The sequence below is a fragment of the Coptis chinensis genome, chromosome 9, assembly GCF_015680905.1.
Source record: "Coptis chinensis isolate HL-2020 chromosome 9, ASM1568090v1, whole genome shotgun sequence".
In the NCBI taxonomy this organism is placed as follows: domain Eukaryota; kingdom Viridiplantae; phylum Streptophyta; class Magnoliopsida; order Ranunculales; family Ranunculaceae; genus Coptis; species Coptis chinensis.
In genome coordinates, this window is record NC_141464.1 from 81,933,612 (window position 1) to 82,043,711 (window position 110,100).

General features: G+C 36.1%; 11 protein-coding genes, 2 long non-coding RNA genes and 2 pseudogenes across 18 annotated transcripts; 8 read left to right on the forward strand and 7 right to left on the reverse strand.

Moving 5' to 3' along the window:
- The first annotated feature begins 3,318 nt into the window (after positions 1 to 3,318).
- LOC147478688 (uncharacterized) lies at positions 3,319 to 5,093 on the forward strand. Of its 2 annotated transcripts, none has more exons than XM_086584210.1 (6): positions 3,319 to 3,492; positions 3,566 to 3,777; positions 3,975 to 4,057; positions 4,333 to 4,444; positions 4,561 to 4,635; positions 4,704 to 5,093. In XM_086584210.1, the coding sequence occupies exons 1-6, from the start codon at positions 3,384 to 3,386 to the stop codon at positions 4,878 to 4,880; spliced, it is 768 nt and encodes a 255-aa protein (XP_086440336.1). In that variant the 5' UTR covers positions 3,319 to 3,383; the 3' UTR covers positions 4,881 to 5,093. The 2 variants fall into 2 exon arrangements, with proteins under 2 accessions (XP_086440336.1, XP_086440337.1); XM_086584211.1 differs by having other exon boundaries at positions 3,334 to 3,492; positions 3,584 to 3,777.
- Positions 4,838 to 5,665, reverse strand: LOC147478689 (uncharacterized). The gene is made up of 2 exons (XR_015208860.1): positions 5,167 to 5,665; positions 4,838 to 5,036 (listed from the first exon to the last, which is right to left on the reverse strand). It is a non-coding gene; the product is annotated as an uncharacterized LOC147478689 (long non-coding RNA).
- Positions 5,666 to 5,675: 10 nt separating this feature from the next.
- LOC147478690 (pyruvate dehydrogenase E1 component subunit beta-2, chloroplastic) lies at positions 5,676 to 9,648 on the forward strand. The gene is made up of 4 exons (XM_086584209.1): positions 5,676 to 6,374; positions 6,479 to 6,575; positions 6,669 to 6,703; positions 8,602 to 9,648. The coding sequence occupies exon 4, from the start codon at positions 8,651 to 8,653 to the stop codon at positions 9,572 to 9,574; it is 924 nt and encodes a 307-aa protein (XP_086440335.1). The 5' UTR covers positions 5,676 to 6,374; positions 6,479 to 6,575; positions 6,669 to 6,703; positions 8,602 to 8,650; the 3' UTR covers positions 9,575 to 9,648.
- Positions 9,649 to 22,452: 12,804 nt separating this feature from the next.
- Positions 22,453 to 24,428, forward strand: LOC147478691 (protein TIFY 5A-like). Its single transcript, XM_086584179.1, has 3 exons — positions 22,453 to 22,697; positions 23,262 to 23,349; positions 23,963 to 24,428. Exons 1-3 carry the CDS (start codon positions 22,582 to 22,584, stop codon positions 24,164 to 24,166), a joined length of 408 nt encoding a protein of 135 aa, XP_086440305.1. The 5' UTR covers positions 22,453 to 22,581; the 3' UTR covers positions 24,167 to 24,428.
- Positions 24,429 to 25,452: 1,024 nt separating this feature from the next.
- LOC147478692 (glycolate oxidase 1-like) lies at positions 25,453 to 27,696 on the reverse strand (annotated as a pseudogene). Its single transcript, XR_015208242.1, has 10 exons — positions 27,630 to 27,696; positions 27,510 to 27,555; positions 27,104 to 27,175; positions 26,889 to 27,013; positions 26,661 to 26,727; positions 26,517 to 26,579; positions 26,344 to 26,413; positions 26,118 to 26,218; positions 25,882 to 25,986; positions 25,453 to 25,798 (listed from the first exon to the last, which is right to left on the reverse strand). The product of XR_015208242.1 is annotated as a glycolate oxidase 1-like (transcript).
- Positions 27,697 to 38,743: 11,047 nt separating this feature from the next.
- LOC147478693 (uncharacterized) lies at positions 38,744 to 40,666 on the forward strand. 2 transcript variants are annotated; one of them, XM_086583884.1, is made up of 6 exons: positions 38,744 to 38,913; positions 38,987 to 39,210; positions 39,408 to 39,490; positions 39,766 to 39,877; positions 40,001 to 40,075; positions 40,150 to 40,666. In XM_086583884.1, exons 1-6 carry the CDS (start codon positions 38,805 to 38,807, stop codon positions 40,324 to 40,326), a joined length of 780 nt encoding a protein of 259 aa, XP_086440010.1. In that variant the 5' UTR covers positions 38,744 to 38,804; the 3' UTR covers positions 40,327 to 40,666. The 2 variants fall into 2 exon arrangements, with proteins under 2 accessions (XP_086440010.1, XP_086440011.1); XM_086583885.1 differs by having other exon boundaries at positions 38,751 to 38,913; positions 39,005 to 39,210; positions 40,150 to 40,539.
- LOC147478694 (pyruvate dehydrogenase E1 component subunit beta-2, chloroplastic pseudogene) lies at positions 40,667 to 45,245 on the forward strand (annotated as a pseudogene). Its single transcript, XR_015208615.1, has 4 exons — positions 40,667 to 41,852; positions 41,948 to 42,045; positions 42,139 to 42,173; positions 44,084 to 45,245. The product of XR_015208615.1 is annotated as a pyruvate dehydrogenase E1 component subunit beta-2, chloroplastic pseudogene (transcript).
- Positions 45,246 to 55,968: 10,723 nt separating this feature from the next.
- Positions 55,969 to 57,954, forward strand: LOC147478695 (protein TIFY 5A-like). Its single transcript, XM_086582912.1, has 3 exons — positions 55,969 to 56,214; positions 56,778 to 56,865; positions 57,485 to 57,954. The coding sequence occupies exons 1-3, from the start codon at positions 56,099 to 56,101 to the stop codon at positions 57,686 to 57,688; spliced, it is 408 nt and encodes a 135-aa protein (XP_086439038.1). The 5' UTR covers positions 55,969 to 56,098; the 3' UTR covers positions 57,689 to 57,954.
- A 986-nt stretch (positions 57,955 to 58,940) lies between these two features.
- On the reverse strand, positions 58,941 to 63,046 carry LOC147478696 (glycolate oxidase 1). 2 transcript variants are annotated; one of them, XM_086582296.1, is made up of 12 exons: positions 62,625 to 63,046; positions 61,651 to 61,823; positions 61,130 to 61,254; positions 61,009 to 61,055; positions 60,599 to 60,676; positions 60,383 to 60,507; positions 60,155 to 60,221; positions 60,011 to 60,073; positions 59,838 to 59,907; positions 59,612 to 59,712; positions 59,376 to 59,480; positions 58,941 to 59,291 (listed from the first exon to the last, which is right to left on the reverse strand). In XM_086582296.1, exons 2-12 carry the CDS (start codon positions 61,785 to 61,787, stop codon positions 59,106 to 59,108), a joined length of 1,104 nt encoding a protein of 367 aa, XP_086438422.1. In that variant the 5' UTR covers positions 61,788 to 61,823; positions 62,625 to 63,046; the 3' UTR covers positions 58,941 to 59,105. The 2 variants fall into 2 exon arrangements, with proteins under 2 accessions (XP_086438422.1, XP_086438423.1); XM_086582297.1 differs by lacking the exon at positions 62,625 to 63,046 and adding an exon at positions 62,152 to 62,271.
- A 1,746-nt stretch (positions 63,047 to 64,792) lies between these two features.
- On the reverse strand, positions 64,793 to 67,406 carry LOC147478697 (putative glutathione S-transferase parA). The gene is made up of 2 exons (XM_086582298.1): positions 67,050 to 67,406; positions 64,793 to 65,586 (listed from the first exon to the last, which is right to left on the reverse strand). Exons 1-2 carry the CDS (start codon positions 67,362 to 67,364, stop codon positions 65,248 to 65,250), a joined length of 654 nt encoding a protein of 217 aa, XP_086438424.1. The 5' UTR covers positions 67,365 to 67,406; the 3' UTR covers positions 64,793 to 65,247.
- Positions 67,407 to 72,454: 5,048 nt separating this feature from the next.
- LOC147478698 (uncharacterized) lies at positions 72,455 to 73,558 on the forward strand. Its single transcript, XM_086586288.1, has one exon. It carries the CDS (start codon positions 72,455 to 72,457, stop codon positions 73,556 to 73,558), a length of 1,104 nt encoding a protein of 367 aa, XP_086442414.1.
- A 1,442-nt stretch (positions 73,559 to 75,000) lies between these two features.
- On the forward strand, positions 75,001 to 78,757 carry LOC147478699 (uncharacterized). Its single transcript, XM_086586289.1, has 3 exons — positions 75,001 to 75,238; positions 75,896 to 77,024; positions 77,638 to 78,757. Exons 1-3 carry the CDS (start codon positions 75,001 to 75,003, stop codon positions 78,755 to 78,757), a joined length of 2,487 nt encoding a protein of 828 aa, XP_086442415.1.
- Positions 78,758 to 89,497: 10,740 nt separating this feature from the next.
- On the reverse strand, positions 89,498 to 90,534 carry LOC147478700 (putative glutathione S-transferase parA). Its single transcript, XM_086582541.1, has 2 exons — positions 90,167 to 90,534; positions 89,498 to 90,081 (listed from the first exon to the last, which is right to left on the reverse strand). The coding sequence occupies exons 1-2, from the start codon at positions 90,479 to 90,481 to the stop codon at positions 89,737 to 89,739; spliced, it is 660 nt and encodes a 219-aa protein (XP_086438667.1). The 5' UTR covers positions 90,482 to 90,534; the 3' UTR covers positions 89,498 to 89,736.
- A 4,929-nt stretch (positions 90,535 to 95,463) lies between these two features.
- Positions 95,464 to 106,009, reverse strand: LOC147478701 (putative glutathione S-transferase parA). The gene is made up of 3 exons (XM_086583297.1): positions 105,879 to 106,009; positions 96,912 to 97,132; positions 95,464 to 96,113 (listed from the first exon to the last, which is right to left on the reverse strand). The coding sequence occupies exons 1-3, from the start codon at positions 105,970 to 105,972 to the stop codon at positions 95,763 to 95,765; spliced, it is 666 nt and encodes a 221-aa protein (XP_086439423.1). The 5' UTR covers positions 105,973 to 106,009; the 3' UTR covers positions 95,464 to 95,762.
- On the reverse strand, positions 102,545 to 105,804 carry LOC147478702 (uncharacterized). The gene is made up of 3 exons (XR_015208204.1): positions 105,346 to 105,804; positions 103,094 to 103,272; positions 102,545 to 102,944 (listed from the first exon to the last, which is right to left on the reverse strand). It is a non-coding gene; the product is annotated as an uncharacterized LOC147478702 (long non-coding RNA).
- Positions 106,010 to 110,100: the final 4,091 nt, after the last annotated feature.

The following is a 110,100-nucleotide window of genomic DNA, read 5'->3' on the forward strand; positions in this document are numbered from 1 at the left end:
AACCTCAAAACATAGTTGGGTTATATGTTGTGGGAATGTCTCTATAAATATAGTTTTGTATTTAAAATGGTGTTTATCTTATCTCTTTTCGTATTCAAGTAGCTTCAATATATATGAACTTCGCTTTATTAGGCAATCTCACAAAACATCAATCAAACTTCTATTATTAAACAACAAAATGAAGTTGAATGATTTTATCAAATTTTTTTTTTTTTTTTAATGGAGAGTGAGGTTTTCACGTTATAAGAAATTTGGTTTAGTGATAAATATAATATTAATATATAATAGTTACGAGATATTTGCAAATATTTTCAGAATAATTAATATAACAACACCCGTTCCTAGATAATCTTTGAAGATCGATTCCATATAGTGAGTCATGCATAATTTAAAGAATAATTAACTGGAAATCGAAAACTGAATAATCTTCGATGATCCCACATAGTAAATTAAGCATAATTTACTTTTTATGTCATGTTTGCAATGACACTACAGATGGATCAGTAGAACTTGGTATTACACACCACATTAGATAATTATAAGGAAATCGAAAACTGGATTCAAATACATAACTGAGCTCAAAGAGTAATTAACGGGAAATTAGAAACTTTATACAAATTGCATTAAACTAACGACAGAGAATAATTAATGGGAAATTAGAAATTGGATGCAAATCTTTGAAAAATATTTAACGAAAAATCGGAAATAGTATGCAAATACATCAAACAAACCTCAAATAATAATTAATGAGAAACCAAAAACTTGATGCAAATGCATTGAACTTAACTCAAAAAATAATAAACAAAAAATAAAAAACCGAATGCAACTGTATTGAACTAACCTCATAGAATAATTTGTGGGAAATTGGAAACTAAATGCAAATGCATTGAAATAACCTCAAAGAATAGTTAACGGGAAATCAGAAACCGGATATAATTGTATCGAACTAACCTCAAAGCATAAATAATCAGAAACTAGATGCAGATGCATTGAACTAACCTTAAAGAGTTATTAACGGGAAATTGAAAACTGGATCCAAATGCAATGAAGTAATCTCAAAGACTAATTAACGAAACATTGAAAAATGGATGAAACCGCACTGAACTAACCTTAATGAATAATTAACGGGAAATTATAAATTTGATGTAACTGCATTGAACTAACCTCAAAAAATAATTAATGGGAAATCGGAAACTTGATGCAAATGCATTGAACTAATCTCAAAAACAATTAACATAAAATCGAAATCGGATGCAAATTTGCATTGAACTAACCTCAAAGAATAATTAACGGAAAACCAAAACTGGATGCAATTGCATTAAACTAAAATCGAGATTAACTAACTAAAAAAAATAAAAATTGGATGCAAATGCATTGAAATAACCTCAAAAAATAGTTAACTAGAAATCGGAAGTCGGATGTAAGCGCATCGATCGACCTGACCTCTCAAAGCATAAATGTCCACTTTTTTAGCCTTCTCACATGAATAATTACGAGTAATTAGGAACCCAAAACGAAAGTGAATTTATAAAAAGACCCTTACATATATGTAAAACCGTATAGAAATTATAAACTATCGAACTAACCTAAAAAACAATTAATAGGAAATCGAAACTGGATCTGGATGTATTAAACTAACCTCAAAGAGTAATTAACGGAGATTGGAACATGGATGCAAATACAATGAACTAATCTCAAAGACTAATTAACTAAATATCGAAAATTGGATGCAATGTCAGATCAATTAACCTTAATGAATAACTAACTGGAAATCATAAAGTGAATACAATTGTAAGACCGAACTAACCTCAAATAATAATTAATGTAAAATTGGAAACTTGATGCAATTTGATTGAACTAGCCTTAAAGAATAATTAATGAAAAATTAGAAACTGGATGCAACGTACTACATTAAACTAATCTCAAAGAATATATAATTAATGGAAAATCAAAAACTTGATGCAAATGCATTGAACTAATAACCCTAAAACATATTTGTATTATATGTAGAGAGAATAAATGTCTCGACAAATATAGTTTTGCATTTTAAATAGTATTTATTATAATTTTTTTTTATTGTGATTGGGAATGTCTTGCTATTCAAGCAGCTTCAATATTATTTTGGCCACATTGGACATTCTCACAAAACTTTAATCAAACTTATATTATTAAACCTAACAATAAAAAGAAGTCGATGAGTTTTATTAAGGTTTGGTGCTTCCTTTTTATAGAGAATGGTGCAAGAAATTTAAATGAGTAATTAATATAATTTTTATTTTTTCATAGTTATGCATAGTTGCTAATATTTTTTAGAATAATTTAATATAATGACACCCGTTCATAGGACACGTTCATGTGATAAATCTTTTCAAATGAGAGTAGTGTATTTTTTGATGATATGAAAATAATCAATCTGTTTTAGTGATTTGTACACATTAGTACATAAAATTTGAATAGTGATGATTTGACTAAATCACTATAAATCTAATAAAACTATTATACAAGCTAGATTAAGTTTAAGATAATTTTATTTGAAAATTATGGATTAATATTCTAAACCATAAAGTGAAAAGGTTATCTCAATTTAATCCCTTAGTTTCCAAGTACTTTATACACCATAATCGCCGCTTCATTAACATATTTCGGGTTTATCTTCAATAAAAATATATTCCGATTCAAAATTTGCCGCTAAATCACTATAAATCTAAGAAAACTATTATACAAATTTTTAACCGAAGTTTAAGATAATTCTATTTAAAAATTACGGATTAATATCCTAAACCACAAAGTGAATATCTTTATCTCAATTTGATCCCTTAGTTTAAAATTCTTTACGCATAATAATTGCCGCTTCATTAACGTATTTTGATTTATTTTTAATAAAAATATATTCTGATTCGAAAATTTGTGTGAGACATTTTGTAAAGCTTTTTCAGCACACAAAATATTTAATAGATCCCGGGCGTATGCCCGGGTCCAAAATCTAGTGAAGTCTGTTATAAAGTACATAGTATAATGAACACGCTAAGATGTTGATGCATGTGATACTGATTGCCGTCCAGTTATGTCCTGAATGTTACTCAAATCGGGTTGGGGAATGCTGTAAATACGAGGTTTTTGTACAGTTGCTACAATCTTCAAAGGAAGACTCTTAGTAGTACTGTATGTCTGTCTATATGTTGCAGAGTAACTAGTCAATTTCAGCCCGTGGGCCATAAGTAAACAAATATGTAATGGCCCCGCATCTTAATGAGTGGACCTTTGTTTTGGGCCCATGTTATTACTAAAATTAAAAACAAAATTTTGAGTCCAACTCTAAAACCTTCAGCTGACAAAAACGCTAACATTTTTTTTTTTTTCATTATTCTTGCTTGCAAATAAAAATGGGTGTTGATAATTTGGAGGATTTGATAGCAACCAATGATACTTCAATCCACGAAGAAAGAAAGCTGAAAAATAAGAAGAAGAAGAAGAGAGCTGTGGAAAACGCGGGTAAGAGTTATTGAAATTGGAATCTCAGAACTAACCTTGTTTTTTGCGTGAATGCTTTTCTTAAATGCTGTAGATGTACTGCCTGTTCAAGATGATTTGAATGAACCTACCATTGGTGAGAAACTTGCAAGTTTAGAGTTACTTGAAGATGATAAAGTCAAAACTCCCGAAATAGAGAGCACTAAGCCACCAAGTGCAGATTCAGTTCATGTGTTGCTTAAGCAGGCACTACTTGCTGATGACCGTGCATTATTGTTGGATTGCTTGCACACGCGAGACGAAAAGGTTTGTCACTCTTATGTCTTATCCAAAGTAAAGTTTTACTAAAAATTTTATTAATTTCTGAGACCAGGCATGTATTCTTTGTCTTTAGATGTTAATATGCCTATGCTGCGTATCTGTTAACTTGAAAGATATTACTGGCCATTTGTTGCCAATGCCATTGTCTGTACTGTACTGATCAGCACATTGGATTCTCTCAGGTTATTGCAAATTCAATCTCCCTTTTGACTCCATCAGACGTTCTCAAGCTCTTGGATTTCTTGATTTCTATAGTTCAGTCAAGGTAAATTGTCTGTGATATTCATGGGTTGTTGGATTACACACATCTGATAATTATGAATGTTTTAACTGGTTACCTCTGTACCATACAAATCTGTGTCTGAACCTTGAATTCACGGAGTACAGAGCAGAAACATTTTTTGTTCTCCCCCGTTTTCATCCGAGTAAAATTTGATTGGAGTCAAAACAAAATTAGCACTTCCATTTATGGTTGTTATTTTTGTATCCAAATTCCAAAACACTTTGGTGGATTTTAATATTGTGCATTTTTAATACCAGGGGTGCAGTTGTAGTTTGTGCGCTCCCGTGGTTGAAAAGTCTGCTTCTTCAACATGCAAGCGCTATTATATTCCAAGATTCTTCTATACGTGCACTGAATTCTCTATATCAGGTCTCTCTCTCTCTCTCTTGTAGAGGTATACTGTATTGCAACGACAAATTCAGATGTTTTCTCACACAGATTTACTTCCGATTTATTTACTATCTGGATATTTATTTGTCTTGCAGATTATTGAGTCTAGAGTTTCGACTTTTCAGTCAGCTCTTCAGCTATCTAGTGTTTTGGATTACCTTTTTGTAGGGGTGAGTGAACTTATAAAAGGAGGTCTTGGTGATAATACTTCTTGCTAATCCCATTTCACTTTCAACAGATTTATGATGACATGGCTGATGAGTCAAATACTTTTTCACCCACTATTTATGAAGACAAGGATGAAAGTGATGAGGATGAGCCTGATGATGCTACAGAAACTGATAATGAGAGTGATGAACCCCCACCAATAAATGGTTTTAGTGATCTTGATGTGAGTGATGGCATGAGTGAGTGACATTATTGTTAGTAATGGATGCAGGTATTTGGAAGAAAGGGTGTAGAACTCCACCATACAGATGTATCGTCCCATTTCTGCAGACGCTACGGGTATCCATCGGTTGCTGCTTGTGGTGTTGTATTAAAGCCTCAGGGTTTTATGCAAAGTTTTGACCTTAGGTGATTGTATACTTTTTCAATGCGTTTATATGAATTATTATTTTATGCTAAATTGTGTCCATCGGTTGCTGCGTTTGGTGTTTGTATTGTTGCGTTTAGCATCAGGATTTTACTAAAGTTTAGACCTTACGTGATTGTATACTATTCTAATGCGTTTATATGAATTACAGTTTTAGGTTCAGAGTATCAAGAACATGTTTGGAGTAAAAAATCCTGACCTTTAGTGCCATGCATCACGTTCTAATGACCTGGAAACCCCCTCAACCCTCCTTGATGTCCATATGAGCTTTACATGTAGCAAGTATGAGAATGAACTAGAAGTAGACAACTCGTAACTATTCTCTGGCTCAGTAACAGTTGTTCCCATGAACACCCTTGCAGTTTCATGTATTTGTCACCAAGGTTGATGCTTCATCTTTTCTCCTCTTTTTCCAAAAACAGCACACGCAGCTCTTCCAAGTGTATTGTCTTGTTCAATGTTCCATCTTCTATTTTAATCTCTTTTCTCACCTCCTCGGCCATTTCAGGAGCTAATAGTGACGTGAAATATAATGCCCAGTTAAACAGTTTAGCGTTTTTTTCATCCACGTCAGATATATAAGCAACTCACAGAAAACAATTCGATCCCCCATGATTAAATAGATTTTCTAAACAAACAAACCTACAAGAAGAAGATCGTCCTTCACCATCTATTCAGAGCTTATATTCTTTTATCAACTCTTGCACGACGCTCGTGTAAGCACACAAAACCATCCTTTTGTCTTGGTCATTGATTTCCGCTATTTAGAACTGTTTAGAAAACGATCATTCTTTTTTAGAATGTCACTGCCTCCATAACAGCAATTGCCTCAAATTGGGCATAATAAAATCACACATTCAACTGATTCGTGCGATCTAGTAGCCTCTCAAAGAGTTCACCTTACATGTCTCGGGTGTATAAGTACCTTCCACATGCACCAACTCTTGCATATCCAATAAAGTCGTTGTTGAGCTACTCCAAGTTCAAAAGTACTTCTACCCTTCTGAAATGCTCTTTTTGGTGAAGCAATTGTCTAGAGCCAATTCCAAGAACTCCTCGTATGTGACATGAACCCGCGACCCACCTAATTTAAGTCCATATATATAACACGTACAGCTCTTCATGCTGATAGTATTTCTTTCCTTCTTATGTAAACTTGATCACCGTGGTCCTTGACTCCTTTCTCTTCGGCACCAATAATGGCTTCACAAACTATCGTAGCAGCACCAATAATGGCTCATAGTTTTACAAACTCAACTTCCTTACAACCCACGAAAACTCTTTTTTCCTTTCCCAAGTCCATACAATTTTCTGGTACGTTGCATTCTTCTTTAAACATATAACGTTAGGTTGTTTTAAGTTTTAAGTTTTACGTTATGTGTGTTTTTTGATACATTCTGTTTTTTTTTTTGTTTCAGAGAGGAAGAAAGGAGAACTTTTGTCTTACAGATGTAGTGGACATAAAGCGCCTTTTGGTTCGAAAACCGAGTTCATAGTGCTAAAAAATATGTTCTTGTAAGCAGTTTAGTCCTTTTTTCTTTGGTGCAATTTGTGTGTGTAATTGCTATTGGGCATTGTAGTTAAAGATTATTTTTTTGCATTTTGTAGGAAAGGCTTGATGGTTCTTCAGAGGTTGAAAACGGGTAATGCTAGTAAAATTCCTGTTTTTTCACTTGTGAATTATTAGTAGCTATTGTTCCAACTTGGGCTTTTAGTGGTCAATGGTGTAGTTTTTTTTATATTTTTACTTGGTTTTTGTGTGATATATGAGTTCTATGAGTTTTACCAAGGAAATGTAGTTACAACTCTACAATGGTGTTCAATAATTCTCCTTATTAAGATCAAGGTCATTCACTTTTACATATACCCCTTTATTGATTCATGATTATGAGGCGAAATGGAGCTAAGATTTTGTAACTGTATATGATCTACTCCACTCTCGATCTACGTTTTGCTTGGGTCAGAACCACTTATTTTCATTAATTCTGTCTTGTGGGTTGTTTCAGTGATCTAATTCGACCAAAATTTTCCTTCCTTGAGTAATGTTGCGTATTACTCGAGTTGGTGCATCACTACTACCACCAAGTTCAGCTATAACTTCTTGGCCATGAGATTGAGACCTTCCCCTAGGGGATTTCAGGCTCCCTTCAGAGTGTTGTATTAAGTTGCATTGACTTGCTCAAGGTCCAGAGAGTCTTGCATATGAATATTCTTGCTCTGGCTTTCTACTCTCACAACAGCTTCTTAAACATCCAACTATCCAAGACATTAAACCTATTTTCTGAGGTTGGAGCAACTATTGACCAAAACACGACTGCTGTTATATTGATTAGGAGTAGTAGTGGTTACTTTGGTCCACTCACCAGAATGTTGACATGTTTCGGTATTCTTCTCCCCGTGTTCTGATCTGTGTTGTTGCTATTAATTTTATCAGAAATTTAATCTCTGTTGCCCTTCTTTCTCCATTCTTTGTTTTTAGTCCTCAATCAATTTGTTTTGATATTGCTAACCACGCAAAATGTAAGCCTACTTTATAGTAGTATGAAATCGATAAATGGTGCTACATTTCTCAATTTGTGTTATTTTATTTGTAATGAAGAACTCTTTGGATTCACTAGTAAATCACAGAATTTCAGACTCTTTCTCCTTGCCGAAAAATCTTCATATCACTCTTCACTTCATATCTGGCCTCTGTTCAGAACCCTAACTTGCACTGAGCTTTTAGCTCTGTTTGGTCATATTCTGCTTATTCTGAAACTTTGAGTCCTCAGTGTTGTCTCTTATTTCTAGTATGCATTTTCCTTCTTTCAGTATACAAAAAGTGTATATTCCTATAAAAAAAAATCAATGAGGAACCTTTTGATCTTGAGAAAGAAATTTCATCTATAACTAGTTCAAAGTGGTAGACTGTAAGTTTGCAACTAGTCACAAATTTGTTTCATCATTATTTCCATGTAGCGATACAATGTGGTTTCCCTGGTTTGTAACACCAGAGGCACCAAATACTATGATTCAAATGGCTTTGCTTCCTGGGTGTAGCATAAATTCTATCATTTGATTGAGTAGAAAGTTTGTACATAACCAAAAATCTTTATTACATATGCAGTATATGATTTGGTGTTTTGTAACTTCATGACTACTTTCATATTTTTCACACTACTCTAGATTATATTTTTCTCAATTATTTTATATATGTTACCAGAAGGAAAGAAGATAACAGAAGTTTGAATGCTCCTGTTTTTTTAGTCTTCAGCTGCTATTGTAATTGTCCCTATGCTTTCTCCCAATATTAACAATTTTTTCCCCTTTATTCTCTATGTAGAGCTTTATCTTTCATAGCATTGCCGAACTTCATTGCTTCTATTAACCACCAATCTGTAACATATTATAATCGTCCATTCGTCCATCTTATATCATATAACCATGGATGTCACGTTTTCTGTCGTACACCGTTTGCTTATCTCATACTTTCCTGCAGTTAAAGGTTTTATATGGGGAAATGTTAAAAAGGTTGACAGATTTAACTTTGGATCCTGTGCAGGCATGAACTCTTGCTTTTTGAAGCTCTTCAAGAAGGTCTGGAAGAAGAGATGGACAGAGATCCTCGTGTATGTGTTATAGGTGAAGATGTGGGTCATTATGGAGGCTCCTACAAGGTGACTCAGGGACTAGCCAAAAAGTTTGGTGATATCAGGGTTCTTGATACACCCATTGCTGAGAACTCCTTCACAGGTATGGCTATTGGGGCTGCCATGAGTGGCCTTAAGCCAATCATTGAGGGTATGAACATGGGTTTCCTTCTCTTGGCTTTCAACCAGATCTCAAACAATTGTGGCATGCTACACTACACCTCAGGAGGCCAGTTCACCCTCCCGCTTGTTATCCGTGGGCCTGGTGGTGTTGGAAGCAATCTTGGAGCAGAGCACTCTCAACGACTTGAGTCGTATTTCCAGTCAATTCCTGGAATCCAGTTGGTTGCGTGCTCAACTCCATACAATGCCAAGGGCCTGATGAAGGCTGCCATTCGGAGTGATAATCCAGTTATACTGTTTGAGCATGTGCTGCTCTACAACCTCAAGGAGAAAATCCCAGATGAAGAGTATGTGTGTTCATTGGAAGAGGCTGAGATGGTGAGACCTGGAGAGCATGTCACGATCCTCACATACTCCCGCATGAGGTACCATGTGCAGGAAGCTGTCGAGACACTGGTGAGCAAGGGGTACGATCCTGAGGTTATTGATATCAGGTCACTGAAGCCTTTTGACTTGCGTACAATTGGGAACTCAATTAAGAAGACACACCGTGTGCTGATAGTGGAGGAATGCATGCGGACAGGTGGAATTGGAGCTAGTCTAACAGCTGCTATTACGGAGCATTTTAACGATTATTTGGACGCCTCAATTAAGTGCCTGTCGTCACAGGATGTGCCAACCCCGTATGCAGGGACGCTGGAAGATGTTACCATAGTTCAAACTGCTCAGATTGTGACTGCTGTTGAGGAGTTGTGCCTGTAAGAAATCACAGCAACACCAGTTCCTGTTACCATTAGCTGCTCATTTCTAACTTACTTTCTGCTGCTAAGTATAATGACATTTTATCACTTTAAATGGTAGGTGTAAGTTTTCCAGCTTGTTAGTGTCCCTTTGTAATGTATAGTACAGTACTTATATTTATGAACTATATTTCTAATTTTCTATTGAGATTTTATCCTGTTTTGTGCGGCGTTACTATTAATCTGATTAAAGCAATTATATTTTTGACATTCCACATAATTAGATATAAGATTCAGATGTGATATTGGTACAAATATAGTATTTCATGGATTGTTAAAAAAAAAAAGTATGTCATGGAGAACATGTAAGGGTATGCCTGTGTTATATGATCGATCACTGTTTTTAAGTTCTGAAATACTTCTTTTTCTACTAAGAGTCCTAATTTGTGGACAGACAGCATATTTCTATTGGTCAAATCCATTTTCGGGCCGTTTAACAGTTTTTTTTTTGGCAGTAAAACAGTTTTTTCGGGCAGCCACTCCACCAATTAACAACTGAGGTCTTGTGGACATCAAACAGTTGCCTATCCACAAACTTATTCTGTTCTACTAAAACATGATTATCAACATAACTTACACTGTTAAAGCGCCGTTAAGACTCACGTAACCAATAAGAATGACCATTGTATAAGGGGACAAAACTGAGAAAGACAAAATTCCAAAATAACGAACCAAAAAACCTACCCTCATTTCAAAAACACTCGACAATAGTTAACTTTTGTCCGAAAAAAACAATAGTATCCTGGTATGCACATGTGTCCGTGCATACCATCTTAAGTATGTCATCTTAGGTATGCATAGACGTCAGTGCATGTACATATGTGTCGGTGCATACCATCTTAAGTATGTCACCTTAGGTATGCACAGACGTCAGTGCATACCAAGCCTCAAAGAAAATGGTATGCAAGTGTCGATTCATACCACCTCTTAATATGGCGATGCGATGCACATCGCAAGATACTTAAAGATTACAAAGAAAAAAATAGTATGCACAAATGCGTAATCGGTGCATCGATACCACCTTCGTATCGCGAGGTATGCATTGAACGTTAGTGCATACCAAGATCATGTTTAAAAATGGTATGTATGAAAGTGTGGGTGCATACCACATCTTGGTACGGGAAGTATGCACAAACATCAATACATACCAAATATAGAAAAGTAAATTTGGAAAGAGTAAAAAATAAAAAAAGTCAAGTCTGTCCTTATTACTAATTAAAACGTGAAATCTGGTTTTTTTAGTAGTTATAAACGAAAAAATGTTCTTATCAATAGTTTCAAAACCCAGCTGTCCTAGACTATAATTAAAATAAAAAATTGGGCATTTTAACTTATTTTTTGCTAATATAAAATGCCTTTTTAAACATGTTCTGACGTCTGACTAGGGCCTTGATGATTATATGGGTCAATAGCTATAAAAAAAACAAAACTGTAGTTTAGCCTAATTTCCATCTTACTATCTTAGTCTGGCCTAAATTTCCATCTTACTATCATAGTCTAGCCTAATTTTTTTTTTCTCGTTATTGTAAGTTACTAAGTTCATCTGTAACTCTATAATTTACTTGGATGAGAAATTTTTTATCTCCCTACTGGCCACTGTTCTTGCTATTTGTAAATCAAATATTCAAATCATGCATCCAAAATAAAGAAAAAATTTAGAAAGAAGACTCTCCAAGTGACTAGTCCTATATTTTTCAAGTGACTATTCCGATCATCTCAAAGTGACTCTCCAAGTACTATTTAGGGCCGTAGAATTGAGAAGGTGGCACACGGCGACTTGTTATGTTATGGACATGCATGACTAGGCCGGGCTGTCAATGGATCGGATTGGGTTTTGAAAAATCCAAACTCAAACTAATAAGAAAATTGGGAACCCAAAACCGAACTGAACTGATAATATTAGATTTCATCCGAAACCGAACATAACCGATAAGATATATTGCAAACTAAAACCGAATCGATCCGATCCGAAAACTATAAAATCAATTAAATCTTAAATTAAATCAATTAATTTCAACCACACAATTAGTAAATATATACAAAATTAATTATAAATATTACTAAAATATCATTTTATCGGTTCGGATTCATATTGGTTCCATAGAAGATAAATCCGAAACCAAATCAATATCTTATCAGTCGGTTTCAAATTGATGGAGTCCAAACCAAATTATCAAAATCCAAACTGTTTTTTATTGGTTTGGTTAGGATTGGTTATCAAAACCCATTGACAGTAGGACTATTGTTATGTTTTGACACATATATCAAAATCAAACCAAAAAGTGATATGAGTGAAACATGTGCATAATATGCTAGAATCTTTTATGAGAAGAAACTTAAAAGCAAATTAAATGACACCCCAAAAACTTAGGTAACAGACAATTTGGGTAGGTCAATGAGTCGATCACAATCTAATTAATATCTAATGAGTAACACAGCTTTCACAAGGCTTTCTCAAGATAGCTTCAAATCTCAATTTGTCGAAGAGCTGCAACCTTGAATAATTGGATGTTTGACACGTTAATTGAAGATATTATTAAGGAATCAATTGTAATCTTGGATAAAACCAAATGACAAACGACCAAACTAGGGGTTTCTGGTTCGGCCAATAGTTCAGTTACCAACTTACCTTCCCTGCCAACTGTGATTTGAATTGTTGGCTCAATTCCGGTTTAATTATTCATCATTGTAAGTTGATTTTGTAGATCGAAAAGGTGTAGGCACATAAGTGGCTAACAATTGTTTATCAGGGACATTAATACATGGACTGAAATCGTGGTTTTTGTTGAGAAAGATCTCAAGTCATTAAAAATTGCTAGGTAGATTTAGCAAGGTTAGTGGTTTCGAATTGAATCAGTTGACTTTCTGGTATGATAAGCTTCATGAGTTGATGATAGTGGAGATTGTTACTGTTATTTTTCAAAAGTATTTAGAATTAAATAAAACAGTATTCCATTTTTTTAGAACTCCGTATTCATTTCTTCCTACCGTTGTAGTTGTTGGAGTTATCCCTCACATGAGGAGAGAAACTGGAATTCGACGTAAACGGGCTTAATTCGCGATCGCAAGTCGAGGCGGCGCCAGCTCCGATAGGCGCGACTTCAAGCTTCGAGCTCCATAACATAGGCTTAACCCGCCAAAGTGCCAGCGCCAGCCGCTGTCCAGCTCGAGGCACTACTAGCGCCAGAGCGCTTCGATAGCGGCCAGTCTATTTTTCGTGGGCTTGCTACAAGATATCCATGAATTTGGTTTTGGAGATAAAACCAAAAATCAAGGTTTTGGAAAACCTAAGCTATGAGAACCAAACAAGTCGAGGAAGGTTGGAATCCGCACTAAAACAAAGAGAGAACCTTTACAGATACAACCCTCAGAAAGAGATAAGAGTGATCTAGTAAGGTGAGAGATCGTAAGGAGAGATTGTAATCTTCCTTCCTACTTTATTAAGAACCGGCTCTTGTGGAAGTAGGGCATCATCAACAACCACGGTAAATCTTTGTGTTGTGGTTTGTTGTTTTAACCGCTTTACATTATTATTTGTTGTTGATAGTTGTTTAGCGAAGTTGGGCATGTTAGTATAGGTTGTAGTTGATATTTAGATTTTGTCCGGAGTTGAATTGTGTTCATACAAGTTATCGGTGTAGTGGGGAACCGATTGGTATTGGTAATCCCCAACAAGTGGTATCGAGAGCCTTGGTTAGAATAGCCTAGGGTGTTATCCGAATCTTGGTCGGAAGGTGTTTGATTTAAATTCCGAGAGAAGATTTGAGGTTAAATAACTTGTAGAGAGGGACCATTCCGTGAACACTCGCGATGATGAGTCCGAATAGGAAGAACTACACTATCCGGAAAGTCGGGATGGAAGACTTGCTTTATCATGAGGACTGCACAACCCATTGAGAATGGGGAGTAAAACCGATACGATCCGATGCCGATTGGAAGACGCTTTGATGAAAAGCCGATTGGGTGCATTAGACAACGGATTGACAACAATGTAATCCGCCTTGTATCCCCAAGAGACCACTTCTTTCACCGGTGGAAGATTTTTAGAAGACCTCAACGAGAAGACAAGAAAGGACGACGAATAGCTCCCGCCACTCGGAGATCCTTGTTACGTAAAAGCAAGAGAGAGGCAAAAGCGTAAAACCATCTCACTCTGTAGATGATGACAAAGAAAATCTAGGAGCCGAAAGCGGAACCTCCTAAGAAAGACTTGTCGCAATTATGCGGTATCCATGGCCACTTCAAATATGAATGCATAGAATTGAAGAGGGATGAGAAGACTAGTAACCGCATATGAAGACAAGTTAGAGTTGAAAGAAAGCACCACGGTAGAGACGCGCCAGTGATATCGCTTCACATGGTGAAGTAGGAATCAGGTCGGAAGGTGACGAAGTTATGCTTGAGCACTTCATGCCGGGAGTGTGAGTGGGTGGTAGATACAGTGCTTTACCACGCCACACCCACAAGAGTTTCTTCACTACCTACAAATCCGGTGATTTTGGTGAGGTGAAGATGGGCAACGATGGAGTCTCAAGATTATAGGCATTGGAGATGTTCATATAGAAACCAATGTCGGCTACACCTGACACTCAAGGATGTAAGACATGTCCCCGACATACGGTTGCTAATTTAATTTCGGCTGGGAAATTAGATGATGATGGCTTTGTAAACTCGTTTGGTAGCGGGTATGGAAACCGGAAGAGGTTCCATTGTAGCAGCCAGAGGAAAGAAAACTTGCTCTCTTTACAAAACACGAGCTAGTTTGTGTAAAGCGGTTTAACGCGCGAGAAGTTTTTCATCCGAATCGTGGCACAAGATCGCGGTCACATGGGCATAAAAGGGATGGAAGTTCTTGCTAAGCAAAAGGCCATGCCATGCGGACATTAAAAGGTACACATTTAAATACATGTACTCATTGTTTGGTAGGAAAGCAACACAGGTGTCTTTCCAAAGATTCCCGTCTCACGAGAAAGCGATTAATCGCCCTGAACTAGTGCATACTGGACTTATGTGGTCCTATGAGAGTGAAGTCCCACCGGGGAGCTTTCGACTTTTGACATTCATTGATGATCGCCAAGAAAGATATGGGTCTATAGTCCGAAGACCAAGGATGAAGTACTTGGCGTGTTTGAGAAATTCCACAAAGATGGTGGAAAGAGAGACCGGAAGTTGTTGAAGTGTATTCGCCGGATAATGGGGTGAGTACATTGGGCCATTTGAAGAGTATTGCGAGTCATGGGATTCATCATGAGCGCACCGTTCCCAAGACACCGCAAATGGAATGGAATAGCAGAGAGAATGAACCGCACCATTGTAGAGGATAAGATGCATGCTATCTCACTCTAAGCTACCTAGAAGCTCTTGGGTAGAAGCAATGCGTCTGGTAGCGTGCATGTGATCAACTGTCACCCAAGAAAGCCTCTGAATAGTGATTATCCAGGAGAGTATGGTCAGCAAGAGATGTTGATTATGGATACTTGAGGGTATTTGGGTGCGGGGCATTTGTGCATATTCCGGGATGAGAGATCCAAGCTTGATGACAAAGCCAAGCAAAGTGCATTTTTCTCGGGTTATGGAGATGAAAAGTTTGGTTACAAACTCTATGATCCGATTAACAAGAAGGTAATCGAAGTCGAGATGTTGTGTTCTGGAAGACCAAACCATAGCAGACTTTGAGGAGGTGAGAAGCTACAAGCTTTCACCAATGATCTTGTTGATTCGTAACCGGAAGTTCCTACCGTGGAACGTCGCGTATGCATTGAGAATGCGAGAACCATGAGTTTGAAGCTCATGATTTGAGAATCCTATTGCTCATGATGGGATAGAACCTATTGGTATAGAAGATCTGAGATGAGATGCATGAACCACCACCGAAAGCAAGCGAAGTGCATCCTCACGGGCACCGCGGAGGGGGCAAGGAGGTCCGACAGAGAGAGACTAGCTTCAACCAGGTATCCACCACATAATGCGTGCTACCATCGGATGGTGGAGAACCTATGTACTATCAAGAGGCACTTGAAGCGTACGAGACAAAGAAAAGTGGTCAAGGCCATGATGACGAGATGGATTCTTTGCATGTTAATCACACTTCTATGAAGTTAGTCGAGAAACCCACGAGGGGAGAAAAGTTCTCAAGAATAAGTGGATATACAAAGTCAAGCATGGGAGAACAATCCTCACCCAAGGCACAAAGCTCGCCTTTGTTGTGGAAGGGATTCGGTCAAAGGAAAGGGATTGACTTTGATGAGATTTTCTCTCCGTAGTGGAAGATGACTTCTATCCGGGTGGTATTGGGTATGGCCGCAAGTATGAACCTAGAGGTTGAGCGACTAGATGTTAAGATGCTTTTCTTCATGGAGACCTTGAAGAAGATGTCTACATGGACCACCCAGAGGGTTTGAGGTCAAAGGCAAGGAGCACCTAGTATGCAAGTCGATAAAGAGCTTGTATGGGTTGAAGCAAGCACCGAGACGGGTGGTACATAAAGTTTGACTCCTTTATGGTGAAGCAAGGATACAAGAAGTCCGCTTCCGATCATCAGGCGTTTGTTCGAGAGATTTCCGGATGGAGATTTCATCAGGCTATTGCCGTATGTGGATGATATGTCGATAGTTGGCCCAAACATCAACAAGATATCCAAGCCGAAGAAAGACTTGAGTAAGTCCTTTGAGATGAAGGATTTGGGTCAAGCAAAGCAGATATTGGGATCGCGGATCACCGCGGATGTAAAGAGTGGAAAGTTGTGGCTTTTCAAGAAAGCTACATTGGAAGCGTGTTGAAGAGATTCAACATGGATCAAGCTGCCGGTCGGTTGTCCGCTTGGTGGCCGCCCGCATGACCAAAGAGATGTGTCCTAAGGGTGAGCATGAGAGAGTCGGATGGAAAAGATTCCTTATGCATCCGCAGATGGCGGTTTGATGTATGCCATGGTGTGTACTAGGCCGGATATTGCTTTCGCGCGTTGGGGTGGTAAGCGATTGCCATCAAACCGGTAAAGAACATTGGGAAGGTGTTAAGTGGATATTGAGATATCTCAAAGGCACTTCCAAATCATGTTTGTGCTTTGGTGGAAGTAAGCCCTTACTTGAAGGCTAATCGATGGAGACATGGCAGTGATGTTGACTCGATGAAGTCCACCTCCGGTTATCCGTTACTTTTGCGGGGGAGGTTTCTTGGCAATCTAAGTTGCAAAAGTGTGTTGCCCTCTCCACTTCTGAGTCGAAAGTATATTGCAGCCATCGAAAGTGTTGCAAAAGAGTTGCTATGGATGAAGAGGTTCTTCGACGAACTAGGGCTAAAGCGTAAAACGTTTGTAGTTCTATGTGATGATCGAGCGCCATCCACTTGAGCAAGAATCCGAAGTTTTCATTCTAGATCCAAGCACATACATATGCGTATATCGATTAGAGAGAAGTCTTTCGAAGACAAGCATTTGTGTATCGAGAAGATCCATACCGACAAGAACGGGTCGGATATGATGACCAAAGTCTTACCGAAAGGTAAGTTTGATGTTTGTTGTCTTTATTGCCGGAATGGCGCGACACTCCTCCTATTGATTTGGCAATTGCATGGAGGTAGCCCCCTCATCGCTCGGGGGGGAGATTGTGGAGTTATCCCTCACATGAGAGAAACCGAGTCAGGATGTGAAACGGGCTTAATTCGCCGCATCGCAGACAAGTCGCGCCCGATCGATAGCGACTTCAAATTTCAGAGCTCCAAGAACATGGCGACCAGCGCGCAAAGCGCGGCCAATGTCGAGGTTCGTAGCGAGCGCCGGCGCTTCGGAGAGCGCGCCGGCGCCAGGTCAGTATTTTTCGTGGGCTTGCTACAAGATATCGCGAATTTGGTTTTGGAGATAAAACCAAAAATCAAGGTTTTGGAAAACCTAAGCTAATGGAAACCAAACAAGTCGGAAGGATTGGAATCCGGACTAAAACAAAGAGAGAACCTTTACAGATACAACCCCGTGAAAGAGATAAGAGTGATCTAGTAAGGTGAGACCTGTAAGGAGAGATTGTAATCTTCCTTCCTACTTTATTAAGAACTGGCTCTTGTGGAAGTAGGCATCATTGGCGAAACCACGGTAAATCTTTGTGTTGTGGGTTTGTTGTTTAACCGCTTTACATTATTATTTTTGTTGATAGTTGTTTAGCGAAGTTGGGCATGTTAGTATAGGTTGTAGTTGATATTTAGATTTTGTCCGGAGTTGAATTGTGTTCATACAAGTTATCTGTGTAGTGGGGGAACCGATTGGTATTGGTGTAATCCCCAACAGTAGTCTACACTCTACACTAGATTATACTAATATATATCTTCAACCTCAAGAATCAAGACAACTTACTCATACAGAAAATATAAGCACGACGAAAATCCCTCCCAAGTCCCAACTCCAACAAAGTGATGACCAACCATAAATGGAAATCTTTGATGCGATTTTCGATAAATGTTGCCATTGTTTTCTGATGCATTGGAGTATCACTTGCCATGTCTCCAATCTACACGTATGATAACATGGCTGGACTAAAATGTAAAGTCTAATAAATAAAATTTAGTAATATATAAATGACCGTTTTGAGTTTTTATATTAATAATGTTTGGCTATGGTCTGGTTCCGATTCTGATCCGTTTTTTTTTTTGTTTAAAAATTATTCGGTTCTGATTCTATATGGTCCGGGTTTTTTAGTATTCATTTTTAAACAGTTTCTAAAAATAGGAACCGAAACCATGATTATTTCTAAGGTTTCAGTTAAATGGGTACCCATCGACACCCTTACACCCTATAAATTTTCTTTATTTACTAAATTTTGGAAAACTAACAATTTAAATGGAGAAATTATAGTGTAACACAATTGTGTTAAGTATGACACAAGCCAATTTAACAACAGTAAGCCACGTCTGAAACAACCTAAAAAACTTAGAGAAGATGGTAAACCACTAAAAAAAACAACATTTTTTCTCCTCTTCCCCCTCTCCACTACGAGCAAGCCGCCAACCTCCGCCTTTACTGAAAAAATACCACCGGCAACTACAAGTGATGCGGCCACCATCGTCTTTTACTCTCTTTCTCATCTTTGTACTATCTTTAAATTACTTGTCTTCTTCCTTTAAAGTGGTACTTTTTCTCTTTAAGACACCTCCACCACCATTGCCACCCACCCCAACAATAAACACGAGTTTGTCGAGTTAAATAGGTTGATTTTGTGTTCAATTGGATGAAATGATTTATGCAATATGATTTATGGTTTTCCCAACTAAAAAATTCATAAACAATAAAAATTATTTGTTTAAATTACCAATTAGTGTGAAATTAAACTTATTTGCAACCAATTAGTGTGAAATTAAACTTATTTGCAAATTGTTCTAGCTTGGAGAGTGTTTATGGTTTGAATTGAAAGAGAGCTAGTTGTCGACGATGCACACAATAAATGATGGTCATGGAATCATTTTTTTTTGGTATCGGCTATGGGCACTTTCTATTTTGTGTTGGGCAGACCCAAAAAAAAATTATTACAAGTTTGTCATGATTGCCTTAAAATACATGTTTTGTATTGAGCACCCCCAACTACACCACCGGTAACCTATTGCAACCTCCTATTACCCTTACCCTCAAAGACCCAACTTCTTTGTCTTCTCAAATACTCCCCAATTTTAAAATTGTCAAGTTCTCAACAACAAACACAATTAAAAATGTTGATTTCAATTAAAAAAAACACAATTATATCAATTAAAAGACACATAGAATAAAAATGATGACATTACATAAGATTTCATTACATTGCTCCACAAATATCAAATTTAATCGATAAAAGTTTGAAAAATCCATATTAATTGCGTTTTTATTTGATGTAATTTAAAAAAAAAAAAATGAAATCAAAGTTCTCTAAATTCCAAAAACATATTTCTGCCTGGACGGTCCAGACTGATCACTCTATAGTGCATTGAATCGATGTGGTGGAGTCATTTAGAACTAGACTAATCAATATGGTAGCGTCGTTTTGGGGTATATGTCCAGCGATTTGGTGGAGTCAGTTTGGAAATGTCTTCAATTTAGGCTTAGGGCAATCCCATAAAACACTCCCAAATGACTCAACCATATCGCGTTTTAGTGCATTAATTTGACCACACAAAGTCGTTCAATTGGAAATCATTTAAACCACATTCCAACGATGTGGTGGAGTCTGCCCAAAAGTGTGCTGGAATTTTATGTTCCAAACGACACTGCAACATCGTTCAAAACCCAACTTCAGTGATGTGGTGGAGACGCATCTATTCAACATCCACTTAGCCATAAATCCATACCAATGCAAACAATAATTCATGATACCTCTGAACCGTTTGCGGTATGGTCCCCCCACACACAACCACCACACACGTATTCGTACTATTATTCTACAACCAAGGAATAAGAATCATTGATTATTACACCCCAGTCAGATGTGAAATAGGTGTAGACTTTTGTAGAACAAGTATTAGGGGTCGTTTGTTTTTCTGAGTCTCTGAATGCTGAATGCTAAATGGCCCATCTTCTGAATGCTAAATGTTGATTGCTGAATTCTAAAAAACATGTTTGTTTTCTGTTAGAATAACCTGGCTCTAAAGGCTAAATATAAATCATTCGGACAATTTTACTCATGCTATCTATTTTATACACTAACTTGATTTCTTGTAAAACAAAATATATATTATATTTGAGGAGGGGAGATGGATTATCGAATAAAAGAAATGATAAATAAATTTATTTAAAATATGCTTTCACAAATATATTTTAACGGTTTATTTTCATATTTTGTTTACTTTCAGAAAATATATATGTAATTATTCTATTTTTAACAAAGTGGATATCATTCACCCAAAAAAATGAAAAACCCCGTGACGCCAACATCAAATTTTGAAAAACCTATTTTGAAGTTATAAAAATCAATGTAAGAAAGTAGATGGGTTCTTGAGATTGGGTTCTTAAGAAAGGGGAAGAAGGGACTTTCTCGTTTCAAGTATTAGAATTCAGCATTCAGGAGAAATTTTGGTGCTGAATGCTAAAAATATCATTGAATGCTTAAACTACTTAAAAAAAACAAACAAGTTTTGAGCCTCAGAATACTTAAAACTTAAGTTTAAGTGGCTCTCAATGTTGAATTCAAAAAAAAACAAACAACCCTTAAGCTCATTCAATACATTAATACACAAGGCTCAAGTCATTTCACTAAGAACATATTAGTGCAATGCAAATCAACCTTAGAGCATTCCCAATGCAGGTGGATATAGTGGGAATGTGGTAACATTCACCTCTTTATGGTTCAAAACATTTGCCCAATGCAAAGGTGAATATCAAAGTGACTATTTTTCCAAGTCAAAATAAAGGTGAAACCTTCAACTAAGATAGTGGCTGAGTTGTGAACTTCGGACGAAATGTTGGATTTCGTCTTGTGTGTTTTTTTTAAAAAAAAATCGGTTTTTTTTTTCGAACGGAATGTTTCATTCCGTCAAATGTTTTTTCGTTTTTTTAACTTCGGGACGGGATGTTTCATTTCCCAAGCATTTTTTTTCGATTTTTACATTCAGACGGAATCCAACATCCCGTCCGAGATTAATATTCACCTTTGCATTAGGCTGCCTCACCTTGTTTTTCACCAAAACGGTTGAAAATAGGAGAAATTAAGTCTATGTGGAGGTGAATAACATTGACATGCATTGGGAATACTCTTACAACAATGACTTTTCACTCTCTCTCAACATCAACCTTACAATAAAGGTGTTACGTTGGATACCCATTATTCATTCCTCTTCGCTTCAATGGACGCCGTGAAAGACAAAATGAAGGGCCTCATTAAAAAAGAGTCAACAACTATTTATCCTCTTCCTAAGATTGAGTAATCCCAAGATTAGAAAAGCCATTGTTGACGTTGCTAGTGGTGTTGAGTTGTTGGAATGTGTTAGGTTTTAATTCTAAGAAGAAAATGGGGAGATGTGGGTTGTGTTTTCATATGTGCTAACATAATTAGAATGTCTTTGATTAAAACCTTTCGTGCTTGAAGAAATTCTCTTGAGAATGATATGAAACACAATCTTGAAGAATAATTCTTGAGCGGAGGCGATGATGAAGATGAAATTTTGTGCAAAATAAATTTGTGGACAGACGACTGTTTGCTATCAACAAGACATCAACTGCTAATTGGTGGAGTAACTGCCCGAAAATACTATTTAACTGTCTGGAAAAACTATTTAGCTGCCCAAAAATTGAACTGACCAATAAAAAGATGGTCTGTCCACAAATTCGTTCTCAATTTTGTGCGGAGAAAAGATGAAACCAAAACTTTCATGATTTCTTTTGGTTTGGGTTATTTAGAGTGGGTGGTGTACTGGTGTACTAGAGCGTGTGTAGTGGACTAGTGGCCAACACAATTGCAAACCCTCAATTTGGGCCTGGGTCTGCCCAACACAAAATGGCGTCCACATTATATCTGGTGATTCCTACGATGTGTCAATGTTCTGTTCGATGGTGTTATATTGAAGAGTAACACCTCGTGTGACATTAGAACGACTCATTTTTAAATGCGGTGATTCTAGAAAGGCGAGAAATCTGTCAAGTTTCCATAATATCGGATCAACCCAAGAAAATGAGGAAAGAGCTAGTGCCATTTTATTGTTCACGTGGACAAAGAAACAAAAATGTGAAAAAACTTCCAAACGCCAAACATTTTTTGTGCACGTTGTGAATTAACTCACCATGTTCCACGTGCCAAAGATTATTTCAATTTCCGCCGATTTCGTGTCCGACTATTACATTAAAAAATATGGACCCCACAATGCAAATTTGTATAAAACACGTTTACAATACACACTCTCTTCCCCCTCCTAAGTCAATACCTTCCTCTTTTTCTTCATTGTTCTAGGCGTTCTTCCCTTTGTCTTCTTAGAGCAAGTTTATTTATTCAAGAAGTGGGATTTGGTTTGCATATTTTTTTTCCCCTAATGAAGGAGACATCTGTACCATTAGCTATGAGGAGAAACTGTAATTTGGACCTATGCCTTGTTCCTCCAGCTGCAGCTTTATCAACTTCTGGTGGTGATGCTGGTCGTGATTCCATGTAAGTCATATTGTTTTTCTGCTACTTTCATACATATATATGATTTTGCTATAGTAGTTCTTGTGCAACTCACTTTTAAGTTCTCGCCCCATGGTCCATCCATGGAGAGTCTAGTATAATGAAAAAAACGTTTAAGCTCATTGAAACATTTCTTGCCTTAAGCTCTTAACTCAATCAACCTCAAAAAAATTCATGATTTTCGAAGGTTTTTTGGACGGAGATTTTGCTTTACACCTTTGCATCTCTTTACATGGCTAGTTTGGATTTTCGCGTATAGTAATTATTTGTCTAAGACGATATATGCATTTGATCGAGTCTATGCCGTGGTGGACCAGTACGTAATTATATATGTACTTTCCGACATCATAGTGAATTACTAGTACTGCATGTGAGTCTATAATGGAGTCAATCATATCAAATCTTTAGGGGTGCATGATCCATGTTTGCCTTGAATCTTGGTGGTACTACATACTCTATTAGCTTTACCGATCTTTGTCATCTGTAACATATTGTATAGTACTGAAATGTTAACATTTTTTTTTTCCATATATTAATTTTCTGAAGGAACAAAGAAATTCGTGAAAAGCAACATCAGCAGCTGACAATTTTTTATAATGGAAGGATTAATGTACTGGATGTAACAGAATTTCAGGTACGTTTAACTGTCTTTACTTTCTTCAATCTTCAGACCTCTGCTTTTCATTCGTTTGCAGAAGGACGATGAGAGTTTGTTAGTTAATTGACTTAGCTCAGGTCCTCTTTTGTGTATTGCCACTTGGAATTTTGTTTCTTTTGGTCCACGTGAATGCTTGGGCTTTTTATACCTCGTAGGCTCGTATGTTGTCATGTTGTGAACACAGTGATGAAAAAGGGCCGACCAGAAATCATGTTTTGTGGGCTTGAAGTTAGTAAAACCTGGAAGAACACTGTTTCATCACACATTTCACGTTTGAGACTGTCTAAACTTTTTGGTTGAAAGAGACAGAGAGAGGTGCGGGGGTGGCCAATTTCGAAAATCCAAACCATAGTCAAATTTGTTCGGCAATCTTTTGCTTTTTACCGAACACAGCCTAAATTAACGTAAGCAATACTATGAGTCCTTGTTTAAGTTACTTCTTAGTTAACTTACACAGTTACATTAGGACAAAGTGACAAACTACGTAGTTCATTCTAGTTGAAGTATGGAGGAGTTCACAATCAAATGTTTAGTGATAATTTTGTTTAAAGATTAAGTTTACTGATAATTCGGTTTTAATTAAATGCAGGCTAGAGCAATCATATACCATGCAAGGAGAGAAACTGATGAAAAGTTGAGAAGTCCACATGATTCTCATTCAGAACCTGCATCACCATACCTTCAATCTCAACTGCATAGTCCAAATGGCGTGCTTATGAAGAAGTCTCTTCAAAGTTTCCTTCAGAAGAGAAAAAATAGAATCAAATCAACTAATTCTCCTTACCAGAGATAGCTAACTGCATCTTCGTTTTTAGCATAGCGGGTCATCTGTTTTTTCTCCAATGGGATTGCACGTTGTTTAGGCTAGAACCTGATGTCTATGGAATGAGAATCTTGGAGAGATTCTTAATAGCACCCATTAGTTGTTGTTGTTTGTTTGTTTGTTTGTATCTGATGAACACCCATTGGTTGTTCTAGTTCAGGCTTGCTATGTATCATTGGAACTTTATAATTGGGAAGATTTTTCCCCTTAATACTACGCAACGATTTAAATTGGTTTGAATGGTTAGTAGGTAGAAATTTTCAGCAAAATTGTCATGTTTATTAAGCAGTCGGGATTTTGATTGATACGTCTTTTAGACGCGTGTACACACTTCTATGCAAGAAAAATAAAGATGTGGCAATGGGGGCGGGGGTCTGGTGTGCATAGCCTGTCTGTTATGACGGTTTGTGTGAAGAAACCCAAATTCTCGAATAGCTCAGGAAGAACTAATAGCATAAACTATAATAACATGTAACACATTTCTGAGTTGTTTCTTACCATGTCTATAATCTAAAGTGAGGGCAGTGGAATGCAAAAACAGGGTCTGGTGTGCATAGCTTCTAGTTTACGAAATCAATTTGTCGGCTCATAGGTTAGCTCCATGGGTTCCAAGAGATGCGGATGATGGATCACCCTACAATGTTCTTGTGAATGACTATGTACATGGTCCAATGCCTTGCTCAAGTGTAACAAAATCTACAGAAGTCACTATTTAACCAATGTCAAGTAAGTTAAATTGGCTGGAAATCGACCAGGTATGGATAAGTTTCACGTCATGTGTTCATCAGGATAAACATGTTTTGGTGCAGGGATACGGAGACAGTAACTTTCACAGTAAGAATGTAAGATGTGGTAACTATTTGAAACAAGCCAAAAATTTAAGGAACAATGCATTAATTGTTAGACTGACAAAAATTAAGTTTAAAGCACTCCCTGAGTCCTGAGATGTTAAATCTTACATATAAATTCATCAGAATATGTTTATAAGAGATAGACTGATTAATGAGGGGCTGTCCCAGTGAAACAGGAGGCTCGTAAAGCGGTGACGGGTGGAGTAAGCAAACTGCATGGATTCTACTGTCAGTTTCCTAAAATTTGTTTAAGCTTTCTGTAAACCAAAAGCTGATGACTTTCCAGGTCCAGAAAAGGTTTCTAAAGCTTCATAATAAGCAACGCATAAGTTTTAACAGCCTTATTTTGATATCAATATTAAGGTATTAAAGACAGACTATACAGTGAAGGCTGCAGCGGCCATCTATAAAATATCGTCCTTCATCATTGCAAATGCTTAAAATGTGAAAGTATTATGACTCACTAAGTGAGTGCTCCAATTAACAGAGAGGCTCATGTACAAGTAAACTCAAACAACGTCGTCACTGCACCACTACATGGGCCAGTCTATGATTTTTGAAATATTTATTTTATAACCTGGACACAGGGCGAGGAGGGTCCGAATCAGTCACAATATGGTTGCGGGTAATCTCCTTGAGAGAGCGGCATCCAGCTAGTGCCATAGTCAGCTCAAACTCATCACGAAGCATTTGAAGCACATTTTTACCGCCCGCCTTCAACAGCCAAAGAGTACAAGACAGGCCTTCCAATCTGAGATCAATAAGAGGGTAAGATGGCTGTCATGCCTAAAATTAATAGTCCCATTTATATCTTAATCACTGTTATCTACTTACAAATATGCCAGAGGCTCCCAATGCGAGAGCTTTGAAGACATCTGTCCCACAGACGGACTCCACCATCAAGGAACACAGGAATTGCCCTTGCGCAGCTTTGACTACCTGAGATTACAACAACAGAAGAAATAGTATGAGATATAATAAGAACAAGTTCCATCAAAAATTCAATTCTATCATCGGTTTATTTTCAAATTGTAAATGAATATAAATGACCACAAACAAAAATGCAATACCTCTTCAAGACAAGAAATAGTAGCTGGAACATAATCAAGTTGCCGAGCTCCATGGTTGGACACGATGATCCCTGCAGCTCCATGTTGTATGGATAACCTTGCTGCAATGTAGGTATAGAGGGTAATTTATTGAAGAATGGTTAATGTGCCCATAACATTATCAGCATACGCTACTAGAAGAGAGTGGTCAAAAGCCTAAGTACAAGATGAGATCACAGTTGCTTACTATCTTCAGCAGTCATAACACCCTTTACCAGAATTGGCAATTTGGTTATTGTCTGAAGCCATTGAATGTCCTGTACAAACACCAAAGATTTGCATTAAAGGATAATGAGAAGCAGTCAAGATAATCAAATGTTGAGTAACTGCATCTCCATCAGTCTATATCACCAAACATACCTTCCATTCTAGAGATCGGTCAATTTGCCCAGCAACATATGAGGCAAGTCCAGAGTCACTTGTCTGCATATATACATAATTAAACCATAAAAATACTAATCCTCACAATGCACAAAAATAATGAATTTTTTATTTGCTACTAACCTTCTCCATCTTCCCAAGGTCCAGCCCCTCAAAGTTCTTCAAAGTCAAATGTGGTGGTAAATTAAATCTGGTTACATAAATGAAGACAAAATTTGCATCAGTAAGGGTGTTATGAATGTCGTCTTCAAGACCTAGAGACTTGATTTTTTTGAAGCCAAGAAACATGATTAAACAGGTCACAAAAATTCTTTAAGCTATTCATGAAATTCAGACGTTTTGCAGGCACACCTATTCTTGATATCAGCTTCTCGGCGACCAAGCCTTGGAGTGTCCACCGTGAGGGCGATCGCCTTAAAGCCAGCCTTTTCAGCTCTTCTAACAAGTTGAGCAACTACATTCCTGTTCTTGTATACCTAGACAAATAATCATGGGCAATCAAGAATCAGGACATCTATTTGTAATACAAACTAAGAAATAACTAACGAAGAAAAACCCAAACTTACATAGAGCTGAAAAAAGGCCAGGTCCTGTTAGGCGACTTCTTCAACACTGGAAGTGGACCATGAAGATAATACCTGGAACACAAACCATACAACAAGAGGTTGAGAGTTACATGACATGATAAATTACAGAAATATTTGACGAAGCTCAAAGATTTAACCCACATTGAAAACCTAGGTGTATAGGTCTGAAATGAGCATTCAAGCGGGAACAGGTTAAGAAGCATAAAATTTCACAGGAAGCATTAATAACTCTCAATTGATCAACCATACATGTTCACATAAAATGACTCAACATTTCGTTTTGGTTTCTACAAAGAGGACAAAGCAATTAGGACTTTTCGATGCAAGGGTACTGCTAATAAGATCATAGCTTTTAAACATAACATAAAGTAGTGAGAAGTCAAACCATAGCTGTGTTAGCTGATGCGCTGCTCTTGCAGTTGCATACTCTCCTGCATTTTCACAATTTTATTTTTCAACTTTGGCCCCAACAATAAACAGAATTGTATTATGAAAAGTACCATACCATCAGGATGAGCCATTTTCTGCATGGCAGTTGGAGAAATCATGATAGGCATCGATATTTTGTAACCCAAGACAGTGGTACTCAAGTCGATGTGGGATACATCAATGAGAATCTGGGGCGAAACCTATTGTCAACATAAAAATGTAAGAGAAGACGACATACATGAATCATTGAGTTTCAATTAGAAGGAAAAGACCGTGATGAAATATTAAAAGTTAAAAAGAAGGTGAAATACATCTAGCCAAAACTGAAAAGAGTACAAATCTGGTTGTTATAATATAGGAAATTCCTCCGAATATTGGCTCCAAGGCTAAACAAGTTCACCTTTTTCTAACAAACTGGAAATGAAGCAAAAGAAACTATGGACAACCATAGTTTTCCAAATGTCCCTCTAAAAAGAAATTATGGCACCCATAACCAGAACAAGATGAAAGCAAATGCAATCTATCTCAAGTTTTCCAAACATTCGTCTAAAAGTTGGGACTTTGGTAACCCAAATAGAAGCTAAAAAATCTTACAGGATCCTTGAGAAAGCATTTCTGTTCTCCTTGAGAGTCCACTGATCCTCTGCTCCTGATGCATAGTAGTCGAACACCATCTTTGGCAACCTTTGCTTTGCAAGAGGCTCATACTCTTCGACATTGGTTATCTCCATCTTTAAAATGAAATATTTGAACTTCACTCACACAGTCTACAAGCACCATAACAAAAATGACGTGTGATTATCATATTCTGCTCAACTCGACAATTATCAAGAACAACTACAATTCATCCCACACTTGTTTGCTCAGAACAAATGGAAGTACGCAAAATGAAGTTAGAATCACTAATATATGATCTAGAGAAAATGGGCAGCTTATGATAATAAAAAATTAAAAACCACCAAGAAAAGAAAAGTTTGGACCGCTCGAAACATATTATGATGCTTAAAACATTAGCATAGATAAAGATAATGATCATTGTTTTAGTGAAAATATCATAAAACTAACTGGCTCTGAGATAAGGGTTCTTTTACTTACATGAAGAATCTTAGATACTAAAGTCAGATACTAGATTCTGCTAAACCCCAGAAAAGAAAACAGACAGACATACTTATTCCAAAGGTACTTATCTATCAGCAGTAAGTAGACATTAATTCTCTCACATTAGAGTATAATAAGAAAGCAATATTAGGATAAGTTCAATTTAAAGTAGCAATTAAATGAATTTTAATCAGATATGAAAGGTGTGTCATGCTTTACAAGTCCACAAGGCACAACTTAGTAACTAAGAAAACAAAAGCCTGACATGTAAGTCCGGATATATTAATTTGATTCCTTCTTTCAATTAAAAGTTTACACAACTAAAGCAAGGTTCAACATTCTTTGGCGCCAACTAATTATACAATGCTTACTTTCCTAGATACTAGTTCTGACTCGATAATTGTTCACCTTACCAAAATTAAAAGACCGCATTTCTAGTACAATGGCAATATACACAACCTGACCATATTCAACGGGGACATGAGAGTATAACTTCGATCAACACAACTACACAAGGATATGCCAGGAGGCATGGAGAACATAAAAAGTAGGAATGTAATAATATTCTCGCCCGGTCTTCAAGCATCATTTGGCCACCAAGATACAACCGAGAAATTTGCAACTTACCTTCACTGTTATATATAATGGGGAAAAAAGATGAACTTTTGGATTTAACTAACATAAGAAATAAATCACGGTAAATATAGTTTAGTCGCGATAGTAAATATTTAACTTTGAAAGATGAACTTGGATGCTAGACCAGGAGCTACGCAACACTAAGAAAGAAAAATTAAAGGATTTGTTTTTGAAGCTACGCTAAAACTCCATGCATCCCGGGAACCCAACAATTTTACTTGCATCCAGATTATAACCTTGAGTTAATTAAAGTTTCAGATATGCTCAAAGTCGGACACCATCCAATTTGGAAAAAGGACCATTCAAAGATGTTAGGACTCACTTTTCGACGAGTTTTACTTGTGGTGCTTTTTATCTTTCCATCATACTACCTAGTTCTTGGGCACTCTTCTGATCCTAGTATTGCTCTATTGCTTCTCCCCCACTTGAGTCATTATCCGCCTCTTCTTTATAGCTCTCAGCTCCCTCGATTCATCTTCTATGGCGGCATCATCCCCGACATATTGAAATCCATTTCGATTTTGGGTTTGAAAAGCCTTTTTTAAAACCAACGTAGGTGTTCATAACTTCTTTAAAATAGATTCTAAACAATAAAATTATAATTATCGGGATCGCAGCTTAAAATTAAAACAGACGCCGATGAAGAAAACAACTAAATGCAAACGAAAAACAGATAAGCAAAACTGCTCAATCTAGTACCTTAAATTTAGGGTTTGACTTGTTACCCAGAATCGGTTTTCAAACGAATCAAAACCATGGAAAGCATGGTCCTAGGGCCTTCTATATTAAAAAGGCAAGTTTGTAAAGAAGCTTATGTCAACGAAAATAATTGATTGACTTGGCACTTTTTCTTACCTCGCCTTTTAGGCGGAGTATTTCCAAGCGTGATTTTGCGGTCGACACTAGCATTTCCAAATGGTTGCTTCAAATTGTTTCCACAGCTTAATGGTGACCACTAACGTCCCCCAAACAACGTAGAAGAAGTTCAACCTTTCCTGAATCGGGGGTGGACTAGATCGAATCAAGTCTATGCAAAAGGAATTGCCTCTGCAGCAGCCCCCGACCGAAGTTTTAGAGACTTTCGCGAGGCAAAAGTGATTAAGCTTGCCCGAGATGGAAAAAGTGAATCAAAGTAGCTTCTTAGGTTGCCTCCGAACCAGTCTTGAGTGATGTGACCAAAGTGGGGATCTTTGAGTGTCGCGGGCTCAGCTGGCCCCTCGACGCGGAAATTGCTAAATAGTGAATTAAGAGCTTTGAGGTACTCCTCGTTCACACTTCCAAGAGCCCATAAATCCTTTTCTATAGCGGTGCCGCAGGGAATGAACAAATTCACCGGACAAAAGAAATATTAGTTATGAACATGAAAAAACAAACCGGGAGCACCAAGGAACAACTAATATCCGGTTATATTAAAGCAAACCCGGTATCGAACCACCGGGGAAAATGGTCTAAATCCCAAAAGTAAACTACATCCCTGCTGATAATGATGTTGCACATTAGTAACCCAAGAGACCGCTAGTCCTTCACCGATAAATGCAAATGAATTAGAGATGAGAGATCGCGCTAAATAACAAAATAAGAAGTTGACTCGTGATCTTGAAAGCATTATTCCTCCAAAGCGGCTCACCTCCTTTTTAAAAAAACCGATATACATAAACAGGAGAGAAAGCCTTTAGAACTATGACCATGTTTCCAAATGTTGAATGCAATCGACACCTCCCATCATAAGAAACCAAAGGAATGCGATTGGAGCAAAGAGCCACCCAACTTTATCGATTCCATAACTTTGCATACTAAACAAGCAAAAATAACTGTAATAATCGAGATCCCGTTTTAAGCCCTTATATTTTCTTCAAATATAGAAATTTCCCTCTCATAATTGTTTTAAAAAAAACGATAGAAAGTGTTACCCGAACTAAAGGTAATCATCCCGATTATCAAGTTTATTTTCCTACAAAAAGATGATGAAAGGGCATCCAAACAAAGACATGGGCAAGTGTGTGAGTCCACAACTGATGAACCTATAAGTGATATAGCCCCACCATCTTCTTAGCTCTCACATACGATTCTTTCCAAACTTCACCAAAACTTCTTCTTCAACCGGGTATGAACTACAGAAAAATAAGAGATACCCTCTTGGTAAAATTTGAAAATAAATATTGGTATTGAAAAAACCGAATATTAACACCTTGATACCAAAAGATTCAACCCAGATTCAAAGCAGAAGTGAATAGGTAGAAATGAAGGGATATTCTGATTTTTTTTTCAATGAAAGAAGATACTTAATGTGTTATCTCCGAGACCAAACACAATGTGGCAATTTTATTTTGATACATCATCCTCATTTGACTAACACATTTGATTAAAGCATTACTCAAATAATAATAAAATGAGTTAAAGTAAACCAAATCAAAGTCGGTAGCCTTTGATTTGAAGGTATGATACTAGTATGCTACATATGATACTAGTCTCCATACACCTCTTTTGTTCGAATATTTTTTTTTGCATTGAAGGTATATAATACTAGTCTACTACAATTGTAAAGCTATATAAACCGCGACATTTCTAATTCCACAAAATGCATTACCACTAGTATAAAAGCCCGCTTAACTATAGGTGTTTCATCAAACAATGTAGTATAAAATGTGGAATATGGGGAACTGAAAATAGAATATGGGGAAAAATAAAAATGCATTCTTCACAGTTGGTTATATATAAAATGGAGCTTTTAGAATTAGTATAAGAGACAAAAAAAAAGATAGCCAGTGCATATCTATAGAATACTAAACTTTTTACCGACACTAAAATATATAATACACACTTACGTAAAAGCAAAGAAAAACAAATTAAGGAACCCGTTTTGTCATCCAAAGCAATTTAAACAAGAAGATCGGACATTATGTAAAAAGCCCTTTGTCGAAACACAAATCAAATTGGACAAACTTACCAGAAATTATGGAGACAGACGAATATTCTCAGAGCTGAAATTAATCAAACACAAGTTTTAATAAAACAGCTAGAAAAGAAATCATGTTTCACTTATTGAACACAAGTTTTAAATAAATAACTAAAGTTTTCATCTTTTAAAAGCCGGTGTTCAAACGAGTAGTAGTGGCAGTGGAGGAGGAGATGCGTGGTGGCAGAGAGATGAGGTGGTGGCTTTGTAGTGAAGGAAAGTGAATATTTTTTAAGGATTAAACATGCAAAAACTAGAAAACGAAGTGAGAATGAGGCTGAGATACAAACAAATCAACTAAATATTCAAACATTGAAATTACCCTTCAGGGTTGAGAAGGGCGTCGGTGCAATGAAATTCAAGGGCGTCGGTGCAATGAAATTCAAGAGGTAATAGTCTGACGTACTCAGCAGCTATTGCAGAAGGAAGAAAAACTGAAAACTTCGGCGGTGTTAGAGTCGGTTTTATTATTTTAATTTTAGGGTTTAATTTTTTTCATGAAATTTTAGAAGCGTGGGAAGTGAAATCTTTGCCGCTTTTGAATAGATATGCCGGACGGTTAAGAAGTACGGCTATATTTTGAGTGTCCGTTGAAACAAACAATGGTTAAAAGGCGGTCGAACTAACCGATAGCTAAAAACTGTTAAATGACCGGCCGGATGAGAACAAAACAATTGTAATACCTCCGACGGATGGCCAACTAATACCCGTGACGGATAAAAGGCGTTGATAACTTCCTATGGTTATAAACCATTTCTTAATCTTTCTAAAGTCTATCTAAAAAAGTCGTTTTTTGTAGTGATATTATTACTCTTTGAATGCTAACCGGAGTCACGGACATAATTCATTGACCACTTTGAACCTAGATCTTGGGATCTCCAAATCACTAGGTTGGTTTTTCCATTATGAGGACTCTTGGTTGATTATCTCCAAAGGCTTTAAGCTCGTTCCTTGATAATCTTTCCACTTGCTCTCTTGTTAAACCTTTTGTAAAAGCGGATCCACAATGTTATCTTTTGACCTTACATAGTTGATTGAGATAACTCCATTTGAGAGCAATCGTCTAATCGGTGTTATGCCTACGGCGATGTGGTCGAGACTTCCCTGTTATACATGCTACTTTGTGCTCTCTACCAACAGTTAGGTACATCCAAAGATATACACATGACTGGCCGCACGAGTTTAGCCCAGTTTGGAATATCCTCTAAGAAATTTTGAAGCCACTTTCGGCTTCTTTTCCATATGTCCAACGCTATGAATTACGATTCCATTGTGGACCTTGCTATGCACGTTTGCTTTGAGGGATTTCAAAGAAATTTATGCATCTCTCCTAGAGTAAAACACCACATTTGATGTTTTTTTTTTAGTAATGCTTCAACAAATTTCCAATTTTGAATTAATTAATTCAAAGAGATTCATAATCCCCACATTTTCCAATTTCTCATGACAAAGTCAATAAATTGGAAAACCATTTAGATATATGTGTAGCAAGTGAGGCCTTGTTAAAGAATGTCACATATCATTCATATAATTGTCTAAAACACTTCTAAGACTTCAATTTTGCTTACAAGTATGCTTACGAGAACAATATCTTAAACAATCTTCTTTATTATTGACCTCTTTGGTATGATAGTAAAACACATATATCTTACAAATAGTAAAATATTTTTAACCCTTTTAGCAAAATATTCCTATTCTAACATCCGAATGAAACAAGGATTCCTCGGAATCTTGGATCATAATTCCCCAAGTGTGGCATTACTACCACCTTGTTCTCTTTCAAAAGTTCATTTCAAGAATGACTTGAAAATGGTCTAAGCGAAGCTACCATCAAGTCCACCTTTCCTCCCAATTGTGCATCTTAATGTCAACTTCCAAAGCGAGTCCTTTCACCTCGCTTCTTGGTTCAAGCCTCTCGTAGAGTCAGAATACATTCATGAAGTTTCAATCCAATAGCCTCGGATACATATTCAAAGATTAACTTATGAGTTGAACCAATATCCATTATTCTTTAGTAGACACGTAGTTGTTGAAGTTCCACTTCTACTAACATAAAAGTGGATTATCGGGACCAAAATGTTCATACCATTCAACGAACTAGTAGGTCTAGAGAAATGAAATAGAACAACGTTAATAGGAGAACCTGGTGGTGTTGTCATTTCTATTATGAAATAGAAACACACTTTGTTATTCTTTAAAACCAAAAAGGGAAAACAGAAACAATTCGATAAAAAGATACACTCACAAACTAATATGTGAACTTGCTTCTGTTTGGAGGAAAAAGAGTGCATGAGATGTCCTTTTAGAAGGTTCAAAATCGGAAAGTGTGAAAAGTACCTTGTTGTCAAGTTTCCTTTATGTCGGTTCAATACTAGAACCAATGAATGACTTCAGTTCTTCACCGTTTCGCCCTTAATCACATAAATGATTAAAGTACTTTATCACTTTATAGCATTGTTGTGACTCTCTTGTTGGTTATTACCAACTGGTAAAAGTCATAATTCAAAACCTCGAGACTTTAATAAGAAACGATTGTCTACTTCTGTCTTTTTACTGTGTAGAAACTATTTGCTTTGAAAGTCACGGGGAGAACATAACAAGTCTCTAATAGGTACAAAACCTCTATTAAAGTTGAATCGTTAGTTTAGCATGTGCACTTCGTACTTTCTGACACATGTCATCCATTAAATAAGTCTAGCGGTTAGGACATTATACTCTCTAAATTTGTACCTTAAACTGTCTTATTCGCAACAGCAATATAACTGCTAACATAATGGGTTTGGAAAAAAAAAAAATGTACCTGTTCGCAACTTTTCAACGTAAATTAATTAATGAACCCAATTTAACCAACGAGAAGAAACTGCCATGTGGTTATGCAAATACCATTTTGGCGCTATCAAAGAAATCCAATTAACATATGACATAACCTGGTATTTGTACCAATTTCATGCGTCAAATCCAGTATTTGTGGTGATAAAATTTTCTGCCACATTACAATCTTTTCCGCTAACGTCTTTACCAATAAAGAACGAAATCTGCTTCAAAATTATTAGTGTATTTGTACTAAACAATAAGTATAGCCAAAATTAATTCGACCAAATTAATTCAAGGAAAAAATAAATCTGTCTTAAGTTTGTAGGAAACTTATTTCAAAAAATATATTTATTGTTAAGTAAACAAGAAAATCAAATTGATATAACAAATATATCGTGAACAAATCTTTTTGAGTTCAACTAATTAACTTAATTTACCAATTATTAAATCCAGAACTAGTGAAGATTCACTATGTAATCAATTAAGACAGTTTTTCCCCTCACTTTGCGGTCTTGAAGGTTGATGGGAAATTGTCTCCCCAAGATAGACATATTTCCTTCTATAAAATTTAGCCAAGACTTGATTACATAGAATCAAACAACACAACATAAGATTTGGTAGAGGCGGGGAGGAGAAAGATCGAACTCGTGTGATCCGGTGTGTCTTTTTTCTCCAAATTCATCCACTATTTATAGGTGAGTGGTGCATCTTGAAACAATATAGTGACTCTTGGAAAAAAAGTAAGCAACTCTTTGAAAAGTCACATGTTTGAAAGGCCACTATTTATTTGGTAGTGCATTTTTGAAGGTTATACCTTTTAGCATGATGCTTGTTTTGAACCAATCGCACATTATTTCCGAAGAAGGTCGCACTTTTTCGGTATAATGCACTATTTCAAACCAGTGCACCATTTCGAAAAGGTTTTTCTCACTTTACGTACTGTTTCAAGAGAAACTCATTTCATCTCAAGTGGGGTAACTTGGAAGACAAATAACTCATTCATATCTCATGGATTTGTACAAATCTATTTTTCTAACACGATTTAACAATGGTGGAGAATTAGGGGTTGGAGCAAATTTTCTGTGAGATTAACGATTGAAGGAAGGTTTAGTTCATTATGAGGATGGAGGCAATCTTTGGGATTTCTAATCAATTGCTTTACGCGCGATCGCGTTAATAGCGAGGTAAATAATATTAGTGTAGGATCCATGTCGGGGGGATCAAATGTTAATCCGGGTTGGAGGAACATTGAGGGGAGTACACATAGGACACTCAAACAATATCGGTTTGATGTATTCAAAGCGCCATTTGTGATTCAATTAAGAGGTCTCCGATTTTGATTCTTGTTCAATTGGTCGGAAGGGTATCTCCAATGAAACTCCTCACATTTTGCGCAAATGAGCATTGAAAGCAATCTCCACTTAAGGTTTGAAACCATCGCACCATAGCAATTTATATCGAAATCAACGAAACAGTTCTTACCCTATTAGAAATCATCGGAATAGCCGCCACTGAGATTGGGAGCTATCATAGTATTGGAATTAATGGGAAGACATGTTCTCGAAAAGCTACCATGGGCTCGAGGGCCAAGCTCAAACATTTTTAAACAAAGGCGGTGCTAATAGATCAAATTACACGTGTTTACGGAAGGGAAGGTCCTCAATCGGGATAATGCATGGGAAGGGATGTTCAATATGGTAGAGTCTAGCAATCATTTCGACACTCCATCAATCTCAATAATGTTAATGGAGCTTTGCCCGCCGGTGAGCACCAAACCGATGGAAGATGTGCCTCGATGTTCTTAGCAGGCAGAGTGACCATTTACATGCATACTATAAGAATTGAAGCCCTCACATTAACCACTTGAGGTATCAAAGCACAGCTTACACCTCTCCATTGCTAGGGCCGGTTCTACCCTATAGCAAAATAAGCAGCCGCTTAGGGCCCGCAGTCCAAGGGGCCCAATATATCCTAGCACACCTACAGTCCTAAGTCTATTATTGTTTTATTGTGAAAAAAAAAGCTCACTATTTGTTTTTCATTTATTTTAATCTGTTAGATAAACGGTTTTACATTAGAAAATTGGAAATTAGAAAATCGCATTAAACCCGTTCGTTTCCTTAGCATTTTCGCCTTCTCTAATAAATAAACAGGCACGTCTCCATAACTAATTAAACTTCTTCAACAGCCTATGACAATTTATCAAATTGAAGCCAACACTTTAATATTATTTCTATCATTCTTTTGTCTTATTTAGTTTTTATATATTGTTTAATTTGGTGTAGAATTCTCTCTCTTTCTCTTGTGTAATTCTTTATTAAATAAATATATTGAAATTTTAAGTTTGTGACATTGTTGCTTGGCTATGATCTGCTACGATGTTATAGGTGTAGGATATTTTTTTATTCTTCTACTATTCCTCATGTATTTATGGTGTTTTGTCTTAGATCTCTCTGTATGTGAAGATCTCTCTCACAACACTCATATGTTTCTACTTCACTTTGTATTTCTGTTCTTTTTATCAATAAAATTCAATTAAAAAAAAAGTTTGTGGAGAGACTATTCAAGAAAGAATAAAGAAAATGTTAGGATCAATTTTGACAATAATTGTTATCTTTTAAATTTCTTGTTATAAAAAAAATATATTTGTAGGAGAGATTATTCAAGAAAGAAAAAAGAAAATGTTAGGATCAATTTTTACAATAATTGTTATCTTCTAAATTTTTTGTTATAAAAAAAAAATTTTTTGTGGGGGAGACTATTCAAGAAAGGAAAAAGAAAATGTTAGGATCAATTTTTACAATAATTGTTATTTTCTAAATTTTTTGTTATAAAAAAAAATATTTGTGGGAGAGACTATTCAAGAAAGAATAAAGAAAATGTTTGAATCAATTTTGACAATAATTGTTATCTTTTAAATTTCTTGTTATAAAAAAAAATGTTTGTAAGGGAGACTATTCAAGAAAGAAAAAAGAAAATGTTAGGATCAATTTTTACAATAATTGTTATATTCTAAATTTTTTGTTATAAAAAAAAATTTTGTGGGGGATACTATTCAAGAAAGGAAAAAGAAAATGTTATGATCAATTTTTACAATAATTGTTATCTTCTAAATTTTTTGTTAAATAAACTAAGCGTTTGTATTCATATGAAATAACTTAAACAAATCATATTGATCTATAAAATGTAACAATTTTATTGGAACTTTGCTTAGGGCCCCCGATTGCCTTGAGTCGCCCCTGCATCTGATTCAGGTTCAAGACCATCTTTCTCAATCATTGTCAAGGAACTACGTGCCATGGCAGCAGCTTTGAACACCAAGTGATCATTATAATCCAAAATGAAGTCTGTTATAAAGTACATAGTATAATGAACACGCTGAGATGTTGATGCATGTGATGCTGATTGTCGTCCAGTTATGTTCTGAATGTTACTCAAATCGGGTTGGGGAATGCTGTAAATACTAGGTTTTTGTACAGTTGCTACAATCTTCAAAGGAAGACTCTTAGTAGTACTGTTTGTATGTCTGTCTATATGTTGCAGAGTAACTAGTCAATTTCGGCCAGTGGGCCATAAGTAAACAAATATGTAACGGGCCTCGCATCTTAATGAGTGGACCTTTGTTTTGGGCCCATGTTAATTACTAAAATTAAAAACAAAATTTTGAGTCCAACTCTAAAACCTTCAGCTGACAAAAACCCTAACATTTTTTTTTTTTTTTTTTATTATTCTTGCTTGCAAAGAAAGATGGGTGTTGATAATTTGGAGGATTTGATAGCAACAAATGATACTTCAATCCACGAAGAAAGAAAGCTGAAAAATAAGAAGAAGAAGAAGAGAGCTGTGGAAAACGCGGGTAAGAGTTATTGAAATTGGAATCTCAGAACTAACCTTGTTTTTTGCGTGAATGCTTTTCTTAAATGCTGTAGATGTACTGCCTGTTGAAGATGATTTGAATGAACCTACCATTGGTGAGAAACTTGCAAGTTTAGAGTTACTTGAAGATGATAAAGTCAAAACTCCCGAAATAGAGATGACTTCTCCCAGCACTAAACCACCAAGTGCAGATTCAGTTCATGTGTTGCTTAAGCAGGCACTACTTGCTGATGACCGTGCATTATTGTTGGATTGCTTGCACACGCGAGACGAAAAGGTTTGTCACTCTTATGTCTTATCCAAAGTAAAGTTTTACTAAAAATTTTATTAATTTTTGAGACCAGGCATGTATTCTTTGTCTTTAGATGTTAATATGCCTATGCTGCGTATCTGTTAACTTGAAAGATATTACTGGCCATTTGTTGCCAATGCCATTGTCTGTACTGTACTGATCAGCACATTGGATTCTCTCAGGTTATTGCAAATTCAATCTCCCTTTTGACTCCATCAGACGTTCTCAAGCTCTTGGATTTCTTGATTTCTATAGTTCAGTCAAGGTAAATTGTCTGTGATATTCATGGGTTGTTGGATTACACACATCTGATAATTATGAATGTTTTAACTGGTTACCTCTGTACCATACAAATCTGTGTCTGAACCTTGAATTCACAGAGTACAGAACAGAAACATTTTTTGTTCTCCCCCCCTTTCATCTGAGTAAAATTTGATTGGAGTCAAAACAAAATTAGCACTTCCATTTATGGTTGTTATTTTTGTATCCAAATTCCAAAACACTTTGGTGGATTTTAATATTGTGCATTTTTAATACCAGGGGTGCAGTCGTAGTTTGTGCCCTCCCGTGGTTGAAAAGTCTGCTTCTTCAACATGCAAGCACTATTATGTCCCAAGATTCTTCTATACGTGCACTGAATTCTCTATATCAGGTCTCTCTCTCTCTCTCTCTGTCTTGTAGAGGTATACTGTATTGCAACCACAAATTCAGATGTTTTTCTGACACAGATTTACTTCCAATTTATTTACTATCTGGATATTTATTTGTCTTGCAGATTATTGAGTCTAGAGTTTCGACTTTTCAGTCAGCTCTTCAGCTATCTAGTGTTTTGGATTACCTTTTTGTAGGGGTGAGTGAACTTAGATTTATAAAAGGAGGTCTTGGTGATAATACTTCTTGCTAATCCTATTTCACTTTCAACAGATTTATGATGACATGGCTGATGAGTCAAATACTTTTTCACCCACTATTTATGAAGACAAGGATGAAAGTGATGAGGATGAACCTGATGATGCTACAGAAACTGATAATGAGAGTGATGAACCCCCACCAATAAATGGTTTTAGTGATCTTGATGTGAGTGATGGCATGAGTGAGTGACATTATTGTTAGTAATGGATGCAGGTATTTGGAAGAAAGGGTGTAGAACTCCACCATACAGATGTATCGTCCCATTTCTGCAGACACTACGGGTATCCATCGGTTGCTGCTTGTGGTGTTGTATTAAAGCCTCAGGGTTTTATGCAAAGTTTTGACCTTAGTTGATTGTATACTTTTTCAATGCGTTTATATGAATTATTATTTTATGCTAAATTGTGTCCATCGGTTGCTGCGTTTGGTGTTTGTATTGTTGCGTTTAGCATCAGGATTTTACTAAAGTTTAGACCTTACGTGATTGTACTATTCTAATGCGTTTATATGAATTACAGTTTTAGGTTCAGAGTATCAAGAACATGTTTGGAGTAAAAAATCCTGACCTTTAGTGCCATGCATCACGTTCTAATGACCTGGAAACCCCCTCAACCCTCCTTGATGTCCATATGAGCTTTACATGTAGCAAGTATGAGAATGAACTAGAAGTAGACAACTCGTAACTATTCTCTGGCTCAGTAACAGTTGTTCCCATGAACACCCTTACAGTTTCATGTGTTTGTCACCAAGGTTGATGCTTCATCTTTTCTCCTCTTTTTCCAAAAACAGCACACGCAGCTCTTCCAAGTGTATTGTCTTGTTCAATGTTCCATCTTCTATTTTAATCTCTTTTCTCACCTCCTCGGCCATTTCAGGAGCTAATAGTGACGTGAAATATAATGCCCAGTTAAACAGTTTAGCGTTTTTTTCATCCACGTCAGATATATAAGCAACTCACAGAAAACAATTCGATCCCCCATGATTGATACTGCAAGCCCCATGATTAAATAGATTTTCTAAACAAACAAACCTACAAGAAGAAGATCGTCCTTCACCATCTATTCAGAGCTTATATTCTTTTATCAACTCTTGCACGACGCTCGTGTAAGCACACAAAACCATCCTTTTGTCTTGGTCATTGATTTCCGCTATTTAGAACTGTTTAGAAAACGATCATTCTTTTTTAGCATGTCACTGCCTCCATAACAGCAATTGCCTCAAATTGGGCATAATAAAATCACACATTCAACTGATTCGTGCGATCTAGTAGCCTCTCAAAGAGTTCACCTTACATGTCTCGGGTGTATAAGTACCTTCCACATGCACCAACTCTTGCATATCCAATAGTCGTTGTTGAGCTACTCCAAGTTCAAATGTACTTCTACCCTTCTGAAATGCTCTTTTTGGTGAAGCAATTGTCTAGAGCCAATTCCAAGAACTCCTCGTATGTGACATGAACCCGCGACCCACCTAATTTAAGTCCATAACTCCATATATATAACACGTACAGCTCTTCATGCTGATAGTATTTCTTTCCTTCTTATGTAAACTTGATCACCGTGGTCCTTGACTCCTTTCTCTTCGGCACCAATAATGGCTTCACAAACTATCGTAGCAGCACCAATAATGGCTCATAGTTTTACAAACTCAACTTCCTTACAAGTTACAACCCACGAAAACTCTTTTTTCCTTTCCCAAGTCCATACAACTTTCTGGTATGTTGCATTCTTCTTTAAACATATAACGTTCGGTTGTTTTAAGTTTTACGTTATGTGTGTTTTTTGATACATTCTGTTTTTTTTTGTTTCAGAGAGGAAGAAAGGAGAACTTTTGTCTTACAGATGTAGTGGACGTAAAGCGCCTTTTGGTTCGAAAACCCGAGTTCATAGTGCTAAAAAATATGTTCTTGTAAGCAGTTTAGTCCTTTTTTCTTTGGTGCAATTTGTGTGTGCAATTGCTATTGGGCATTGTAGTTAAAGATTATTTTTTTGCATTTTGTAGGAAAGGCTTGATGGTTCTTCAGAGGTTGAAAACGGGTAATGCTAGTAAAATTCCTGTTTTTTCACTTGTGAATTATTAGTAGCTATTGTTCCAACTTAGGCTTTTAGTGGTCAATGGTGTAGTTTTTTTTATATTTTTACTTGGTTTTTGTGTGATATATGAGTTCTATGAGTTTTACCAAGGAAATGTACTTACAACTCTACAATGGTGTTCAATAATTCTCCTTATTAAGATCAAGGTCATTCACTTTTACATATACCCTTTTATTGATTCATGATTATGAGGCTTAAATGGAGCTAAGATTTTGTAACTGTATATGATCTACTCCACTCTCGATCTACGTTTTGCTTGGGTCAGAACCACTTATTTTCATTAATTCTGTCTTGTGGGTTGTTTCAGTGATCTAATTCTACCAAAATTTTCCTTCCTTGAGTAATGTTGCGTATTACTCGAGTTGGTGCATCACTACTACCACCAAGTTCAGCTATAACTTCTTGGCCATGAGATTGAGACCTTCCCCTAGGGGATTTCAGGCTCCCTTCAGAGTGTTGTATTAAGTTGCATTAACTTGCTCAAGGTCCAGAGAGTCTTGCATATGGCCAAGGCTAATATTCTTGCTCTGGCTTTCTACTCTCACAACAGCTTCTTAAACATCCAACTATCCAAGACATTAAACCTATTTTCTGAGGTTGGAGCAACTATCGACCAAAACACGACTGCTGTTATATTGATTAGGAGTAGTAGTGGTTACTTTGGTCCACTCACCAGAATGTTGACATGTTTCGGTATTCTTCTCCCCGTGTTCTGATCTGTGTTGTTGCTATTAATTTTATCAGAAATTTAATCTCTGTTGCCCTTCTTTCTCCATTCTTTGTTTTTAGTCCTCAATCAATTTGTTTTGATATTGCTAACCACGCAAAATGTGGCGCCTACTTTATAGTAGTATGAAATCGATAAATGGTGCTACATTTCTCAATTTGTGTTATTTTATTTGTAATGAAGAACTCTTTGGATTCACTAGTAAATCACAGAATTTCAGACTCTTTCTCCTTGCCGAAAAATCTTCATATCACTCTTCACTTCATATCTGGCCTCTGTTCAGAACCCTAACTTGCACTGAGCTTTTAGCTCTGTTTGGTCATATTCTGCTTATTCTGAAACTTTGAGTCCTCAGTGTTGTCTCTTATTTCTAGTATGCATTTTCCTTCTTTCAGTATACAAAAAGTGTATATTCCTATAAAAAAAAATCAATGAGGAATCTTTTGATCTTGAGAAAGAAATTTCATCTATAACTAGTTCAAAGTGGTAGACTGTAAGTTTGCAAGTAGTCACAAATTTGTTTCATCATTATTTCCATGTAGCGATACAATGTGGTTTCCCTGGTTTGTAACACCAGAGGCACCAAATACTATGTATCAAATGGCTTTGCTTCCTGGGTGTAGCATAAATTCTATCATTTGATTGAGTAGAAAGTTTGTACATAACCAAAAATCTTTATTACATATGCAGTATATGATTTGGTGTTTTGTAACCTTCACGACTACTTTCATATTTTTCGCACTACTCTAGATTATATTTTTCTCAATTATTTTATATAAGTTACCAGAAGGAAAGAAGATAACAGAAGTTTGAATGCTCCTGTTTTTTTAGTCTTCAGCTGCTATTGTAATTGTCCCTATGCTTTCTCCCAATATTAACAATTTTTTCCCCTTTATTCTCTATGTAGAGCTTTATCTTTCATAGCATTGCCGAACTTCATTGCTTCTATTAACCACCAATCTGTAACATATTATAATCGTCCATTCGTCCATCTTATATCATATAACCATGGATGTCGTGTTTTCTGTCGTACACCGTTTGCTTATCTCATACTTTCCTGCAGTTAAAGGTTTTATATGGGGAAATGTTAAAAAGGTTGACAGATTTAACTTTGGATCCTGTGCAGGCATGAACTCTTGCTTTTTGAAGCTCTTCGAGAAGGTCTGGAAGAAGAGATGGACAGAGATCCTCGTGTATGTGTTATAGGTGAAGATGTGGGTCATTATGGAGGCTCCTACAAGGTGACTCAGGGACTAGCCAAAAAGTTTGGTGATATCAGGGTTCTTGATACACCCATTGCTGAGAACTCCTTCACAGGTATGGCTATTGGGGCTGCCATGAGTGGCCTTAAGCCAATCATTGAGGGTATGAACATGGGTTTCCTTCTCTTGGCTTTCAACCAGATCTCAAACAATTGTGGCATGCTACACTACACCTCAGGAGGCCAGTTCACCCTCCCGCTTGTTATCCGTGGGCCTGGTGGTGTTGGAAGCAATCTTGGAGCAGAGCACTCTCAACGACTTGAGTCGTATTTCCAGTCAATTCCTGGAATCCAGTTGGTTGCGTGCTCAACTCCATACAATGCCAAGGGCCTGATGAAGGCTGCCATTCGGAGTGATAATCCAGTTATACTGTTTGAGCATGTGCTGCTCTACAACCTCAAGGAGAAAATCCCAGATGAAGAGTATGTGTGTTCATTGGAAGAGGCTGAGATGGTGAGACCTGGAGAGCATGTCACGATCCTCACATACTCCCGCATGAGGTACCATGTGCAGGAAGCTGTCGAGACACTGGTGAGCAAGGGGTACGATCCTGAGGTTATTGATATCAGGTCACTGAAGCCTTTTGACTTGCGTACAATTGGGAACTCAATTAAGAAGACACACCGTGTGCTGATAGTGGAGGAATGCATGCGGATAGGTGGAATTGGAGCTAGTCTAACAGCTGCTATTACGGAGCATTTTAACGATTATTTGGAAGCCCCAATTAAGTGCCTGTCGTCACAGGATGTGCCAACCCCGTATGCAGGGACGCTGGAAGATGTTACCATAGTTCAAACTGCTCAGATTGTGACTGCTGTTGAGGAGTTGTGCCTGTAAGAAATCACAGCAACACCAGTTCCTGTTACCATTAGCTGCTCATTTCTAACTTACTTTCTGCTGCTAAGTATAATGACATTTTATCACTTTAAATGGTAGGAGGTGTAAGTTTTCCAGCTTGTTAGTGTCCCTTTGTCATGTATAGTACAGTACTTATATTTATGAACTATATTTCTAATTTTCTATTGAGATTTTATCTTGTTTTGTGCGGCGTTACCATTAATCTGATTAAAGCAATTATATTTTTGACATTCCACATAATTAGATATAAGATTCATATGTGATATTGGTACAAATATAGTATTTCATGGATTGTTAAAAAAAAAAAGTATTTCATGGAGAACATGTAAGGGTATGCCTGTGTTATATGATCGATCACTGTTTTTAAGTTCTGAAATACTTCTTTTTCTACTAAGAGTCCTAATTTGTGGACAGACAGCACATTTCTATTGGTCAAATTCATTTTCGGGCCGTTTAACAGTTTTTTTTGGCAGTAAAACAGTTTTTTCAGGCAGCCACTCCACCAATTAGCAACTGAGGTCTTGTAGACATCAAACAGTTGCCTATCCACAAACTTATTCTATTCTACTAAAGCATGCTTATCAACATAACTTACACTGTTAAAGCGCGGTTAAGACTCACGTAACAAATAAGAATGACCATTGTATAAGGGGACAAAACTGAAAAAGACAAAATTCCAAAATAACGAACCAAAAAACCTACCCTCATTTCAAAAACACTCTCAAAGACAATAGTTAACTTTTGTCCGAAAAAAACAATAGTATCCTGGTATGCACATGTGTCGGTGCATACCATCTTAAGTATGTCACCTTAGGTATGCATAGACGTAAGTGCATATGCATATGTGTCGGTGCATACCATCTTAAGTATGTCACCTTAGGTATGTACAGACGTCAGTGCATACCAAGCATCACAAAGAAAATGGTATACACAAGTGTCAGTGCATACCACCTCTTAGTATGCGAGGTATGCACATACATCAGTGCATACTAAGCATTACAAAGAAAATAGTATGCACAAGTACGTGTCAATGCATACCACCTCTTGGTATGCGAGGTATGCACAGACGTCAGTGCATACCAAACATCACAAAGAAAATGGTATGCACAAGTGTCAGTGCATACCACCTCTTTGTACGCGAAGTATGCACAAACGTCAATACATACCAAATATAGAAAAATAAATTTGGAAAGAGTAAAAAATAAAAAAGTCGAATCTGTCCTTATTACTAATTAAAACGTGAAATCTGATTTTTTTAGTAGTTATAAACGAAAAAATGTTCTTATCAATAGTTTCAAAACCCAGCTGTCCTAGACTATGATTAAAATTAAAAATTGGACATTTTAACTTATTTTTTGCTAATATAAAATGTCTTTTTAAACATGTTCTGACGTCTGACTAGGGCCTTGATGATTATATGGGTCAATAGCTATAAAAAAAAACAAAACTGTAGTTTAGCCTAATTTCCATCTTACTAGCTTAGTCTGGCCTAAATTTCCATCTTACTATCATAGTCTAGCCTAATTTTTTTTTTCTCGTTATTGTAAGTTACCAAGTTCATCTGTAACTCTATAATTTACTTGGATGAGAAATTTTTTATCTCCCTACTGGCCACTGTTCTTGCTATTTGTAAATCAAATATTCAAATCATGCATCCAAAATAAAGAAAAAATTTAGAAAGAAGACTCTCCAAGTGACTAGTCCTATATTTTTCAAGTGACTATTCCAATCATCTCAAAGTGACTCTCCAAGTACTATTTAGGGCCGTAGAATTGAGAAGGTGGCACACGGCGACTTGTTATGTTATGGACATGCATGACTAGGCCGGGCTGTCAATGGATCGGATTGGGTTTTGAAAAATCCAAACTCAAACTAATAAGAAAATTGGGAACCCAAAACCGAACTGAACTGATAATATTAGATTTCATCCGAAACCGAACATAACCGATAAGATATATCTATTATCTATATACTAAAGTAGAGACCTCTAATAGAGGATTTTCTCTCTCCTATGTGGCACTCTAATATGAGAGTTAGTTTTTTGCTCTCTCCTATGTGGCACTATAATAGGAAAGATAATCTTTTCTAATAGTGTACAATTCCACATACATAGAACCTCTTTGGAGTTTGGAGAGTTTGAGTATATTTCTAATTCTTATATTTGGAGAGTTTAAGTGTATTTCCAATTTTTATATAATTGATAAAATAATAAAAATTGCTAAAAAATAGGTGATTTGTAAAAAATAATTTCCTATTACGAATCAAACACTTTTTGTGCTCCAATTCTTATATATTTAATCAAATAAAAAAATTGCCAAAAAATATGTGATTTGTAGAAACTAATTCCCTATTACAAATCATACAATTTTAGTGTTTATGATAAAAGCAACGACTTATTTCAATATATCCTTATCTGACCTCAAAACATAGTTAAAAACAATTATACAAAAAATAACATCACAAAATATATAATAGAAAATGAAAAAAAAAAAAAAAAAAAAAAAAAAAAAAAAAAAAAAAAAACAACAAAGCAATAATGACAAATATTTTAAAAAATATATAATACTGAATGAAACTAACGTCAAAAAACAATTAATGGGGAACCGAAAACTGGATGTAAATGCATCGAACTAACCTCAAATAATATTTAACGGGAAATTGGAAATTGGATGCAAATGCAAATATTAAACTAATCTTAAAAAGTAATTAATAGAAAATTGGAATATGGATACAACTGCATTAAACTAACCTCAAATAATAATTAAAGGAAAATAAAAAATTGGATGCAAATATATCAAACTAACATAAAAAAAAAAATGTCGAAAAATCGGAAATTGGATGCAAATACATTGAACTAACCCTCAAAGATTAAATTAACGGAAAAATCAGAAACTGGATGCAACTGCATTGAACTAACCTCAGAGAAAAATTAATTATAAATTGGAAACATGATACAAATGCGTGGAACTAACCTCATAGAATAATTGGTGGAAAATCAGAAACTAAATGCAAATGCATTGAAATAATCTCAAAGAATAATTAGCGGAAAATCAGAAACTGAATATAATTGCATCAAACTAACCTCAAAGCATAAATAATCAGAAACTAGATGCAGATGTATTAAACTAACCTTAAAGAGTTATTAATGGGAAATCGGAAAATGGACCCAAATGCAATGAACTAATTAATCTCAAAAGACTAATTAATCTAAACATTAAAAAAATGGATGAAACCGCATTGAACTAACCTAAATAAATAATTAACGGAAATTATAAATTTGATGTAATTGCATTGAACTAACCTCAAAAAAAATAATTAATGGAAATCGAAAACTTGATGCAAATGCATTGAACTAACCTCAAATAACAATTAACATAAAAAATCGAAATTTGATGAAATTGCATTGAACTAACCTCAAAAATAATTAATGAAAAAACAAAAACTGGTGCAACTACATTAAATTAAAATCAGAGATTAACTAATGGAAAATCAAAAATTGGATGCAAATGCATTGAAATAACCTCAAAAAAATAGTTAACTGAAAATCGAATCGGATGTAACTGCATCGCACTTACCTTAAAGCATAAATACGAGTAATTAGGAACCCAAAATGAAAGTGAGTTTATAAAAACAGACTCTTACATGTATGCAAACTGTATAGAAATTGTAAACTATCGAACTAACCTAGAAAAATAATTGACGGGAAATCAGAAACTGGATGCAGATGTATTGAACTAACCTTAAAGAGTAATTAACGGGAGATTGGAACTTGGATGCAAATGCAATGAACTAATCTCAAATACTAATTAACGAAACATTGAAAACTGGATGCAATCTGTTCAATTAACTTTAATGAATAACTAACGGAAAATCATAAAGTAGATGCAATTTGCACCAACTAATCTCAAATAATAATTAACGGAAATTTGAAACTTGATGCAACCGCATTGAATTAACCTCTCAAAGAATAATTAATGAGAAATTGAAAACCTGATGCAACGTATTACATTAAACTAACCTCAAAAATAAAAACTTGATGCAAATGCATTGAACTAATAACCCTAAAACATATTTATATTATATGTAGGAAATAAATATCTCGACAAATATAGTTTTGCATTTAAGTAGTGTTTATCTTAATTCTTTTATTGTGATTGGAAATGTCTTGCTATTCAAGTAGCTTCAATATTATCTTCGCGACAATGGATATTCTCACAAAAACTTCAATCAAACTTCTTTGTTAAACCTAACAATAAAAGAAGTCGATGAATTTTATCAAGGTTTGATGCTTTCTTTTTATAGAAAGTGGTGCAAGAAATTTAAATGAGTAATTAATATAATTTTCATATCTCATAGCTATACATAGCTGCTAATATTTTTAGAATAATTTAATATAACGACAATTCGTTTGTAGGACACGCTCAAATATGATAAATCTTTTCAAGTGGGAGTAGTGTATTCTTTGAGGATATGGAAACAATCCATCCGTTTTAGAGATTTGTACACATTAGTACGTAAAAGCCGAAATAATGATTTACCGCTAAATCACCATAAATCTAATAAAACTATTATACAAGCTAGATCGATTTTAAGATAATTCCATCCGAAAATTACGGATTATTATCCTAAACCACAAAAGTGAAGAGAGGCTATCTCAATTTGATCCCTTAGTTTCCAAAGACTTATACACCATAATCGCTGCTCATTTACGTATTTAGGCTTATTTTCAATAAAAAATATAGCCGATTCAAAATTTGCCACTAACTCACCATAAATATAAGAAAACTATTATACAAGTTAGATCGAGTTTAAGATAATTCTATTTGAAAATTACGGATTAATATCCTAAACCACAAAGTAAAGAGGTTATCTCAATTCAATCCTTTAGTTTCAAGACTTATGCACCATAATCATCTGCCATTAACGATTTTTCAATTTATTTTTAATAAAAAAATCTATTCCGATTCGAAAATTTGCCACTAAATTATCATAAATCTAATAAAACTATTATACAAGCTAGATCAAGTTTGAGATAATTATATTTAAAAATTATGGATTAATATCCTAAACCACAAAGTGAAGAGGCTATTTCAATTTGATCCCTTAGTTCCCAAGTACTTTATATATTATAATCACTTTCCATTAACGTATTTTGGTTTATTTTCAATAAAAATATATTCTGATTCGAAAATTTGTATGTGACATTTTGTAAAGCCTTTTAAGCACACAAAATATTTAATAGATCCCGGGCGTATGCCCGGGTCCAAAATCTAGTTGCAAACTAAAACCGAATCGATCCGATCCGAAAACTATAAAATCAATTAAATCCCAAATTAAATCAATTAATTTCAACCACACAATTAGTAAATATATACAAAATTAATTATAAATATTACTAAAATATCATTTTATCGGTTTGAATTCATATTGGTTCCATAGAGAATAAATCCGAAACCAAATCAATACCTTATCAATCGGTTTCAAATTGATGGAGTCCAAACCAAATTATCAAAATCCAAACTGTTTTTTATTGGTTTGGTTAGGATTGGTTATCAAAACCCATTGACAGTAGGACTATTGTTATGATTTGACACATATATCAAAATCAAACCAAAAAGTGATATGAATGAAACATGTGCATAATATGCTAGAATCTTTTATGAGAAGAAACTTAAAAGCAAATTAAATGACACCCCAAAAACTTAGGTAACAGACAATTTGGGTAGGTCAATGAGTCGATCACAATCTAATTAATATCTAATGAGTAACACAGCTTTCACAAGGCTTTCTCAAGATAGCTTCAAATCTCAATTTGTCGAAGAGCTGCAACCTTGAATAATTGGATGTTGGACACGTTAATTGAAGATATTATTAAGGAATCAATTGTAATCTTGGATAAAACCAAATGACAAACGACCAAACTAGGGGTTTCTGGTTCGGCCAATAGTTCAGTTACCAACTTACCTTCCCTGCCAACTGTGATTTGAATTGTTGGCTCAATTCCGGTTTAATTATTCATCATTGTAAGTTGATTTTGTAGATCGAAAAGTTGTAGGCACATAAGTGGCTAACAATTGTTTATCAGGGACATTAATACATGGACTGAAATCGTGGTTTTTGTTGAGAAAGATCTCAAGTCATTAAAAATTGCTAGGTAGATTTAGCAAGGTTAGTGGTTTCGAATTGAATCAGTTGACTTTCTGGTATGATAAGCTTCATGAGTTGATGATAGTGGAGATTGTTACTGTTATTTTTCAAAAGTATTTAGAATTAAATAAAACAGTATTCCATTTTTTTAGAACTCCGTATTCATTTCTTCCTACCGTTGTAGTCTACACTCTACACTAGATTATACTAATATATATCTTCAACCTCAAGAATCAAGACAACTTACTCATACAGAAAATATAAGCACGACGAAAATCCCTCCCAAGTCCCAACTCCAACAAAGTGATGACCAACCATAAATGGAAATCTTTGATGCGATTTTCGATAAATGTTGCCATTGTTTTCTGATGCATTGGAGTATCACTTGCCATGTCTCCAATCTACACGTATGATAACATGGCTGGACTAAAATGTAAAGTCTAATAAATAAAATTTAGTAATATATAAATGACCGTTTTGAGTTTTTATATTAATAATGTTTGGCTATGGTCTGGTTCCGATTCTGATCCGTTTTTTTTTGTTTAAAAAATTATTCGGTTCTGATTCTATATGGTCCGGGTTTTTTAGTATTCATTTTTAAACAGTTTCTAAAAATAGGAACCGAAACCATGATTATTTCTAAGGTTTCAGTTAAATGGGTACCCATCGACACCCTTACACCCCATAAATTTTCTTTATTTACTAAATTTTGGAAAACTAACAATTTAAATGGAGAAATTATAGTGTAACACAATTGTGTTAAGTATGACACAAGCCAATTTAACAGTAAGCCACGTCTGAAACAACCTAAAAAACTTAGAGAAGATGGTAAACCACTAAAAAAAACAACATTTTTTCTCCTCTTCCCCCTCTCCACTACGAGCAAGCCGCCAACCTCCGCCTTTACTGAAAAAATACCACCGGCAACTACAAGTGATGCGGCCACCATCGTCTTTTACTCTCTTTCTCATCTTTGTACTATCTTTAAATTACTTGTCTTCTTCCTTTAAAGTGGTACTTTTTCTCTTTAAGACACCTCCACCACCATTGCCACCCACCCCAACAATAAACACGAGTTTGTCGAGTTAAATAGGTTGATTTTGTGTTCAATTGGATGAAATGATTTATGCAATATGATTTATGGTTTTCCCAACTAAAAAATTCATAAACAATAAAAATTCTTTGTTTAAATTACCAATTAGTGTGAAATTAAACTTATTTGCAACCAATTAGTGTGAAATTAAACTTATTTGCAAATTGTTCTAGCTTGGAGAGTGTTTATGGTTTGAATTGAAAGAGAGCTAGTTGTCGACGATGCACACAATAAATGATGGTCATGGAATCATTTTTTTTTGGTATCGGCTATGGGCACTTTCTATTTTGTGTTGGGCAGACCCAAAAAAAATTATTACAAGTTTGTCATGATTGCCTTAAAATACATGTTTTGTATTGAGCACCCCAACTACACCACCGGTAACCTATTGCAACCTCCTATTACCCTTACCCTCAAAGACCCAACTTCTTTGTCTTCTCAAATACTCCCCAATTTTAAAATTGTCAAGTTCTCAACAACAAACACAATTAAAAATGTTGATTTCAATTAAAAAAAACACAATTATATCAATTAAAAGACACATAGAATAAAAATGATGACATTACATAAGATTTCATTACATTGCTCCACAAATATCAAATTTAATCGATAAAAGTTTGAAAAATCCATATTAATTGCGTTTTTATTTGATGTAATTTTTTAAAAAAAAATGAAATCAAAGTTCTCTAAATTCCAAAAACATATTTCTGCCTGGACGGTCCAGACTGATCACTCTATAGTGCATTGAATCGATGTGGTGGAGTCATTTAGAACTAGACTAATCAATATGGTAAGCGTCGTTTTGGGGTATATGTCCAAATTTTGGTGGAGTCAGTTTTGAAATGTCTTCAATTTAGGCTTAGGGCAATCCCATAAAACACTCCCAAATGACTCAACCATATCGCGTTTTAGTGCATTAATTTGACCACACAAAGTCGTTCAATTGGAAATCATTTAAACCACATTCCAACGATGTGGTGGAGTCTGCCCAAAAGTGTGCTGGAATTTTATGTTCCAAACGACACTGCAACATCGTTCAAAACCCAACTTCAGTGATGTGGTGGAGACGCATCTATTCAACATCCACTTAGCCATAAATCCATACCAATGCAAACAATAATTCATGATACCTCTGAACCGTTTGCGGTATGGTCCCTCCCCCCCCCCCACACAACCACCACACACGTATTCGTACTATTATTCTACAACCAAAGAATAAGAATCATTGATTATTACACCCAGTCAGATGTGAAATAGGTGTAGACTTTTGTAGAACAAGTATTAGGGGTCGTTTGTTTTTCTGAGTCTCTGAATGCTGAATGCTAAATGGCCCATCTTCTGAATGCTAAATGTTGATTCTTTGAATTAAAAAACATGTGTTTGTTTTCTCGTTAGAATAACCCAGCTCTAAAGGCTAAATATAAATCATTCGGACAATTTTACTCATGCTATCTATTTTATACACTAACTTGATTTCTTGTAAAACAAAATATATATTATATTTGAGGAGGGGAGATGGATTATCGAATAAAAGAAATGATAAATAAATTTATTTAAAATATGCTTTCACAAATATATTTTAAACGGTTTATTTTCATATTTTGTTTACTTTCAAAATATATATGTAATTATTCTATTTTTAACAAAGTGGATATCATTCACCCAAAAAATGAAAAACCCGTGGCGCCAACATCAAATTTTGAAAACCTATTTTGAAGTTATAAAAAATCAATGTAAGAAAGTAGATGGGTTCTTGAGATTGGGTTCTTAAGAAAGGGGAAGAAGGGACTTTCTCGTTTCAAGTATTAGAATTGACATTCAAAGATTTTTGTTTTTGAATGCTAAAAATATCATTGAATGCTTAAACTACTTAAAAAAAACAAACAAGTTTTGAGCCTCAGAATACTTAAAACTTAAGTTTAAGTGGCTCTCAATGTTGAATTCAAAAAAAAACAAACAACCCTTAAGCTCATTCAATACATTAATACACAAGGCTCAAGTCATTTCACTAAGAACATATTAGTGCAATGCAAATCAACCTTAGAGCATTCCCAATGCAGGTGGATATAGTGGGAATGTGGTAACATTCACCTCTTTATGGTTCAAAACATTTGCCCAATGCAAAGGTGAATATCAAAGTGACTATTTTCCCAAGTCAAAATGAAGGTGAAACCTTCAACTAAGATAGTGGCTGAGTTGTGAACTTCGGACGAAATGTTGGATTTCGTCTTGTGTGTTTTTTTTAAAAAAAATCGGTTTTTTTTTTCGAACGGAATGTTTCATTCCGTCTCACGTGTTTTTTCGGTTTTTTTTTAACTTCAGACGGGATGTTTCATTCCGTCCGGCACATTTTTTCGATTTTTACATTCAGACGGAATCCAACATCCCGTCCGAGATTAATATTCACCTTTGCATTAGGCAGCCTCACCTTGTTTTTCACCAAAACGGTTGAAAATAGGAGAAATTAAGTCTATGTGGAGGTGAATAACATTGACATGCATTGGGAATACTCTTACAACAATGACTTTTCACTCTCTCTCAACATCAACCTTACAATAAAGGTGTTACGTTGGATACCCATTATTCATTCCTCTTCGCTTCAATGGACGCCGTGAAAGACAAAATGAAGGGCCTCATTAAAAAAGAGTCAACAACTATTTATCCTCTTCCTAAGATTGAGTAATCCCAAGATTAGAAAAGCCATTGTTGACGTTGCTAGTGGTGTTGAGTTGTTGGAATGTGTTAGGTTTTAATTCTAAGAAGAAAATGGGGAGATGTGGGTTGTGTTTTCATATGTGCTAACATAATTAGAATGTCTTTGATTAAAACCTTTCGTGCTTGAAGAAATTCTCTTGAGAATGATATGAAACACAATCTTGAAGAATAATTCTTGAGCGGAGGCGATGATGAAGATGAAATTTTGTGCAAAATAAATTTGTGGACAGACGACTGTTTGCTATCAACAAGACATCAACTGCTAATTGGTGGAGTAACTGCCCGAAAATACTATTTAACTGTCTAGAAAAACTATTTAGCTGCCCAAAAATTGAACTGACCAATAAAAAGATGGTCTGTCCACAAATTCGTTCTCAATTTTGTGCGGAGAAAAAGATGAAACCAAAACTTTCATGATTTCTTTTGGTTTGGGTTATTTAGAGTGGGTGGTGTACTGGTGTACTAGAGCGTGTGTAGTGGACTAGTGGCCAACACAATTGCAAACCCTCAATTTGGGCCTGGGTCTGCCCAACACAAAATGGCGTCCACATTATATCTGGTGATTCCTACGATGTGTCAATGTTCTGTTCGATGGTGTTATATTGAAGAGTAACACCTCGTGTGACATTAGAACGACTCATTTTTAAATGCGGTGATTCTAGAAAGGCGAGAAATCTGTCAAGTTTCCATAATATCGGATCAACCCAAGAAAATGAGGAAAGAGCTAGTGCCATTTTATTGTTCACGTGGACAAAGAAACAAAAATGTGAAAAAACTTCCAAACGCCAAACATTTTTTGTGCACGTTGTGAATTAACTCACCATGTTCCACGTGCCAAAGATTATTTCAATTTCCGCCGATTTCGTGTCCGACTATTACATTAAAAATATGGACCCCACAATGCAAATTTGTATAAAACACGTTTACAATACACACTCTCTTCCCCCTCCTAAGTCAATACCTTCCTCTTTTTCTTCATTGTTCTAGGCGTTCTTCCCTTTGTCTTCTTAGAGCAAGTTTATTTATTCAAGAAGTGGGATTTGGTTTGCATATTTTTTTTCCCCTAATGAAGGAGACATCTGTACCATTAGCTATGAGGAGAAACTGTAATTTGGACCTATGCCTTGTTCCTCCAGCTGCAGCTTTATCAACTTCTGGTGGTGATGCTGGTCGTGATTCCATGTAAGTCATATTGTTTTTCTGCTACTTTCATACATATATATGATTTTGCTATAGTAGTTCTTGTGCAACTCACTTTTAAGTTCTCGCCCCATGGTCCATCCATGGAGAGTCTAGTATAATGAAAAAAATGTTTAAGTTCATTGAAACATTTCTTGCCTTGAGCTCTTAACTCAATCAACCTCAAAAAAATTCATGGATTTCGAAGGTTTTTTGGACGGAGATTTTGCGTTACAACGTTGCATCTTTTTACATGGCTAGTTTGGATTTTCGCGTATAGTAATTATTTGTCTAAGACGATATATGCATTTGATCGAGTCTATGCCGGGGTGGACCAGTACGTAATTATATATGTACTTTCCGACATCATAGTGAATTACTAGTACTGCATGTGAGTCTATAATGGAGTCAATCATATCAAATCTTTAGGGGTGCATGATCCATGTTTGCCTTGAATCTTGTTGGTACTACATACTCTATTAGCTTTACCGATCTTGTCATCTATAACATATTGTATAGTACTGAAATGTTAACATTTTTTTTTTCCATATATTAATTTTCTGAAGGAACAAAGAAATTCGTGAAAAGCAACATCAGCAGCTGACAATTTTTTATAATGGAAGGATTAATGTACTGGATGTAACAGAATTTCAGGTACGTTTGTCTTTACTTTCTTCAATCTTCAGACCTCTGCTTTTCATTCGTTTGCAGAAGGACGATGAGAGTTTGTTAGTTAATTGACTTAGCTCAGGTCCTCTTTTGTGTATTGCCACTTGGAATTTTGTTTCTTTTGGTCCACGTGAATGCTTGGGCTTTTTATACCTCGTAGGCTCGTATGTTGTCATGTTGTGAACACAGTGATGAAAAAGGGCCGACCAGAAATCATGTTTTGTGGGCTTGAAGTTAGTAAAACCTGGAAGAACACTGTTTCATGACCTTTCATCACACATTTCACGTTTGAGACTGTCTAAACTTTTTGGTTGAAAGAGACAGAGAGAGGTGCGGGGGTGGCCAATTTCGAAAATCCAAACCATAGTCAAATTTGTTCGGCAATCTTTTGCTTTTTACCAAACACAGCATAAATTAACGTAAGCAATACTATGAGTCCTTGTTTAAGTAACTTCTTAGTTAACTTACACAGTTACACTAGGACAAAGTGACAAACTACGTAGTTCATTCCAGTTGAAGTATGGAGGAGTTCACATTCAAATGTTTAGTGATAATTTTGTTTAAAGATTAAGTTTACTGATAATTCGGTTTTAATTAAATGCAGGCTAGAGCAATCATATACCATGCAAGGAGAGAAACTGATGAAAAGTTGAGAAGTCCACATGATTCTCATTCAGAACCTGCATCACCATACCTTCAATCTCAACTGCATAGTCCAAATGGCGTGCTTATGAAGAAGTCTCTTCAAAGTTTCCTTCAGAAGAGAAAAAATAGAATCAAATCAACTAATTCTCCTTACCAGAGATAGCTAACTGCATCTTCGTTTTTAGAATAGCAGGTCATCTGTTTTTTCTCCAATGGGATTGCACGTTGTTTAGGCTAGAACCTGATGTCTATGGAATGAGAATCTTGGAGAGATTCTTAATAGCACCCATTAGTTGTTGTTGTTTGTTTGTTTGTTTGTATCTGATGAACACCCATTGGTTGTTCTAGTTCAGGCTTGCTATGTATCATTGGAACTTTATAATTGGGAAGATTTTTCCCCTTAATACTACGCAACGATTTAAATTGGTTTGAATGGTTAGTAGGTAGAAATTTTCAGCAAAATTGTCATGTTTATTAAGCGAGACGCGTGTACACACTTCTATGCAAGAAAAATAAAGATGTGGCAATGGGGGCGGCGGTCTGGTGTGCATAGCCTGTCTGTTATGACGGTTTGTGTGAAGAAAACCAAATTCTCGAATAGCTCAGGAAGAACTAATAGCATAAACTATAATAACATGTAACACATTTCTGAGTTGTTTCTTACCATGTCTATAATCTAAAGTGAGGGCAGTGGAATGCAAAAACGGGGTCTGGTGTGCATAGCTTCTAGTTTACGAAATCAATTTGTCGGCTCATAGGTTAGCTCCATGGGTTCCAAGAGATGCGGATGATGGATCACCCTACAATGTTCTTGTGAATGACTATGTACATGGTCCAATGCCTTGCTCAAGTGTAACAAAATCTACAGAAGTCGCTATTTAACCAATGTCAAGTAAGTTAAATTGGCTGGAAATCGACCAGGTATGGATAAGTTTCACGTCATGTGTTCATCAGGATAAACATGTTTTGGTGCAGGGATACGGAGACAGTAACTTTCACAGTAAGAATGTAAGATGTGGTAACTATTTGAAACAAGCCAAAAATTTAAGGAACAATGCATTAATTGTTAGACTGACAAAAATTAAGTTTAAAGCACTCCCTGAGATGTTAAATCTTACATATAAATTCATCAGAATATGTTTATAAGAGATAGACTGATTAATGAGGGGCTGTCCCAGTGAAACAGGAGGCTCGTAAAGCGGTGACGGGTGGAGTAAGCAAACTGCATGGATTCTACTGTCAGTTTCCTAAAATTTGTTTAAGCTTTCTGTAAACCAAAAGCTGATGACTTTCCAGGTCCAGAAAAGGTTTCTAAAGCTTCATAATAAGCAACGCATAAGTTTTAACAGCCTTATTTTGATATCAATATTAAGGTATTAAAGACAGACTATACAGTGAAGGCTGCAGCGGCCATCTATAAAATATCGTCCTTCATCATTGCAAATGCTTAAAATGTGAAAGTATTATGACTCACTAAGTGAGTGCTCCAATTAACAGAGAGGCTCATGTACAAGTAAACTCAAACAACGTCGTCACTGCACCACTACATGGGCCAGTCTATGATTTTTGAAATATTTATTTTATAACCTGGACACAGGGCGAGGAGGGTCCGAATCAGTCACAATATGATTGCGGGTAATCTCCTTGAGAGAGCGGCATCCAGCTAGTGCCATAGTCAGCTCAAACTCATCACGAAGCATTTGAAGCACATTTTTTACACCCGCCTCGCCTTCAACAGCCAAAGAGTACAAGACAGGCCTTCCAATCTGAGATCAATAAGAGGGTAAGATGGCTGTCATGCCTAAAAATTAATAGTCCCATTTATATCTTAATCACTGTTATCTACTTACAAATATGCCAGAGGCTCCCAATGCGAGAGCTTTGAAGACATCTGTCCCACGACGGACTCCACCATCAAGGAACACAGGAATTCGGCCTTGCGCAGCTTTGACTACCTGAGATTACAACAACAGAAGAAATAGTATGAGATATAATAAGAACAAGTTCCATCAAAAATTCAATTCTATCATCGGTTTATTTTCAAATTGTAAATGAATATAAATGACCACAAACAAAAATGCAATACCTCTTCAAGACAAGAAATAGTAGCTGGAACATAATCAAGTTGCCGAGCTCCATGGTTGGACACGATGATCCCTGCAGCTCCATGTTGTATGGATAACCTTGCTGCAATGTAGGTATAGAGGGTAATTTATTGAAGAATGGTTAATGTGCCCATAACATTATCAGCATACACTACTAGAAGAGAGTGGTCAAAAGCCTAAGTACAAGATGAGATCACAGTTGCTTACTATCTTCAGCAGTCATAACACCCTTTACCAGAATTGGCAATTTGGTTATTGTCTGAAGCCATTGAATGTCCTGTACAAACACCAAAGATTTGCATTAAAGGATAATGAGAAGCAGTCAAGATAATCAAATGTTGAGTAACTGCATCTCCATCAGTCTATATCACCAAACATACCTTCCATTCTAGAGATCGGTCAATTTGCCCAGCAACATATGAGGCAAGTCCAGAGTCACTTGTCTGCATATACATAATTAAACCATAAAAATACTAATCCTCACAATGCACAAAAAATAATGAATTTTTTTATTTGCTACTAACCTTCTCCATCTTCCCAAGGTCCAGCCCCTCAAAGTTCTTCAAAGTCAAATGTGGTGGTAAATTAAATCTGGTTACATAAATGAAGACAAAATTTGCATCAGTAAGGGTGTTATGAATGTCGTCTTCAAGACCTAGAGACTTGATTTTTTTGAAGCCAAGAAACATGATTAAACAGGTCACAAAAATTCTTTAAGCTATTCATGAAATTCAGACGTTTTGCAGGCACACCTATTCTTGATATCAGCTTCTCGGCGACCAAGCCTTGGAGTGTCCACCGTGAGGGCGATCGCCTTAAAGCCAGCCTTTTCAGCTCTTCTAACAAGTTGAGCAACTACATTCCTGTTCTTGTATACCTAGACAAATAATCATGGGCAATCAAGAATCAGGACATCTATTTGTAATACAAACTAAGAAATAACGAACGCGAAGAAAACCCAAACTTACATAGAGCTGAAAAAAGCGAAGGCCAGGTCCTGTTGAAGCGACTTCTTCAACACTGGAAGTCGACCATGAAGATAATACCTGGAACACAAACCATACAACAAGAGGTTGAGAGTTACATGACATGATAAATTACAGAAATATTTGACGAGCTCAAAGATTTAACCCACATTGAAAACCTAGGTGTATAGGTCTGAAATGAGCATTCAACGGGAACAGGTTAAGAAGCATAAAATTTCACAGGAAGCATTAATAACTCTCAATTGATCAACCATGCATGTTCACATAAAATGACTCAACATTTCGTTTTGGTTTCTACAAAGAGGACAAAGCAATTCGGACTTTTCGATGCAAGGGTACTGCTAATAAGATCATAGCTTTTAAACATAACATAAAGTAGTGAGAAGTCAAACCATAGCTGTGTTAGCTGATGCCGCTGCTCTTGCAGTTGCATACTCTCCTGCATTTTCACAATTTTATTTTTCAACTTTGGCCCCAACAATAAACAGAATTGTATTATGAAAAGTACCATACCATCAGGATGAGCCATTTTCTGCATGGCAGTTGGAGAAATCATGATAGGCATCGATATTTTGTAACCCAAGACAGTGGTACTCAAGTCGATGTGGGATACATCAATGAGAATACGGGGCCGAAACCTATTGTCAACATAAAAATGTAAGAGAAGACGACATACATGAATCATTGAGTTTCAATTAGAAGGAAAAGACCGTGATGAAATATTAAAAGTTAAAAAGAAGGTGAAATACATCTAGCCAAAACTGAAAAGAGTACAAATCTGGTTGTTATAATATAGGAAATTCCTCCGGAATATTAGCTCCAAGGCTAAACAAGTTCACCTTTTTCTAACAAACTGGAAATGAAGCAAAAAGAAACTATGGACAACCATAGTTTTCCAAATGTCCCTCTAAAAAGAAATTATGGCACCCATAACCAGAACAAGATGAAAGCAAATGCAATCTATCTCAAGTTTTCCAAACATTCGTCTAAAAGTTGGGACTTTGGTAACCCAAATAGAAGCTAAAAAATCTTACAGGATCCTTGAGAAAGCATTTCTGTTCTCCTTGAGAGTCCACTGATCCTCTGCTCCTGATGCATAGTAGTCGAACACCATCTTTGGCAACCTTTGCTTTGCAAGAGGCTCATACTCTTCGACATTGGTTATCTCCATCTTTAAAATGAAATATTTGAACTTCACTCACACAGTCTACAAGCACCATAACAAAAATGACGTGTGATTATCATATTCTGCTCAACTCGACAATTATCAAGAACAACTACAATTCATCCCACACTTGTTTGCTCAGAACAAATGGAAGTACACAAAATGAAGTTAGAATCACTAATATACGATCTAGAGAAAATGGGCAGCTTATGATAATAAAAAATTAAAAACCACCAAGAAAAGAAAAGTTTGGACCGCTCGAAACATATTATGATGCTTAAAACATTAGCATAGATAAAGATAATGATCATTGTTTTAGTGAAAATATCATAAAACTAACTGGCTCTGAGATAAGGTTCTTTTTACTTACATGAAGAATCTTAGATACTAAAGTCAGATACTAGATTCTGCTAAACCCCAGAAAAGAAAACAGACAGACATACTTATTCCAAAGGTACTTATCTATCAGCAGTAAGTAGACATTAATTCTCTCACATTAGAGTATAATAAGAAAGCAATATTAGGATAAGTTCAATCTACTGTGAATAAAAAGTCAAAAACCACCACAAACAGATACAATGAATCTCAACTCATATTTTAATAAGAACTATTTACAAACAACTCAAATCATAGTAAAACCATTTATCAAACACCACCAAAGAAACCAGTTGCTAGAAAACCAAACACATTAATACCAGCTAAAAAAAAAAAGTTCAAATTTACTCTCACTATAAAAGAAACATTCATTTATCAAAAACAAACGATGCCCATCATCAGAAACAAGCAAAGTTACAATCTTAGAGTATAACCAGATTAAACTAACAACAAAAGAGAAGAACTGACCTTGGGAAACTTGCCTAAGCAAGAAGAAAGTGCATGAAAGGAGGACACAAGAGAAGAAGTTTGAAGATAATATAAATGTTTCACACACACTCTTTAAGAGATAGGAATTTGAATAAGGACAAATGGTGGTGTGAATTATTTAAGGAAAAGGAGATTTACTACAGTTTTTTGGATCAGTTTTTCAAGGTGGGCATTTGAAACAGATTATTCTGATGGAAAATAAATATAATCTCATCCACAAACGTCTTCCTGTGCTTTGCATGTTATCAAAATTTCTATGTTAAATATGTTTCTCGGTTTGTCACTATCTTGTTTTTCTTATATTTATATATATATGGGGTGGTGAAGCTGGCTTTGGCCTTATCTTCATTTCTGTGAAGTTTTGAGTTTCAACGTGACTGTTAAATGAGTTACTTGATTCTGAGGGAAATGAGTTGGACCAAGTTTTTTATCACTCAAATAAAGCCCATTCCAAGCATAGGCCCAAACTTAGTCCTCTAATTTGAGTATATGTTAACCTCAAGGGCCCAATTAGAAAAATGTTTAACTTGAGAGAAGTGGTTTGTCAAAGGTTAGGATTAGGGTCGATGGTGCTCGGCTCGTTTTGGGCTCGGCTCGAGCTCGCTCATTTAAAAATATGAGTCAAATATGAACACGTTTTAAAGTTCGAGCTCGAAATCAAGTATCTCGCGAGCCACTCAAAACTATTCGTATTTTACATAATTTTGTTAAAATATAAGATAATTGTTATAATAGTGTATTGAATTATAATAGCTTATCACATATTAATTGTAACAATAGTGTGTTCACCTTATAATACTTGTTAGATAGAGGTTCATTGTTATTTTAGTGAATTGTAATCACACTCACTCATGTATATCGTGAGAATATCTCTGCATGTTATTTTGATATTTAGTAAGTATTATATATCTATTTTTGCTCACTTGTATTTAGAATATGTTCGAATTCAAATTTATGAGCCAACTCGAGCTCGACTCGAAAGAATTTGAGCTCGACTCGAGAGACACACGTGCTCGACTCGAACTCTCTAAAGCTCGACTCGACTCCCTCGATGACCAGCCCTAGTTAGGATTTAGGAATAAGCACCAGAAGGAGCTGCTATCGGCTTGGAATGTTCAGAGTAGAAGGAGATTGGAATAGTGTATTGAGAAGAGAAAATTTTGGATCAGACAGTAGTCTAGTGATCCATGGGCCAAAATCAAGTTTCAAAGCCTAACTAATATCAGTTTTTAACCTGGTATTGCTGTATCGGCAGTTCTGCACATAGTTTTCAACCTAATCACCCAAGAGTCAGATTTTGATGGAGACATTTCAAAGGAAGGTGCTAGTAAGTTTCATATATAGGTCGGCCATTTTCTATACATGTTTATTTATCAAGATTATAGTCAAGAAAAGTAGGAATTCCAAGGAAAAATACCAAGTGACGCTGAAAATATGTCTCATGTATGTGGCCTCTATGCCAAGACTAGAATTCCTCAGGAAGAGATGTTGAAACCGTCTTTTTTTCTTTTTTTTCTTTGTGAAAAATGGCAGGTAGACAGGTAGTCATATTAATATACTGATTATACTCAGTTAAGGAAATATATGGAGGCTCAATGGTTCAACAATAAAGACATGAAAATGAAAATCAAGTGATAAAAGGACACAAAACTGTACTCACTGGCCATGCCCAATTTTTTCAACACTGAACATTTATTTTGCGTTCAGAACAAAGTCAAAAACCTTGTGTTGGTCAGGAAGTGACTTGGGCGAGAAGCCAAGAATAAGAATGAGTCTTTTTATCAATCAAAAACACATGGTACCTCCTTATCATATGGCATTAGGATTTCTTAATAATCAAATTCCTAGTAGTACCTTTGCAGCACAGTGCGTTCTTTTTGCAATTCTTACAGAACAACTATGCAAGTTACAATTACAGCAAGTACTGCGTATGGAATTAATGGACTTTCACCTGAAAAAAGTGGATCAAAATATTCCAAAAGTCAGAATTTGGTAGAATCAGTGTCTTTTATTAACCTTTTCAGACCATAATTGGGAAAAGAATGCTATTCCTGACATGGCAGTGCTGCTACCATAGTACGATGTCTCTTGCCTTCGTTTGTTTGATACTTTTGTTCAAGACACCAAATCAAACAGGACTCAAAACCACCATAGTTATTCAGAGACTTTTATTGCAAATTGAAGGGCACACAAACTGTAGTCTAGTACTAGAAAATACAAACATCTTTTCCACAAACAAAGCAAACGAGCCATATGGCACCGCTTTTTTTTTTTTTTTATTTTGGCTAACTGGGTGTCCTGGCCAGCTTAGGCGCACCCTCAAGATTTTTATATATGGCACCACTTCACCACATCATTTTCATTGAAAATTCAATGTTAATATAAGCCAGGAGAACTACTTTTTATGGAAAAATACAATATTACAAGAAGCATATTCTATTATACTTTAGAAAAACACGAAACTCTTGTTGATTGGGAACCCAATGTTACCCATCAAAACTCAAAAGATCACCTACTCTTCTTTATTGCAGAAAGCACCCAGAACTCGAAACAAAGACAAACACCATATTCCACTAGTCAGCTGTATGAGTGTATGCTCATTCTATTCAATCCCATACACCTTCTTGAGTTTCAAATCAAACCCATAAACCCTTTCTTGTTCAGGAAGTGATTTGGAAACACTCTCATTTTCCATACACCTCTTGGCCCAAGCCACCAACTTTGGACACTCAGCTTTGAACTTTCCATAAGTCTCGTAAGTATAAAACCAGCTGTAAAATGGGACCAACACCACATCCAAATAACCCAAAATTTCACCACCAAAATAAGGCATATCCCCAAGCTCATTTTCCAATAACTTCAAACTCTCTATAAATTCCTTCTTTGCTGCCTCTTGTTCTTCTCCTTTTGTTATCCTTATCCTCTTTCCACTAACATAAACCTGCCATTTCATAAACCCAAATTAGCAATTTCACTAATAATTAGTAATACAGACCGATCCGACCGGGTTAGTTAAAATCCATCTAACAAAATAGGGAAGTGTGGGCCCAAAAGGCCCCATCTAATGGTAAATAATCATTCTCGCCAAAAACCCCAAGTGTTTGGAGAATTTGTACAATTTTGTTAAGTCTCAATCTGGGGATCTATCCAAAAATCCAACAATTGCTTATAAAACCTCCAAATTTGATATAAGTCTTCATGTAATTAATACTTATTGGGCTTATGGATAATGGGCAATTACCGTCTTGTCTTGCGGAAATCGCGACAAGTTGTTTCAGGGCCGAAGGTCTGCGGCCTTGGCGCCCGAATGAGCCACGGTTGTTTTCACAAGAGCACGACGAGGTCTTGCGGGTCGTATGCACGGGAATACCCTAGTAACATAAAACCCAGATAGGGGTGTATAAAAAAGGCCCTCAAGCGCTCGGCCCGCCCGGCCCATAGGCTGAAAAAACCTTCAAATTTAAGTCTTCATGTATTTTGAGAGCTGGGCCAGCTGGCCAGAGAGTAAGGGCCTAGATATGAAAGCATGAGGGTAGTCCTCATCCCGACTCTCAAAAGCCCGTATTAAGGCCCTCACAAGTTTTCTATGTAATTTTATTTATATTTTGTTAAAAAATAATTGTATATATAAATAGCAAAATGAAAAGTATGTTTTACATTGCCTTGTGTATATTCCTCCAACGTTATATGAAAAATCTAGTTCAAAATAATAAATTGTTCTATTGTTAGGATATGAACCCAAATCACTTCTCTATGTATAAGCTAGAATAAAATATAAATGACACTGATATGATATGCTCTTTGGTATATGATAATGAGATTTTTAATCAATTTCTACTAATCAAACACTAATTATTATACAACCTACAAAACCCTACATCATATTGTTGGTCTTATATACATTTTTTATTAATTCATAGAATATATCAGCACATAGAACCTTAAGAACAAAAGTTTTGAGTTTTATTATCTTATAAAATTTAGTCAAATTATTAATTAAATACATTAACCAAAGTCAAGATTGAAAAAAACCTATTATTTATTATGTGTCAATTTAACAAGATTATACTGTAAATAAAGAGTTTAAAAAAATAATCAAACCCGGCCCTCAATTCTAAGAAAAGAGATATGAGGTGAGAGGGCTACACAATTTCAACATTGTCCCTTATAGGCTTGCCCATCACTACATAAGAGGGTTGGGCCGGCATCAAACCCGACTCTCAATTCTCTAAAAAATGGTTGAGATGAGTCTTAAGACTTAAGACTTCACAATCTTAACATTGGTCCTCATAGGCCCATCCCTCACTACATAATAGGGATGTGCCCTTAAGTCAGGAGGGCTTCATGGTCTGAGGTCTGGCCTGGCCTGACCCGGCCCGGTCCGTTTTACACCCCTAAACCCACCTTCTTATCAACAAAATCAGCCCAGAATCTAGCAACAGCACGTGCATAAGGATCTTTTGGTAACAAGGGTGACTTATCATTCCAGACTTCATCAATATACTGAACCATAATAAGTGATTCACAAATGGATTTTCCATTATGAATCAAGACTGGGATTTTTTTGTGAACTGGGTTCATTTTCAGGAGTAATGGGCTTTTTTCTAAGAGATTTTCTTCTTTGTATTCATACTCAATTCCTTTGAGACTTAATGCTATTCTTGCTCTCATTCCAAATGGACTTGGCCAGAAATCTAGTAATGTTACTTCATTTGCCATTGTGTATGATTTGTGTGAAATGAAGATGGGTTTTTGAGATTTGTTGAAGTGAAGTGGCTGGTTTTATAGAGGGGGTTTGACGAGGTTTCTAGGTGTGTCGTGTGAAGTCATTGCTTTCGTCAGAATGTCGAGACTTATATTTCGTAAAGTGGAAGTTTAGGACAGACATTTGTGATTTGGAAGAGTAGTTTAATACTTTAATTGGGCACTTATCAAATTGGATTGTACAACAAAAAAAAAATATATTACAAGTTTGCCATATTATAAATTTGTTATTAAAGCCTAGGCCCAACTACCAATTCAATCGGTCTCGCCATAACGAAATTCTCGGATTGTTTGAGTGTATACTCAAACGGTCTCGCCATATTGTTTGAGACAAAACTCTTGGATTTTTAGCTAGACGATATGGCGAGGTCGTTTGGCCAGTTTCCAAACGACATGACGGGGTCGTTTGGGAACTCTCTTGGACGACATGGCTAGGTCATTTGAACTTAAAAAATTCGATTTGTTTGTTACGAGTTCATTTTAAAAATAAACTTTCACTTAATCAACCCAAACTCGAACACAAACTCGAAAAGACTTCATCAAGCTTAGTCAAACTCGAACTCAAGTTTAATCAACCCAATCTTCCACCCAAACTCCAAAAAAACATCAAGTTTGAAGTCATCAAGTTTAATCAACCCAATCTTCCACCCAAACTCGAACTCATCAAGTTTGTATTGAGTTTGATATGAAGTTGTCATGTTTGTAATATTTGGGTTGAAGTCATCCAAAAAAACACTTTGTATTGAGTTTGAAATCAACAAGTTTAATCAACCCAATCTTCCACCTAAATTCGAACTCAAATTTTGTATTAAAGTGGTTAGATTGGACAGCCAAACTCGAAATTCCTTTGGATGCAAACTCATATTTCTTGGATGTGAAACTCTAACCCGCAAGAGAGATAATACCGGTACAAGCGGTTACAAAACAAAATTTTCGGTATTGGGGGGGGTTGTAGTGGGCTATTTTTGTTGGACTTAGTTGTTGGGCTTGGGCCGAAAGCTGCCCAATGCAATTTCATGAGTGCCCAATACATGACCCTTTGGAATTAGGGGACGACTATCACATATGGTCCAGTAAAGAAAAAAATTAGGAGACTAAACAGACCATCTCTCTTTCTCACTTCGCAAGTACTGAACATAACAAAGACAACCAACAGAAGAATAAAACAGATAGCTTATGCACATGTTTTACAATCCTTTTTGAATTTCACAAAAAAAAAAAAAAAAAAAAAAAAAATCCTTTTTGAATGTGTGTTTGTTCAAATTTTTCCATTTTGTCCAACATATGATATGAGGGCACAAAACTCCTTTGACAAATCGAAACATTAGGCAAGAAATTCTCGCTATATGCTCCTCAAATTCATTCCGATTTCAAGTATTACAGAACCACTTTTACAAGCGAGCACCCAAGTTCTTCATCAAATATGTCCAGAATCTCGCTATTTGAATTAAACTATTCGAAATTTAATGCATAATCAGTAGGGAATTCCCAAGTATTCTTCCACTCATCCTTCTTGAAACTTTACCAACCAACATTAACTACTTCAAGCTCTTTGAATTTGATTAGTTGGAATTGATGAATATCATATTCTAAAAAATTAATTTGGGAAACAAAATTCAAATTTTTTACAAAAAAACACCCGTGTAAATCAAAGAAGGTATGTTAAAAGAGAGATTTCTGAATAGAGAGAATGGAAGAGAAGGAATTGATCAGAAGCTATTGACGTCGCCGATCACCATTTATAGAGAAAAAATAAAATAAAAAAGGTTGTTCTGTTTAGTTTCTAGTTTCTATCTAGCATTCGTTTTCTCTCTCCTTATTTTTCATTTTGTTTTATTCCCTACATTTTAGGGCGATAATGGGTTTTGGTTATTGCCACGTCATTCAATCCAACCAATCATAATTGATTTCGTAATTTTTTACTTTACAGGACCATGTGTGATAGTCGTCCCCTTGGACTTATGCGGATATTGTCCACCAATTAATTTTGACTCGTATGTTGACTAAGATTGGCATGCACTTGTTAGATGGCACTAGGAGTGCCATTTATTATTATTATTATTTTATTTTTATTTATTTTTTCTGAAAACCCGATTTTTTTGAATTCTTATCTGATATTTTTCTGAATTTGGCCAAGATATATGTGTTCTAATATCCGATTTTTTTGAAAAATAATTAGATCAGAATTAGATGTGTTTTCAAAATTCGATCCAATCCGATTTCCGAATTTTTAAGATATATTAGCTACCTATTTCATATAATTACTAAATTAAAACTACATATAGTTTACAAACCAAATAAAAACCCTAGAGAAGTAAAACATTATCTCTCACACACCTTCAAGAAATCAAGATTGACATTCTAGTACATGTCTATCTTTCTCTAATCGAATTAATGCATTAACATGAAGAAAAAACTTGGTGAATGAACGTATTAAAATGTCTAAGTTGTTTACTAAATTAATACATTTCAAAATGATTGTTAAATAAATGTATTAACTAGATAAAAATGGTTATCCCTAAAAGAAAATACAATTATATAATTCAAATTTCCGATTTACTTTCGAATTTTGCCGATTCCGAAAATTTCAAAAACTTTCCAATTTTCTACACTTTCCAAATTTATAAAAGAAATTGTCATTCAAAAAATAATTGGATCGGATTTGGAAAAGATATTGTCATCCAAAAAAAAAATTGGAAAATTTTCTGAGAGCCCTTTATCCGATCCGATTTGAAATCAAACCGAGAGAGATGTCTTAAGTGGGAAAACTAGTCACATACCTGTCAATCTCTGTCATTAGGAGAAGACTTCAGAAAATGTAGGTGCTTTCTACTTCCATCATCCGTGACATTAGTACAAAATGCCGCTTGTTGTTGTAAAATTCACAATTTTTCAACACCAAATTCACTGTATACTTATAAATATATGAACTATCAACTTGACTCTTGGTAAAGTTTGTTGTTGAGATCAAGAAGAGATCATCAAATACAAAGAAGTTTTTTATTGATCATTAATGATGTTTTACAATCTCTCAATTCCTATTTTTTTCTTTCCTCAAATGTGAAAGAATAGAAAATGAAATGTTGAAATAAATATGGTCACCTATTTACCTATTTCCTTTGCATCCAATCTTTTATAGTTGCTCTACATGACTTCATCCAAAAGTTTTGTGACATGTGTCCATTTATTTTTCTTCTTTTTTATCTGCAACTTAAATGAATATATTGGCTCTCTCGCCAATATTGCATTAGAAAATGGTGAATATCGGTATGTACGATATTTAGCCACCACATTTCTAATCTTCTAACATATAGTTGTCACAGGTATGTATGATATTTAGCCACCACATTTCTAATCTTCTAACATATAGTTGTCACATGTCTGCTGAGGATTTCAAGCTCTCTCTTTAATAAACTTAAACACATACCCCATTGTGTCGATCACTAGTAGCACTGTAGCAGAATACTTGGTTGGAAGCAGAGGCCACTTGTGACTCCAAACCTCGTCAATGTATTGGAGACTTGAGTATATTAAGAGATTCGGAAATGGATCGGATTTTCCATTATGAATTAACGTACACTCGGACTTTCTTATGAAGTGGATTCGTTTTCAAAACCAGTTTACTCTTTTCTCTTAGATCTTCATCCTTATGTTCATAATTAACACCTTTCTCAGCTAGTGCAATTCTTGCTCTCATTGCATATGGACTGGGCCAGAAATCCACCAAAGTCACTTTATTTACCATTGTTGATCGAACTGAAATAATTGGAACTAACAATGAATCAGAGGTTAAGAGATGAGGTTTTAAACGTTGAAATGAAGTGAAGGAGAGAATGTTATGCAAGATTTATATTTGTAGGAAGTGTGAGATGTTTAGGACTTTGCATTTATCACTGTTTACTTCACACTTGGGATTGTCTTGACCATTTCATTGAGTTGAGTGTGTCTTAAGTCTTAACTCTTAATTATTCAAAACAACTTGGGGGCGAGAAGCCAAGAATGTGTTTTTTAAACAATCAAATACACATGGTACCTCGTACTACCTTCGTATCACATTGCGTTCTTTTGCAAACAGTTCAGAGCAAGTGGGGCAAGAATGCAAGTTACAACTTATATTATACAAGTAATGCGTATGGAGCTAAGCTAATGGAAGTACGAGTACCTTTCACCTGAAAAAAGTGGATCAAAATATCCCAAAAGTCCAATTGGTGATTCTGCCATAGTACAATGTCTCTGGCTTTATTTCATTATAATAATTGTTTGATATTGTTATTCAGGACACCAAATCAAACAGGACTCAAAAACCATTATCATAGTTATTTAGAGACTTTTAAACAAATTGAAGGGCACGCAAATCACAGTCATAGTTATTTAGAGGACTTCATTAGCTAATTACTGTATTCTAGACTTCTAGTACTAGTAGAAAATCTGTGGTGATCAAGAAAGACTTATGAAATGATTGGCTAATTGTGTATCTAAGAAATGAAGCTTTATTGATGATCTTTAATGGAGTTACAGGAGTGATCTTGTTTCTCTCTCTGATTATAAGTGTGAAAATAGAAAAAACAGAACGAATCTCTTCCGCTTTTTTTGTGTAACATACATTTGATATCTCCGTTTATAAATTAAATTAAGGGTTGAAATATTGCTTGGTACAATATTTGGCCACTACAAAATCCAACAATCTTTTTCACACCATCTCATGTGTAAGTAGACGTGAGAAGGCTATACTGCGGCCAAAAGCAGATCTAAATATTTCTTCCCCCAAGTTTTGAATTCAAATTAAAAATCTTGTGCAAGTGATCGTTCCCTTCTAGAATCTAAGTGTTCAAGTGTAGTGGATCTCATATACATAGTAAGTTTTAATTAGTTTCTTCTCCTCCTTGGCTAGACAGATCTGAGGATTGGAGGAGCTGTAAAGTCTTCAAACCCGTTGTTTTCCATCCTCTTCATATAGACATCATCCCTGCTCATTCCACCCTTCTAATCACCCCATTACTCTCTTTTGAATTCTAGATTTGAGGCATTTTTTTGCTGGGGAAAAGATGGAAAAAGAAGTTAGTGTGCGGGTCAGAGGGGAAACATCAGATCCAAGATCCCAGTCTACACATGCTAAGATTGAACAGCTCCAAATCGAGATGCAACAGCTCTTTTGTTCAAAGGAAAAAAGGGTAGTGAATATAAAACAAAAAAACCCAGTGGAAGTGGAAGAACACTCGCTTTCTTTAGTGGGGAAACTCATTGGAGATAGAGTGTTAGATGTTCAAGTGGTAGCCGAAGAACTACACCGGTGCTGGCAAACTAGAAAAGGTACAAAAGTGGTTCTTCTAACCAGGGGTTTCTACAAGTTCACATTTGAAGATCTGGGGGAATATAACCATGTAAGAAAAAATGGACCTTGGTTAGTCCAGGGGCTAATAATAGTGCTAAGGAAATGGGAAGGAATAGAAGACCTGGCAGTTAATCCAGCTTTAGATTTCGTAAAGTTTTGGGTGCAGATTTATGGGATCCCAGCTGATAGAATGAATGAAGAGAATGTAGAAAAGGTGGGGCAAAGTTTGGGTAAAGTCAAGTATATAGACTTGACCTGCTCAGCTGAATTCAGAGTTCCGGTGGCAAGAGTAAGGGTTGAGTTAGATATAAAGGAAAGATTGAGTAAAGGTATCGAATTGAGAACAGAAGAAGGAGAAGTGTTCCCGGTGTCTTTCAAGTATGAAAAGTTAGACATCTTCTGTTATTTCTGTGGTAGGATTGGTCATGATGTGAACTTTTGTATGCAAAAGGAGAAGTATCGAGCTAGTATGCTGAGGTGTGGTGGTTCCCCTCGAGATGTTAAACATTCCTTCTCCTTTATGATGAGGGCTACTATTTTCTTTAATGGAGTGGTGAACTCTAACCCTACAACGGTATCCTTCTCGGGAACACCACTGAAACCTAGATTTGACCAGATCCCGGCGAGAGATAAACATGCCCAGAGAAGAAGGCTCTGGTATGGGGGGGGCTTCCTAGATACACCCCCTAAACAGAGGTACGAGACTAAGGACAGAGAAGGCTGCCCAGGTGGCTATGATGGGGTTTGTGAGTCCCTTGAGTATAATAAGTTGAGTTTGGATGGACTGGGGATAAGGACCAATAGGGAAGGTCAATAAGGCTTGTCTGGAAGGTAGTGGGCTGGATAAAGGTAGTGGCTTGGGAGTGAGATATTCTGGGTCGGAGCTAGCTATTGTGGATTCTAGTAGAAGGGGTTAGGAGTGATGTGAGTGGGGGTGGGCCTGAGGAAGAGGTCCGAGAAGACAGTCCAGTACAAGTGGCTTTTCCTCTGGGCTATAAAGATATGGAGATGGAATGGCAAGATGGGTCGAGCTGCAGAAATATTATCCATTACCAAGCCCGGAGTACCAAAGTTTAATAGATGGATCTGCTTTAGATTCGGGTTCCTTGGATCGAGCCTTGGTGGTGTGGGGAACCAAGACTTGTATGGATATGGGTCTGGGGGCAAAGGCACAAGAGAGTCAGAAAGGTAATAGCCTTAACCAAGAGTCCTTAGCTGTATCTGGAGGGAGAGGGGATGTGATAGTCTGGGGCAGCGAGCCTGAGAAGGTAGGTTTTATAGCTCCTGAGGATTCCCTTTTGGGAACAAGAGAAATTGATATGGAAGAGTATCCAAGGCTACTGACTTCTCCGATTTCCAAAGCCCCTCCCCTTTCATGAGTTATTAGGTACAGAAAGGGCTAGGTCGCCTTTAATCCCCCAAGATACAGCTCATGCCAGTTTTAGATTCATAGGTTTGCCTTCGCGTGGGAGGGGGTTTAAAAAGCTGGCTTATCGGGGTCTACATAAGAGGGTGTTAAAAAAGGTGTTAGGAAGTGGCAAGAAGTCTTTGTGGGTTCCAAAAGGAAGTTGGAGGCTAGTTCTCTTTCGAGTAGCTTCAATGGAGAATGAAGGCAGTAACAGTAGCATTAGGATGGCGGTAAATAATTCAAAGAAAGCAAAAAGAGAGGCAGATGAGATACGAGCAAAAGGGTTGGGGCACATGCTGATCCCAACAGATGTCCCTATTATCCCAGTGTCAAGTGATTCTGTGGCGTCCTCAGAACCTTCTTTCTCCAATCATTCAATGGATTCAAGTGTACCGTCTGCGGTGTCAGGGGGTGATATTCCAGAAGAAGATATACCCTCAGATGCGTTCACTGAAGAAGAAGAACCATATGAGGATTCTGATCAGGAAGCTGTAGTGTTTAACTGTCATGATGAAGTGTCGATTGGAAAGTGCGGAAGATCCGTTTTCAAGGGAATCACCGTGGTCCGGCTATGAATCGAGAAAACCGATTTTTCAACCAAAGACCAATCGGGCATGGAGGGTTAAATGCGGGAAAGGTAGGGGACAGCTTAAGTCCTATAAAAAAATCAGTGAGAACAGATCAAAAGAATCAAAGGGACTAAACAGTGGGTATAGTGGTGACAAGAGTACAAGTGTCAGTGTTGGGTCTGAAAGCAGTGGAGGTCTGTGTGGTCCTCCTCCTGGGTTCGCGGTGGCTGTCCCTAAACAGCCGCCTCGACAGATATGATACACGCCTGGAACTGCCGGGGAATGGGTTCCTCCACGGCAGTTCATAATATAAAGGATCTAGTTCGCCAACACCAACCGGACATTTTATGCTTGTCAGAAACAAAAGTTAAGGAGGAACAGATAAGTAAGTTAGGGAAGGCTCTTAAGTATGATAATATGTTTTGTGTTCCTGCTGTGGGTAGTCGAGGTGGGCTAGCTATTCTATGGAGGGCTGGAGTTAACCTGGAGGTCCTGGGAGCTACGGCCAACCAAATCTCAGGTAAGCTTATTAATTATCACAGTATAAATCCGTGGTATTTTACCTTTGTTTATGGTGCACCGAATGCTAGTATGAGGCCTCTCTTTTGGAATGAGCTGAGAGATTGTGCCCCCCATATACCGGACCTTGGTTAGTGTTTGGTGACTTTAATGCTATCAGAACCTTGGATGAGAAAATAGGGGGTAGGTCGACCTTTTCAAAATGCATGATGGATTTCAACGCTGTTATAGATGACCTTGGTTTAGTGGACTTAGGTTATAAAGGACCCAAGTTCACCTGGAATAATAATAGGAAGATCAAAGACAATATTTTAGAAAGACTTGACCGAGCTATGGCCTCACATGACTGGGTGGACTTATTCCCTAATATGATTGTTAAACATGTGGTTAATGCTACGTCCGATCATTTATCTCTTTTGATTAAGCTTAAAGTATCTGAGGAATACGCTGAAAGACCTTTCCGTTTCTACAACATGTGGTTAAAAGATGAGTCTTGTAAACCGGAGATAGATAAAAGCGTGGAACTCTATAACACATGATTTGCCGGATTGGAATGTGATACTTAAGTTAAAGAAGACCGCCCAAAGCCTCAAGACCTGGAATAAGAAGGTTTTTGGAAACATCTTTTCTAATATCAAACATACTCAAAAAAAGCTAGATAGGGTGCTCCAAAAGCCTTTTAATTCGGTTAATCATGAAAGAGCTAATATATTAAAAAAGGAGCTCTTTGATTGGTATGAGAAAGAAGAGGTGTTTTGGAAACAGAAATCCAGCCAACATTGGATTAAAGAAGATGGTAGGAATACTAAGTTCTTTCATCTGTCTACGGTGTATCGTAGAAGGAAAAATAACATTGATAAGATTAAGGATGATAATGGTGTTTGGCAAGAAGGTAGGAATAATGTAGGAGTAGCGGTGAATGATTATTTTGATAATATTTTTGAATCTGTACATCCTCAGAATAATGAGCATATTCTTGATTTATTTAAGCCTTGTATTACGGATAGGGAGAATCAAATTCTTATTGCTTGCCCTTCCGATGATGATATTTGGCATGTTGTTAAAAAGCTTGGGTCTCTAAAGTCACCTGGACCTGATGGGTTCCAAGGTATCTTTTATCAACAATGTTGGGATGTGGTAGGTAAGAGTATTATTGATTGTGTTAAGGATTTCTTCATTAATGGAAAAATGAACCCTAGGCTAAATGATACCTTTCTCACCCTCATTCCTAAAATTTCTAATCCGGACCATGTATCTAAGTTTAGACCTATTAGTCTATGCAACTTTAGTTATAAGATTATTGCTAAGATTCTGGCTATTAGACTTAAGGCCCACATAAATAAGATTGTCTCCCCGTTTCAAGGGGCTTTTATAAAAGGGAGAAGCATAGGGGATAATATAGGCTTGGCTTGTGAGATTTTTAACACAATGAAAAAGATGAAAAAGAAAAAAGGGTTTGTTGCTTTAAAAATGGATATGTCTAAAGCATATGATAGGGTTGAATGGTCCTTTATAGATAGTATTTTTCAAAAACTTGGTTTTAATAAGAAATGGAGATTGCTTATCTCCGAATGCTTATCTACGGTCTCTTTTAAAGTTCTTCTTAATGGTGCCCCTCTTGAGTCTATTACTCCTAGTCGAGGCCTCAGACAGGGAGATCCCCTCTCCCCTTATTTATTTATTCTGGTGTCTGAGGCCTTATCAAGGATGATAGCTTATGCGGAGCAGTCAAAGGATATCCATGGAATAAAGATTAGAAGGAATGCACCGGCTATTACTCATTTACTGTATGCAGACGATTTGATTTTGTTTACGAAAGCGGATCTAGTGGAGAGTGGTAAGCTAAAATATATCTTAGACGAGTACTGCAAGATATCTGGTCAGATGATAAATTATGATAAGTCTAGTATTTTTTGCAGTAAGAATATGCATAAAAAACATAGAAACATTTTAAAAAGGTTTTGGAAGATGAGATTTTTTGACTATCGGGAAAAATACCTAGGTGTTCCTATAATTGTTTCTAGAAAGAAGGGTGAGGATTTTGATTATCTGGTGGACAAAGTTCACGGTAAAATTAAAGGGTGGAGGGCAAAAGTCCGTCACTTTCCTTGGGCGTAACAACTTCGATACACAAAGGTAGTCCAAGCTACCCCCTTTTTATATGTCTACTTATCTTCTCCCAAGTTCCACTTGTGAGAAGATAGATAAAACATCTGAGGGACCTTCCGTGGCACGCGCATGCGGAAGATAGTAAAAGCATCCACACCGTAGGGTGGGATAGCATATGTAAACCTAAAGCTAGTGGTGGCTTAGGCTTGAGAAAAGCAAAAGTTATGAATCAAGCCATGCTAGCTAAGCTTTCTTGGAAAGCTCTTACTGATAAAAATCGATATGGGCTAGAACCTTCAGGGCCATATATGGTAGGAGCTGGTTTGATGTCAAACAGAATCCCCCTCCTGACGCCTCTTGGTTTTGGAAAGGGGTACATAGAGTGGGGAAAAGAGTCTTGGAGGGATGTATCTGGAGCATCGGAAAGGGAAAGGATGTGTTAGTTATGAGCCAGCCTTGGCTCAGTATTAACAATCACCCTGTCCTTATTAATGACATGATGCCCTTGAGACATGACCTCCAAAACCTCAAGGTGAAGGATCTTATGTTGACTGATGGTAGTGGATGGGATGAAAATAGGATTGATCACCTATTCCCATCTACTATTGGGAAGATGATTAAGCAAGTTATTATAAGACCCCTCGTGGCAGGGGAAGATACTATCCGCTGGATGGATACCAGAAATGGCAATCTATCCGTGAAAACAGCCTATCACAGAATGATAGGGAATGGGGACATGGAGCAATCATCGTCTTTTAATACAAACACTGTCAAAGCTATTTGGAAAGCTCCGGTCTCAGCCAACATTATTCTGTTCTTGTGGAAGCTGTACATGAGTATCCTTCCAACGGGAGACTTGCTCAGGTATAAAGGGATCAAAGGAGAGTTCTCCTGCCCCTTGTGTTGGCTGGAGCTAGAGGATCCCCTACATATTTTCTTTAAGTGTGAATGGTCCAAATCTGTCTGGTTCGCCTCAAACTTAGGGGGCAACATAGATGAGATGGAACACTACACAATCAGAGATTGGGTTGATCTCTTCCTCCAGTGGATTAATGGAACGGATCCGGGTTTTGTGGAAAAAGGTATTCTGGCCATCAAAATGCTTCACGGCATATGGGAGGCTAGGAACAAGGCAAAGTTTGAAAGCTCAGCAGCAAATAGAGAAGGCCTACTCAGGAGAACAGCAACCCACTGGTGGCGATGTCTTGAAGCATTTGGAAAATCACAGGGAGTAGGGAATAATAATTCCCAAATAAGCCAATATAAGATGAACTATAGTTGTCCTTATAAAGAGTCTTTTCCAATAGTTGAAATAGATACTATACTAATAAGGTGTGATGCTGCTTTTGATAGGGGGGCCGGGGAGATGGGGCAGCGAGCTCGGCTTGGGATAATGAAGGTACTCTCATAGGAGCGGCTACAAGGCGGTTCCGCAGCAGTAGATCTTGGAGGAGGCAGAGATGGTGGCCTTGGAGGTGGCAGCGAAGCTAGCTCGCAGCACAGGAGAGAGCTCCATTTTGTTTGAGGGAGATAGTCTATTAGCTATTCAAAATGTAATATTTCCCTTGGAGAATAACTCTCACAACTGGAAGTTAGAACCTGTTAAGCGGTTAATTGAGGATCTATGTAGACCTCTTAAGTTTTGTAAATATAACTGGATCAACAGGAGGTTTAATGGCGAGGCTCATGAACTGGCAAAGTGGGCTTTCCATGGTCAGGAGATAAGCCTAATGCCAAAATACCTACTGGACAGGAGCACTGTACCTTTGATGTTTTAATATGATATGTGGTTAGCGAAAAAAAAAAAGTAACTAGTAAGTGAACCATATGGACGTCACCACACTACCACATCATTTTCATTGAAAAGGTAACACGTTAAGCCAAGAGAACTACTTCTTACCGAAATGACCAGTAAATAGAAAATAGACCACAACTATCCAAGAAACAAAAGCACAACTTTACAAGAAGCGAAAAGCATATACATTAGAAAAACATGAAACTCTTGATTAGCAACGCAATGTTGGCACATCAACCATACTGAAAATGCTTACATGAAACTCTTGTTTGGCAACACAACGCGTTACCCATCACAAGATCACCCTACGTACTCTATGTTGGGGATTATATCAATACCAATCGATTCCCCCACTACACAGATAACTTGTATTTGAACACAATTCAACTCCGGACAAAATCTAAATATCAACTACAACCTATACTAACATGCCCAACTCAAACAAACAACTATCAACAACAAATAATAATGTAAAGCAGTAAAAGCAAACCACAACACAAAGATTTACCGTGGTTCGGCCAATGATGCCTACTTCCACAAGAGCCAGTTCTTAATAAAGTGAGAAGGAAGATTACAATCTCTCCTTACAGTCTCTCACCTTACTAGATCACTCTTATCTCTTTACAGGGTTATATCTCTGTAAAGGTTCTCTCTCTTTGTTTTAGTCTGGATTCCAATCCTTCTGACTTGTTTGGTTGGTTTTCCAAAACCTTGATTTTGGTTTTTATCTCCAAAAACCAAATTCGCGGGTACTGTAGCAAAGGCCCACGAAATTAGACTCGAAGCCCTCGGCCTTCCTCGATATCGCGGCGCCAATGTCTTGGATCGAAGCGCTTGGTCGCCTCCTATGTGCTGGGTCGCCTTATTCTATCGAACTCGAAGCGAAGTCGCCTTCATCCGAAATGGCGCCTCGACATTTACATAACGAATTAGCGTTTCTCTCCGACTCCAAATTTCTCCTCATGTGAGGATAACTCCAACAATCTCCCCTCCAGAATAGTGAGGGGCTTCCTCCATGCAATTTCCAAATCAACGGAGGAGTGTCTTTGCCATTCCGAATAGCCAACAAACATCAAACTTACCTTTCGGTAAGACTTTGGTCATCATATTCGACCCGTTCTTGTCGGTATGGATCTTCTCGATACACAAATGCTTGTCCTCGAAAGTACTTCTCTAATCAAATGATAACGCGTGTATGTGCTTGGACCTAGAATGAAAACTTCGGATTCTTGCTCAAGTGGATGGCGCTCGACCGTCACATAGAACTACAAACTGTTTTACTCGCTTTAGCCCTAGTTAGTCGAAGAACCTCTTCATCCATAGCAACTCTTTGCAACACTTTCGATGGCGCAATATACTTAAACTTCGTAGTGGAGAGGGCAACACACTTTTGCAACTTAGATTGCCAAGAAACCGCTCCCCCGCAAAAGTAACCGGATAACCGGAGGTGGACTTCATCGAAGTCAACATCACCGCCATATGCATCGATTAAGCCCTTCAAGTAAGGGCTTACTTCCACCAAAGCACAAACAGGATTTGGAAGTGCCTTTGAGATATCTCAATATCCACTTAACACCTTCTCAATGTTCTTTACCGGATTTGATGTAAATCGCTTACAACCCCAACGGCGAAAAGCAATATTCGGTCTAGTACACACCATGGCATACATCAAACCGCCCATCTGCGGATGCATAAGGAATCTTTTCCATCCGACTCTGCTCATGCTCACCCTTAGGACACATCTCTTTGGTCATGCGGAACCGCCACCAAGCGGATAACCGGGATAAGCTTCGCTTGATCCATGTTGAATCTCTTCAACACCTTCTCCGATGTAGCTTTCTTGAAAGCCACAACTTCCCACTCTTTTCACGTCACGGTGATCCGCGATCCCAAGTATCTGCTTTGCTTGACCCAAATCCTTCATCTCAAAGGACTTACTCAAGTCTTTCTTCACTTGGATATCTTGTTGATGTTTGGGCCAACTATCAACATATCATCCACACATACAATAGAATAAAGATATGAAATCCCCATCCGGAAATCTCTGAACAAACACACAATGATGGCCGGACTTCTTGTATCCTTGCTTACGCCATAAAGGAATCAAACTTTATGTACCACTTTGTCTCCGGTGCTTGCTTCAACCCATACAAACTCTTTTATCGGCTTGCATACTAGGTGCTCCTTGCCTTTGACCTCAAACCCTCCGGCTGGTCTATGTAGACATCTTCTTCAAGGTCTCCATGAAGAAAAGTTTATCTTAACATCTAGCTGCTCAACCTCTAGGTTCATACTTGCGGCCATACCCAATACCACCCGGATAGAAGTCATCTTCACTCACGGAGAGAAAATCTCATCAAAGTCAATTCCTTTCCTTTGACCAAATCCTTCACAACAAAAGGCGAAGCTTTGTGCCTTGGGTGAGGATTGTTCTCATCATGCTTGACTTTGTATATCCACTTATTCTTGAGAACTTTTCTCCCCGGGTTTCTCAACTAACTTCATAAGTGTGATTCTTATGCAAAGAATCCATCTCGTCATGCATGGCCTTCAACCACTTTTCTTTGTGCGTACGCTCAAATGCCTCTTGATAGTACATAGGTTCTCCACCATCCGATAAGTAGCACGTAGGTATGTGGTGGATACCTGGTTGAAGCTAGTCTCTCTGTCGGACCTCCTTGCCCCATCTGGCCGGTGCCGGGGAGTATGCACTTCGCTTGCTTTCGGTGGTGGTTCATGCATCTCATCGCATCTTCTATACCAATAGGTTCTATCCCATCATGAGCAATAGGATTCTCATCATGAGCTTCAAACTCATGGTTCTCTGCATTCTCAATGCCTTCCGCGCGTTCCACGGTAGGAACTTCGTTCTCAATCAACAAGATCATTGGTGAAGGCGCAGAGCTTCTCACCCTCCTCAAAGTCCGCTATGGTTTGGTCTTCTAAGAACACAACATCTCGACTTCGGATTACCTTCTTGTTAATCGGATCATAGAGTTTGTAACCAAACTTTTCATCTCCATAACCCGGAAAAATGCCTTTGCTTGGCTTTGTCATCAAGCTTGGATCTCATCCTTCTAATATGCACAAATGCCCCGCACCCAAATACCCTCAAGTATCCATAATCAACATCTCTGCCTGACCATACTCTCTCTGGATAATCACTATTCAGAGGCTTTGCCGGCGACAAGTTGATCACATGCACGGCTGTACGCATTGCTTCTACCCAGTAGCTTCTAGGTAGCTTAGAGTGAGATAGCATGCATCTCATCCTCTCTACAATGGTACGGTTCATTCTCTCTGCTATTCCATTATGTTACGGTGTCTTGGGAACGGTCTGCTCATGATGAATCCCATGACTCTGGCAATACTCTTCAAATGGCCCAATGTACTCACCCTCATTATCTGAGCGAATACATTTCAACAACTTCCCAGTCTCTCTTTCCACCATGCTGTGGAATTTCTCAAACACACCAAGTACTTCATCCTTGGTCTTCGGACTATAGGCCCATATCTTTCTTGGCGTCATCAATGAATGTCAAAAGTGGAAACTCCCCAGGTGGGACTTCACTCTCATAGGACCACATAAGTTCCGTGCACTAGCTCAAGGACGGTGTCCTTTTTGTGAGATCGGAATCTTTGGAAAGACACCACCTGTCTTTGCTTCCTACCAAACAATGAGTACATGTATTTAAATGTGTACCTTTGATGTCCGGCAAGGCCTTTTGCTTAGCAAGAACTTCCATCCCTTTTATGCCCATGTGACCGCGGTCTCTTGTGCCACCCGTTCGGATGAAGCTTCTTCTTACGCGTTTAAACGCTTTACACAAACTAGCCTGTGTTTTGTAAAGAGAGCAAGTTTTTTCTTCCTCTCAGCTGCTACAATGGAACCTCTGCTTTCGGTTTCCATACCCGTTACCAAACGAGTTTACAAAGCCATCGTCATCTAATTTCCCATCCGAAATTAGGCTTAACCGTATGTCGGGGGATATGTCTTACATCCTTGAGTGTCGAGGTGTAGCCGACATTGGTTTCTACATGAACATCTCCAATGCCTATAATCTTGAGACTCCACTTTTACCCATCCTTACTTCACCATATTCACCATACGGTTTGTAGGTAGTGAAGAATCCCTGTCGCGGTGTGGCGTGATAGGATGCTCCCCAGTATCTATCACCCACTCAGATCGACATGAGGTACTAAGGCAAAGACACACCACAATCGACACAATTCCCACTGGGTCATTGACTAGTGCGGTAGTATCTCTGCCTGTTTCCGTTCCTCTCGCACCATGTCTTCATGTACACGGTTATTCTTCTCATCCCTCTTCGATTGTTTACGCGACTCATATCCGAAGTGGCCTTTGGTGGCACAATAGTAACATTGTCTCTCCGCCTTAGGAGTTCTAGCTTCACCCCTAGATTTATTTCATCATCACCTCTAGAACGAGATGGTTTTCGTTTTGACCTCTCCCCGTTTCTCGTGAAAAGGATCTCCGAGTGAGAAGAGCTGCTTCTTGCACTCCTTCTAGTCTCCTCATTCAACAAAGGCGTGGTAGCCATCTCCATGGTAACAATTCCATCCTTGTCTGCTCCATGTAGAAAACTGCTAATGTCTCCCAACTTTCGGGTAGAGAGCCTAATAGAAACAAAGCCTCAACTTTGTCTCCCAAATTGATCTTCATCAAATGCATCGATTGATGATATTACGTACTTCATTAAGATGCTCGGACATTGAAGAACCTTCTTGGTGCTTCGTAATGCGCAAACTTCTTAACGACTAGCACTTTGTTTCCACCCGACTTCCTCTCATAAAGGTCTTCGAGTTTCTTCCATAGATCAAGGTTTTGTAGTCTCTTGGGCCACATGGTGAAAGACAATCGCCGTCAATCCACCATCCGAATGTATCCAATCGGCTTTTACGTCAAGCTTTTTCCACTTTCGGCCTCATCATCGGTCTTTTTTCGGTTTTACTCCCTCATTCTCAATGGGAAGTGTCAAGTCCTTGCAGTTATAGCAAGTCTTCCATCTTGGCTTTCCGGATGGTGTAGTTCTTCCTATTCGGACTCATCATCACGAAAGTGTTCACGGAATGGTCCATCTCTACAAGTTATTTAACCTCAAATCTTCTCTCGGAATTTACGTCAAACACCTTCCCGACCAAGATTTGGATAACACCCCAGGCTATTCTAACCAAGGCTCGATACCACTTGTTGGGGATTATATCAATACCAATCGATTCCCCACTACCACGGATAACTTGTATTTGAACACAATTCAACTCCGGACAAAATCTAAATATCAACTACAACCTATACTAACATGCCCAACTCGCTAAAACAACTATCAACAACAAATAATAATGTAAAGCGCGGTAAAAGCAAAACCACAACACAAAGATTTACCGTGGTTCGCCAATGATGCCTACTTCCACAAGAGCCGATTCTTAATAAAGTGGGAAGGAAGATTACAATCTCTCCTTACGATCTCTCACCTTACTAGATCACTCTTATCTCTTTACAAGGTTATATCTCTGAAAGGTTCTCTCTTTGTTTTAGTCTGGATTCCAATCCTTCTGACTTGTTTGGTTGGTTTTCCAAAACCTTGATTTTGGTTTTTATCTCCAAAAACCAAATTCGCGGGTACTGTAGCAAAGGCCCACGAAATTAGACTGGCCTTGAAGCCGCCCTCATTGGCCTTGGCGGCCAATGTATCTTGGAGACTGAAGCTGGTCCCTCTATTCTATTGGAACTGGCGAAGTCAGCCTCATCCGAGCGCTGGCGCCCCTCGACATTTCCAACGCCGAATTCGCCCGTTTCTCTCCAGCTCTGTTTTCTCTCCTCGTGTGAGGGATAACTCCAACACTCTAAACACAGACAAACACCACATTCCACTAGTCCACTGTATACTCATTCTATTCAATCCCATACATCTTCTTGAGTCTCAAAACAAGCTCATAAACCTTTGCTTGTTCAGGAAGTGATTTAGAAACACTCTCAATTTCCATACACCTCTTGGCCCATGCCACCAACTTGGGACACTCAGTTTCAATGCTGAACTTTCCAGACCTTTTTATTTTACCGGCTTGGCCCAAATTCCGCAATGCGAGAAACAAGTGTGTGTTGTTTGTGACGTAATGCTTACATAATCGAGCCACATCAGTTTTTGTTAGCTATCCATTTGAATAACAACGCATCATCCTCTGTTAACACACATAGGCAGCCGTTTGTATACATAGACAAATTTTCTAACGGAACTACACCGTGGCCCAAACTTATAAAAATAAATAAAGTTCATAGTACAATTTGCTTAAAAATAAAAGTTTTTTGCCTAAATTGATAAAATCAGGAAAGTTCATAGTACAAAACGTCTATTTTTTCATTTAAATATCTTGTTGATGTTTTGGCCAACTATCAACATATCACCCACATGTTATTTTTTATGGAGAGTGAGGTTTGTATCTGCGTTACAAGAATTTTAGATGAGTGATCAATATAATATTTATATTTCATAGCTTTGCACAGTATTAATATTTTTTAGAATAATTTAATATAGCATCGCCCATTTATAAGACAGGATGTAGTAATACATTTGCATTGCATGCTTTTACAATCAGTTCAGACCAACAAATTATAAGTTACCAATAACAAAAAGTAATGCTCTGGAACTTGGGACTAATGGAAGTACCTCTTTATTTCTTTTTCTTTTTTTAATCATATATATTATAATCCAAAGGTTACAAGAAATATATATATATATATATATTCCAAAGGTTACAAGAAATCTATCACTGTTCAGAATGTTCCATAGCCATGGTGGCAGGTTTTCAACCCATTCTGTGAAAACAGGATTAGATCTACCATGCGCTGCAAATATGTGGGCAACTTTATTTCCAGTTCTGTTCACCCATTTTGTACAGTATCTATCTACAGTAGTTAACAGTTCTAAAGCATCTAAAAGTAGTAGTTGAGAAGACCATGATATGTTAGTATTCTTCTTTTCCAAAAAAGTGCTGACAATTTGGGAGTAAGTCAGTTTCCACTAGGGGTGTCTCTTTTTGTCGAATTTTCGATTTTTTTTTTAAATCCGACCCGAAATTGGTCTGGCTCTGGGTGTAGTTTTCATTGGCCGATTTTCTGATTTTCCGATTTTCGAAAATTCCGAAAAAAAATTTGGATCGGATTCAGATATAACTCTAAAAACCGATTCGATCCGATATCCAATCCGAAAGTTCCGATATATAGCCGATCCAAAATTTCCGGTATTATTGCCAATTTATTCCAAAAATATGTACTTCTCTCACTATCCACTTGATTAGATCTCGACCATTCATTCATTCATTTTATAGTTTTTTACTTCCAAAAACAAAACAAAAACATAACCTAGCCGCTACTTCCCCACTTGAATTGGATCACTCCACTGTCATTACACCGTCTGGCATAACAACAATGATATGAAAAAAATGTCATTGAGTCATACAATGACTTCCAGACCAATCCAAAAGCCAAATTCCAATAGATAAAATGTTATGTAAAGCTACTTAAAGTTCAAGACCAGAATCTATTATTCATGCAGACACTTCACGCTTCAATTTTCACACACGAAAAAAGATTGAAACATTACAAATACCCAGACCTCAACAGAATGCAATGCTTGCTGTTGGTGGCTGCAGGTTTTTTTTCTCATTTTTTTCTTGGATCACTTGTTTGAATGAAAATGGATTTTCTTAGTAAACAAGTGTGTACTGCTGTTGGTACATTGGTGTTGTGGACATGGTTTTCTCTCCCTACAATGAATATTGGCATATGATATTCCAAAAATAATTGAAAGTAAAGAGATCTTTGAAAATTTACCAAGTATTCTGAAATTTCCGAGTTATTCCGAAATTTTCGAAAGTTCTGAAATTAGAAATATATTTTGAATCTGAAAAAAAATTGGATTGGATTTGGCTAGCATATTAGGTTCCGAAAAAAATTCGGAAAAATTCCGAAAGAGGTTGATCCGATCCGATCCGATCCGAAGTCACCCCTAGTTTCCACTTCCAAATTCTGTACGTTAAACTTTAAGCTCCATTTGATGCCTTGGAGCACTCCTCTGCATTATGCTTCTTCTGAGTTGCTATCTCTCCCATATTTTGTTCCTGCAAGCAAAAAACGTCTATTAGAATCCCTTAGAACAATCCCATAGCATGAGTCTCGTCCTTGTATGTACGATGCATCAGTGTTTAAGTTGACATGATTAATGGTAGGCGGTCTCCAGTGCATTTCTTTCTTGGGATTCAATTGTGGTTCCTGCACGTTTGGTTCTCAGTGGAATCAAAAAAATATTTAACAAGCATAGAAATTTTGAAAAAGTTTTGTGCTCTTTTTTTATGAAAAACAATGTATCTTTCCAACCAAATTTTCCAGTACAAATACAAACAAAATTTTGTCCAAAGTACATTTTACCTTAAAAAAGTGGATCCAAACATCCAAAAGTCCAATTGGCACAATCAGTCACTTTTATGCACCTATTAATGACACTAGTAATTAGCACGTTTGCATCTTAATTACATTTTTTTTTTTTTTTATTGATTTTTTTGTGATAGGCCCAACAAAAAACAAACATTGAAAAACAAATAGAAGTCATAGAGACTGAACTGAACAAACAGTTTTGTCCCAGAAAACAAAAATAGAAAGAACTGAACAAACAGTTTTGTCCCAGAAAAAAAAAATAGAAAAAAAAAAGTTTTTAGAACCAAGGCCCAAAATTTCGATATCGGTTCATATATCGGTGTACCCAAAAACCGAGATATATCGGATATATCGGATATATCGGATATCTCGGTTTTTTTGGTGACTAATCTAAAGTTTCTAAAATATCGGATATCTCACCGATATATCTCGGATATCTCGCCGATATATATCGGATATATCTCGGATATATCGGATATTTCGGAAATTTCAATATTAAATTATTAAAAATTGGTCAAAAAGTCAACCGATATATATCGATTATCTCGGAAATATCGATTATCTCGGCGATATAAACTTTCATATCGGAAATTCCGATATATCTCGGAAAAAATGGGGTTCAATATTCGGTGGATATATATCGCAAATATCGATCTCGGTGTACCAATTTACCGAGATATATCGGCGAGATATCGGATATCTCGGCGATATTTTGGGCCATGTTTAGAACTGATTTCTTTGTTTGACCAGCTTAGATGGCTACATGCCACATGTGTCAAAAAATGAGCACTTGTTGATAAGAGAGACAGCTCAATTGTAGTAGATGGCAGTGCTACTATCTCTACTATTTATTCTACTATTTATAACAGATTGAACTGTCTCTCAGTTCTGCCTTTACATAATTTCACGACGCCTGTTTATTTGAGCTGAGCCAGTTTTTTTTTTTTTTTCTGTTGGGCCACCACAAACAAAATATAAGAGAGAACAACACCGTTACCATCCATATTTAGAGATTTATGTAGAGAACTTCCATAGTTAATTGGTTTATTCTAGTTCTAGAAAATTCAATCATCTTTTTCATATTCAAAGTAACTAAGTGAACCATATGGCACCACTTCATCACAGTACGACATCATTTTCATTGGGAATGCAATGTTAATATAAGCTAATAGAGCTAATTCTAGGGGGTAAAAATGGGGGCGGGCCCCCAAATTCCTTATATGATATGAGGGTCGGGCCTGTGAGAGGCTAACACTTGAATTATACAGCCCTTGCCTCTCACCTCAGCCCCTTAAAATCAGAAGTGGGCCCGAGGGGCGGCCCATGTGGGCCGGCATCTGAACTTGTCAATTATTCAAAACTCTTAAATACAACTTGTTTTAGAACTTCATTAACATATTTGGTTTTTATCGATTTCATTAACTAATTAACATATTCATTACAAAAATTTTAAAACCTATCAAATTTCATTAACATATCTGATAATAATATATAAATATATTCTATGGGATAGAGATATATCCATATAATACAGTATCCTCATAGAATATATTCACATATTCTAACAATATATTCATTACTGAGAAAGAACCTCCATCAGGACATTATCGCATAACCAAGGGTATTATCGTAATTTTGTTTAGAAAATCTAAATATCAATGAGGGGCCTTAATACGGGCTTTGTGAGGGGCTTTAGAGGATCGCCGGTGGGGCACCCTCATGTTTCATATCTAGGCCCTTACCCTCCCCCCAAAACATGAGGGTCGGGCCGCCCCGCCCTCAAATTGCATCGGGCTTAAATTTGAGGGCTTTTTTTGTCTATGAGCCGGGTCGGGTCGGGCGGGCCAAGGGCTTGAGGGCCGTTTTTACACCCCTGCCTAATTCTTACTGAAAAAACACATGAATTAGAGAACAGACCACAACTCCACAAATTTACAATAAACAATATTTTAGAAAAACATGATATGCTTACATATAACTCTTGATTGGCAACACAATGTTACCCATTAGGCCATCAGTCCATCACAACTCAAAAGATCGCCTACTCTTTTTTATTACAGAAAATACTTAAGCATAGAACCAAAACTCAAAACAAAGACAAACACCACATTCCACTACTCAACTGTATGATTGTATGCTCATTCTATTCAATCCCATACACCTTCTTGAGTTTCAAAACAAACCCATAAACCTTTTCTTGTTCTGGAAGTGATTTGGAAACACTCTCATTTTCCATACACCTCTTGGCCCATGCCACCAACTTTGGACACTCAGCTTCAATGTTGAACTTTCCACAAGTCTCATAAGAATAAAACCAGCTGTAAAATGGGACCAACGCCACATCCAAATAACCCAAACTTTCACCACCAAAATAAGGCTTATCCCCAAGCTCATTTTCCAACAATTTCAAACTCTCTATAAATTCCTTCTTTGCTGCCTCTTGTTCTTCTCCTTTCGTCATCCATACCCTCCTTCCACTCTCATAAACCTGCATTTCATAAACCCAAATTAGTAATTTCATTATTAATTAGTAAATGACAAAAACTGAGTTGACTCAAAGAACATGAACCCACCTTCTTATCAACAAAATCAGCCCAGAATCTAGCAACAGCACGTGCATAAGGATGTTTAGGTAACAAGGGTGACTTATCATTCCAGACTTCATCAATATACTGAACTATAATAAGAGATTCACAGATGGGCTTTCCATTATGAATCAAGACTGGAATTTTTTTATGAACAGGGTTCATTTTCAAGAGTAATGGGCTTTTTTCTCTGAGATTTTCTTCTCTGTATTCATACTCAATTCCTTTGAGACTTAATGCTATTCTTGCTCTCATTCCAAATGGACTTGGCCAGAAATCTAGTAGTGTTACTTCATTTGCCATTGTGTTGGAGTTATATGATTTGTGTGAACTGAAGATGGGTTTTTGAGGTTTGTTCAGGTGAAGTGGTTGGTTTTATAGAGGGGGGCTTGACGAGGTTTCTGGGTGTGTCGTGTACAGTGATGTCATTGCTTTCGTCAAAATTTCGTCGAGTGGAAGTTTGGGACCGACACTTGGTATTTTGACTTATCGGAAATATTGCTTACCACTTAATTTTGACTCATAGATGTTGGTCAATGTTGACTAAGATTCAGATGGCACCGAGAGAGATTTCATAGGTGCGCGAGTCACATACCTGTCAATCTCTGTCTTTAGGTGAAGACTTCGGGAAATTTATGTGCTTTCTACGTCCATCAATCCATCATCCATGGCATCAGTAAAATTGACTCTCGGTAAAGTTTGCAGTCACATGTCTGCTGGTATTATAGTCCTCATTATTGAGATTTTAAGCTCACTATGGCTCTTTAATAAACTTAAACGCATACGGCATTACGGCCATTGTGTCTATCACTAGTAGCATAATACTTGGTTGTATAGTTGCCCGAAGCACTATCCGTGAATTGTACATGTTTAACACCCACAAGAATCGTGGATCTGTATGCTGTAAATGTTGAAGAAAATGATACCAATTAATTCCACTAAGATGGTTTGAATATCAACACTCTATATTCTAATCGAAAAAATTTAAGTTTTCATTACAACCGACAACCACAAAATTAAGCTATTAAATTAATAATAATATATAAAACTTACGATAATGAGATACAAAATATAACGTGGTTCAGCTAATGATGTCTATTTTTACAAGAGAATTTTTTTTTATAAGTGTGGGAAGAAATATTACAATCAATCTTCTCACGTCTCTCTAAATTTGTTAGATCTTTCTACAATAATATTTCCTTACAAGTTTTATCTCTTTGTAAATATTTTTTCAATTTTTGTTGCTCTCAAAATTGGATTTCTCTATTGTATATCTTGTATGGCTTGAGGGTAAACAACCTTAACTTCATATATATAGAACTATTAAATTTCAGTGTAAAATGAAATTTCGAATCATCTTTGTTTAACTGTGAAAAATCAAAATTTTATTTGTGCACGATACTGGGGCATGTCGGCATGCCCCCTTCTCTTCGGACATATTTGAAGGCCCAGCCCTTTGTGAACAAATCTACCAAGATTTCTTATGTCTCTACGGCACCGCTGACGTCAAGGCTTACTCAAGTTATAGAAGCGTGCACCCCTTAACCAAAGCTTATTCAAAGGCGTGCGCACCAGCACAACCAAATCAATTTCTCTTATTAACTCGATCGATTAATATTTATACACCCACCCTTTTTAGTACTTACTCCACGATTTGTACTCCACACATTTGTCAAATCACACATATCCGTCCGCTTCACTCCTGCCCGATCGAAAGTACCACTATATCACGACCATCTCTGGGCTTTTCATATACATAATTCATAGTCTCTTTTTGGGCATAAAAATCCTGTGTCATTCATGGCACATTCAATGAATACATTAGGTCATTTCCGCCACATTCAAAGAATACTCATCATATCACTAACGTGTCATTTATGGCACATTCAATTAATGCCCCGGTCATTCCGCCACATTCAGGAATATCCAACTCTATATTCCCGTATGCACTCGAAGGAATACAACTAACCTCAAGAGGCGAATGTCTTAGTTCCTCTCTAGTGGCGGTCCAAACAATTTGGTCATTCATCGTACGCGATCGATGAATATCCCTTTAAATCACTAACGAGTCATTTATAACACATTCAATAAATGCCCACCTATCACATGACATCACCAAATCATAACATCTCATTACCAAATCTGGGCGTTGAGAGTTTTAAAGGGTATGGCCTACGCGTTGAAAATATTATTGAATTGTATTGCGATATTCTTTTCAACAGAAAGAGAAAGTCTCTTGTTAAGTATTTCATTGTTCACGCGTTATTAATTTTCATGATGTCTAAGTGTCATAACGTCGTATATCATAAAAGAAAAATAGTAATAATGTAATTTCACATAGTAGTTAATACACGTACCCACTTATATAAAAATATAATCTTAGCCTAAAGCCAATCACACTAATAGCCCTAAACCTATCATAATAGACCTAATCCTAGCCATTAGTCAAAAGTCAAATTTGGCCAACCAGTAAAATGTCAACAGTCAAGCCCAATAATCAACAGTCTTAAACCGGTGGTCATTCAAACAGGTCTTAACCCAAACCCATGCTTAAAACAGTTCAACCCATGGTCCTAACCCAACTAACCAAACAAAACCAAAGTATAGAATAGGCCCAAGCCCAAAAATCTAAAACCAACCTATTTACTCAACCCAACCCACTTAGAAACATAAGGACCAGCCCACATAAAATGAAAACTTGCCCAAAGGAAACCAAAGATAATATTCCGGTCCAAGCCCAACTAAAAGAACTTTAGAACCTGGTCCACTTAAAGTCGTCTTCTTCCTCAACAGCCCACACCACCACCGAATCAACCACCACCACTTTCACTCCCCATCACACCAAAATCGTTCGGTTTTACTCTCCCTAAAAAACCCAACCTTTTGCCATAACCAAAACCCAATTCCATCACTCCTCAAAAATTCGATCTCGACGCCATTAACAACCATCTGAGAGACTTTAACAGTACCAAAACAACAACCAAACATGTATCCATCCCCCGACATCAACCGACAACCCATTCAACCAACCAAAACAAACGACAAGATAATAACATGCGAAACTCCATTAATTTCACGTAAACAATTTCGGCAATATTCAACCATTAAAGTAGAGTCAAGTAATTTTGAATTGTTATAAATATACTTTGTTCAATCAGTGCGCAGACAAATCGCAGACAAATTTTCTTTTGTTCAATTAGTGCGCAGACATATCGCAGACAATTTTTCAGAGCATGCATAGAACGACACATAATGAATATAACTTATCCACAATTAACCATTTTAATCCTAACACATTTTAATCCTAACACAATTATATATAAATTAGTTTTTATATAAACAGAAAACCTTTTGTTTCGAGAGAAAACCTTCAATACAAAGTTCCGTAAAAATAAAATCTACTTACCCTTGATACGCTCTTGTTATCAGTAAATCTCCAGCAAGAAGCCTTCATTTTTGCTCAATGTGTAAATCTCTATTTTTCCTTTACGTGTAAAACTCTCTGTGTTAAAACTCTCCGTGTAAACTCCTCTATGTGTTCCATTTTTTTTTTTTTTTTAAAACCCCCGAAAACATGAAAGGAGGTTTATCCTCTTTACCTCCTATCTCTAACTAATTTTTATCATTTTTATTTTATCTATTATCTATTGTATATTATTATTATTATTATTATTATTATTATTATTATTGTACTAGGAAAATATAAAATACGGGGTGTTATAAGTATCCTCTCTTGCATCAAAAGTGACTAGGATGGACATGATCCTTTTCGCGTAATCAGGTGGCCATACATCCATAATCAGCCTTGTATCCCATTGTTATGTAACTGGGTCAATGAAGTTGCATACCCGATCCAATATACACTCACTTGGTTTATCAATTAGAGGTAGCTCAATTGGTGTGTCTAGAATCAAGTTATCTCGCTAGGCACGAATTGAAATGCCATCTCCCACCTGCCATCTCCTCCCCATTACAAGAAGGTTTCTCATATAGTGCATTGTCCTCCAAGTTGTTGACGCAGATGAACTTAGATGAGCGTGCATAAAATTTTGTCTCCTGAAGTACTTATCCTTCATTTGAGTTGCCCACATAGATTGAGGATTACATAATTCCCACGCCTTCTTTCCAAGCAAAGCTAAGTTTTGCATTTGAAGGTCTTTATTGCCCACACCCCCACAATACACCGGTGAACATGCTAGATCCTAAGAGAAATAATGTATTTTCCTTTCTCCCGACTTTTGGGCCCAAAGAAAATTTCTTCTTATCTTATCCATCTCTTCAATATAACAAAGACAACCAACAAAAGAATTGAAGAAAATTAATAAATAGCTTATACACATATTTTACAATCCTTTTTGAATGTGTGTTTGTTTTGAATTTTCCATTTTGTCCAGCATATGATATGAGGGCACAAAACTCCTTTGACAAACCGAAACACTAGGCAAGAAATTCTCGCTCAATGCTGCCTCAAATGCATTCCGATTTTAAGTATTACATAACCACTTTCACAGGCGAGCACCCAAGTTTTTCATCAAATCTGTCCATAATCTCACTATTTGAATTAAACTATTCAAAATTTGATGCATAATCAGTAGGGAATTCTCAGTTTTTCTTCCACTCATCCTTTTTGAAACTTTACTAACCAACGTTAACTACTTCAAGTTCTTTGAATTTTATTAGTTGGAATTGATGAATATCATATTCTAAAAAATCAATTTGGGAAACAAAATTCCAATCTTTTACAAAAAAAACACCCATGTAAATCAAAGAAGGTATGTTAAAGAGAGATTTTGAATAGAGAGAATGGAATAGAGGGAATTCACCAGAAGCTATTGATGTCGCCGATCACCATCCAAAAAAAAAAAAAAAAATAAAAAGAGGTTGTTTTGTTTAGTTTCGAGTTTCTATTTAGCCTCCGTTTTCTCTCTCCTTATCTTTCATTTTGTTTTATTCCCTACATTTTAGGACGATAATGGGTTTTGGTTATTGCCATGTCATTCAATCCAACCAATCATAATTGACTTCGTAATTTTTTACTTTACTGGGCCATGTATGATAGTCGTCCCATTGGAATTATGCGGATATTGCCGACCAATTAATTTTGACTCATATGTTGACTAAGCTAAGATTTGCATGCACTTGTTAGATGGCACTAGGGGTGTCATTTTTTAATTTTTTTTCCGAAAACCCGAATTTTTCCGAATTCTTATCCGATATTTTTTCGAATTTGGCCAGGATATCTATGTTCCAATATACGATTTTTTTGAAAAATAATTAGATCGAAATTAGATGTGTTTTCAAAATCCGATCCAATCCAATTTTCGATTAATTTCCAAAATTTTAAGATACATTAGTCGTCTATTTCATATAATTACTAAAGTAAAATTACATATAGTTTGTATTCGAGTCACTATGAAGCGAGCTCGTATGACGAACACCTGAGATCGTTTTGAAATCACATGGTTTGGCAGATCTTTTGCCTGTGTTGAGTCGCTATGAAGCGAACTATGAAGACGAAGATTGTAATTCGGTTGGTAGTTATACTTATGTTGGACACGTGTTTGATATTAATTAAATGTGAATATTACTCCCTCACACCATATGCCTTCTTGAGCTCTAAAGCAAACCCATAAACCTTTTCTTGTTCAGGAATTGATTTGGAAATACTCTCATTTTCCATACACCTCTTGGCCCATGCTACAAACTTTGGACACTCAGCTTCAATGTTGAACTTTCCACAAGTCTCGTAAGAATGAAACCAGCTGTAAAATGGGACCAACACCACATCCAGATAACCCAAACTTTCACCACCAAAATAAGGTTTATCCCCAAGCTCATTTTCCAACAATTTCAAACTCTCTATAAATTCCTTCTTTGCTGCCTCTTGTTCTTCTCCTTTCAACATCCATACCCTTCTTCCACTCTCACAAAAAAGCTGCATTTAAAAAACCCAAATTAGTAAGGGTGATCTTGGACACACCCATAAAAACACTCCCGTACTCCAATTTTAAAATAAATAAATAAAATTGTTTAAGACACATTTAGGTTCCTAAATTATCTTTTTTTTTATTAAGTATATCCAAGACAAAACAAAACAAATGTTTATCTTTCCAGCAAACACAAACCCTTAGAACTTATTATTATTATTTTTCTATCACTTTTTTCCGCATTTACGAAAGGAATTAGAAATAGTAAAATTGTAGAATTTGGGAAAACAAATTAGTCTTCCTCCTCTTCTTACTCATCGGCCATTAATGCATTTTTTCCTCGTTACAGCTCCTTGTTGTTTTTCTCATTTTTCGTTTGAGAAATTTTTAATTAGATATATTTATACTAAATTCCTTTAACCCTTCTACAATGATAAAAAAGAAGTAATTGCAATAAGAAAAAGAAAATCAAATTTGAAATAACTTCTAGAAGAGGAAAAAGACGTTTATTTTTTGGAAGAAAATCAAATTTGAAATAACTTCTAGAAGAGGAAAAAGACAGTTTATTTTTTGGGCATTCTTTTATATTTATTAGAAATTCTCTTATTATACAGTGTGTTTCAGTGACACAAATATTCTTCAAGGTCCAGAGTATTACTTTCAATTTTTTTTATTTGTTGTTTTCTTTTGGAATGTTTTATGGGTGTGTCCAAGATCACCCATTAGTAATTAGTAAATGACAAAAACTGAGTTGTCTCAAAGAACATAAATACAGACCGAGTTAGTTAAAAATAACATAAACCCACCTTCTTATCAACAAAATCAGCCCAGAATCTAGCAACAGCACGTGCATAAGGATGTTTAGGTAACAAGGGTGACTTATCATTCCAGACTTCATCAATATACTGAACTATAATAAGAGATTCACAGATGGGCTTTCCATTATGAATCAAGACTGGAATTTTTTTATGAACAGGGTTCATTTTCAAGAGTAATGGGCTTTTTTCTCTGAGACTTTCTTCTTTGTACTAGCCATTTGGCCCGGCCTATGGCCGGACTTGCTACATAGATAGCTAATGACTCAAAAGCCTAAAGTTTACTTGAATAAATAATATATGTATATTGATAGCTAATGATTCATTGTATACTTTATTTGAAGGGTTTATGTTTTTCTAATTTTTTTTTAAGGGTTTTGACAAAAGGTTTTATTTCTATTTTTGGATTATTATTATCCTAAATAACAATTCTTATCATCCACCTATATAAACTATATCAAAATATAACGCAACAATCAAGGAATATAACACGTACTCAAAACATACCATATATTTAAGCGATAACCGAATTATATTCATTACACACAATGGCCTCTACATCTGCATATGATTATGAAGTTTTATAGCAGATCGGTTAAAGAGCCGTTTCAAAAAGATATCTTTTGGTATAATACAATAATCCCAAGCTAAAAAATTCATACAAAAAAGAATTCAATTAATCTACTTTATTTCTTCAATTGAACTTCAGTTGAATAAGCAGCTACACTCTCTTAACAAATAACTAACACAATTGAGACTTTCCACAACCATTTTTTTTATCCGACTCCAAGTTCAGTGGCTGTTTACATTTTGAAGGAATGAAACTGCAAAACTGAAATAATGGTAATCCCCCTTTGAATGCTTACATTCATCCCGCCAGATTAGGGGTTGTTAAGTAGTAGCTACTGATAAATGATCCCATTTGACAATAAAATCTAAAAAGTTCTAGCCACTTCTTGCAACAAAATCCTAAATGCAAAGATATATCAATCCTTTCACAATAACGAAAATTAGGTATCTTGTAATTCTAGCTACACAAACCCATTACTAAAAAAAAGTCACCAATATGAAGCCCAAAAAATTGTATTACGAACAATTTTAATCCGAAAGTAGTTTTATTGACCTATGAGACTTATAAGTTAAATATGCTGACGTTTATATGACAATATGACTCAATTCTGAATAGATCCGACCATAAAACTCAAATCACACTATGGAAGGATAGATTTGCTTGATCAAAGTCAACACCAACATAGGATTAGGCATCGTAGTTATATCCGAATCTAGCTAGTGTTTGCCTAAACAAAGAACAACAATATATATAAATACCAGGTTGCCTTTTCTATGTGTCTCTTTTCTAATGTCTCTTTAGGTTGTTCACAAAATTAGACATCTAATGCCTTCACTTTTAACATTTCCAAGTCTTGCAAAGCATGGAACTTAATGGTACTCTACATTATGAGCCTGCTGAACTCAAAAAAGGAAATTTAAATAAGATTATTTTTTTGCTAATAAGAATACCTATTAATAGCAAAAGGTGGCTACATTGTAGTAAGCTCCAAAGAGGTAGCTTTATTGGACTTCACTCTTTTATGTTCATAAATCTATAATAAGTGAGTCCATCTTGTTAAGCCCTTATGTAGGAAGCCGGGCTTACCTTCTCACCATTGTGCAGTTCCTTTGGCCATAGATGTTCCTAATATAGTACATAAGTTAGCTCCACAATGAACTTCCCTCCAACTTGTTAAGTTGATCCAAGTTGTTGTTTAGTTGCTCCAAGTTGTCTGATCTAACCTTCCAGTGCACCTTGTTTGCTTGGAATGCTTTTACTGCTTCACCAGAATCACTCAATCCATATATAATTCCATTCCAGTTCATTGGCTTTGCTAGTCCCTTTGACAATGGCCTTAACTTATACAATTGGTATTAAGTCGGATACAATGGGTGCAAAGGACTTAATCAGACAGAACTTGATAAAATCAACAACGCATAATCAAAGACTTTTACCACACAATAACATAGTAAACGCAAAGTCATTATACTATGTGAATAACTTAACACCACGTAATAGCATTGTAACAATCAACAATCTCAATATGACATCTTTTAACATCAAAATAACTTTAGACACTCATTGGCATGAGGCATAGTCAAATCAAATAAGATGAGGAAACAGAGATAGAAGAAGGAGATTAGAGATTGAGCATGATTATTACCTTTCAAGTGAAAGCTTTGTGCAAAACTTTTGAAGCTCGAGTTTCCATAAAGAAATAGTTTGGGTGTTGTTTTCGCAAAAAAGTGTTGAGTTTAGTGTTTAGGGTCTAACTTTCTTAATCGTTAGGAGTTTCCCAATAGCACTAATACTCTTCATTCTTGACCATCGGATGTGCCCAAACAGTTTTCTCCTTGACCATTCGATGTAGGCTTCACAGATTTTGAGTAAAATATACCTTGAAATCGTCACTTCATTCTTCTTCAATTCTCTTTCTGAGCTTTTCTCCTTTAAGTTGTATCTGCCACTTAGGTTTCCAACAGTGTGTATGCTCGATGATCTCACTTGTGCAATCAATACATTTTTCATGTAACGTAATTCCAATTTCAGCCACGGGGGCTTGGCTTAGCTTATTAAAGCATTGTCGGTTTGTCACACAATTCCAATTTCACCAACAACAATACAACATGTATTAATTCTCCATTATACATGAATATTTATCATACTTGATGAATATGTAACATTGAATAGAAATATATAATAAAAGTGAATGGTAAATTAGAAAATGGTTATCATAGGAAATAAACAATCGTACCTGATTCAGAATCAGAACCATGATTGAGCTACAATATCAGTGATATGTTGGTCTACCACCATCAAGACCACGAACGGAATAATACGATAAAATCAATTGACAAACTAACGCATAAAAAATAATTCAAAGAGAATGGAGAAACAAAAAAAAAACAATTAACTATTTTATTTTGGTGAGGTTTTGAGATATTATTCTTTAAATAATAATGAAAGTAGTAAAGTAAATCAATCGATGAACTGAACTTACAAAAAAAATAGTTCAAAGAGAATGACGAATCCTTGATTCGATTTCTTCTCAAAGCGAAGCTCATTGGCAAAATTGAGGATTCTCCTTCCCTTGAAGAAGATGGGTGTGATTGAATTAAATTTTTTTTAAAACATGTGAGTCTTTTGGTTGAATTTCGAAGATGAAGAGAGGGTTTGGAAGAGATGTGGTTTTTAGTACGAAGGGTTATTTTGATAATTCCGAAGGCTCCATTCCCGTTGAATACTCATTTTAATTCACAACGAAATAAGTCCCTTGACTAAAGCACAGGCAAAGAAAAAGCATGCGCTGTTTAATTGATTTACAACCGCAAGTTCAATAACAATTACACCATTCAACTACCACTAACTTTATTAAAATATTATTATCGCACTCATAACGCATCAACTCGTCAACACCAAACATGCAATTATAAACAATTAGGTTAGTGTCAAAATTTTCATCTAAAGGTTTTGGGATATTGTACATTGGTACTAAGTTTTAATGAATGCTTAGATTGATACTGAACAAATTAAAGGATAATTATATTATTAAGAAAAGGAGAGAGCATACCAAAGGTAGATCTGACCAGGAGTGAGATTTAATGTTTATTGCTCTTGTAATAGAAATGTACTGCTGAACCTATTTGTAGATGAGCATTTCAATGCCCATTTAGCAATAACTGCAGCCTTCACTGTGATTATCGCATGGCCTCCACATTAGTTAGCATTTGTCATTCCAACACCTAACATTAATATCACACCAAAATGTACTTAATAATCCATTCATCACCAAGGAAAGTGTAAGCAAACATAGCCTAAACTTAGGCCAGAGATAGCAATATCTCTAACAACAAATAACCTATCGTACTTGAGCAATTATCATGAAAAGAAGCACCTGAGTATTATTTATAAAAAAAAAAAAAAAAAAAAAAAAACCCTTGAAAGTTTTAGTACCTAAACCTGGTTGATATATTCTCTAATCGGTTAATCTATTTTTCTAGTAAGGCAAAACTATTTACATTTTGCATATGATATGAAAGTGGTAAAATTTAAACCCACACATCTTCAACATAATAAATCTTGGAGCATGTTACATGCTTACAATTTTTTTGAGATGCGCAGAAAAAAGAAGAAGAAGAAACCTTACTTCATAAACATTAGGTGTTGGGCCGTTGGGGGAAACGTTGAGTTGTTCTCACATTGGTTGTCCGTCAAATTGGAAAGTCGATGACGAAGAAGGTTACATTCAACATTTCTCACACAGCTGTGGGAGGCATGGAGCAACTTGCTGAATTGCAAAGAAACCACCTCCATGCTACATGAGAAGCGATAAAACAATATTAAAACTCATTCAATTATGAGACATAAAATCTGCTGGAAAACAACTACTGATTGAAAAGAAAAATACTGACGCTTATAAGGATAGAATATTACTTGGGTTGTGAATGTTGACGGTTATGGCTATGTTGCCACTACTTTATCTATTATGTAGAAAGCTTAGTCAAACCCTCAAAGGTCACCGGTTATTTGTGCAGCCTAACATGGGATCTATGTTAGGTAATCTTGTAGTCTATACTCGCTGTTTCTAAATGGTGCATTGCAATTATATAACCTTATAGTTTAGAATGGTGAAATCGGAGAATTACCAATTGTCAAATTCCTGTAATGGAAAAAAAAAATAAAAAAAAAAAAATAAAAATAGTAAAATAAAATAACAGGCTAAAAAATAAACCAAATTGCAAAAAAAGAGAAAGAAAATCAGGATGAACAGCTAACGCTCATAATGTTAACAAAAGGTCTTCCAAATTTACTTATTGAGATTCCTAGTGCATCTACATGTATACCGTTCAAGTAATAGTCTTGCATTCACAACATGAAGTCATCTCCATTGACCGTAAGCATTGAAGAGCATATAAAATGTTTAAAATGAAAAATAATAAGAGTAGTTTTTAGAAGAAAATAAAACTTTCAATTACAGTATAAGTCCTCACTAACATATAACCATACTAACATCTTTAAAACGCATCCAATAAATAGAATACCTCATCCCCCCAAACCCATCCCATTATTGTGCTTTGGAGGTTTTTTTCCAAGTGGCATGCAGAAGAATGTAAGACCCAATTCATAATAGGACAGTAGGGAGATGGTCATACAATTACATCCTCAAATTCTAAATGATAATAAGTTCAGATAGTCGACTCTTTTCAACATCTTCAGAATGTCAACTTGGTCAAAAGTGTATTGTGTAATATTTTGCAAACTTTTAACAGTAAGGTAAAAATAATTTTCTAACATTTGGGCCTTACACTTGAAAAATAGCCTAGAAAATCAAGAAAATGATTGGATAATCGGTGGTAGCAAGAGTTTCTATTTCATTTAGAAGCTAAGGCACGGAGAAGCAGAGGACACAAAAGCTCCAACGTGCAAAAAAGTATGCAATGCAAGAGGAGCATCCATTGGAAGCCCTACTAATAAACAATATGTCCTTGCCTGCCCAGCCACAAAAGTCAAAAGAAGTAAGTTTCAACCTATAAAAGTCAGAACTTCGATTTCCTTTGAAGTCTGTTCGCGCTTTTTGTAAGAAAGTACATCGAACCAATTGTATACGTTATTTATTTGTAAAGAAAAGGCAAGGGTGATTTGAAGTGACATAGTTTTGGTAGAAAATTTTCAATTGAATCCAGCTCTCGCCTTCATTCAGATGTCATAGAAGCAGAGGACACCGAGGTTATAGGCTTCCGCAATTCTCATGAGCAGTGGCACAAAGAGCAGCATGTTGTTCTACCCTGTAAACAGATGAAAGAACCCTTGCATCACAATGTAAGTCTGTGCTTCCACTTTGTTCTTTCTTCTGATCTATGGTCCTCAACATACATTTTCATCACTGAATTTCATTGTTTTTCTTTACTTGCGCAGGAGATCACAAACTTCCACTTTCTTCAACTAATTCATCAGTCTTTTGTGCTATACAACTACATAAGTGAACAAACTCGGGAAAGAAATTAATAATAAATTTGTTAGAGTTACATGCATGAGTGTTGTATCATGTGTGTAGATATATTACCATCTATAAATTGAAAATGACATGAAGCCTACTAACATAATATGAACACAAACGTACCTTGCATGACTTCTGCTGTTTTCATTTATAGTTTTATAATATCTTGTGAGTCTATTAGAGTTACGTACTTGTCCTTTCAATCTAGGAATTGCAGAACCTTCTCAGTTCTCACCATATTCCTTTTGCCATCTCTTGACCTTCATAGGTGCAACTATCGTTCTTTTGCAAAGGGTGTCCAACTATCATAAAAGGCAATCATTAATTTTGCAAAGAACAGAAAATTAAAGAAACCATGAATATAACTTTAGACACTCAAGTACATGGGTATGATTCTTGAAACAAATAGTATCCATTACTCAGACAAATGGTGCTTACTGGGAGAAAATTATTGACGTGATGTATGAATAAACCAATGAAGGTTCTCTGAAAATTTAAGCAGACATGCATGAACTACTAAAACCTGATCTAAACCATGACTACAAATCCATAGCAGAATCCTAGACAATGTTATTCTTGGACCTGCATTATGTTAAATTATTGCTCTTCTCGTTGAAATAATCATGGATTGTGTAAAACAACTCTATAATATAAGAGAACTCTGTAACTTAAATAGAGTCCAAGTACAGTGGTCAATGGTATTACGGTACTGTTATGGTGAGCACTGAGCAGTACTGCAAAGAATTTTCATACATCATTTAAAAAAATGAAAGAGATTAAAAAGAAAAAGAAAAAAGCAGTTAAAATTTTAACGACTATGTGAATAAATGAAACCCAAAATTAAAAGAACGTACAAAAAAATATCTAAAACTTTATCAAATAGTAAACAGTATTAATATAGAATAACTAAAGCTTCTGCACATTACGGTGATGTGCACCTAGGCTGAGACTTCAAATATTAATGTGAAAATGTTGCAGTGTTGCTGCGTATTAAAGAAATAAATTACTGCTAAAGATAAATCAAATATCCGGGCATCCAGCTATTGCACTAAGTATAGATTTGCTTTGCCGATGGTTATATTGATTCTATGGACCAAAGCACACTCCATTCTATTATAAATTTATAATATATGATGCAATCAAAAACATGTGAAGGCAAGCGTATGAACAAATAATTTTCAAACTTCTAGGAAAAGCTCTTCCATAAGAATGACAACGAATGAAACTACAATATATTTGCTACATAGAGTATACTTAATAAATAAAACTTCGTTCTATATGTAAGCCGAGAGATAAAATACAACGCCATAACTTAAAGACTGCTTCTTTCCTGACCACAACTGACTCTGACGACACACTATATATATACCACAACTGACGATAATTTAAACTGACATTCTAAATCAAGATTTCCAGAAATACGCTGACTTGTCTGATTACTGGTGCCCTCTATTCATCTTCCTGCGTTAGTTCATTCTGTAAGTTGTGTTCTTTTAGCTAACAGTATAACCTTTCTCTAAAGGGCTAGAACGTCATTAGTGCTTGAGACTTTGAAGAGACACTGAATAACTTCACTGAAAATAAACCCTTCATTTTGCTAAATTCAAAATGGCCCCATTTCTTCGATGGCTCCTTAGCAACCCTGCTCTTGCATAGAGTAAGATTCTCTTTTAATATTTCCAAAGATAAATTGAGTTGTCTTATTACCTCCCTCTTCTCTTCATCTTTCTGCATGAGTTGCTCTTTCTGAATCCTGTTCTCCTCTTTGAGCCTCTCTATTTCATCTCTCAGCTTAATGACTTCGCTTTCAGTAACTAATTTCACGACGCCTGCTTCCATTCTATTAACCTGGGCATCCTCTTGTTCGTGGTCATCAACTTCAGACTCCCCACACTCTTCTTCTCTGACTTCTGTATCAGCATGAATTTCTTCCTCTTATTCAGGACCATCAACTTCAGACTCCCCCAACTCAGAATAAGTCTCTGAGTAGCTATCAAGCCTTTGGTGTTGTTCTAAATCAGTTCATAAACACAACTATAAGGCCGCATTTGGCATTGCTGAAATCATGACCTGTTTTTGTCTTCAATGTCATAAATTTAACAAAGCTATGCAATCTCCACTACGTAATTGACTGTGACATGTAGAATGCAATCCAAAAAAGTAATTATAAGAAGGATGAGACTTGCCGCATCTTCTTATCACTCATTAGACACCAAATTACACATCTTGAGATTAGATCGAAAAAGGCATGATCATAGGGATCTAATCAAGGGAAAAACAAATTCAAACTTACAAATCAATTATGGCTTCCTTTTCCTCCCGTTCTTCCTGATTATTATCATTATGCAAACAAAAAAACGATTTGAAAGACATACCTGGTTGAAAAGGGAAGAAGTTTGGTAGTGAAATCAAAATTTTAGTTGCACATTGCAATCGTCTTGAAAGATTTGAGAGATGTTGGCAGAATGGCAATCATCATTTTTTTGGGAGAGAGAGAGAGTTTGGGGAGGATAGGCTTTTTTTTTTTTTATTGAGTTTTGTGGGTTATGGTAAAAGCTAAGCTGTTCGTCCTAGAGAAAAAAGAGGTGACGACGTGTTTCATTGGAACATTCTCAAAAATCTATCCTAAGATAGGTTTCCTTAGTTACTACTTAGCTCTCATTTTTCAGGTTTCCTTTTGTTTAAGAATGGAGATAAGATTTAAGAGATAAGATTTAAGAATGGAGATAAGATTTAAGAAAAAGGTTTTTATCTACTTATCTATTTTGGGCTACGAACAATTGAAATCGCCAAAAAAGTGCGTAGAATTCATTTTTTAGGTAAAAATCGATGTGTCGGTCGAGAGAAAAAGTAGGGCGTGGGGTCCTTCACCTGAGCATTCTCAACTACTCAGTATTAATGGTCTTTGATTCATACTCAATTCCTTTGAGACTTAATGCTATTCTTGCTCTCATTCCAAATGGACTTGGCCAGAAATCTAGTAGTGTTACTTCATTTGCCATTGTGTTGGAGTTATATGATTTGTGTGAACTGAAGATGGGTTTTGAGGTTTGTTCGGTGAAGTGGTTGGTTTTATAGAGTGGGGCTTGACGAGGTTTACGGGTGTGTGGGTAATACAGTGATGTCATTGCTTTTTAGAAATCAAAATTTAGGTGGAGTGGAAGTTTGGGACCGACACTTGGTATTTTGACTTATCTGAAATATTGCTTACCACTTAATTTTGACTCATAGATGTTGGTCAATGTTGACTCATAGATGGCACTGAGAGAGATTTCATAGGTGGGCCGAAGTCTTATACCATCAATCTTTGTCATTAGGTGAAGACTAGATTTTGGACCGGGCATACGGGGATCTATTAAATATTTTGTGTCTTTGAAAAGGCTTTATAAAATGTCTCACACAAATTTTCGAATCGAAATATATTTTTATTGAAAATAAACCAAATCGTTAATAAACAGGGGATTATGGTACATAAATACTTGAAAACTAAATGATCAAATTAAGATAGCCTTTTCACTTTGTGGTTTAGGATATTAATCCATAATTTTCAAATAGAATTATCTTAAACTCGATCTAGCTTGTGTAATAATTTTATTAGATTTATGGTTATTTAGCGGCAAATTTTTGAATCAGAATATATTTTTATTGAAAATAAACCGAAATACGTTAATAAGCAGCGATTATGGTACATAAGTATTTGGAAACTAAGGGATCAAATTGAGATAGCCTCTTCACTTTGTGGTTTAGGATATTAATCCGAAATTTCCAAATAAAATTATCTTAAACTCGATCTAGCTTGTATAATAGTTTTATTAGATTTATGGTGATTTAGCAGCAAATTTTTTAATTAGAATATATTTTTATTGAAAATAAATCGAAATACGTTAATGAGCAGCGATTATGGTGCATAAGTACTTGGAAACTAAGGGATCAAATTGAAATAGCCTATTCACTTTGTGGTTTAGGATATTAATCCGTAATTTTCAAATGGAATTATTTTAAATTTGATCTAGCTTGTATAATAGTTTTATTAGATTTATGGTGATTTAGCGGTAAATCATCACCGCTCAGCTTACGTACTAATGTGTTCAAATCACTAAAATAGATTGATTGTTTTCATATCCTCAAAGAATACACTACTCCCACTTGAAAAGATTTATCACATGAACACGTCCTACGAACGGGTGTCGTTATACTAAATTATTCTAAAAAATATTAGTAATTATGCATAGCTATGAGATATAAAAATTATATTAATTACTCATTTAAATTTCTTGCACCACTCTCTATAAAATGGAAGCATCAAACCTTGATAAAACTCATCGACTTATTTTTATTGTTAGGTTTAACAATATAAGTTTGATTGAAGTTTTGTGATAATTATGATAAACACTACTTAAAATGCAAAACTATATTTGTCGAGACATTTATTCCCCCTACATATAATACAAATATGTTTTAGGGTTATTAGTTCAATGCATTTGCATCAAGTTTCTGATTTTCCATTAATTATTCTTTGAGGTTAGTTTAATGTAGTACGTTGCATCCAGTTTTCAAATTCTCATTAATTATTCTTTCAGGTTAGTTCAATGCAGTTACATCAAGTTTCTGATTTCCCGTTAATTATTATTTGAGGTTAGTTCAGTGCAATTGCATCCACTTTATGATTTTCCGTTAGTTATTCATTACTGTTAATTCAGTACAGTTGCATCCAGTTTTTTATATTTCGTTAATTAGTATTTGAAATTAGTTCATTGCATTTACATCCAAGTTCCAATCTCCCGTTAATTACTCTTTGAGGTTAGTTCAATACATCTGCATCCAGTTTCTGATTTTCCATTAATTATTTTTCTAGGTTAGTTCGATAGTTTACAATTTCTATACAGTTTGCATACATGTAAGAGTCTGTTTTAATAAACTCACTTTCGTTTTGGGTCCTAATTACTCGTAATTACTCATGTGAGAAGGCTAAAAAAGCGGACATTTATGCTTTGAGGTCAGTGCAATGCATTCTGATTTCCAGTTAACTATTTTTTTAGGTTATTTCAATGCATTTGCATCCAATTTATGATTTTCCGTTAGTTAATCTATGATTTTAGTTTAATGCAGTTGTATCCAGTTTTTGGTTTTCCGTTAATTATTCTTTGAGGTTAGTTCAATGCATTTGCATCCAATTTCCGATTTTATGTTAATTGTTCTTTGAGGTTAGTTCAATGCATTTGCATCAAGTTTCTGATTTCCCGTTAATTATTTTTTGAGGTTAGTTCAATGCAGTTACATCAAATTTATAATTTCCCGTTAATTATTCATTTAGGTTAGTTTAGTGCAGTTTCATCCATTTTTCAATGTTTCGTTAATTAGTTTTTGAGATTAGTTCATTGCATTTGGATCCAGTTTCGATTTCCGGTAATAACTCTTTAAAGTTAGTTCAATACATCTGCATCTAGTTTCTGATTATTTATGCTTTAAGGTTAGTTCGATGCAATTATATCCGGTTTCTGATTTCCCGTTAATTATTCTTTGAGATTGTTTCAATTCATTTGTATTTAGTTTCCGATTTCCCACCAATTATTCTATGAGGATAGTTCAATGCAGTTGCATTCAGTTTTTAATTTTTTGTTAATTATTTTTTGAGTTTAGTTCAATGCATTTGCATCCAGTTTTCGGTTTCCCATTAATTATTATTTGAGATTTGTTTAATGTATTTGCATACCGTTTCCGATTTCCCGTTAAATATTTTTCAAATATTTGCATCAAATTTCTAATTTCTCGTTAGTTATTATCTGACGTTAGTTTAATGCAATTGCATCCAGTTTCCGATTTCTAGTTAATTACTTTTTGAGTTTAGTTTATTGCAATTGCATAAAGTTTCCGATTTTCCGTTAATTATTCTTTGAGGTCCGTTATGTATTTGAATCCAATTTCCGATTTTCTTTTAATTATATATCCAATGTGGTGTGTAATACTAACTTCTACTGATCCATCTGTAGTGTCCTTGCAAACATGACATAAAAAGTAAATTATGCTTGATTATTATGTGGGATCATCGAAGATTATCCAGTTTTCGATTTTCCATTAATTATTCTTTAAATTATGCATTACTCATTATGTGAAATCTTTAAAGATTATCTACGAACGGGTGTTGTTATATTAATTATTCTTAAAAATATTTACAAATATACAGAACTATTATATATTAATATTATATTGATCACTTAACCAAATTTCTTATAACGTGAAAACCCCACTCTCCATTAAAAAAAAAAAAAAAACTCACTTTTGATAAAACCCTTCATCTTTATTTTGTTGTTTAATAATAGAAGTTTGATTGAAGTTTTGTGAGATTGCCTAATAAGGTAAAGTTCATATATATTGAAGCTACTTGAATATCAAGGAGTTCCCAATCATACGAAAAAAGATAAGATAAACACCATTTTAAATGCAAAATTATACTTATCGAGACATTTCCACAACATATAACCCAACTATGTTTTGAGGTTAGTTCAATGCATTTGCATCCTGTTTATGATTTTCCATTATTTATATTTTGAGGTTAGTTCAATGCAGTTGCATTCAATTTCCAATTCCCGTTATTTATTTTTTGAGATCGGTTCAATGCAGGTTCATCAAGTTTCGATTTCGTTAATTATTCTTTTCGATTAGTTCAATACATTTGCATCCAATTTCCAATTTTTTGTTAATTGTTCTTTGAGGTCAGTTTGATGCATTTGCATCCAGTTTCTGATTTTCCGTTAATTATTATGTGAGATTAGTTTAATGCATTTGCATCTAGTTTCCGATTTCTCGTTTATTATTTGATAAAGTTGCATTTGCATCTAGTTTTCGATTTCCCGTTAATTATTATTTGAGGTTAGTTCAATGAATTTGCATCCAGTTTCCGATTTTCCGTTAATTATTTCTTAAGGTTAGTTCAATACATTTGCATCCAGTTTTTTTTTTTTTTTTTTTTTTTTTTTTTTTTTTTTTTTTTTTTTTTAGTTCAGTGCAATTGCATCCGTTTTCCGATTTTCCGTTAATTATTCTTTAAGATTAGTTTCACGCATTTGCATCATGTTTACAATTTATAATTAATTTTTCTTTGAGGTTAGTTCAATGCAATTGCATCCAGT

Bases quoted from the DNA above. Each gene is read 5' to 3' on its own strand.
- LOC147478688 (XM_086584210.1), top strand. From the start codon at position 3,384: ATGGGTGTTGATAATTTGGAGGATTTGATAGCAACCAATGATACTTCA. The intron at 3,778-3,974 runs GTTTGTCACTCT...GGATTCTCTCAG, and splicing joins TGCACACGCGAGACGAAAAG to GTTATTGCAAATTCAATCTC. The intron at 4,636-4,703 runs GTGAGTGAACTT...CACTTTCAACAG, and splicing joins TGGATTACCTTTTTGTAGGG to ATTTATGATGACATGGCTGA.
- LOC147478690 (XM_086584209.1), top strand. From the start codon at position 8,651: ATGGACAGAGATCCTCGTGTATGTGTTATAGGTGAAGATGTGGGTCAT.
- LOC147478691 (XM_086584179.1), top strand. From the start codon at position 22,582: ATGAAGGAGACATCTGTACCATTAGCTATGAGGAGAAACTGTAATTTG. The intron at 22,698-23,261 runs GTAAGTCATATT...AATTTTCTGAAG, and splicing joins GATGCTGGTCGTGATTCCAT to GAACAAAGAAATTCGTGAAA. The intron at 23,350-23,962 runs GTACGTTTAACT...AATTAAATGCAG, and splicing joins TGGATGTAACAGAATTTCAG to GCTAGAGCAATCATATACCA.
- LOC147478693 (XM_086583884.1), top strand. From the start codon at position 38,805: ATGGGTGTTGATAATTTGGAGGATTTGATAGCAACAAATGATACTTCA. The intron at 38,914-38,986 runs GTAAGAGTTATT...TAAATGCTGTAG, and splicing joins GAGAGCTGTGGAAAACGCGG to ATGTACTGCCTGTTGAAGAT. The intron at 39,878-40,000 runs GTCTCTCTCTCT...TTTGTCTTGCAG, and splicing joins CACTGAATTCTCTATATCAG to ATTATTGAGTCTAGAGTTTC.
- LOC147478695 (XM_086582912.1), top strand. From the start codon at position 56,099: ATGAAGGAGACATCTGTACCATTAGCTATGAGGAGAAACTGTAATTTG. The intron at 56,215-56,777 runs GTAAGTCATATT...AATTTTCTGAAG, and splicing joins GATGCTGGTCGTGATTCCAT to GAACAAAGAAATTCGTGAAA. The intron at 56,866-57,484 runs GTACGTTTGTCT...AATTAAATGCAG, and splicing joins TGGATGTAACAGAATTTCAG to GCTAGAGCAATCATATACCA.
- LOC147478696 (XM_086582296.1), bottom strand. From the start codon at position 61,787: ATGGAGATAACCAATGTCGAAGAGTATGAGCCTCTTGCAAAGCAAAGG. The intron at 60,222-60,382 runs GTGTGCCTGCAA...TTATGTAACCAG, and splicing joins GAAGCTGATATCAAGAATAG to ATTTAATTTACCACCACATT. The intron at 59,481-59,611 runs GTATTGCATTTT...TTGTAATCTCAG, and splicing joins CTATTTCTTGTCTTGAAGAG to GTAGTCAAAGCTGCGCAAGG.
- LOC147478697 (XM_086582298.1), bottom strand. From the start codon at position 67,364: ATGGCAAATGAAGTAACATTACTAGATTTCTGGCCAAGTCCATTTGGA. The intron at 65,587-67,049 runs GTGGGTTTAGGG...ATGAAATGGCAG, and splicing joins CTGATTTTGTTGATAAGAAG to GTTTATGTTAGTGGAAAGAG.
- LOC147478698 (XM_086586288.1), top strand. From the start codon at position 72,455: ATGGAAAAAGAAGTTAGTGTGCGGGTCAGAGGGGAAACATCAGATCCA.
- LOC147478699 (XM_086586289.1), top strand. From the start codon at position 75,001: ATGGGTTCCTCCACGGCAGTTCATAATATAAAGGATCTAGTTCGCCAA. The intron at 75,239-75,895 runs GTAAGCTTATTA...AAAAAAAGCTAG, and splicing joins TACGGCCAACCAAATCTCAG to ATAGGGTGCTCCAAAAGCCT. The intron at 77,025-77,637 runs GTATGCAGACGA...GATATGGGCTAG, and splicing joins CCGGCTATTACTCATTTACT to AACCTTCAGGGCCATATATG.
- LOC147478700 (XM_086582541.1), bottom strand. From the start codon at position 90,481: ATGGCAAATGAAGTAACACTACTAGATTTCTGGCCAAGTCCATTTGGA. The intron at 90,082-90,166 runs GTGGGTTCATGT...TATGAAATGCAG, and splicing joins CTGATTTTGTTGATAAGAAG to GTTTATGAGAGTGGAAGGAG.
- LOC147478701 (XM_086583297.1), bottom strand. From the start codon at position 105,972: ATGGCAAATGAAGTAACACTACTAGATTTCTGGCCAAGTCCATTTGGA. The intron at 97,133-105,878 runs CAAAGACCATTA...CAAATGGCTAGT, and splicing joins CAAAGGAATTGAGTATGAAT to ACAAAGAAGAAAGTCTCAGA. The intron at 96,114-96,911 runs GTGGGTTTATGT...TTTTAAATGCAG, and splicing joins CTGATTTTGTTGATAAGAAG to CTTTTTTGTGAGAGTGGAAG.